This window comes from Neolamprologus multifasciatus, chromosome 7 (assembly GCF_963576455.1).
Source record: "Neolamprologus multifasciatus chromosome 7, fNeoMul1.2, whole genome shotgun sequence".
In the NCBI taxonomy this organism is placed as follows: Eukaryota; Metazoa; Chordata; class Actinopteri; order Cichliformes; family Cichlidae; genus Neolamprologus; species Neolamprologus multifasciatus.
Window position 1 is genome coordinate 32,823,694 of NC_140445.1, and position 144,179 is coordinate 32,967,872.

At 40.7% G+C, this 144,179-nt stretch overlaps 5 protein-coding genes and 3 long non-coding RNA genes across 13 annotated transcripts; 3 read left to right on the forward strand and 5 right to left on the reverse strand.

Annotated features, from left to right (window-relative positions):
* Positions 1 to 12,503: 12,503 nt before the first annotated feature.
* On the reverse strand, positions 12,504 to 47,583 carry dpysl2b (dihydropyrimidinase like 2b). 3 transcript variants are annotated; one of them, XM_085164963.1, is made up of 15 exons: positions 47,454 to 47,583; positions 46,690 to 47,115; positions 30,638 to 30,726; positions 29,663 to 29,847; positions 27,468 to 27,632; positions 27,028 to 27,089; positions 25,764 to 25,844; positions 25,338 to 25,406; positions 24,280 to 24,400; positions 23,854 to 24,010; positions 23,598 to 23,739; positions 21,803 to 21,973; positions 18,720 to 18,899; positions 18,288 to 18,453; positions 12,504 to 16,780 (listed from the first exon to the last, which is right to left on the reverse strand). In XM_085164963.1, the coding sequence occupies exons 2-15, from the start codon at positions 46,954 to 46,956 to the stop codon at positions 16,689 to 16,691; spliced, it is 1,947 nt and encodes a 648-aa protein (XP_085021089.1). In that variant the 5' UTR covers positions 46,957 to 47,115; positions 47,454 to 47,583; the 3' UTR covers positions 12,504 to 16,688. The 3 variants fall into 3 exon arrangements, with proteins under 3 accessions (XP_085021089.1, XP_085021088.1, XP_085021090.1); XM_085164962.1 differs by lacking the exon at positions 47,454 to 47,583 and having other exon boundaries at positions 46,690 to 47,370; XM_085164964.1 differs by lacking the exons at positions 46,690 to 47,115; positions 47,454 to 47,583 and adding an exon at positions 42,973 to 43,784.
* Positions 26,696 to 27,021, reverse strand: LOC146514596 (uncharacterized). The gene is made up of 2 exons (XR_014874890.1): positions 26,787 to 27,021; positions 26,696 to 26,744 (listed from the first exon to the last, which is right to left on the reverse strand). It is a non-coding gene; the product is annotated as an uncharacterized LOC146514596 (long non-coding RNA).
* Positions 29,714 to 39,556, forward strand: LOC146514597 (uncharacterized). Its single transcript, XR_014874889.1, has 4 exons — positions 29,714 to 29,831; positions 30,662 to 30,745; positions 33,746 to 37,161; positions 38,774 to 39,556. It is a non-coding gene; the product is annotated as an uncharacterized LOC146514597 (long non-coding RNA).
* Positions 47,584 to 54,935: 7,352 nt separating the features above from the next.
* On the reverse strand, positions 54,936 to 67,935 carry bnip3lb (BCL2 interacting protein 3 like b). The gene is made up of 6 exons (XM_085164970.1): positions 67,620 to 67,935; positions 62,763 to 62,988; positions 59,520 to 59,589; positions 59,079 to 59,182; positions 58,286 to 58,435; positions 54,936 to 57,367 (listed from the first exon to the last, which is right to left on the reverse strand). The coding sequence occupies exons 1-6, from the start codon at positions 67,669 to 67,671 to the stop codon at positions 57,319 to 57,321; spliced, it is 651 nt and encodes a 216-aa protein (XP_085021096.1). The 5' UTR covers positions 67,672 to 67,935; the 3' UTR covers positions 54,936 to 57,318.
* A 570-nt stretch (positions 67,936 to 68,505) lies between these two features.
* Positions 68,506 to 79,613, reverse strand: ppp2r2ab (protein phosphatase 2, regulatory subunit B, alpha b). Its single transcript, XM_085164966.1, has 10 exons — positions 79,303 to 79,613; positions 77,500 to 77,568; positions 74,831 to 74,928; positions 74,447 to 74,612; positions 73,822 to 73,934; positions 73,290 to 73,467; positions 72,444 to 72,608; positions 72,122 to 72,291; positions 71,245 to 71,336; positions 68,506 to 70,187 (listed from the first exon to the last, which is right to left on the reverse strand). The coding sequence occupies exons 1-10, from the start codon at positions 79,307 to 79,309 to the stop codon at positions 69,908 to 69,910; spliced, it is 1,338 nt and encodes a 445-aa protein (XP_085021092.1). The 5' UTR covers positions 79,310 to 79,613; the 3' UTR covers positions 68,506 to 69,907.
* A 3,627-nt stretch (positions 79,614 to 83,240) lies between these two features.
* Positions 83,241 to 104,007, forward strand: gsna (gelsolin a). 2 transcript variants are annotated; one of them, XM_085164959.1, is made up of 17 exons: positions 83,241 to 83,390; positions 91,134 to 91,330; positions 93,648 to 93,802; positions 94,310 to 94,471; positions 94,560 to 94,709; positions 94,789 to 94,878; positions 96,443 to 96,575; positions 96,901 to 97,205; positions 97,393 to 97,526; positions 98,180 to 98,270; positions 98,490 to 98,516; positions 100,087 to 100,257; positions 100,690 to 100,864; positions 102,348 to 102,469; positions 102,662 to 102,739; positions 102,839 to 102,899; positions 103,195 to 104,007. In XM_085164959.1, the coding sequence occupies exons 2-17, from the start codon at positions 91,135 to 91,137 to the stop codon at positions 103,362 to 103,364; spliced, it is 2,220 nt and encodes a 739-aa protein (XP_085021085.1). In that variant the 5' UTR covers positions 83,241 to 83,390; position 91,134; the 3' UTR covers positions 103,365 to 104,007. The 2 variants fall into 2 exon arrangements, with proteins under 2 accessions (XP_085021085.1, XP_085021087.1); XM_085164961.1 differs by lacking the exon at positions 98,490 to 98,516.
* A 72-nt stretch (positions 104,008 to 104,079) lies between these two features.
* Positions 104,080 to 112,297, reverse strand: LOC146514601 (stomatin-like). 3 transcript variants are annotated; one of them, XM_085164967.1, is made up of 7 exons: positions 112,217 to 112,297; positions 110,577 to 110,686; positions 110,263 to 110,335; positions 107,795 to 107,877; positions 107,449 to 107,652; positions 106,002 to 106,136; positions 104,080 to 105,448 (listed from the first exon to the last, which is right to left on the reverse strand). In XM_085164967.1, exons 1-7 carry the CDS (start codon positions 112,293 to 112,295, stop codon positions 105,260 to 105,262), a joined length of 873 nt encoding a protein of 290 aa, XP_085021093.1. In that variant the 5' UTR covers positions 112,296 to 112,297; the 3' UTR covers positions 104,080 to 105,259. The 3 variants fall into 3 exon arrangements, with proteins under 3 accessions (XP_085021093.1, XP_085021094.1, XP_085021095.1); XM_085164968.1 differs by lacking the exon at positions 112,217 to 112,297 and adding an exon at positions 112,060 to 112,183; XM_085164969.1 differs by lacking the exon at positions 112,217 to 112,297 and adding an exon at positions 112,001 to 112,109.
* Positions 112,298 to 112,343: 46 nt separating this feature from the next.
* Positions 112,344 to 119,535, forward strand: LOC146514602 (uncharacterized). Its single transcript, XR_014874888.1, has 3 exons — positions 112,344 to 112,459; positions 112,656 to 112,735; positions 119,266 to 119,535. It is a non-coding gene; the product is annotated as an uncharacterized LOC146514602 (long non-coding RNA).
* The last annotated feature ends 24,644 nt before the right edge of the window (positions 119,536 to 144,179 follow it).

Here is a 144,179-nt window from a genome sequence, read left to right on the forward strand (position 1 = left end):
CTGTGTTGTTTAGTTAAATCATTTTCTGTCTCATTGAACGCTTAGATGATACTCTGCAACACGAGAGGTGACGAATTCTGCCTGCCAGCAGAAATTAAATTGGACAAAGTTGTTTTATTTTATGGCTCCCTGAATTATATGTTATTAGGTTTTGGCCAAAAGTCAAATCTTATGCTAAATTTTCTTCCTGTGGCAGATGCTAATGTTTTTCTTGGAGTTGGAGGATTGCAGAGCAGCTGCCCAGATAATTGAACGAGAACTGCTCTGCAGCTTCATTTGTTGTGCCATAAGGAATGTAATGTCCTTCCATCCTATCCAATTTTCGAGAGACTTTTTCTAGTTTGAGTATTAAAATTAAGATCTATAAGAGCATGAAAAATATTAATCAAAGTGGATGTGAGGGAAACTTGACACATGAGCCCAGACGATGTCACCAGCTGTACATTATACATTCATCAGGTAAATACATGCGTAACTCCAAATAAATGCTAATATCTCATTGTTTCCATGCATCAGTGAGTTTGTTTTGGAGTTTCTCTATTAGTCCAAACTCAATAATTGCAGTGTAAAAAGTAACTAGATGTGTCAGTGAGTGTTTTTTCATCATTTATCTAGCATTGCAGTAGAAGTGGAAACTTGCACACACTGCAAAGGGAACAGGCCCTGAGAGCTACTGATGAAAGCCAGTTGACCATTAGCACATATATTGCAACCCCTGTTGTCAAAAGCAAAATCACAACTATGATTGGTCCCAAGCCCAGATAAATGGGGAGGGTTGCATCAGGAAGGACATTGATGTCCAGAGCTATAGCAACTACAGAGGAATAAAGCTGATGAGCCATACCATAAAGCTCTGGGAAAGAACTGTTGAAGCTAGGTTAGAAGAAAGGTGACGATCAGTGAGCAGCACCCTGGCTTCCTGCTGAGAAAGAGCACTGCAGATGCAATGTTTGCTTTGAGAGTGTTGATGTAGAAGTACAAAGAAGTTCAGAAGGAGCTGCATTGTGTCTTTGTGGATCTAGAGAAAGTATATTGTTGTGGTACTGCATGAGGAAGTCAGGAGTGTGTGTGTGTGTTTGAGGGTGGAGCGGGACATGTATAAGGATGATAGGAAGGGCAGATGGATTCAGGGTGGCTGTGGGATTACATCAGGGACTGACTCTGAGCCCCTTCTTGTTTGCAGTGGTACACAAATGAGGTCAGTCACAAGTCTCCATGGACTTTTTGCTAGTATACGTTTGCAAGATGACAGTGTGATCTGTAGCGAGAGTAGGGAGCAAGTGGAAGAGAGCCAGGAGAGATGGAGGTATGCTCTGGGGAGGAAAAAAAATGAAAGTCAGTGGAAGCAAGATGGAATACATGTGTGAATGAGAGGGAGACAGGTGTAGCAGTGAAGAAAGGAGAAGTAATGAAAGTGGATGAGTTTAAATATCTGAAGTCAGCCATCAAAACCAACAGACAGGGAACAAGAGGGTGGGGCAGGTGGAGATGAGTGTCAGGGGTGATTTGTGACAGAAGGATAGCAGCAAGAGTGAAAGGGAAGGTTTAAAAGACAGGAATTAGACCTGCTATGTATGTTTTGGATACGTTGGCGGTGGCAAAAACACAGCAGGCAGAGCTGATGATAAGATTTTCGCAGGGACTGATTAGAAGTGAGCACATCAGAGTGACCCTAACCCTATTAACAGTGTTACTAAGTAATATGCAGAGAGAACATCAACAAGCAACACATAGCTGAAAATCCACATAAATATTGTTGTTGATCTGAAGAAAGTTTTACATCAAATGTGTGATTTACTGTAAGCTCTATAGGCAACCTGCGCTTGAAGGACTTAACACCTGCTGAATATTGTGTAACATCATTTAATCTCTTGATTTTTAAAGTTACAGAAACATATAATAATCATCATCATCACAATCATAATAATCATAATAATGGAATCTCTGTATGTATTCTCCCGTCTGTCTGTCAGTCTGTGTGCTCTTTGCATTCCTTAACAAGCAGCCATCTGATCCATTTTCTGAAATGTAAAGAAAATGGGATTTAATGGGATGTAAACTCATGCTGAAGCAAATGAAATATCAAGTTTTAAGTTGCCTGTATGTGAGGTGGTCTCTCACTCTCTTTCTTTTAGAGTAAAGAAAGGTAGCGTAAGGGTTATTATAGGTATATTAAAAATCTTCATGATCCTGACCTCTCCTTTCAAACATAAAATAAGTATTTCAACTTGTCTGTGCTCGCACCAACCTTCAAACTTAATCCAAACAGAAACACCTCTAATCTTCATATATGACTTCTTTTTAACTGATTTTAACTAATTTTGTTGTGCCAAAGTAGGAACAAACATGAACTTCTGTGTTAAACTGATCCAAGCCACATGTCAAGGATCACCACCACAGTACACAAGCCTGAAAATCGTCCATAAAGTCAGGAGTGTGTCCAAGTGCATGCTCATCATTTGCTGACATTCAAACATGCACCATAAATTGGCAGAAAAAGAAAAGACGCCAAAGCATTGAAGCATTGCCATTGTTCTCTTGTTTAGTTGCTCACAGCACACATTTTTGGTCACACCAAGTAAAATATTCACTTTCCACATGCTCTGCTTGCTAAATTTAGCTCTCAGTGACTCAGTCCTCACCTTCAAAATGAAAATACAGGTCCAAGGTTCACTTTTTTGACTCACTGAAAGAGTTTAGAGCTTGATACAGATGTGCAAGTGCAAGTAGTGAAAGGAGCAATCAGGAGTTGCATGAAAAGATGATCCTACAGTGAAGAACAACCATATATTTTTATTTATTTTTTCGGGCTGGGGGGTTCATACGTAAAATTAACTTTCTGTTTCTGTGAAGCCAGAAGCTGGGAGCAGCAAATGGCAGCTGAAATATTTCTCTAAATGATGAGAATGTGGTACAGAAAACTCCTTGTTCTCTCTTTATTCTTCTAATACTGGTCATTTTGATTCTTTGTATATTCATTGAAGGCTAATGATGCATAATTTAACCTATTTTCCTCTCTTTTGCTGGTGAAAGGAGTTGGTAGGATCTGCCAGACACCCTTATTTCCCATGCACAGTAAGTAAAGTTTAATGCCAATCACCAGCCCCTCTGTAGTGTTCACTTCAAAATCATCTTTTCATTAAACTGTCTGTTGAGTAATGTGCTTCCTATGGGTTTTCGTACCAGCAGCAGAAACATTGGTGCATGTCGTAATTTCCATTTCTTTGGAGAGGCACTATGACCCATTAAGCGACGGGTCAGGTGGAGATGGGAGAAGGAGGACTTGTTTACAGAAATCACATCCAAATCTCAGCTGAAAGCACACAAAATGTTTCAGAGGTGCATGTGAAATCATGTGGGGACATCTCAAATCACACTGGCTCATGTGGATAGCACATACCACCCAGCGCATTCAGAAAATGCATATCCATCATAAGAATTTTATGACAGCAAGTGGATGCAGCACTGCTTGAATGTCAATATGTCAGAAAGAGGATTGCTGCTCTGGCTGCATGTCAAGTAATGCAATCGATGGTTGGGAGAGGTAAACTAAAAAGTGGAGACTTTGAGATCGAGATATTTTCAGCACACAGCTATTTATTAATTTTACTTAAGATACGCTGTTGTGGTAAATATTGCACATTTATTGGTAAAGATGTGTCCACTGAGCTCCTCACTGTAGGGTTCAAGTCTTAAGCCTTTCTTCTGGTCTTTTGATATTGATATATGTCCTTTTTTATCTCTAGATTAGTATTTATAGCTTCCACCCTGCTTTCATCCCTGTAACAGGTTCATGCACTGCAACCCTAGTATAATATCCCACTCTAGGTATTCACCAGTGGACTGCTCTTACTGACAGTCACATCACGTCCTGCTCTGACATTCTCAGGCACCTGAGGACGACTCGTTTCTTACCTATCACACTAATGCACAAGCATCACAGCCCTCAAATAAGTGCTGTCAACCACAATTTCCAAGCCCCGCTACTGATCTTTTTCAGTTAGCGATAACCACAGATGTCACTTTAGTCACTGTTCCTTGCATCTGTCAGTTGAGCAATCATCCATGCCCGAACAATGAACTCCCTTTCAGAGTCACTTAGATCGTTTCCCTCTTGCCATTTTGACACAGAAACAGCTGGGCGTGCTCAGAATTTTAATAAATGCCACATAGCATGTTGGATGTCGACTGCCTCGATGTGCAGCTTGGTGCACCTGATGATAAAGCGACCGGATTTGTTGTGCTTTTTTCCGTAATTGTTTAGGTTTTTCCTTTAATATGTCATCTGGCCGTAGGCTCATTCTCCAGAACTACTGATTTATGCTTGATGTCAGGAACCGAACGATTCACTTTGCCAATATCAACAGTCTTCATCAGTTTTTAGTGCCTCCCTGGAGACGCGTGGAGCCTGCATTTCAGACTACTCGTACCTATATGAGGCTCTTTCGTTCTGTTGTTATGTTTTCTACCTATGCTGTATTTTTTTCTAAATCCTGCGCTTGCGCTTTTCAAATGGATTATGGCGTTACTTTTTGGTCTACTCGTGTGATTCGATTTGCAGGCTTGAGGTGGTGGCCTTAAACGCTGCGACAAACTAAGGTCAGCAATAGCTCTGGGACATAGTTGCTGTCTGCCTCAGTACATCAGAGATGGGCATTGTTGTGTCCCAACTCAAAACTCATAGAGGTTTCCTGAAATATCGGTAGAAGAGTTCTACAGATGTTCATAACAGAGGTCTGTTTCCATCGCTCTGTGTTAGAAAGTACTTATGAGGTCCGAGATTCCACTCTCCGTGGGTCCCCCTCAACACTCTCGGTACATAACTTTGGCAGTACACATACTTTATATTTTCCAAGACACACACTTTAGGTAACATGAAATAAATGCCCGCTAAACATGCACAGCTCTCTCTCTAAACAATATCTCAAGCTTCCTGTGCAGACTGGCAGGGACCAGCAGCTGAGTGCTTCTCTACGTGTCTCCTAGCTCGCAGCCCACCACTGAATGAAAAGCTAATTAGTAGATGCACAACTGGTGTACCAGTTACTCCAGTTGGCACCTCTCTCCAAACCAGTTTTAGCTCAGCTCTGTCTCACCTGAACTGAGGTAAAACCTCTCCGCAATCTATTACTCCTCCATTCCAATATGAACGGTCGATTGCCCTGTTATTTACTTACAGAAACAATAAAACACACACATACACACACAATTATGTAAATATGCATTTTCAATTTTGCACAGAAAACTGAGTTTGGAATGTCGGGGAAAAAAATGTAAAAGAAAAAAGAACAAAGAAAGAAATAGTGTAAGTTATTAACACTTGGCTAAGGTAGAAAAAGTTGGCAAATATATTTAAAAAACAATATGGTATGTGATAAAGACGTGAAAACAAGCCAAAAAAAAAAAGCACATGGTGTTCCACAAACGAATATCTGGGACAAGCACCACTTAATGCTGCTTTTTTTTAAATTATTTTGTCTTCTTCTTCATTTTTTATCTATTCAAGTCCACTCAGCACACAATCAGCCAGACTGCTACATTCCACCTTCCTATCTGGATAACAGAAGCAGATGGAAACACACACAACAATTGACATTTCTTTCAGACAGTTTGCAGTGTTAAATTTGGCTACACTGGGGCAAAAATGTGTATCAAAACAGCACAGAACTGGTAATTAATGATATAAACTAGTGGTTTTTAGAATATATACAGTCACCTGTCCACTTCACAAGTTACACCTTATGAGTATTTTTGTGGTATAGATTCAACAATGTGCAGGAAACACAATCCATATCTTATTGTTACTATCACACAGTTGCTACACTTTTTTTCTATTGTGCCACATCCCAAAGGTGCTCTCCTGGACTGAGGTCTGATGACTATGAAGGCCATTCAAGTATTGTAAACTCACTGTCATGTTCAAGAAACCAGGTTGAGATGATTTGAGCTTTGTGACGTGGCATGCTATCCTGCTGGCTGCGGTTATCAGAAGATGGGTCCACTGTGGTCATAAAAGGATGGACATGGTCAGCAACGATACTCATGTAGGCTGTGATGTTTAAAGTGATGTTTAAAGTATACTCAGTTGGTAGCAAGGGCCCCAAAGTATGCCAAGAAAACACACCATTAGTTCAGCAGACTGAACTGCTCATACAAGGCGGGATGGACCCAAGCTTTGAATTTGTTTGTGCTGGAAGAGGTCTGGCCATTTGCCTCTTCTGACCTTTGTTCACTGGACATTTTATCATTTTTGAACCATTCTCTGTAAACCTAAGAGACATGAAAACTTACAGTGGATCCACAGTTTCTGAAATACTCAGACCAGCTCATCAAGCATTAACAACCATACCATCTTCAAACACCCTTTTCTCCCTCCATTCTAATGCTCGGTTTGAACTTCAACAGGTTGCCTTGACAATGTCTATATGGCTGGATGCATTAGCTTGCCTCCATGTAATTGGCTGGTGTTATATTTGTGTTAGTGAGTATTCCTTCTTAACATGCGTTTTCATTGACAAGCTACAAGTAAGTACAGATGAAAGCTATCTCACATCCACACACCACACACCAACACAGGTGCTCTTACATATTTCCCTGACTTAACCTCTCTTTTGGCACCGTGACAGAGCTTGACTGTCATCTTTATATGCATCTTTGTTATTCACTTTGAGTTTTGTACCCTCACGTTTTTCAGAGCTCTGCAGCTTCTTAAACTTCAGCCTCTCCAGAAGCCTAAATCAGCCAGAATAACTAGCAGACCTTTGTGGTGGTGAAGGAACTTGAAAATCTATAAAGAACAACAAAGCCTGCAGCTGCTCTACTATTAGTGAAGCAGGCACTGCATCTGCCGGCACGGTGCCAGAACTGAACACAGTCTGCGAAGGAATACAAACAAGCTGCCAGATCAATATACTGTAGTTAAGGTCTGCAGTAACGTACCGGTGGGGTTTTTTGGCGCTCAAGAAAATTAAGCTGTTGCTTTTCCGCATTTTTATATTACATCTGCGCAAACTAAAACACTCTATAAAAGCAATCTAAAAATCCAAAAACATTTGAATGACTCCCCATATTCACTCCATGAATTATTCAAATAATTTATCTTTTCCTAACACCTTTTCAGTGCTGGCATTTGGAACTATTGTGCCTGTGTTTGTGGACTTAAAATAACTGGTTTGAATGCTGGCAGTCATGAATGAAAATTAATGAGAGAGGACTTAAAGCCCCTGCACACGAAAAGGTGCTGATACCATGTAAGATGCATTTAATACTTGCGTCACTGAACACTAGTTTTTAAAAGCAGGCAGCTGACATCTGGCACATTGATCCTTTCTAGTTCATGGAAATTGCTTTTGCCTTTATCCAAAGGTCTAGTGGGAATGGACATAAAATCTCTTTACTGTAAGCCTTAAAAATTAAAGAGCAATTTTTCACAGTAACTGAACGGAGAGATGCATTTGAAGGTCTTCTTCTTCTTCAGAAGGAAGGAAAGTGATGTTAGTGTCATAAAAAGATGGTTTATGGCTTCTAAAAAACACAATGCAGTGATCTGTGGTGTAACCACAGTTTGACTTCAGCCACCAAATAGCAATCTTTAAAAGGTTAGTGGATTCATCTAAAGGTCAATACACTTCTGTCTGCAGTGGTAGCGTCCCAGTTTGCCACTTGATAAAGGCTGGGAGCTTAGGAATGGTAGCAAGTTTGTGTTATAATTTATGTCAACCTTGACACTTTGAAGCTAATTAGGACTTCATGTGGATCTTTTCATTTCTTAGAAAATGAGAAGAAAGAGAAAAAAAAACTCTTCAGCCTAACTGCTTTACAAAAATCAAGCCGTTGTTTAAAATCAGCTCAAAACACAGATATGAAGGAAACTGTTTGAGGCTGTTTGGTACTTTTGCTATCTGGTAATTCTGTTTGCATTTCAAATAATGTTCATCGTTTTTCTTATGACATTTTTTTTTTTGGGGGGGGGGGGGGGGGGGCTTGACCCTTTGTCTGTCATTTTGAAATTAAACTGTGTAAGGTATCATGAGTTTGTGAATCACTGTTAATCTAAATGAACATTTTGGACATTTTTCTACACACTTCTACTTTTGATACACCAGTACAGTTTGCTGATAAAGCTTCCACACTGGTGGAAGCTTCCGAACAGCAAGTGACTGACTAACACATGACAGCTGGCGAGACATGCAGCTAAATACACTGAGGTAGGAGAGGACAGGTGGAAACAATCAAAGAATGACAGCAGCCAGAACCCGACAAAGACGGGAAGAAAAGGAGAGAAAAACCACAAAAGAATCAAAGAAAAAAACAAAACAAAAAATGCCAGCTCCATATACTGTATATAAAAGACAGCAGTAGCCGAAAAGCCTGAACACTGAAGCCTGTAGAAGTGCATTTATTCTGGATTTTTTTTTTTCATGGACAGCTCGGGTGACTCATCCAGTTGTACAAAAGTCTATGGGAAAACAATACTAATTGATCTATGACCTCATTAAAAACTTTCCTGATGGGCTTACAGTCTTGGTTGTTTCACGTCTTACTGAGTACAAGATGTTCATTTTGAAAACGAGCTGGAGTCATACTTGCAGTGTCCTCTGTTTCTCGGTCAGATCTGCCTCATTAGTCACGTCCCGTTTTAAAACACCAAGAGGGTCTCAAACAAAACGCTCACATCCAGGTTTCAAGTGTGGACTTCAATAACCAATCGGTCATAGTGCCTATATCCATTGTAATATAGTCAACAGAAAGCCTTGTGCGAATCTGTTATAATAATCAGAACTCTAAGCTGGCAATATCTATATTCCAAACACACCCTTTCCAATTTGGCAGTCTATTTAAACTGGAAAAATGTCCCATCTTTCCCTCTAACATAAGAAGAGAACAAAAAGACATCGATATCAGTATGCGGAAGAGCATTTCGAAATGCAACAGAAGTCCACACTGGGTATCACTCCTGTCAGCTAAGAACAGTAAAGGCCACAGTTTGCATGGGATCATCAAAACTGCACAGCAAAAGATTGGAAAAATGTTGTCTCATCTAATGAGTCTTGATTTCTGCTGCAACATTTGAAAGGCAGAATCAGAGTTTGGTGTAAACAACATGAAAGCATGGATCCATCCTGCATTGTATCAACAATTCAGGTTGTTGGTGGTGTAATGGTGTGGGGGATATTTTCTTGGAACACTCTGGGCTCCTTAGTACCAGCTGAGAATAGTTTTCAACACCAGGCTACCTAAATATCGCTGATGACCATATCCAACATGTACCCATCTGACTCTATGCCATGAAGAATTTTACCAGCTGCGAAGGTAAAAGGGGGTCCAAGTAATACTTGAGTGTACCTTACAAAGTGCCCACTGAATCTGTATATGAATTAAATTCAGAGGATGTGGTTAACTGGAGCATTTTGTCAAAAATTTGCACCCTCAATCTCAATCTTTGTTGCTTTCCTACAAGTGATACAGGTTCCTCCTACAACCCAAAGATATGACACTTACCTTACAGGGGCTCTGTGTGACATAACATGGCACTCCTTTGCATTTTATTATATACCATAATGCAACAAACATTTCCCGCTTTCGTTGAGAGGATGCGAGCAGGGCTTGTACCTGAAGAGGAAATCCTTGCAGAATTTAAATTTTCATCCGTTCTTTACTCAGTTGATATTTTTTGAGATCTTTCCCCACATTTTTTTCATGTGCCTCTGAGGAGAGCATATAAAAGCACCTCTGAAGCCTTTTATGTTACAGGAAATGATGGCTTTTGACTTTAACGCTCTTGAGAACGGGCCCTGCAGGTAGTTGTAGTAATTGCTGATTACCACCACATTTTGATTGTATCACTGATGTTGTGCCAATCTAAGTGATTTTTCTTTCAAGCAGTTTGTACACCAACATGAGGGATTTGCAAGGAGAGCAACAGATTTTTTTTTCATTCATCAGTTGGAAAAAGGAAATCCCACAAACACTCCATAGCAGAGAGAGCAAGGCGAACAGGATGACAGCATTGCCACCTAGTGTAAAAGAGTTTTGATGCATGCTTCCTGGTGAAGATTTACTGCATTCACTTAGTAGTGCAGCAGTTCTCAAACTTCCTCTTGCATGTCTTCACTTCAAACAACAAAAAAGAAGCACGTCACAAACACCCCAGTTTTTTAACACTCATAGCATCAGGTAATTGTTTTATTTTCTACACATAAAATTACTCTCGTGAGTTTCATTCCACAAGAGTGTGAAGAAACAGAGGATGCATGAATTGAATGTGTCTTTGCTTCAAGGTAGAACTATAATAGGCTGCATAAACTTTGTATGACTGATTTCTCCTATTCAGTGTTGCAGACTGCTGGAGACTGTTCCCCAATGCAATGAGCAGAAGGTGTGGTGCACCCTGGTTTACCTCCAGCAGATGGAAAGGCCAGCAGATTCTCAGCAAGAAGCATGCGTTAATTTTTGCAGGTCATCTAATGTGCACATCTTGACTGTAGGAGGAAACATGCAGACTGCAAACAGACAGGTCTCAGGTGGTCAACCAGGGTTGGACACAGGACCTTTCCACTCGAGTGCTCTACAAGAGTATGGAAATGAATTCATAACATTTAGCTGAATCCAAAAATTCATTCAGTCAGTCTCTGGCATTGCAGTACTGCACCTTCATTTGTCTGTCTGAACTACACTGGCAGCATTTCTCTGACAGCAAAGTGCTTTGCACAGTCAGATGAGTCATGGGTTCATTCTTCACACACTCACTTTTGTTACCCGTCGCATGTTCAGCCAAGGGTGACATCAGTAATTTCTTTAAGAAGGGCTGTTCCAAAAATAAGTGCTGGCATTTGCATTGAATAAAGAGAGCAAAGAGTAATGCTGCCATCGACGAACGATAAAAGGCAACATACGATTTAGTGCAAAAACATCCACCACTTGATTTTACAAAGATTTTACTTGAGTGGTGATTTTTTTTTTACACCTTTAAATGACGAAAGCCTCTAAGCATTTACATTTGTTTCTATTTCTTTAAAGAAAACTGTGCATCATGTCTTACCTTTATTTGTAGCTCTCTAACCTTTAATGGTCTATGAAAAGCCTGTAATACACAAATGTGGAAAACTTGTATTTATTTTTTTTATTTATTTTATTTTATTGTATTTGTTTATTTATTTATTTATTTATTATCTTTTTTTGCTTTTTAAATGTGCTGTGAAATAGTATGGCCTTTTCCTTGGCCGTGTCTCTCTAGTGCAAAAAATTTTAAACACTACCCGATCACACCTACTTAATGCCAACAGATGGCGCTCAAATCATGTAAACTAAAACTTCTGCTGTGATTAAGGACATATTACAGATCATGCCAGAGGTGCAATGAGAGGTATCTATCTTAACTGATCGAATTGGGCTAAATAAAACAGTTTCCTAAAACAGTTATTCATAAATACAGTAATATAAAAACAAAGTACAGCTTCTTTCAAGTCTAAGGTTTTATACATAAGGGGAGGGGGGAGGATTTTCCTTCCCTCATCAAGTTCTAAAAAAAATTTAAATATAACTTCAGATGAACAACAAAAGGGCATATTACACATATTAGACTGTGTTTTTATTTTTTCTACAAAATTGGGCATTTTGCTGGTCTGGAGCATTCAAGTATATGTGTGTGTGTGTGTGTGTGTGTGTGTGTGTGTGTGTGTGTGTGTGTGTGTGTGTGTGTGTGTGTGTGTGTGTGTTAACAACTGTTACTGCCCATCAATCTGGGAAAAGTTATAAAGTCATTTCCAAACAATCTGAAGTTCATCATTCTGTAGTGAGAAAGATAATTCACATGTGGAAAACATTCAAAACAGTTGCCAGTCTTCCCAGGAGTGGATTTCCCAGCAAATTCACGTCACGGTCAGACTGTGCAATGCTCAGAGAAACTGCACAAAATTTCTACTGGAAGGGTTAGCAGGAGAAAGCCTCTTTTCCTAGATGACAGCTAAAACTTAGCTGAAATGTAGCAGGACAGTGATATCAAGCAGCAAATCTGTGCCAGAATGGCTAAAAAACAAAAAAATGAAGGCGCTGCAGTGGTCCAGTCAAAGCACAGACCTCAACTCGATTAAGATGCTGTGGTGGGAAAACTTAGAGCCGTGCATAAACAAATGCCCTTAATGAACTGAGGCAATGTTGTGAAGAAGAGTGGGCCAAAATTCCTCCATAATGATGTGAGAGACTGATAAAATCATACAAAAAACTTCACATTATTGCTGTTAAAGGAGGTTCTCCAAGATAACAGGAAGGATACTGCTATATAAATAATGACTTGGTGAAATACATCATATTTATTGATAAGTGTGTTTATTTTATTTAGGGACCAAATTACTTTTTAATTTGTTATGAATTGCAAAGCCTTAGGGCCTTTAATTCACCTGTCTAATAGTTATCCCTTCCTTTACTACATCAGTGTAAGTGTAAGTGGAAAACATGTTGCTTAACACAACCCATAATAGGTAATGAAAAACACACAGACTTAATTAATTTTTTCTAAATTTTTTTAATTCATTGAAGTCCTCGCTGTTACTTTCTTTTCTTTTTCTTTCTTTTTTCCTTCTTTTTTTTTTTTTTACATCACCATCCGTGGGATTTGACATAGTGAGCAAGCATCCCAGAAACCCCACAGCCACCAAGACAAATACCATCACAGAGTTTCACTTTCACAAAGGTTAAAGGCTTACAGAGGGCGACGGAGGGGCTGCAGGTGGCAAAGGAGATGTTTGACAGCATCAACAACCTCAGAATGGAAAGAAGCTCCTCTCAATCTGCAGCATGTTGCTTACATACATATCACTCGTATATCATTAGCAATAATATGGCATAGAAAAAGCATCCAAGCTGACAGAGCATTAAAGGAGTATAAGTGTGTGTATGCGTGTAAACTGAGGAGGCATGGGACACGAAGAGGATGCCAATAATGACAGCTAGTATTTAATATCCGAGTGATTTTTTTCAGGCACAGGCGCTGCAACGCAGCAACGGCTCCTTGCTGTTTAGTGTGCTAAGAGTCTATGCATGTGTGTGTGTGTGTGTGTGTGTGTCTGCAGTGCACTGTGGACTATGGTAGCATTCTGAATTCCACACAACCCAGCTCAGGATTATGTAGTAATGTTTCAGCACTCTAAGTGAATAATGAAAAAAATGTGTGTGTGTGTGTGTGTGTGTGTGTGTGTGTGTGTGTGTGTGTGTGTGTGTGTGTGTGTGTGTGTGTGTGTGTCCGCAAAAACCCGTACTAATAGCTCCCGGTCAGGACGGGTTGCTGATGGCAACCTCAAATTTGACAAAGCGTTGCCATGACAAACAAAAAAAGCAAGAACCCCATGAGAGTGGAAGGGTCTGTCTCTACGGCAACAGCCAGAAACAACCAAAGAGCCAAGGAGGGAGGAAGAGAAAGAAGGAAAAGGGAGAGCGAAAGGAGCAGATGCAGCTAGACTGTGCTGGTGTTGTGGGCCTCACCCTCACCTACACTTTTAACCAACGTTGACCGCGGTAACTGGATTTACTACAAGCTGCAGCAGAATGCTAACATGGATGTTGAAGAAGTTTTTGAAAAGTATAAAAAGAATTAAGAAACTGTGAAACAGTAAAATTCTCCACTTCTGACTTGCAGAGGTTTAAGTTGCCTTGAAGACATTCCTATCTCGTCACATATTTGAATGCTTCAGAGACGTGCATTTATTACATTCCCGTCTGCCTTGGATTCTTTAAATACATAAAGCATTTGTAATGCTGAAAGAGTCTGCCTTCTACAGACTTCCTGTTTTTTCAGAGGGGAGAAAACCTGGAACACTGAGGCTGAAAGTGTAACTTTTAATATCTACATTATGCACAAAACCACTCAGAAATTTGGGGTTACTTGGAAATGTCCTTTTTGCGCATTTATTCTAACGAGAAGCCATTAATCGCTGATTTTTCATGTAGCATCCATCTAGGCATACATTCAGCAGACTGTGCTTGAGTGACACAGTGCTACCTCCTGCAATGTGGTGACTAAAGAAGCCATAAATTTGGCTAGACAAGCAGGTAGGGCAGTTGTGTTAGTTTACACTCTCAAAATGCCCCACAAAGAGTTTTCGTGCAACAGTGTGTACTAGTCTTTTCAAAAACCAGCACAATGAGGCTCTTAGGGCTACCATTTAACAAAGCTGCCATATGTAGTTCTATTAGATGCCTATTTCTCAAACAAGAGACTATGTCCTGTCACTCAATCGAGCATCCAGGTCCACCACTTTTCAGAGCCAGTTTTGCACCAGTATATGAAGGGAGCAGTACACACTGTTACATGAAAACATCCTTTTTTTTAACAGTGTGCCCCCTGATCACGGGAGACATGGTTGCTGTAATTAAGCTTCTCCATGCTGTCTTAGGATATCTCATTTCAATAGCAGGGATCACACCTCAAATATGATTAGGTTTACTGAAAGAAGTGCGTTTGGAGAGAGCAAGGACCTGGACCTGTGACTGCAGTTTAGGAAAGGCCACAGTGTGGATCGGTAACGGCTCCCTGGCATGGTAGTGGAGGCACAGCACTCAGAAATATAGAACCGGAAGGGTGGTGTGTTTGAGGTGTAGTCCTATCCCTGAAATTCAAATAAATTATCTCCACTAAAAAAAATATATATATCAGTGGTTTATAATGAAAGACAAGGTTATTTGACCCAATTTTCCACCAGTATAATATTACATTGATGACTATTTTGTACTGTATTTCAAAGTGATCCCTAACCCTTTTAGTGGTAGGGAATATGTATGCGTTTCACCTTTGGTTTCCCCTAAGTTGCTGTCACTATGTTAACTAGACAGGTGCATTTAAAGAATCTAAGCCCAGTTTATATAAGTGCCCCTGGTTATGTTCATGTCAAGTTTATTCAGCGTTTAGTCACAGGCAGAAAGATGGTTACTGGTGAAAATCAGTTGCTTCGCTTAATACAACCAGACTGTGCTGTTAAAAAAAAAAAAAGAAAAGAAAAAGGAGAAGAACAATGCATACAGCTGCAGTACAGCCTGAAGCAATGTTAACTCCACAGCCATACTGAGAGCTGTACAGGAGCCTGCTGTGCGTGTCCCATTCCTCACACATCAACACTGCACACTAGTCAGAAGTACATTAGCTCGTGTCTACTTTCAAGCATAAATCAATAGTGCTCAGCCCTTAGGCACCTAGTTACAGAATGACACTAAAAAGCAGTTTGACAACAAGTTCAAAACTATAAAACAACAGAACATTTCAACATATCAAGCACTGTTCATCTTTACAGGGCTCTATCTTCAGAATAGGCCCAATGAAAGTGCAAAATCTGGCACCTTTGAATCGGTTAATCCTGGCTATTTTACATCTTTTTATCTTACATCCTTCACTTACCTCAAAAACAATAACAAAACAAGAAGCTAAAATCTGACTATCAATACAACTTCTGTGGGTTCAGGCACATAAAGAGTAGAAAGAAAATGAGGTGTGTGTGTGGAGGGGAGGGGGGAGTATAAAACAGTCACATTTGGAAGGAGAGACATTCTGTATGTAAATGCACTGCTTGGTGACGGACGGTTGTCAGATGTTTCTACTGCTGTCAATGAAGAATTTGGACCTTTGTGATTCCTGGGAATGTAAACAAATGGGAAAACACGTAGCTGCGTTGTGAACGGCACCTTCCCCACACTCCTAAAAGTTCTCTAAAAGGACGGGGCTAAAGAGAAAATAAGGCAAGGAAAGGCCGAGTCGGAAGTAACATTAAGTACAACTTTCTCTTTCCCCCTGTAAATCAATCCCACTTAACAATGACCTTACACACAGAGATGAAGAATAAAGCTCTATTTACTACGTGCCAAAAGCTCCTTCTGCTCCACAGGACTCTCCAGCTGACTCCCAACAGACTGTACCCATAGTACAGCATTACCATGTTCAATTTTTCAAATGTTAAGGCCGTCTTCGTGGCGAATAGTCAATTAAATATCAATTGTGGCACTGTATGAGAGACAGCAATGGACTGGAAAATGAAGCGACTGAAATGTGATATAATACAAATCACAGGCTTCTAACAGCTGGAAGGAAGTATTAGATTCTTTTTGGCTGAATGAAATGCAAAATTGGTCAATTTCAAGCAACTTACTGTTTGGCCTCTTCGAGAAAAGAAAGAATAAAAGGAAATTAGTGTGTTTTTATATCCATGCTTCATTCTATCTCCTCACAAAATGCAAAAAAAACCCATGGAAAAAGAACAGACATCCTGCTCCAACATTATCGTCTGCATAACATCACTTTAGTCTTACTTAACCCCTCAATGAAAACAACAGCAAAGCAAATATCACAGGGATACATGGGAGGGAGAAATTACAGTATAAAAATGAAATAATGCAGTCAAAAGTGCTCAAATAAGGAGTGTTATCAATTTTTTTGTCAATTTTTTCATCATATGAGGCAGACCTTTTTTGTTTGTGTGTTTTTTCCTAACTCTGTCCTCTAGGAACAGGGTTTTGGGGGAGAAGTGGGGAAAAAAGCAGCAAAGGAGGACATGAAGGCTGGAGGCTAACAGGTGGCCTGATGAGGTGTTGTGAAGAGTTTGAATCTTGGTGTAATGCTGTAGCTTCTTCACCCCCCACCACTTCATCTCCTGCTGGCCATACATCCACAAATCCTCATTTCCTCCTCAGCGCCTGAGGATGGGGCTCTAACCCAGGCTGGTGATGTTTGCCCTGCCGCCTGGAGGCGCCACGATGCGCTGGGTATTTCGGCGAGGAATGTTGTCATCAATCTGAGCTCCTGTGTGATCGAATGGAAAGGATTAGTTTTATAAATTTTGGTCTTTGTAATCCTAGAAAGTGGCAGGAAAAATTCCTTTGGGAAGTCAACCACAGGAGGAAAAAAAAAAATCGCCTTCACATTGTCCACAGTGATTTTAATTACAAGCCATAGCCATCCATAGTAAACCTACTACGAGCTACGACACTGTGAAACAATGGTATGTGCTCATGTCTGCATGATATCAACCGTGTTTTAACACTAACACATTTTATTTGTGACATTGCAGAAAAACTACTCTACCCACAATCCAAAACAGCAATGTCTCCAATTGGAGACATTGTTGGAGGTCGCTGTTACCATGTAAATGTGAGCACAAAACATCAATTGGTGATTGCAGTCCAGAATGAAGCACCGTAATGTATTGATAACAAGGCCACACTTTGCCACAAACATGGAAACGAAAAACGATTCAATTTGAGAAGGCTGGAAGTCATTTGTTATGGAAGCTGAAATTTGCAATGCATCGTGGGATGAGTAGTTCCTCAACACTGAAACATAAAATATGCAGCTTTGCCTTGTCTTTCCCCCATTTTCCTTTATTTTTTCATCAAAATCAAATCTTATTTTTACAGTTACTATTTACCTCATAGCTGGCTGAAAAACTTCAGCCAGCATAATAAAATATACTTCTTAAATATTTTGTCCTTAAAAAAGTGGGCGATGTTGAGGTCTGAGTGTAATTAATACACAAAATTAAGATGCAAAATCTTAACAAACTAAAAGACAAACAAAACATAACACAACACACTTCAAGTGGATGTGTTATATACTGGTTATAGTATATGGTGGCTGCTCATTTTTAATGCGGCCAAATTTTTAATTAATGAGGTCAGTGACTGCTCAGGTACCAGACCCTTTTTCCACTCTTGGGTATTTATGGTGTCAGTGAAGCCAGATACCACATGTCCCTCAGCCAATAAGAGAAGTGAAATGGCCTTCAAGGGAGAGTAGCTAAAACAGCTCGGCTCAGACAGTGGATAGATTGAGATACTGTAGCAAGGTTTTTTAAGCTGTCAATCATGCACAGAAAAAAACATGAAACTACAGCAATAACAAAATAAATGGGTAATGAATATTCACACAAACATTACCAATTATTATTATTATTAGCTCTGAAAGACAAATGTAAAGATTTTTATGGTGCATAGTATCCAACTGCCTCTTTTATTTTATTTTTGATAGGTAGTCACAGTCCAACAGATGGACCCAATTTCAGTGTAAAGTCTGCCCCTTACACTTGAATGAATGCATGGCTTATTTGAGAGCAATATGTGGATATGCATGCAGTGTTTAACTCCGTATGTCATGAAAGAATCCCTTAGTTTAGGCTTTTCATACAGATCAAATTTAATGCAAAATTTGACTCATCAATGTTGAGTCTCTGATATACAAAAAGAAAGTAAATGGTTTTAAATCTCTTCAACATCCCAAAAATGACTCCAGAACTGATGGTAAAACGACTGACCGGATAGGCTGAAGCCAGATTGGTGCAGGTTGCGGATGGGTTGGCCGGGCTGTTTGGCAGGTGAAGTCTTGGCAGAGGAGGCTGGAGTCATGGTTTTAGGAGTGACTGACACCTCACAGACTGGACCATCATACAGTCCCCTGGGTACGCCTCTCAGCTCAGCCAGCTGCATTGTTGGAAATGAGACACAAGTCGGTCACAGCACTGGAAACTAGCAAGGAAAGATTCACACTGTGGAGCTGGATGTGTGGACAGTTTGGCCAATTCCTAACAAGATGTAACATCCCTCAAATTTTCCACAAAACAATTACCAATCGTAAAAGAAATAGCTGGGTGTGGGAAGCAACTTTAATGTCAAAATGACTTCCAGTATGTTACCATCTGATTAAACGGTTAAACACAGACCCTAGCAGACAAAGAGGAGTGTTGTACCCTGCTGCGAGCTTTTATCCTCTTGTAGACGTAGTCAGGGAAAGGTTTACGGACCACGTAACGTCCTGAGCCCTCTGTGACGTGGAGGTTCCCGTCCTCCAAAACAATCTTGCCCTGGCTGATCACGACCAGAGGCCCGCCGCGTACCTCTGTGCCTTCAAAGATGTTGTACTCCACAGTCTGCGGGGAGAAGGAAAGCAGTAGTGTCAAAAGTAACATACAATATAAAACATCACTACTTTATTATAGCATATAATTCCAAACATAAGGACTGAAGGATCTGAGTGTATTTACATATTTGAACATTTTCCCGCATTGTTAACTGTATTGTACTGTACGTACGACATTTTAAAGATAAGCCTTTTTGTTGGTGCTTTTAGATTTGAAACAGGTTTTAAGTTCTTGTCTGACACCCGACAGCTGTGTTCCTGTGATGTTTTATGGCAGCTGCTTGTTCCTCCTAACGCCATGCCGACACTTTAAATCATAACAGAAATACCTTCAAAGCGGAGATGCAGTCATTCAACTTCCCCCCGCTTATTTTCCGCTATCATAAGGCTGACCTAACCTCCTGTTGCACATTCTGCATGCCATTTTAGTTCACAGACTTATGAAGCTTGCACTGAATGTTTATTTGAAAAGCTGCCAGGGTTATATTGAAGGACTCACTGTGTAAAATTTCTATAATTTCATAGGAGCTTAACTGATTTAACTCACATATAAGTGTTTCCTCGGGCCTACTAATGCAGAGTACAGAGGCATTAGTCTTCAGGCTGAGAGAAGAAGAAGGTGTTGTTTTAGTGCTTGTGTGTGGACATGGAGGGTGTGGAGGTTACTGTGTGACCAGTTTGAAAGCCCTACGACTCCTCTCCCAAAAAACTTATTGAGCTAAAGCTGAGGTCATGGCAATCTGACAGAGCCTAAAATGAGATCACTGGTATATTGGGTTATCCTATGACACCCACACACATGCATGCATACACACTCCAAATGAGCAATTTCTCCCCTGAACACTGGTCCGTTATTTTCTGACCAAGCGGAACAAAAAGAAACCGAAGAACATGACGGGATTAAGAAGACAGATTCCATGAGCGTGTACAGCTCACTCTGTCTTCCATGCATACACACACGGATACAGATGCACAGTGACCGGCCTGCTAACAATCAGAAATGATGTGTTCCAGCTCTCTGGCAGATTTTAATGATGACATCACTCCCTCGACACTGTGTGAGGCCCACACCCTCTTCAGCAGTCAGGCTGCCATAAAACAAGAGTCCTTTATCACAACAAAAGAGTTATCACCCACTTATTTTGGATGTCATCAGTTACATGCATAACAATTAGTGTTATTAGCATTACAAGCAACAAGCAGTGTAGAAGAATGAATAGTGTGTTTAAGGGCCTCAGTGTGACTGAAAGGTCATTAAACATTGATGGGCAGTGATGGGGCAATACGGATTGATAGCACCCCCTGAGAGACTTCAAAGTTGAATCCCCCACATTAGCTTTCAAATGCATATATTAACTTTGGTGGGCAAGTGCATCATGTCCACAACAAAGCCACACCCCCACATCCCAAAGTCATTCACTGTGGCATTTCTGCACGGCAGCAGTAGCTCTTTCACAAACTCCTCCATGATAATTAAGCAGAGCAGTCACATCTAAGGTTCTCTGTGGTGCAGATTCCAAACAAAACATGTTATTGCATTTCTGAAATTTAATAGAACAGACCTGCCAATTAAAGAACACTGAACAGAAATCCACAGAAGAATCACAAAGACATAAAGACAGTAATTGTTCAGTGCCAGAAAGCCCCCCAAAATAGCGTTGCAACAGTTTCTACTTTGCGGTTGTAGAAAAAAAAATCTACTGGTTATCATAGTAAATATGTAAGCAAATGTTATATATGTGTTCCCCAACAGGTAATGCAGGAACTGGATTGGGAGTCAGGAATGGAGAGACACGCCTGGACCTAACTGCCAGACCTCCGGATGTCAGCCCCGCTATCCTCTGCAAGTGCAATTCATCAGCCACACCCATTAACAGCAGCTCTCCTCTATGATCCATGTGCTTAGCAAAATGCACATGGCCAGGAAAAGAACTGACCCCTGGGATCTGTTCATTTTAAGACTGTGAGCAGCCTGTAAGAACCTCTTGAGTGATTCAGTAGTCACACACAAGCTTTTGTGTAGGAAGTAGGAAGGTCCACATTTTAGAATGCAGGATATTTTGTTTTAGCAATTCAACAAGGGAAAATTAAAAGCTTAATCAAACAGTATTAATCACTTGATGAAATTACCTGAATTTTATCCTAATCTAAATAATCTATTATCTGTGGATCCTGAACTCTGACACCAGTTTGAGATGAATGAGACAATGAGATTTTAATTTATACATGTAGTTTTGAGGCTCTTGTGGTCATGGAAGTGGTCATTAAAGTTACTGCTCTCTCCTCATTCACAAGGAGTTACCAAAATGGCTAGTTTCAAGGCTAGCCTTTTACAAGTAGGAGTATATCTGCATTCCAATCCTGAGTCTTTGTCATAGCGCCACCTACAGGAAACCAGAAGTTCCAGGGGTTGTATTTTCACGATCTTATCTTCATATTTTGAAGCCTGTGGGTTGTTATTTAACACCGCTGCTTTAAATTGCATCAGTGGTTTAATATGATAATATATACTTTTGTTACTGGACTCCAGTTTTTGTTAAAAAGTCCTGTTCTTAAAATATAAACATGCCCAAACCAATCCACAGTCACAACACAATAGACTTACAGGAAGTTTGCTGTCCTATATTTTTATAAACTACTCTTAGCTGATTAACCAGAACCACTCAATATTTGCACAGTTACATTTTTCAGACCTTCAAGCTTTTTGGTTTTCATCTAACGCTGTTGCTATGGCGATGTATTGTTTGAAAGAAACAGGAAACTGTTCCTTAGCAGCTTGGAATGCCCGCAAACTTTTGGCACATGCAGCGTATATAATTAAAGTCAGTATATGGTAGGCTTTCATTAGTGAAGAAAAGAGACCTCTGTGTCAGTATTAATAGCTAGTTATGTAGAAATAATTGAGGACCATACCGACTGGTGGCTCTTGGCGGAGATGATCTTTGTGACGTCAGGGTCCCACAGCACCAGATCAGCGTCTGAGCCCACAGCAATGCGGCCCTTGCGGGGGTACAGGTTGAAGATCTTGGCAGCGTTTGTGCTGGTCACGGCCACAAACTGGTTTTCATCCATCTTACCTGTTACCTGGAATAAATCCGAGCTGAGAGTGAGAAAGCTACCAAAGCTCGTGACCTCTTTTGTGTTTTGTCCGTTTCACGTGTATTCACATATGGCCCTTTTTTGAATTAATCAAGATCAACCCTCCTAAATCCTCTTCTTGGACCAAGAACTTTAGCTTGTTTTGGTTCTGTTTTTTGTAGATCTGATAGAGGACAAAGCACTGTTTTTGGCCCTCAAAGTACATAGGAGTGGGTGGAATTTTTGGAGCTATGACCCTTGGAAGTTTATCCAAAGTGCACTTTTTAAATATTTTGTCACAGACATTAAACTTGTGTTTTCCTACTAATATTATGATATAGTTTGTAATTTTGGTGCTCAAATGTGGTTTGATAAAGCAGAAACACTGAAGAGAAACAAGGTTTGGCATTAGATTGTGACATTTTGAGTGGGTGTGAAATCGATTTGTTGTATTTATGCAAACTGAAATGGCTGGGGTGTGACTTTGACCTTATCACAGCTTAAAATTGCTGGGAAAAATAGCAATAATTTAAAAAAATTGGAAAATGTTGAGCCATTTATATGTATTTTGAGGACCTGCAACATGGAAAATAATCCTGGGAAAAGTTATTGTACCAAAAAACAAAAAATAAAAAACAAACTAATTGTTTTGACAGATTTTTAACACAGAAAGGACAGTATGACAGTAAGGGGGGAATTTTTTTTCATTTAGTACTGTTAGTTTTAATCTAATATGATACAAAATCTAGCATTTTTATTTGTAACAGAGTACATTTAAAGGATGGTATCAGATTACTTTTATAAAATCACCTCATTCCCCTTTAATTACATTTTTAGGGTTGGCACAACTCCTACAGCTCTGCGATGTATTCCCAATAAAGCCGTTCCCTTTTAGCTGGGTGTAAATTGGAGTAAAGCTTTACTTCACTCCATATGTCAATTTGGTTTTTAAGCAGTTGCATGCTTATTGTCAACAGCATGCCTAGAGACCTATAATACACCGGCAGTGAGTTTCTGTTTACAATGCACAGGTTAAACAGAGCGCAGTGTGGACTTGAAGTGAACCGAACACTTCTCAAATTAGTCCCAGTTCAGTTTGCCTAAAAGAGGTCTGACATCATTTAGAGTGTTAACATAAACGTGAAAAGAGCTGACTAACTGCTCTGAGCTGCTTTGAGGGAAGAGTGGAGCCAAGAGTGAAAACGCCTTTACTGTATTGTGAGACACAGTCCTGTGAAAGAATAAGTCCACTCTTACCGCTTCCATGGGAATTAAGGGGGTAAGTAGCAGCCAGGTGCTGTTAATCAAATGCACCTGATTAACTGAGCATCAGAAAGTGTGAGCACCTCTATAAAAGCAGAAGTTTTGGCAGTTTGCTGGTCTGGAGTTTTCAGGTGAGTGTTAACACAATGCCACCATCGTCATAAAGAAATTTCTGCAAACCTCAATGAACTGAAGCAAACTTGGCCTAAAGACTTCTATAATGATGTGAGAGACTGAAGTCATACAGAAAATGATTACCTCAAGTTATTGCTGCTAAAGGTGGTTCTACAAGCTACTGAATCATGGGGAGTTTTCACAGGACTGCACAGGGTCTTGTGAACCCCACCCAAAAGCAAAATCTACTCACCACACACTTGTCCCAGATGATAGACATCCTCTCCTCAGTGCCATTCACACCCTCAGGAATCAAGCTGAAGTCATCTTTGCCCACAGCACGCTGGGCAGTGTTAAAGGGACAATGTGCACTTCCTGTCACTTGAAGGTCTCCACTATGTAAAAAGTTTAGTACAAAAAAGACAGACAGGACTGTGTCATGCTCAGACAAAAAGCACTGCTGACATTTTCTTTTTAACTTTGCCCCTAATGTGCTTGTATCCAATTACCAGGAGAGCAGGGAGTTGAGATAGTCTGGTGTGGTCGGGTCAGGGCTCAGTGGAGGAGAGGTGACGTAAGCAGCCGCTTTGGCCCAATTCTTGCTCCAATAGTGTGAACCGTCTGTTCCCAGACTTGCAGTGATTGGCTCTCCATAGACAACAGTGCCTATAAAGACAAGTCCCATCATAGCATGAGATCCTATGTTCTTCACGTGCATGTCATGCGAACTCACGCAAAAGCTTCATTGCATCTATTTGTACTTATCTGTGTTTATTTTACCGTTTTCTGTGAAGTCTACTCTATAATTAATCTTAATCATAACATAAAATTGGGCTTAAATTTAATTTAGTAGTTTCATATTATTGTAAAAATCCACTAATACATTGTCTTTTTTCCTCTCTGACAATGGGCAGTATCTTTATCTTAGTTCTCACCCTTCTTCCTGGCCTGAGCGATGACATCAGAAGCGCTCTTGCTCATCACCTTGGTGACATACAGCGGGCAGTTGGTCTGGTTGGCTACAGTCACAGAGCGGTTAACGGCCTCCGCCTCCACCTGGAATACAGAAGAGTTCACTTTAATAGATGGAGGTGATGACCTTTCTTATTCCTCTCTTCTTCATTTCAGTCTTCGTCATTTTAGTGTGTGCACAGCAGTATGTCAAAGCCCTGGTGTTTTAGATATCACATGCATTTATAAAGGTAAATAATTTATATATAGTATATAAAATTAATAAATGAGGTGAATCAATTTAAGCTAAATATTAAGTAAATATCTTAAGCAGCGTTCAGCAGCGAGCTGTAGCTTCATATATAACTCATATTATCATTAACTCTTGGCAAGAACAAACTATTTCTTTAAAAACTGTTCTCCTTGCATAGCAACGCAGGTACAACAAGGTTAAACACTGAAGGGAAACATTTTCTGACAGAGAAAATGTTCCGAGGTGAAAAGCAACATGGAATTTAAAATTTGCTAGGTCAATTTATTGCAACATTTCAAGGTATTTTTCATTATTTTTATGTCTCTTTTTCCATGTATGACCATGGAAAATGGTCAAGATTTGATTAACCTGAGCAGGAGCAGCACTGCCATGGCAATTTAACTTGTGCTTTATCCCCCTAAGGCCCCTAAGAAATCACTGCCTTCATCAGATGATAATTAGAAAAATACAGAAAACCTTAAGAAGAAAAACTGAGGAACTGATTTTAAAATAACACTGATTTATGCAGGGAGGATGTACTCAATTAAAGTGGCTTTAGGGCGTGATTATCCACATTCATCATGGGAAAAGGAGAAAGTTACGAAGATTATAAAGAAGTGAAAAATCCAGAGCCTCAAGGTAAAACTTTCAACGATTCAGACACAGCAGCGCTGAAGCCCGTAAAGGTCACATCCCCTACTGCGAAAAAACCCCAACAACTTGGAGATGAACCGATACGCTTTCCTCAAAGTCAAAGCAACATTTCACAGAGTTGTAGCTGTGACTCACCTCCTCGGGGCGGCTCAGCACGTGTCCTTCAGGCCCAGTGATCCCCTGCTCCAGCATCCTGCGCTGCTCCTAAACACATGCACACGCACATGAGCACACACAAACCGCATTGGGAAATACGAGATGTTGAGTCATGTGCAGGTGGACGAATGTTTGTCATGACTGGCTTTGGCAGTGAAAACTAAGCAGCTCTGAGAATATCTATCCTCATCTGTTGGCTATTAAGAGCTTAGCACTGAACATTTCATCACAACTGAGAAGAAACTGATGTGTCACAGTCTTTGAGCTCAACGTCCAGCTTTCAAGCGGTATCTCATAACCCTCAAGGCTTAGGGCGTTAAGATTCCATTTAATGCAAAAATCCTGCAGAAAAATAATGTCTGTTCATCTCCAAATGGCATCTTGTTATGGTATGAAGAGTTATACCTCAGCTACGATGTCACCATTCTCAGCGTGAACCTGGGCGATGGCTCCCAGATCGCGGATCACACTGAAAACCTCATACACCTGCAGCAAAGACAAAGACAGTAAAATTTTGAACTCCAGCACAGACCTAAAGTCTAGTTGTATCAATTGTTTTAGATGAAGAGGAACTCGCAGCATGTTTTGTTTGTTTTTTTGATTTCCAGCAGTGATATATTGGAAAAATCTTTTCTTTTTAAGTCAGTGGGTCATTCAGACAATGTCTTTGTCTCAATGAATGTGACTAATTGGAAAAAGGGCTAACATTTGGTCTACCCTAGTATTTATTTGGTTTAAAAGATGGATTTAAAGTCTATAATTGAGTAATTTTAGCAAACATAAGCTCTTTTTTCCACTATCAGTTGTGGGTAACTGATTGTGTAGTAATCTTTATTAGCGAGTCTCCGACAGTCCGAAGTTTAGGAAAGCGAGCGGGCAGCGAGTTCACAGACAGAAGAAAAACTGTGGTGTTGAACGAGTCATCATCCCCCCAACCAGGACTGCTAAACATGCAACAATGAAAAGCCGTCAGAGTTTGACACGGAAGAGAAAATTATAAACTCTGGCTGCACCCAACTGCCAGCATTCCTCACACAGGTGCAAAGATCATCACAGATCTGTTTCAAAACTGCTTTCATGTGGGATTAATTCATTTTCAGTCAGAAAGAGAGTTTGTGGCTTTCATTATCCTGTCACTCTCCCAAGAGAAACACACAGGAAAATCAGCACAAGGGGAAGCCTAGCCAAGACAAACAGACTCACACAGTAAGTCACGCTGTAGAGTGAGCGCGTGAGCCAAAATCAAGAGTAGGATATGACTTTTATGATAGTATTAGATCAGATTTACTGTAGCCTTTCAATCTCTTTCTCTTCCTCTTTAGGTTAATACTTGGTAAATGGTAAAATGGTAAATGGCCTGCATTTGTATAGCACTTTACTCAGTCCCTAAGGACCCCAAAGTGCTTTACACTACATTCAGTCATTCACCCATTCACACACACATTCACACACTGGCAATGGCAAGCTACATTGTAGCCACAGCTGCCCTGGGGCACACTGACTTAATGCCTGTTTGTTGCCCTGGCGATCGGACAACAGTATATCTAATATCACCGCTGTAAGTATAAACAGCCATTAAGCTAAAAAAGTTTGTACAGAAGGGCTGTAGCATAATTAAATTTAGTGTAGCACAATACAGAATATGCTGAAAAATTCAGTGACAACCTACCTGAGCATCAGTAAGCTGGAAAATATCCTTATAAGCCAGGTAGACCAGGAAAGAGTTGACACCTGAAAGGTTTAAAGCAGAAAAAAATACTAATCATTAACCAACTTAAATACGAAGTTCCTTGGTAGATGATGAACCCTAAGTTTGGATCATTTGAATGCAAGCAAACTATTGTGTAAAATAAGACCCTTTATTGTGGGATTTTGCATCTGTCTTGCTAAAAAGTGAGTAGAACATCTCTTTCTGATGCTTTCATTCTAAAAAGTTGCATTAAATGCATCACGTGCAGGCTGCTGCACTCAGGTTACAGGACTGATACTGACTGATGTTAAACTTTTTGCATCGAACAGATCTAAATATTAATTTTTCCAATCACTTTCCCAACGTGCAAATCTTTAATTCAAGATAATCAAACATGACTGTGGGTACGTGAGACGTACCGTGATCCTTCACAAGCGTCTCCATCTCTTCCTGGATTCCCTTGTGCCACTCGGTAATGTCGATATGCAGAGAGTAATCGCAGCAGGACTTGCTGTCGGCCCATTCACGCCACTGCTCGAAGGCTGACATAAGGCTGGTGCCAGGCTCAGGTAGCACATGGTCAACTAGACGCGCGCGCACACACACACACACACACACACACACACACACACACACACACACGGTTAAACAGCTACACAAATACAGGAACTCTGCTGTCTTGTATTTTATCTATTTTTTATGTTATGTTGTATCTAGGCCTAATGGACAATGATGTATTTCACGCCTGGCTGTATGAACATGTGCAACAAACTGATATTTAAAAATGATCATACATACCCACCAGAGTCAGACCTGAAACTGTATGAAACGTGTCTGATTAGAAACCTTTCAGGGCTCCAGGGCTAAACAGTGAATGCAGAAACTGCAGTTCCTGAAGTGGCCACTTTAGGCTGGCCCCAAAACACATTCTTAATAGAGTTCAATGCTAAAATGCCCAACTTTACATTTGCTATTTTTCCTCTTTGATACATATGTTTGTAGGCTGAATGTCTTTGTAAGGTCCTGTGTTCCTCCTCTCATCCCCAAATGGTCACAGCAGATGGCTGACCCTCCTTGAGCCTAGTCCTGCCGCAGGTTTCCTCCTGTTATAAGGGAGTTTTTCCTTCCCACTGTCGCCAAGTGTTTACTGATGGGGGTTGTTTGATTGTTGGGATTTTCTCTGTATTATTATAGTCTTTACCATATAATATAAGGCCCCTTGAGGAAACTGTTTTTCTGATTTGGCACGATATAAATAAAAGTGAATTAATAGAATTTTTTTTAACTCGCGTTTAAATTTAACAACGCTCACAAGGTCAACATATAGTCTATGTTTGAGTTTTGGTGAGTGAAATTCTAATACTATTATATTTACCATTTAGCAGGTATCTATTGTGTGAAAGCCCTGCTAACTAATATCATCACAAATCCCTCCAAAACGTTGTCCCTACTGGCTCCAAGAAACCCAACAACCTAACATGACTATTACCAGTGAGTGAGTGGTGTCAAGGTGGCTAAAATGTACCTTTTATATGTAGTCTGTAGTTAAGATTGGATACAGATGCCTTTAATTAAGCCTAAACTACATTGAATAGAGCATTTCATTATAGAAATCATCTCTATTTGGCAAGTGTCACCAGGCTGCAGGATGTTACACACCCCTAAGAGGAGCTGCAGCAATCGGCTTTTAGCTTGGGGTAAAAAAGGCATGCAGTGTGAGTATGTTTTGCTGCCAGGAGGATGATGGTGTTCCTGTTGAGTCAGCAGAGGGAGGGCCAGTGTGACATTTACAGTTCAAGTTTTCATTTAGCTTTGTTTTCTTTGCTCATTACGTCAACTCGTTATATTTGTATGTAAATTTAAAAATAACATTATCATTAAACCAATGTAAGAACCAAGATTTGCTGTTACATTATATTTACGATATTTTGTTAGAAAAAAAAATCACTGATAAAACACAGGGTAAGAGTTTGGGTTTTTAAAAAAAATATGGGTACAACTTGAAACTGACTCCAATGCCCTGTTTAAAAACGATGTCTAGGACAAACCAAGCCATAACAAAACTATAGATAGATGGTAACTCAAAGGAAGTAGAAAGAAATTCCTGCGGACAAGTTTTCAACTAATGCTTAAACTCTTAACTTGAGCTTAACGACTTTGAAGTGCAAGGGAAACGAGCCCAAGGAGAAGAAAATCTAGGCTTTGCATGCACCATTAAGAAATTCAGAATACTACTACTACAACAACAACAGGCCAAAATTACATAAACAGGGTGTATAAAATAATAGCAAACAAACTACAGAGTCTGTCTGTCTCTTTGGAAACTTCCTGACACAGTATGTTCAGCAATCAGCACCTCATGGCTCAGAGTGCTCAGACCAGATGGATGGTTCATATTTTGGCTTGCTCATGAGCAGGCCTGGCACGCTTCCTGTTCTCATTAAGACATGTTCAATTAGGGCCAATCAGTAAATGAAGAATCACTGCGGGGAAAACCCACCACGGACATCGCACTCAGCTTCCTTTCACTCACACAAAGCTTTCAGACACCAACTTTAACCCATTTCTGAATCTTCTGTTGCAGACAGCAGGGGCTTTGTGCTCAGCAACTCACTGATCATGGTGGTGCCTCCGGCCAGCGCCGCCTTGGTGCCCTGGTAGAAGTCATCAGCGGCGGTCATGCCCCGATCGGGCATCTGGAAACGAGTGTGCACATCGATGCCACCGGGCATCAGCATCCGACCATGGGCATCGATGGTTTTCACCCCACCGGGCACAATGAGGTTTTCCCCGATTTGTCTGAGTTAAAGAGAAAAGCAACATTTAAACTGCTGACTACACCATCCTTAGTCATTTTAGAAAGTAGAATTACAAATGCATTAGTCATTTTAATTTCATTAATTACATTTACTATTTTTTAGTAATTAGTGGTTTCATATACTTATGGGTTAGGGTAGTCGTTTTTGAGTATGTATCAATGCTCATCATTTTCTTTGTGGCAGTTTCCATTATGCTCTGCAAAAAAGTAATTAACTTCTTACTCACAACTTTTCCTGTTTTGTATAGCAAACGCAGTCAAAACTAAAAACTGACTGCATTGTCAGCTTTCTCCAGGGCCGTCTGATAAAAGCCAGACTTGAGAAAAATATCTGTCCTGCATTGCTAGAGCTCATCATCATAAATAAATCATCCTACTCAGTCACTTTTGGCCCTAAAACAGCTCAGTTTCATGTCGATTAACCTAATGAATTTACAGAAAAGTTGTAATGACAAGCTAAAAAAGTGATCAGAATTGTAGTATGGCAGTGCTGGTTTCATTTATTGGTAACTTTGACATTAAACACTGAAGATTTTATATGGCAATAATGACAAGTTTACTTTTCACTCTGCAAGAAGAATGTATTATTTGTGGTGCTATTTGGAGGTAATTGTATATTATAGTGAGATTATGGTGAGATGAGTAGTAAACTCTACTTGCTGCAGAGGAGGCCCTTAGTTAGTTTGTAGTGATTCAGCAGAGAGCTTCAAACATGAACGTGGTAAAAGTTGTGTTTTTAATAAACTGCCGGCAGCTTAAAGGAAAACTCACTTGATGACTCCATCCTCCATATAGATGTCGGCACAGAAGGACTGGTCATCATTCACAATCTTGGCCCCTTTGATCAGGAGACGGTCGCTCTGGAAAACAATAAAGAAGGTGAGTTGCTGCACATTTTTGTTTAAAAAAGAGCTTGAGTTAATCTGTGGGAATAACAACCCTGTAAAAGACATGGATTTATAGCCGCCTATAAAAATACGCTTACAAGGGTGAGTATCCGATTTGGCTCAACTGGATGCTGGATTAAGGGCATTTGATGAAAGACGTTTTGGGAAATGTCACTTCAAGGAGTGGATTGGCAACAATCACAGCAAAACATAAATACTGGCTCTGCTTGGCCTTTTTAGGCTGCCGTCTGATAAGGAACACATGGCTGTGCAATGTCTCTCAGCTGACACTGGCTTTCCTATTCTGCAAACACACACGCATACAGATATCTGTAAACACACTGTACACACTCTTAATACTCTAACACACTGATCCGGTGGGGGTTGCCGATTGGAGGGGCAGGGGGTAAAAGAGTATTAAGAGCTGGGATGTTTGGACCAGCACCACGTTTTTTTTGTGTGTGGATGTTTTCACTGTGACACTGTTTATGTCAGACTGGCGGTGGAAAGACATTGTGGAAAGAAGATGAATAAGGACAAAGAAAAGGCGTTAATCTAAGGAGGTTGCTTTAAAATGGGATTAGTGAACATCTGCAGTACACAAAGCATTATCTCTGAATTAAGAACAACAACAAACTTCTAGATCCTTGTGCTGAGAGCAAAGAGAGGGCCCAGTGCATTTTCATCACCGCTCCTCTCACTGGTGGATCACTTGATCTTTGCTTTAAAAGCAAAATTAGGGAAATCATTCACTGCTCGGACAATAAAGACAGCAGCCCGCCTCCAGACACACCCATCTGCCCCCTTCATGTGGTCGAATTATCGCACAAACAGACGTGAGAGAGAACCAATCAGGCCACGGAGCGTGTAATCAATCATCCATGCCTGCTGCTGTGCCACTTGTCTCCATGCTGGAGAGAGGACGGGGAGGAGGGGGGAGTCTACCACCTCCACAGTCCCTCCTTCGAGCCACCCCGGGGAGGCCCTGGCCCTCTCTCCAAGAAAGGGAGTGGCAGCTATGTCACAAGGGCTCCAGCGTTCCCCCTTCTAACAAAGGCTGCTCTGTTTAAGGCGCTGCCACTGGCTGCTGCCAGGCCAGCAGCTTCAGCCCAGAGGACAACTGCTGTGCTGCAGGCAGCACAAACCATAAGCCAGCTCTGTAAAATATTACCTAATACTTTTTCAGGTTGTTTATATAACACAGCCACATATGTAGAAATAACGCAAACTTATTTAGCTCACTTAAAAAAAATAATTTGACTGAATATCTTTTAGCTTACTATGTAAACAGACTAAGTTGGTCTATTTGGTGGTTTTAATGACCAACATTCAATATTTACTACAGGAAAGTCCTAAAAATATAAACAGATTAATCACTAATGATTAAATAAATGATGGATGTTGCAAAGAAACGCTCCATAAATATGCACTTCTTTTGCATAACTTTAGTGCTGTTGCAGGGGGAAAATTTTGACTGGGACCAACAATGCCATTCATAACCAGACCCCAGTGTGAGGGACCTCAGCTGGTTTTTACTAGCAGAGGTAAATGCAGCCTCAAGATGGCTGCCCAATAATTTCAGTTTCATAGTCTTCAGCTTTGACGGCCACTGACTCAAGTGATGTCCATCAGATTTGCAGTTCCCTCAGGAGCCACAAAAGCTTTAAACCCTTTTCCATGTACAGTAGTACCCCTGAAAAGGAAAAAACAAAGTCCTCACACAATGATCTCAGATATACATACCTATCCAAATTTCCTTATGACTGCTTTTGAAGCAATTTTTTCCTCACGTGTACTAACATTTCACATATTAGCAATACCCCGCATTCTTCTGGATGAAATATAGAATGGAGTAAATTACACAGTAAAACAACTTCAGCTGACTGCAGCAGCTTCTGGAAAATGCTTTGCAGTTGTCATGTGAAAGGTGTGGCCACACTCTGACAGCAGGATGGAACTAATGCAGATAGATCATGTGGTAATCTTCGATCTGTGTGGAACAGAGTGCTCTGGTTGAGCGACTGGCTTCGCTCCAGCCCGCTGCTGGCCCGTTTTCCTCCCAACAACTGCTTTGAAATATGCCGTTACATCATGCGCCCCATCATGACTGTCATTATCACATTACTCACTGAACTTTGCCAAGACACTGCAGCCCTTCTCACAAAATTGCACCTATTGCGCTGTTTAATATAGAGCTGTATTTGCAGAACAATTAGGGTCCCTGAATCCAGAACCGTGCTTTAATATAATTCAATTGTTTTAAAGCTCGCAGGGGTCGTGTGACAGAGCGTGTGATTGTACTGGATCTGTGCCAAGCATGACAGTGACCTTTCCTTCGTGGGAACTTTTTCAGAGCTCACAAACAGGATGTGGATAAAGCTCAATGGGCCCACTGTTACTAAACTACTGTGTTTACATTCCAGGCTACAACCTACAACCTTACTGAGATTGCATACAAGGCAAAAACAGTTCAATGAGCATTAAAAAACCCCCGATCTGTAACGTAATTAGGACACTTATAAAAACAATCACTGAATATTTTGTTTAACACAGTAACTTTCCTCAACCTCCTTCACCTCTGTTTCCTCAAACAAAACATCCTGGACTAGTGTAATACTTTCGGCATAGTGGGCGGAGCATGAAGACAGAGCATAAATAAGTCCCACCCACACCAAAGGGGCAAACAGTTCATGGCTCCTTTTCTATCTGCTGATAGATGCCAAAAAACTGCAGTGCAGTGGGACGCAGTATCAACAGAGCCAAAAACTGAGCCCTCCAGAAAACAGGAGTGGACACGTGACTCAAACTGTGGGATAATGAAGCTCAGAAGCCTGCTGTGTTGTCTGTCTTTTGTTAATGATAAGTGTCAGTTTTAGACAAATTTATTTCCTTAGATATTATGAGATTGTCTGCAACTTTAATTACTGTGAAGTGTGGATAATTTAGAAATATATGTCTAATGTTTTGTTTATGTTTATTTGTTTTGCCTTAGCTATAAGAGCTTGTGACTGGAAGAGGCAACGTCCAGAGCTGAAACAACAACTCCAGTTCCTCTCTGTGCCTCCTGAGGCTCGAGTTAATCCCCACAGACTTCTATATTAGAGAACTGAAGTGCACATTTACAGCTGGGTACAAAATATAGTTTTGTCCTCTATGGATTCCTTCCTCCTTCATAACAACTCTGAGTGGCAGGAGTTTCTTTGTAAATCATCTATCTGGGTGTGTGTTTGCATTTGGTGCCTTTTCGAGCATTTTTAATGTAATACCTGAATAATATAAATATAAAATTAACCCTCACTATTATGCACTGACAATACCAGAAGTTCTTGGGGGGGGTTGTACTTATCTTCTTGAGTGAAAGTCTAGTTAGGGCTAATTAGCCAATGTACCCTCAATGTACTTTGCCACGAGCTCTGGGTAGTGACTGAGCGAAAGAATGAGATCGCACACACAAATAACCTCCCTTAGAGATACAGTGAGCAGTTTGGTCATTCACAAAAGACAAAGAGTAGCGCAGCCACTCCTCCACACTAATATGAACCAGCTGAAGGGGAGGAGGTTGCTGGGGGAGAGGGAGGTCTGGGTTTCTCTAATTAGACTGCTGCCCCCACAACCTGGACTTAGATAAGTGGTAGAAGCTGGATGGATTCTATCTGAAAGCCATTAGAAAAGACTTCCAGTTCTATAGAAGTATATGAGAGAAAAAAAAAGGTCTTTTGGGGTCATATTAAATCTGTTATGTAAATATTGGTCATATCATGCATCAACACTGATATGGTATAAAGCGGCACGCTTGTTGACAATCATAAATTATTAACCAGTAAGGTTGCAATAGATGACATCGCAGCAGCTACTTTCATCTTTTACACTTTTGATGACTCCAATCTTTGATCCATAAGGTAACTTCCAGTTCCAAAAAAACCCAACATGGTGATGGATAAAACACTGATGTTGAAGCTTAACAGTGTCGAAAACCAACAATTGATGACAATGTCCATTATCTTTTAATATCCATGCTGTTAACACATTGCTGGCATTAGATTTTAAATAGCTCTAACATAGAAATATCTCATATTTTTATCCATCTGCAGGCATTTTGTTAGCACTTTAACCCCGAGGTGTATATTGGGGATCAGTTTTTCCATCCAGTAGGGATCACTTTAGAATATCTCATACACTCTGTTTCTAAATATCATTAAAGTATATCAGCTGAATTCACGTTGGATTAAATAAAACTGAATTTTACATGGAAAGAGATCAAGAAACAAGACCCAGCAAGGCTGGTAAACTCTGCGTATCATGGTTAGCCATCAGCAAAATAACACAAAAAAGTATAAAACAGACAGGTTAGTAAAAATCTGTCTTGTTCTCTGTCACACTATCAGCACAGCAGGAAAGCCTGTGTCTAAAAATCAATTTTTTCAGAAATGTTGTTTCTGTCGTTATGTTTAGCTGCTAAATGTATGCTTTACTCACCAGATGATCACTAGATGGGCCTTTTTCTCATTTAGTTAGAGGGGTAGAGGACTCTGCAGTGCTTTGGGGCAAGTGAGAAGTGGGAGAAGTGTAGATTTACATAATATTTATTGGTTTTTAAATGTCTTAATGGTCTTGGGCCTTCTTATCTCTCAGATCTGCTTTTACCATATGAACCCTCGCGGACCTTGAGGTCCTCTGGTACTGGCCTTTTGATTGTCCCTAAAGTCAGGACACATACTCACGGAGAGGCAGCTTTTCAGTGGTATGGTCCTCGTCTGTGGAACAGCCTGCCAGAGGAGCTCAGGGCCGCAGAGAACGTACATGTTTTTAAGAACAGGCTCAAGACCCACCTTTTTAATTTGGCTTTTACTTAACATTTATTTATTTTACGCTTATTTATTCTATCCTGTTATTCTATTGTTAATTTAGGTTTTACCTAATATTTATTGATTTTATTCTTATTCATTTTTTAATCTTCTTACTCTATTTATATTTATATTTATACTGTATCCCGTTCTTATTTATTTTATCTTTTTACCCAGTATATATCCTATTGTGTCATATCTCCAGTGTTTCCTCGGAGGGCGCTCTCTGCACCGGGGCTGTGATCGACCGTGGCTGCTGGGGCTCTGGGGGTCCTCTCAGCCTGGCTGGGGGGCTTCTTTGCCTCCCTCCTGCTGTGTGCCCAGCCTGGAGGCTGCGGTCTGTGACCGGCTTCCGGTGCAGACGGCTCCCCATGATAGTGTTTCCTCACTTGGCTCATGCGTACCCAGTCCAATTTTACTTTTTAAGTGTGCGCGTGTGTGTGTGTGTGTGTGGTGGGGGGGGGGGCTGCTTTTAACCATGTAAAGCACTTTGTGCTACATTTTTTTTTTTTGTATGAAAAGTGCTTTATAAATAAAGATTGATTGATTGATAATACTTCTCATGAGGTTATGAGAGATCCTTATAATTTTTACAGGTATTATTAATAACGTAAAACATTGTGCTTAAGAAAAAGAAAGACTGGGTATAATGGAAAGCAGAGGTAATGGTTTTGTTAAATCACCAACATCAATCAAATGCTGCGATTATTGAAATCTTGAGTCAAAGGAGCTTGCAAAGAAAAGCGTCTGGACTTCTTTAAGTTACTTGAAGACGTTTCACCTCTCATCCGAGAAGCTTCTGGACAGAGAGGACAGATGGTTTGAAAGAGGAGTGAAAGCCATCTATGTCCACTGTGAGCGACCATCTTTGAACAGAGGCGGTGGTTTACGACACCAACTCTCTGCCATCTATAATCCAGTTTTGAGATCCCTTCCCAGACGCCTTAACGCCCACTCACATCCTGGGCCATCTGACCTCAGGAATTCGCATGATAAGGTGGGGCCAGGTCTCACAATGAACTCACCCGAAACTCTGGCTGATGGGGACCCACACCCAGTTTCACACCTTGGCTCAGGCGATTAGAGGATCATCAGGGGGTCCTTTTGTCCCTCTGTGGGGGGATACTCCCACTAGGTTTATATCTGGGACTCTCCACCATTTGACCTTAGAACTGAAGAAGCTTCTCGGATGAGAGGTGAAACGTCTTCAAGTAACTTAAAGAAGTCCAGACACTTTTCTTTGCAAGCTCCTTTGACTACAATGACCTGGATGACTGAGAACCTTCACAGACATTGAAATCTTGACATTAATAAACCACAGCCACAGCACCATACGGAGGAAAACTAAGACCCTCCACAGGAAGAGAAGAGAAGCCTGGGTACTCAAACTACTGACTTTCATAAAATCAGGGTAAAATCAGCTTGGGTGCAGTGAAAACGTCTGCCAGTGTTAGACGTAACCCAGCAACATTGTATGTTGTTGTCCAAATGGAAACAGTTAAGTCAGGTGGAGAAGGCTGCCAGGTCAGACATGCAGCATTATGATTTACAGTGGGGCAAAAAAGTATTTAGTCAGCCACCGATTGTGCAAGTTCCCCCACTTAAAATGATGACAGAGGTCAGTAATTTGCACCAGAGGTACACTTCAACTGTGAGAGACAGAATGTGAAAAAAAAAAATCCATGAATTCACATGGTAGGATTTGTAAAGAATTTATTCGTAAATCAGGGTGGAAAATAAGTATTTGGTCACCTCAAACAAGGAAAATCCCTGGCTCTCACAGACCTGTAACGTCTTCTGTAAGAAGCTTTTCTGTCCCCCACTCGTTACCTGTATGAATGGCACCTGTTTGACCTCATCATCTGTATAAAAGACACCTGTCCACAGCCTCAACCAGTCAGACTCCAAACTCCGCCATGGCCAAGACCAAAGAGCTTTCGAAGGACACCAGGAAAAGAATTGTAGACCTGCACCAGACTGGGAAGAGTGAATCTACAATAGGCAAGCAGCTTGGTGTGAAAAAATCAACTGTGGGAGCAATCATCAGAAAATGGAAGACATACAAGACCACTGATAATCTCCCTCGATCTGGGGCTCCACGCAAGATCTCATCCCGTGGGGTCAAAATGATCATGAGAACGGTGAGCAAAGATCCCAGAACCACACGGGGGGACCTGGTGAATGACCTGCAGAGAGCTGGGACCAAAGTAACAAAGGTCACCATCAGTAACACACTACAACGGCAGGGAATCAAATCCCGCAGTGCCAGACGTGTTCCGCTGCTGAAGCCAGTGCATGTCCAGGCCCGTCTGAAGTTTGCCAGAGAGCACATGGATGATACAGCAGAGGATTGGGAGAATGTCATGTGGTCAGATGAAACCAAAGTAGAACTTTTTGGTATAAACTCAACTCGTCGTGTTTGGAGGAAGAAGAATACTGAGTTGCATCCCAAGAACACCATACCTACTGTGAAGCATGGGGGTGGAAACATCATGCTATGGGGCTGTTTTTCTGCCAAGGGGACAGGACGACTGATCCGTGTTAAGGACAGAATGAATGGGGCCAAGTATCGTGAGATTTTGAGCCAAAACCTCCTTCCATCAGTGAGAACTTTGAAGATGAAACGAGGCTGGGTCTTCCAACATGACAATGATCCAAAACACACCGCCCGGGCAACAAAGGAGTGGCTCCGTAAGAAGCATTTGAAAGTCCTGGAGTGGCCTAGCCAGTCTCCAGACCTCAACCCCATAGAAAATCTGTGGCGGGAGTTGAAAGTCCGTGTTGCTCGGCGACAGCCCCAAAACATCACTGCTCTTGAGAAGATCTGCATGGAGGAATGGGCCAAAATACCAGCTACTGTGTGTGCAAACCTGGTAAAGACCTATAGTAAACGTTTGACCTCTGTTATTGCCAACAAAGGTTATGTTACAAAGTATTGAGTTGTATTTTTGTTATTGACCAAATACTTATTTTCCACCCTGATTTACGAATAAATTCTTTACAAATCCTACCATGTGAATTCATGGATTTTTTTTTTTCACATTCTGTCTCTCACAGTTGAAGTGTACCTCTGGTGCAAATTACTGACCTCTGTCATCATTTTAAGTGGGGGAACTTGCACAATCGGTGGCTGACTAAATACTTTTTTGCCCCACTGTATATTTGTCCTGGATTAGTTAAAAAAAACAGCCCACTACTAAAATCATCTCCATACATGTTCAGGCAACCACTGGGAAAACACTCTGCTCCTTCAAAATAAAGTGCAAAACAGGAAATAAAGTAATTCCCAGAAATAGTCATCTGCACATTAATGACATGAAAAAATAGATACAAAATTTTAAAAATTTCAAAAAGTAGTCATTTCTGTTTTATTTATAAAACACACTTGATGCATTGGATGAATGTGATTCTTCCTTTGATGCTAGAAATTCCACTTTTACTTTATTTTCACGATGACTGGTCATCGTCTTTTTAATTGTTTTAGCCTCTTAATCCATTAAAAACACTCTCCGTTGCTATTAAAACTTGCTCATTTAGTATGAAAAGTCCCTTAAATTGCTCTGTTATCCTCCCACTTTCTCAGGAAATGAAAATATGACAATCTCTATTTCTCTGAAAATTTGACTTAAAAACCTTTTTCCACTAACTCATAACTTAAACCCCTACCACTGAAATAGTAACTAAACTAGCCTAAATTCCCAATTGAAATGCAAAACTAAATGTAAACTTTCTCTTTGACTACAAAATTGTTTAATTAATCTCAAACTTCAAGAAGAACACACTCATTGACCTTTTTCCTGTGACATAGCGCAGCCGGAGGAGCTGCGATACTGTTGCTCAACAGCATTCCCCTCTGCTCAGAAGCTGAATAACAGCAGAGTTGATACACGCTGTACAGTCTGCCTGACTTCTGGCTTTATGGATGGGGGAATTCAGGATGATCCTGAGAGGCGGGGGGGGAAGAAAAGAAAAAAAACAAGGCTGAGTCAGTGGGTGGCTGATTAGGAGCGTAGTGTGTTGTGTGAAGAGAAGGCACTCCGGGCTGCGTTGCAGGGTGAGATAGCTGCGTGAACTCACTCCAGCCACGTTTGAAGTAACTACACATGCACTGCACTGTCACCAGAGACACTGCTCTACTAAAGGTATGCTACAGTAGCACGCTACTTAATAATCCTTCATTTGCTGAGGATTGTAGCCACTGAGACTTTAATCCAGGACAGTCTTATAATAGCCTCGCTCTATTTTTACCTCATTCACTGGAGCTGCATTTAAACAGCCTTCTTGTTCTTGATTTACTTTTATCTGTATTTATAGCCTTCACTGAAATAACTCACCCTCATTCTAGAGCTGAAAGAGCCAATCAATCAATAAATGCATCAAAGGAAATGTAACTGATTGAACCATTTTTTCTGCTTACTAGTCAGTTATGTTTTCATCAAGCAAAAATGAGAAAATATTTTTCCACTTGCAGCATCTCAAGTGCAAACATTACCCCGGTTATCTTTTCAGGGATTCTTTTTGAATCTGTTCATTTGTTTTCTGATGGATCGACTCTGGGTTTAATCTTTCGAATGCCAGCATGAAGAGTGATAAGCATCTATTAAAGGTTCTGCTCAAGCACCAGTTTAAAGGCCAAATATAGTCTGTCCACAGTGACACAAAACAGAGAACAGACTGCAAAATCAGCACATTTGAACTTCATAAATTGATCACATTCCTAATAAATGACACAGCTTGTTGACGGACTAAATTTTTAACTGTTTCGCCACCAAAACTGTCAACTGTGACAATACCAGTTGTAGAAAGTGATAGCACGTCTTTAAATTTGAGGTGGTTCGGGCATCTTAAAGACTCCTGGGTGCCTCCTAGGTGAGGTTTTGTGGGCATGTCCAACTGGTAAGAGATCCCAGCTCAGGGCAGACCCAGGACATACTGGAGATATTATCTCTCTCAGGTGACTTGGCAATCCTTTAGTAAAGCTAGAGCCGGTGCTTGGGAGAGGTGGTCTGAGCATCTCTGCTTAAACCCATCAGAAATTGAAGGAGTGGATGATATGCTGTAGACTCCAAAATTCATATTTAATGGCTAATAACATTTAAAAAAAAAAATAAACAGTGTCAGCCCTGCTTGACTAGTTGTTCAGTTTCAATGATCTTGTTGTATGAATCTGGTTCTGAAGTCACACAGAAGCACCAAGTCCAGGTGGTGAACTTGCAGAGGTTCATTCATATTTGATGAGAGCCGCCCTAAGTCTGTCCCTGTCTGTGCAGCTGACCCATGTCCATCTGGCTAAACTGTTCTATGGAGCCCAGTGCTCCACCCAGTTCAATGAAAATATTCAAATTCAGTAAAATATGTAATTCATACTGATTTGAGTGGCACATTTGCATCTACTTCAGCATTTGCTGTTTAGTTTTAATTCAATGTAACCTTCATTTCCTCTTGAGTGTCTTTTTGGTTTAATAAGGTCATCCATGCCTCACAATAATCCCTTTTCAGGTCCACGGGAACCAACCAGAATGCTACTTTCCAGCATCTACAGTTTACAGTTCCAGTAAACTTCCTCACATTCTCCTCTGATCACTCTGCTAGATCTTCAAGAGATCCCCTCTGTCTCTGACTCATTTCTTATGTCTTTCATGCTCTGTTTAAGAATAGATAGTCTATCCAGTTAGGTCTGACTACAACACCCACTAATCCTCTGATCTTTCCACCATCCGTCTGCTGTGTCTCAAGCCGTTAAGAGAGAGAACTGAGGAAAATTATTCACGTGAGAGGTTGCCAGTTATCACCAAGCGATGCATGATATTAACACAGAGGAGAATTTTTCATATTATTGCTAGAAATATATATGAAACCTGAGCTTAAGCATCAATCTTTCCATGATGTGGATCTGCTTCAGTGTACATACATAGACACGTGTGTCTCTTTTAAAGAACTATTATTTCAGTTTATCCACTTAAATCTGAAGTTGATGAGAGCTACATGAACAGTCAACCACTTAGACACTCCAATTACAGTTTGCTTTGGCTACCATGACACAAAAGGCTAACAGCTCTGCATAATGTGGGTCAGGCGGTGGCTCTGAAATAACTCTGGCAGAGAAAGCTCCAATCAATCAATTAGCTGATCAAAAGAAAACTTTATTGAATAAAACAATTCTTATAATCTACTAATCAGCACATATCTCAGAGCCAACCTGTGACCATAATCATGCTTGTGCTATGATTTCCTCAGACTGAAGAGGTTTTCCTAGCTTGGTGACACCTTTGGGGAGCGTGGGCCTGCTAGATAACAGGATAATGATGCTTCATATCCTGCTGCTTGAATGATTTGTTTAGTAAGTCCACAATTAGAAGGCGCAGATCCATCTGTATGGCTTTCAAACAGGCTCTTCTGGGTCACTCTTCACCATTGTATCATCTCATTGACATCAGGATGAAAAGGCAGTGACCTCCTCCCTGATCAGCTCTGCCTATATGCATCTTCCCTTCATTACACAGCTGAAAGACAGGCATGGAAGGAAATAGGACCCACTGCCCCCTCCCTTCCCTGGCTCCCCTCCCTTCCCCTCCCTATTCTCCACTTTCCATTGAAGCACCACATCCCTGCAGCTTCGCTATGAATTCGGGGAAATAATCTGCTCCACAATGACACACTGAATGTGTCTTAAAGCCTTTTGTGCCTTCTAAACGGCTATATATATATCTCTATATATATATATAGATATATATAGAGAGAGAGAGAGAGATAGATATATATATATATCAAGGATAGCTTTAAAAAAGGAAAAGAAGCTAAGGTTAAAAGAAACAGCCGGGTACTGAGCCGTGCAGCGGATGCAGGGAAGCATTTGCTCCACCAGTTGGTGTGCAGTGATACCCGGCCACCAGACACAGTCTAACAAAGACCACCGGCGTGAAATCTCAACTGTCATGCATGGCACGGAGGAAGAAATGCAGGGGTGGCGTGAATGTGCACAAACAATGAATATTCTAATGTAAAGCGAGAGCTCGGGTTTATCCGGACATAAGCACTTGTCGCAAAGATGCTGCAAAAAAAAAAAAAAAAAAAAAAAAAAAACACGAAAATTTCACCCTCACCACACTATCGCTGGCCTCACTGATTTCTCGACCCTCGTGTGCTTTCGATCTCACAGCGAAACAGAAAACCATCTACAAAACGCTTTTATTTTATTTTGGAATTTCTTTTAGGAGATCAACTCTTGCGCCATTGCCCTGGATCGTCGAGGAGCGCAGAGGCGCAGGGACCATGCCGCCCCGGTGACATCCTGCAAACACACCCCGCAGGCCCACACCAGCCAGGCTGGACCCACTCACTGCCACTCCAAACGTGAAAACACCCGAGCACTCACTGTGATGCGGGGAATGTTCTTTTTGCCTTGGTAGCCAGACATCTTCACCGGTGTTTCGTGTGCGCCGCAGACCGCTAGAAATGCAAACGGGACGGATTACCGCTGGCTGCCGGGCTGTAGTGAGGATGATGGTGATGAAGATAAATAGGGGGAAGACTACACAGACACGGGTGATCTGCAGGAGGCCACAGACGTGAAGAATCAAACTATCGCTCAACTCCGGATCCTGGCAGCCTCCCGGTCTCCGCCGATGCACCAAACCGTTCCTTCCCAGACGGAGTCAGACAAGAGGGGAGGGAGGGACCGCTCGAGAGCCTCTTCCCAATAAAAGAACCCCACGGCGCATGCGCAGAGCCTCGCCCTGCTCCATTGACAGCAGAGAAACACACTAATGCCATCAATTGCTTTCGCCGGATTAGGGAAGGCAGGCAAGCAGGGAGTGCAGCCTGCAAACATCCACCGAAGGAACAAATGAAGAAACAGCCAGCAGCCATCTTACCTCACATTATCTGCTGTGTGTCTGAAGGTGGGGGTGTTATTAGAGCGAGCAAGAGCTCAGGCTCAGGCAGGGTGACGTGATTTCACCTGTTTCCAGCTCTGATCAACTTGAATGGTCCTCAATACAAGTTGGGATTACAGCACTATTTGAGAAATGGGTAAAACTGGAATCACGGGAATGGAATTTTGGCCTTTTGTGTGTTTGGCAAATACTGACAGACAAAATAGTCCGACATTGTTCGAGATTTACACAGCTAACTATTATTTATCTATAACAGGCTAAAGCAGTGTAAGATTACCAAAAGTAGTCAATTGAGCTTAACCAGATATATTTTGTACTCCGTTAAATTTTGTTTTGTGCTTATTTATAAATAGAAAAAAATATATGTATTTGAACTGACACAGTTCCTTTAAGACCAAAGTTTTTAGTGCATTCTGGGAAATAAGATTATAAGTAGACAGCAGCAAATATACACTCATTAGACACTTTATTAGGTAAACCTGTTCGGTTGCTTGTTCACTCAAATATATAATCAGCTGATTACATGGCAGCAAGTCAACCCACTGAGGCATGTTGACATGGTCAAGATGACCTGCTGAAGTTCAAACCGAGCATCAGGATGAGAAAGAAAGGTGATTTAAGTGACTTTGTATGAGGCATGATTGTTGGTGCCAGACAGGATGGTATCAGCATTAAGAAAACTGCTCACTCCCACAAACCCATCTCCGGGGTTTACAGAGAATAGTCCAAAAACAGACAAAAAATCAGAGATCTGAGAAGAATGCATCAAACTTTAAAGCAGAAGACCACGCTGCATGCTGCTTCTGTCAGCTAAGAACTGGAAGGTAAAGCTACAGTTTGGCTTACTAAAAATAAACAATAGAAGATTAAAAAATGTTCCCTTGACTGATAAGCCTCGACTTCTGCTGTGACATCCAAATGTTAGGGTCCAAATTTGGTGTATACGCTTAACGCATGGCCTCCACGGTCTTCCACTAGGCATAAGGATTCTTTATGGAACAGTAGATTCACATCATGATGTGCAGCTGATCAGCCACAGGACTTACCAAAGTTGTCTGTGATGCTTTTGTCTTGATGTGTCCCTGACAAGAACGTAACAGGAAAATATGTCATTAATGCAGCATGTGGTGTTTCTTTTTTTTCTTGCCATGGACGCGGATGACATTTTCCTGCCAGTCTCAACAGCTGGTATAACCATTACTTTGTTTTCTTAATGTGCAAGGGAGAGACAAAAGGGACAGTGTCCTTTAACCTTCCAGTGGAAGTGACGAAGCCGGTTGTGAAATATGTACAGAAGCCTTGGAGACGCGTGATAAACAGTTGTAAACAGTGATGCCTCTTAGCCATCCGCATGTAATCAGATTGCCCAAGGTGCATTAAAAACAACTGCAAACAGAGTCCTTAAGGCAAGGAATTGCTATGTAAAGTTCATTTGTTATATAAATGTCTGTAAAACCACAGTAAAAGTTGTCAATTCAGTCACAAATTCAGTTTTTACTTATTCTTTTTCTTATTTTCTTAATTTGAATAGCCATATTAAAGAGGGCCAAAGTTTAACATAATGACTTTACATGTTATGTAAGTACATGTAATCCCCATGAGACAAAAGCTCAGGCTTCAGACTGCTCTAACAACATGTTTAAGACAGTTTTTTATGCTCTTGGCTCCGTATGACATCATAGAGAGTTGTTATCCAAAATATGGTGATCTTAGGCAAACAGCTCCACCTACCTGCTCTTCAAACCTTCTGTTTACCACTGATCACCAATCAGAGGAATGCTGGTTTAAAAGGAGGCTAAAGGGAGTTACATGCCTTGTTTCAGACAGAGGATCTGCACAAAGGTTTAATATGAGATAGAGAAGGATTATTCTAAATTGTGACTTGTGCAAAGCTACTCTAGTAGAGTCCATGGATTCAAATATGGAGCTGTAAATCAGTACTAAAAAATCAAAGTAAACAGTGTACATTTAGATGAATTCAATACAGTTTTATCTTAACATGTTATTAACTAAGTCTGTAAAGCTTACTTTACAATAAGTGTACAATAAATGGTGTGGATTACAAAGTGCAGTGTGTGCCTCTGAAATTGAGTGGAGCAGAAGTAAAACTAGAAATTGTGAGTGCAGCAAACCCACATTTACACACAATAGCTGAGTAAACATGCACTGCAGCGCTGTTGTGTCGCATTTTATCCACCACAGTCCTAAAATGTCAGCTTGCTTTTGAAGAACGCGACGCTGAAATGCATCTCTTGTAATAATGACATCACTGATATTGAAGATCACATCAATTAAGTCTGTGAAGTCTGTATTTGTGAAGTAAGCTCTCACATCAGAAAAGTGAAGAGCAACTAACTAATCATATATGACTTGAAGAGATGGAAGAGAGTAAGGAGTGGGTTGTGTGGCAAATGCTTCCGATCAATATGTAACATGATAAAAGGGCTCAACACCAACGCCCAAAGCTTTTAACAGCATCCTGAGTGCTTGAGTATTAAGTAAAGGAAGTACAGATGTGGGTTGACCACCAATCACTAAAACCTGAATAACTGCTTGAAGCAGCAGTAAAAGACGTGATAGATTTTCCTGCAAGTCATGCAGGTCAGGTTGAGCCTGTCCATCAACTCAGTTCTGCTGTTAAAAGAACGAGAGATCTCAAGGGCAGTAATGCTGCAATGATCCAACCCTAGATCACCTTGCAAAAGCAACCAGGCTGATGTGTTCACAAAGGTGTGCCTCCTATTTAAATCATGCCATGGTAGATGACACACATGTTTATTTTTTCTTTCTCGTGCAGACCTGTTAACAGTGTTTCCTTCACCAACAGCCAGCTGCACTGTGCTGTTAAGGACTCTGACTAACAGAGCCACTCCCTCTGGCATTTCTGCATGGTGGGCCCTCTAACTGAGGGCCAGCGACTCTGTTACATCATAGTGCTTTCTGGGAAATGTAGTCATGGCAAGTTGTCTGGCATAAACTGGATGTGTATGCTTAAACAAACTGCTGAGTGGCAAAGGCTCTGTGACTGATGCGATTGTAGATGAAAAATGGCGCGGGTGTGTGCAAAAAGCTGAATGTTGGATGAAATAAGTGAGAGCTGGAATGATAAATGTAGAGAAAGAAAGACAAAAGGAGGAAGACTGAGAAAGAGAGGTGTAAAATATACACAACCGGCATGCAAAATCGGAGAAAATTACCCGTTTATCATCGAGATTCTGCAGAGCCTCTTTCCCTGTGCTCTCCCTTATCTCTACCTTCCTCGGCTGGGAGATGTCGGTCTGTCGGTCAATGACTCGCCCGTCACTCCTGCCCCTGCACGCCGAGAGCGCATCAAAGTCCAGCGTCTTGCTGTCCGAAGAGCCTTCCACTGGACAGAACACGCCACAGAATTTCTGCCTGGGCCTGACCGGGCTCTCGGAGCCCATCCTCTGAAAGAAAGCTGGCACTTCCCCGGCGGTCGACATCCCTTCCAGGCGGTTGGTTGTGATTGGGTTTAGCGGGGTGTAGCTGCACAGATGCTCGGAGTCTCAGCTTGTTGTGTTGTCCGGTTTTTTCCCCTTCCCTCAGCGCTGTGCGCTTGGACAGCCACCGCCTTCGCCGGTTTTCAATCGCAGGTGGTCGCACTGTGACCAAAGCAGAAAAAAACCAGTAAAGCTAATGCTGCTCGAGAAAAAAAGATACACACACACTCTCACTGTGGAGAGAGAAGTGCAAAATGAATCCACGTAATATCTGATGTTAGGGAAAGATGTGAGACAGCCTTCTGCTATATTGCTTGTCAGTGATTCCGCGACAGATCAGCAACAATTCTGATTTGCTTACTCATGAGTCTAAATTAGCTCCTTACCCACAGCTGTTTGAGTTATAAATCAGCATATGAGGGAGAGACCTAAAGTCTGGCTTTGTCACAAAGAGATCCTGTAGGGGTGGAGGAGGAGGATGTTTCCCAATGAGGGATTACCTGTAGCCTGAATGAAACCGTCCAGACTGGCACTATCGGGAGCGCATCACAGCTGAATGTCCGGAAATATTGCGCTCTCACTTGTCCAAACTGAAGACTTGTTCGCTGTAGCTCTATTTTACCCGGAGACAGTGTCCTCGCAGCTGTCCTGCCCGCCAGAGAGCTGTGTAATGTAATAATTAAAGCGTGGCGTGCAGTCTTTAAATGTCTCTGCAGGGCGTCTCTGTCGGATGTTTGAGGTCAAGAGTGGCCCAGCACCATGGAGAGTTCCCCAAAGTCACACCCAGTCCAACAATGAGGATCGCTGTCCCTTCAGCACCACACCCCGGGCTCCAACACACACACACACACCCCTCAGGTATGTCCAGCACTTGCTCAAGTTTCAACTCCAGCTTCCATTTGATTTGATTGGTCAAATCATAAAGTTTAGCCACTTACGGGGAAAGGAAGTGGGGACATGTGGACGCTCTCTCCCTTGTATTACAAGTTACTTAAATGATTTGAGCTGTTATTATTTATTTAGTTCGTCTTTTATCTGTTTCTTTTACTTTTACCACTTCCTACAGGACATATGGCAGCCCCAAGCTATGTAATGTACATAAAGTGTGTGACATCATGTTTTCCATGTAAGACCCACCCCTTCAAAACTAACCAGAACCATATAGAGGAATACAATTTCAATTAGGAAAACATAGAATTCCACGTTTTGTTTAGAAACTACCAATTTCTCACCTTTAACGCAAGGGTAATGATGGCTTTCTCAGCTCTGCCACAACTTCAGCCTTGTGATTCAGCTGTTGGTTGAAATTTCATAATGTGATGAAAAAAAGAAAATATTTAGAAAATACTTTATCAAACCTATATAGCCATTAGATATAAGTTACACATCCTTCACTAAGGCGAATCTGTTATAAAGGGGTGATATTATTCTTCTATAAAACTGGCCTGTAATGTTTTATTCAAACTGCACATAGTAAGCTAATTCTCTGTTGGAAGCTCAAATATCCCAACAGCTAAACAGATAAATACGATGCAGAGTTGTAGAGAACCATAGTTGAAACACATGAGTATTGTGCATAGTTTTGCAAAAGGTGTCTTAAGGTATCATCAGTGTCCTGTGTTGAAGGAACTTAAACCAGAGGAAATCAAAATAACAGTTCCTGCTGTCTTTTCCGCTTGGATTTAAGTTTTACTCTTCGCACCACTCTGACTGGAAATCTCTGATGCTAACATGATTTTCTTCCAGTTGGCATTTTTGGTATCAAACCCAATGGCAGAGACACAGTCACATTTGTAAGAAAATGCTGCACCTACAATAACCCCAATATTATTATATCGATTATTACACCTGCAAAATCCTGCAGTGCAAAACTTTGTGTTAAACTTTCCATACTCAGCATGTTTTCAGATTGTCTTTTACCACATTCATTTGATGCATGAGACTGACAGCCTGGTTTGCTTACTGCATTTTTTATGATCAATCTGCAGCTACACTGTACTAAAAACTAAAAGCTTAATACGGACGGACGGACGGACAGACAGACAGACAGACAGACAGACAGACAGACAGACAGACAGACAGACAGACAGATAAGAGCCATGATTTCTGAAGTTCTTCCAAAGTACTTCTTTAGACATTGTCCATTTTTCCACTCCTTTTCAGTCCAGTCCTCGTACTTGACCATTTTCAGACCTCTGAATCACTGAAGCACTGAAAAATATTGAATCATTCTTAATAGATGAACCAGTGTCTACACATCACAGGCAACTCAGCAAAGAACCAAGTTTAAATTGGCAGCTCTAAATAAATATCTTAAAGTGATGTCCCTGACACAAAACCTGAGACATGAATCAGGCCCTTCATTTTGATCCAGCTGCTATTTGCCAGCGCCTCATAAGAAGTGGTGTCAATGGAAGGCTGGATGTCAAGAAGTCATTTTTAAGAATGGGAACCTTGAAAAGGCTGAGGTATACCTAATTACACAAGAACTGAAAAAGTAGCAGCAGTCAGTACCAACAGGTCTAAGGGGTGAAATCAAATGTAAAACCTTTGGTTTAAATCATCGTCAGTATGTATTAGTATGTAACCTGGTTCTCCTGAAAGCCCATTGTTCTGGGTCCCCGCGGTATTTGTCATCAAAAAGAAAAAAGGTAGTTCACTAAAGAGGCCACCAACCACTACAATGACTAAAATGAATGCAGGATTCTTGTGCCCAATGTCCTTTGCCTCACATTGGGTAGTCCAATTCCAAATCAGCACTTAAGGGGTTAATCCTCTGAGGTTTAATCCCCTAACGCTGTGCTGTCTTGAAAATTGTTTTCTGAGGTTTTTGGTGATGACTCTAACAAACAAATAAACAAGCAGTTTAAATTTCTTCCAAAAAAAAGTTATTTAGTATTTTCTTCCAAAACACAGGGCGGGGGTTAGCATATGGTACTTGCCATACATAGAACTCCCATGGTTAAATATTAGATGTCAGTATATACAGTAATTACTTACCTTTAAATAGCCTTGTAACGCTGTTTGTGGACATTGGAAAACAATACATAAAAGTAATAACTTTTCTTTCATAAAGACCTTTCTTTCTCCCGACCAACACAGCAACAAACGCTTTAACACTACAAAGAGTCATAAATGTAATTATAGATAACGCAAGCGCATGACTAAAGTGTGGTTTATAAAGTGTGGTTTAGCTTAACACCAGGATATTGTGTGGTTTAAAAATATCATACTTAACTCACCAAGTGAAGACACATGAAAAACAGTCAGGTAGCCTGTACAGATTTATATATATATGACCTTTATATGTGTTGCTAGAGGTTGAGTGAAGGGTTATAAAGAACATTTGCAGATGAGCCTTACAGAGAACAGATGCGTTTGAGGTATAAATAAATCAGTGTTGCATGGTGATCAATAAGACCAGGCTGTAACAGCTGATTCTAATAACACATTGTTGATTCCTGACTTCAGGCATGACAGACAAAAGCTCTCCTGCACAAGAGTCCGTGTCCGCGCAGTTTCCATAACAACGTGGTGGGCAGCAAATGGCTTTCCTGCTACTATTCCCTCTCCCAGAGGGCTGCAGAGTGTGTGTGTGTGTGTGTGTGTGTGGGCGGGTGGTCATTCCTGCAGGAAGATGGCAAAGTCTGATTTCTGAATGCCAGCAGCGGCTTCTGAAAGGTGAACATCTCTGGGGTACAGCCACACCTAAAGGCCAAGAGTGTGCCCTGACGCCCGTACTGTCCCCTGCTGAGAGCAGAGCAAGGGGCGGGGGGGGCAGCGTTAGATAATTAGAAGGGAAAGTTGGCGGGGTGCCCGATAAACAGTTGGAAGAGGCACAGGGAGAGTCTGGTCTCTGGACAGGAAGGGCACGGCTCTGGCATCCAGTAACAAATGTAGGACAAGCAGGGAGATCAGCAGTACGAGTGGATTCTGGAATCGGCTGCTCCAACCAAAACATACTGATTGGATTAGATTATTAGCCCTGTTCAGTTCAATTTGCACAGCACTTTGTCAGTTTTGAGGGCAGCCAGTTTGATACTATGGGGGAGGAATGGAAACCTAGACTTTTCAGGAAACCCAAATCACTGAGCATGGGTCATCACTGAGCTGGTGCTAATTTATCATAAAAAGAAAAGCACAGGCGAAGAATCTGCTGCCTGATTTTGCATAGTTTTCTCTACAAATGACATGGTTTCCAGCATCAGTGTAATGAAGTAGATTTAGAAAAGTCCAAATGAAATCAGAGAAGCTGGAAGGTTTGGGGGGACTGGTTGACTCTGTGTCTATGGAATCATTCAAAATGTTTCCATAAAGTTCAACACTCATTGTTTTTCTGCTACAACAGAACTTCTGCAACTTCCACAGGAAAATATTATTCCAGTAGAAAGAAGTTACAAGGGTTATGTGAAGAGAATTCATTTTTAAAAATTATAATCTACTGTACATTCAAATACCATTAAAATGTTAGCCTAGCAGTCAGGTGGATATCTTACACTGAAGAGGCACAGACACTGATGTAATGGAGGTCTTTTTATGTTGTTTTTTGATGAATTGTAGATTGAAGTAGGCAAAATTGTGCTTTTCGGTCACTGAACGTTATTCTTTGCTTATTCTTTGCTTATCAGCAGAATCATACACAACAACCCATTGATGTCTCTGAGACGTTAATGTCGTAATGGAAATACTTCAATAAAACACAAGTACATTAAAATTTTACTTTAGTAACGTACTTTAATAAGTTACATTCCACCTCTGATTCTGTCTGTGTTTTTATTTGGGAGTTTGGGGCATTGTAAGCCTAACAATACTCTAGACCAATATCAGTGGGTGGGATCAGGAGGTGACCCCACCACTCGAAGGAAATCCCCCTCGTATCAGTATATGAACATAAATAAGATCGGACAATACAGGTACTTAAAGGAGCCTTCTGCTTACTGAAGACTTTTTTTCTTTTCAAAATAAGAAAATAAAAATGCTTACAAAAAGTACAAAAGGTAATTTAAGTTGGGAGTGGGAAATGAGTGGAAATGAGTTACTGATGGAAACAAGCAGGAACAGACACCCTGATCAAACCTGTTGGGCTGTGTTTTGTTCTGTGTTTCAGTATCTTTATGTGCTGCTGCAGTGTATTCTGCTGAATCCTGAGAAGAAGGGGAAGAAAGTCTCCTTACAAGAGGGAGAGAGATGGAGCTGGCCACCACCCTGTAACCCATGGTAACGCCATCAGCTGCAGTGGGAGGGGCTATGTGTCACACTGTGCCTGGATTGGCTAGGAACAGGTGTGCTGAGGTTCCATATAGGGAAGATGGAGGAGGACCGGTGGAAGCATTGTTGGATTGAGGTGGATGGGGCTGATTTCAGATCAATTATTTTATTGTCTGTGATTATTCTGTGTGTGTGTGTGTGTGTGTGTGTGTGTGCGGGGGGGGGGGGGGGGGGGGGTTCTGCTACTTTGGATTATCCAAACTTCTGGTATTTCTACAGGTTGACCAAAATATCCCGTAGAAGCCTGTAGAGTCCCACATCATCCCGTTTCGTGTTTCATAAAGTGTGCAGGATGAGATGATCTTCTTTTGTGTTACTTTTGACACTTTTGCTTCATTACAGGAGACGCCATACACAGTCTGTGTGTAAGCATCTTCTTGCTGGAGTTTGAAACCAGATCCTGAATCTCAATCAGCTGATCATGAACCAGAGTCTGGAGAATCAAATGTCTTTGCATCACAGATCAGTAGGAATTTTGCAGAATAGCAGCTTCCCTTTACAACCAGTAAATACAACAAGTAAATTTCCCAGATGTTAAACTGATTAAGTGGGCTAAGTGCACTTCTGTATATTATGTTTACTACTTAAGTTAAATTACTTTATATCAATTAGGTTATTCTAAGTCATTCAGAAGCTCATTACAGTAACTAAGTGCCCTGATCAAAGAAATGCAGCCATCCATTAGCTAAACCTACTTTATCCTTGAAAGTCATGTCGGCCTGGAGCATATCTCAGCTGCCACTGGGCAAGACAGCCACGCAGGCTCATGCCAAAGGTCGGTTTAGAATCACTCATTAAGCTAACTGGCTTTGAACTGTGAGAAGAGAAAACATACAAACTCTGCAGAGAAAGGCCGCAACTGACTAGTGCATTCAAACTCTGAATTTTGATTATTTTTAGAACTAAAACTGTGATCTCTTACATTTAAACCTCGTGATGGCTGTTGATATTCACTGCTGGTCCTCTGACATCACTGAAGCAGTTTAAACAAACAGATGGATAAGATATTAGGTTCATGTACCCGGACTGTTCATGTACCCTGACTGTGGTATTATCTAAACTACTGAGGAAAAGATTGCTGAAACTGTTGCAGAATACCTCCCACTTGAGAGCAGAGCGACAAAGTTTTTAAAGTTGTGCTCTTCAGGGGTCCTATGGGACTGTTTCTAATCACTAAAATCAAACCGGAAGGTCTTCCTGCTTCTGCTTTGTGCAGGTAAAATATCCTGATAATACTGAGCCAAAGGCTCGGTGGATGAGGATGTTTCAAAGAAGAAAAATAAAAGAAATAATATCTTCTGATTGGTAAGACTTTAAATAGACAGGTATGAACATTTAAAAACAAGGAGAGACATTCCAAAAGCATTTAAATGTATAATTTACCGAAATGTCAACTGAAATTTGACTTTTGGGCATTTCATCATCTCTTAAAAGGCAACCTCAGCCACATTTCTTTCTCTGCTCTGAGAATATTAACACTGTAATGGTCAAGAGCTCAAAGGAATTTCCAGAGAAGCTTGATGCCCCGGGTCTTAGTTACGTGTGCTAACTCATCAGGAAAGCACAGTTTTTGGACTGGATTGCAAAGTAATAGCTGTGGACTTTTCATAGTAGTTGTCTATGGAAGTAAGTCAGAGGAAAATCAAACTCTAGCTAGAATTTATTCTTACAAATAAGACAAGCACAGTTGAGTCCTCTGAATATAAAAAAATATATACACTCACGGCCAATTCATTAGGTAGACCTAATACCAGGTTGGACACCCTTTTGAATTCACAACTACCCTAATTTCTGGCATAGGTTCAACAAGGCAATGAAACATTCCTCATGATGGCATCACAGTTGCTTTAGATTTGTGAGCTGCACATCAAAGGTGGGAAACTCCCATTCCATCACATCTTAAAGATATTCAATTGGATTGAAATCTGATGGCTGCAGAGGCCATTTGGGTAAAGTGAGCTCATAGTCATGTTCAACAACTTTGAGATTACGTGAGTTTTGTTGCGTTATCCTTCTAGAAGCAGCCATCAAAAGATGGGAAAACTGTGGTCATAAAGGGATGGAAATGGTCGGCAACAATACTCAGGTAAGGTGTGACATTTACATGATGCTCACCAAATACCAAGGCTGTCAAGAAAACATACGTCACACCATTACACCTGAAACTTCAGTCCACGTTTTAATGTTGTTTACGCTATATTTTGACCCTTCCATCCAAACATCACAGCAGAAATCAAGACTCAAACCAGCCAACATTTTTCCAAACTTCTGGTATAGAATTTTTGTAGTCTATCCACTTCAAGGTTCAATACATTATGCATATAGATATGCCGTTCTACCTGCCTTGGTTGTAAAAACTGTTCAGTAGCTCAGTAGTTTCTGAGATACTGTGACCAGCCCATCTGGTTTTTAAGTTACTTAAATCGCCTGTCTTCCCCAGTCTGATCCTCAGTTTATACTTCAGCAGGTCCTGATCATATGTACAGGCTAAATGCAGTAGGTTGCTGCCATGTGACTGGGTGATTAGACTACTTTAAACAGCTTCAAAAGATTAATTTAAATATTGCAAAGCCAACATCAAAACAAAGCAGTTGAAAATGACCTGAGTATTCAATTGAGGTTTGTAAGAACTGCAAGGTGGTGCCTCTTTCCGAAAATAAAATTTAAACTTCAGGTTGTCAACTTTCAAGATAAAGAAAAAAAGTACAATCATATTGCTTCATTCAGGTAATCTTTAATGACGAAAATGTTCATTATCTTCTCCAATGTAGTGGGGGGAAAAAGAGATTAAAGAAAATGTAGCATTACAATAAACACTTTCATACCACGAGTCTTTCAGCTCCTTCCATTTCTATTCACATTAGGCCCTGCCATCAACAATGGAGGTCTTTTGTTTTCACACTTTAAATCATGATCCAGGTCCAACATGACTCCTGTGTGTTCACAATCTTTGTCCAACACCAAGAGAGGAGAAAAAAAACAAAAACATTTCAAAAACAAACTACACAGGAGAGAAGGATTACCACTTTCAAATGCTGCACATACAAACATAGGCAGAAAGAAAAGGTTAGTATCTCTGTGGCTGAAATGAGAACATCCACACCCCGCAAGTGGTTCTTAGCCAGTCTTTGAGTCAGCTTGTATGCATGATGAGGAGTCAAATTTTACTGTCCCCGTATCCTTTAAGATTTTGTATGTTATTATTTTGTACCGTAAAATTTCACAATTAAATTCATTTTTGAAAAGGAAACAAGTCCCTGTTAACATTTTTCATTTTGCATTTATGCTTGACTTCGTGTCATAAACAGGAAGAAACGGTCAAGCTAAAGCAAACGTGTTGTGTGGCGACTTACAGGAACTCATTGTGGTGCTATATGCTGATACGCGAACATTAATAAAGTAGACTCGGAGCAAGTGGATAAGGGGAAGAAAACTTAAAAGCACTCAGCTTACTCCTCGATGACTAAAAATAATTACAAAATAAAATAAAACATTTGCTGCAGGTGGAGTGCATATCGACTCCAAATCAACTCTGCAGAAACGCCAACTGACTTCAAGTCATCTGGACCCAGGTTGGCTCAGACAAACTGATCAGCTTCAGAGATAAAGTTTTCCATGCATGCTACAGCCATCCTAACATTAGAGCCTGTGTTTACACAAACTTTCCTCCAGTCAGTCAGAAGCTGCTGCAGCATCACGAAAGAGAGATAGACATGCACAAGATTGAGAACCACTGGGTACCTTCTGCCTATCCAAATTGATCCCTTCATCTGCAGCGTCAAGTTAATTCTCCTCGTTTTTTGTTTTGGCAAACCTGTTGGAGTGTCAGGAAGCACGGCTGGCTGTATCATTTTCCTTAATGGCTCTAAAATCTTTGGAAGTAAATTTCCATGTATAAAAGTAACTTGTTTCATGAGATACCCTCTAAACACTCAAAATGTTCTCAAAGCAAATATCTAACTTCTTTTTTAATCTCAAATCAAAATCTCACTTTTAGGCCTTTTGGTATCGAACCTTTGAACAATACAACGCGTGCACTAATTTGAAACTATTATCGCATAAAGTCCAGCCCAGTCTAGAGTAAAAAAAAAAAAAAAAAAAAAAAAACACATGCAGGAAATGATCAGTTATGCTCCGCAGAAACCAGGAGGCTCACTGAAAGGACAACTTAGACGCTCACAGTTTGGACAGACAGATGAACCTTTCCTGAAACATACACCACTGTTACCCAACCATATTGGTGTATGTAAAATACTGTTAGTGTACACATCGAATTGGACGCACTGCCTGCCTTTCCATCTACAACCTGTATTCCAGTTCTTGTCACCAAGCAAAATATGCAATCGTATGCACATAACTGTATATTCTCACATAAATCTAACGGCAGACAGAGCCAGACTCCTCCAGTGAATTTCATGAGAGCTTGCGGTATGGGTTGGCCACTGTGGAAATGCCTTTCATTATTTAAAACTTTTCAGTAAACCACCATCATTACAAAATAAATTATTAAAAAAAAAAAAAAATCTAAATAAAATGGCTACTCTGAAAAAGGCATGGTCACATTTTAGTCTGCGTAGCCAAGTCTGAATTTGCTTCCAAGGTCGAGTACTGGGCTACACCTGCAGGTGGCACAATCTCTGGTCAGTTCTATAACAGCCCCCCCCTCCTTGTCAGTTAGTCAAAAGGGCACTAAAACAGCATGTGTAGAAGAAGAGTTTGGTTTGATGCTGCAACCCTCCCTGGAAACCCATGCATTATAAACATTCCAACTGATGAGGAAAAGGAAATAGGTCCTTCATTTCTGAAAAGTTTATGCAAATTAGTGAAAGATATTGGGGAGGTCAAGAGTAGGGGGAGTATCAACAGCCAGTAAGAACAGTAGATCAAGAAAAAAACAAAAACAAAACAAGAGGCAGGAAGGAGGGGAGGCTGAGGAGGAAGAGGATGCACTTCTCCTGAGAACATGTCATATCTCAGGGTTTAGGAGGGGTAATAGGGGCAAGCAGGACAGGGAGGAGAGACAAGCATTCTTCTCACGACAGAAAAACTTCCTCTGACGCTTGCCCACTTCTGAGGCACTTTTCTTCATGTTCATGCTCATAAAGAGCTGGTGGGTGGCATGGTCAGCCTCTTGCCAATGTAGACCCTGAAAAGAAGGTAAATGACGTTAAACACGATTGGGTGTGGTGGTTTAATCAATGAGCTAGGCAAGGTGCCTAAAGCCTGATCTGAGGTAGGGGTACCTCAATTACTCTGTCACCTTTCAATGAATCCATTCAAAGTAAGTGGACATTAAACCAGTGGTTCCAAACTTGGGAGAGCCAGTTTATATGAATCAAGAAGCTGCACACGAGACTGAAAACTACTGGTGCTACATAAGTCAAACTGAATTGAACTCTATGGGGAAGGTAGATGACAGTGGTAGAACTATACCTTTCAAGGGTCCCATTATAATAACGTTACTTAGTTACTGCTTTAAACAACTTCCCAAAGCAACTCCTGGAGACTGCCAAGTCACAATGACTGCTTAATCTGCAGATTTAATGCTAAATACTGTTTTGCATTGGATACATTTCGCTCTAAAACCAACCCTTTAGTTTGAATGCAAATGCCCAGCAGACATAACCCCCCCCCCCAATATGATTGGTTCGTTGATATCTCCCACTGAATACCACATCATGTTCAGCAGATGATGTCTGAAGTATTAATGCTGTGTAATGATTGTGTCTGACTGGGGAGCCAAGATTATTGTACCATGTGTTATCACAAACATCAAACCCCTGGGAGTGTCACTGTGAAGCAGCAGGTGTGCAGCCTTTTAGTCTGCAGCTGTTCTGCCAACATACAAAAGAGTGGTTGCAGCTGATGTTTGTCTGTGGTTATACAGCTCCCCCTGCTGGGGTTATGTACAACAACATGTTTTTTATTTTTTATTTTTAAAGATTATCCTTTTTTGACATACATTTAAAAAATAAATCAGTTGAGCAAATTTCACTAACTACTGCCAGTCTTGCTTTAGACATAACACACGCTGCACAGGTGATCTGTGGTGTTTGATTCTTACCCCAGCCCCAGAGCGAGGATGTGTGATAGCAGCAGCGAGGGGATGAAGACTTTGAGGAACTCGGCAGAGAAGATGCCTCCTTTCTTCATGGCCCCAGTCTTCCTCATACTGAGCGTTACTGAGCGTCGGGGGTGCCGGAAATGAAATTCCCTGTTTAAAAACACACGCATTATAGATGCAGAACAGTTGCTTCATAACCTAATGCCTCTCAATAAAAGGTAAATATAGCTGTAAACATAACTTTCAGTCACATATGAAGCAAGCAAGCTCTTTCTGTGTAAGAGTTTGCACCTTTTCTTTGTTTTATACCTGCACACCTTAAAACACCTCGCGTGTTGGAGAAAAGTAGCAATTTGAAAAACACTGATGTGAAGAAAACTAAGTGATTAATCAACTAGTTTTAATCCCACAGCATTTTCAAAGCTGGTACCAATTGAAAGAGATGTTTGAGGCAGGGGTTCCCCTCTGATTTAATTTCACAATTTTAATTCCAGTCACAGTTTAGCAGGCAAATCTTCTTCACCTGCTTTTTACCCAGGCCTCAGTCTGTGCATGAGAGCTTAGGTTGTATCACAGATGTCGTGCACATTTATCTGAGATACATTACAGGGGTTTAAGTAATATATAGCTTTTATTCCAGCATCAGAGCTGACACCTTATAGCAGCTGGCTTCGTATTTGTTCTTTAGAGTGACTTTATTACCATAATGATCATTTCCTTTCTCTGCACAAACGAGCAGCTGAGCATGATCACTTGCACGCAGAAGGCTGATGTTTACAGAGTTCAGACTTACTTGGGGGGAATGTTTTCCGGTCGACTAGACCAGTCTGCAACCCAATCTGCGTCCTTCATCAAGATGTCCATGTCCTTCTCCTTGTCCAAGACATCCTCTTCAGCCTAAAGGCATAAAAACATGTAGTTTAGTAATAAAAGCCTGCAGTCTTTAGGACCCTCACAACCTGTCTGTCAGGACAAACGAGACTTGTTTGGAATATTTGAGCATGTGCATGCCATGTTTTCAGATGTCTGACACCAGGAAAACACATAAGTAAAACTATAATACTGATGACAGGCTGTGCGGACGATACAGAAATACACACTGGGTGTGGCAGCCATCTCCATGGAAACTAAAGGCAGGCAACGGCTGTCATTCCCCTCCAGGGCCAGTGGTTGAAGCTGCCATGGCAACAGACTGATGAAGCATATGATAGGCATACATATGCTTACGTCTTACCTGGCTGTCTCTTCTTTCCGCGTCAAAGATGATCTGACCCTCATCCTGGGGAGAGTGAGGTCGTGGGGGGCTGTGGTTTAAAATAAATAAATAAATAACAACAATAATAATAATTTGACAATTCCCTCATTTAACTTTAAAGTAAACAGGTGATGTACATGTTTTGCGTTACCAGTTATCAAAGCAGTACAAAAGCGCATATATGCTGTGGTAATGTGTTCTACATACAGAAAAAAATATTACTTTAATATCAGCATTTATTGTACCAGTACCAGCTGGCGGATCCTTATCAAATTGATCTGACACACAGCAATACACAGTCTTTATGCATTAGTTTACATTGCAACACTAGGCTGGACTGGATCGTATGACCCAAGACAACAAAATCCAAAAATGAAGGCTCCCTATATTATTTTAACCTTGGGGTAGAAAAAAGCCCCAGGTTTGGGTGGTATTGCAATATTAAAGTGTACTTCAGAGAGTTAGAAACCATAGGTCATGTAGCGTTTACAGTGTGAGAAATGTTTTGTCACACAATCTATAAACAAATACCACTAAAGCCTATTCCACAGCACATCCGCCTTGCCGTACCACAAGCACTATGCCTTATAAATGCATCGCCATCATGGATCTGTGAAATATTAAACAAATGAATCACTTAATATGAATAACAGGATTAAACTTGTAGCTTGTATTTATTTGCTATGAGTTAAAAGTCCTTTAAAGTGCTGCTCTTCCTTCTAGTGATGGGATTTCCGGCTCTTTTTAGAGATCCGGCTCTTTCGGCTCGGCTCACTAAAAAGAGCCGGCTCTTTCGGCTCCGAACCGGCTCTTCAGGCTGTTTTGTTGCTTTAATTATTTAATCATTAACAATAATATAAAATTATGCAGAAAAGGAATTACTAATGTAAAAAAAAGTGGTTTGATTTATATATGTTTATATATGGCCCCTAGAGACAAAGCACGTACAAACTCTAAAGCATATACAAACTCCAAAAAGCACGTACAAACTCCAAAACACATTTCTAGCGTTTACTGAACTTCCAAAACAGACTCAGATCACTTAAATTACACAATTGAAAGCATGTGTGTATTGTTTGTGTATTTATAGACAAGCACTCATATTTATTCAAATAATTAAAAAAAAAAAAAGTTCATTTACCTGTTACTACCACACACCAAATCCGGTTGTTGATACTTCCTGGCTTGTGTAGCCACTAGGTAACAAAAGCTCAACACTGCGCCCAGCATCCTGGAGCACTTCTGTTGTCTTTTGTACGTGATTCTGAGTTTGTATGTGCTTCTGAGTTTTTACGTGTTTTGGAGTTTGTACGTGCTTTGTCTCTAAGGGCCACCATAAATATACTTTATTTATTCACTCCACATAAAATGTAATAAATAAATCATATAATACAAAAAACAACTATTTACATTTTAAATTTTTAACTATTTAAATTTTCAGCTTTTTCCTTTTAAACAAATTTAACTTGAAACAACACAAAACACTGCAAACCACAACACAATTAAATATAAATTAAAATATTAAAACAAAATAAGATGCACATTCTATTTCATATGGGCCTGCATGATTTCTGAATCCTTTATCATCTGCAACTGAAAATAGTGGATGATTACTATACCTTTCTAATGTGACGTTGTTGCCCCTGGCTCTCTTTCTCTCTGGCTCTGTTCCTGTGCTACTGCGAGTGTAACTAACGCCCCTCCCCCCTCTGCCTAGCGCAAAGTGCGGAGTTTAGCGGAAAAAAGGGCGAGAGAGAGGGTGAGAGAAAGAAAAAAAAAAACAACCCACGGCTCCCAATAAGGAGCCGGCTCGCGTCGTTCACTTCAAAGAGCCGGCTCTAAGAGCCATTTCGTTCGCGAACGACCCATCACTACTTCCTTCACTCTGACCCCTCTGATGAAATGTGTGCCAAGCGTCTCAGAAAGATAAGTAAAGAAAACACTTGCCTAATTGCCTCTGAGCAGAATGACACCAGCCTTGCTCTGAGAGTGTTATGACAAAATATATGTCAAGTGCTTGTGTCCCTGATCATTTCTGAGCAGTCTGCTGATACACTGCTCTCAGCTCAAATATCTGAAATCATGCTCAGGTGACTTGCTGACAGCGGACTGATAAGGTCCCTTTTATCACAGTTTTGAGCATTACACACAAGCACACGATGTGGCTGTCGGGCAAAGGGTCAGTTTGTTGCTTACATCCCAGATAAATTGTGAAGTCTGCTATGGAAAGAAGAAGCAAGTCGACTGAGACCCTTTCAACTCTGAATTGAATCTGATTTATTGTGACAGAGAAGCCGCTCCCAAAGAGCTTTTAGAAGCAAACTGCCCAGTATTTACCACCTTGTAAGACCGAGTTTTTATGTTGCACAAAGTCTTAATGGAGCCTAAAAGCAATTTTCTCAATGGTTGTTGGGTTTTCACACCAAAATGCACAGATAAAAGCTGGTTTTATAATAAACATATGTCAGGAAAAACAATAGAAGAAAAAAAAAAGTGCAGCATAGTTTCTGGTTTAACATCATCATGCTAGTCAGGTGACAAGTGTGTTTACACTGTGCCCTGAAGATATCACATCTGATAGGCTGTTAGCACAGTGAGCTAACACTTCATCTAGTACTATTCCCTGTCATAGCATGTCACTGGTAAGAATCAGGTGAAAATAAGGTCATCATAGCCAAAACCCAGTATTACTTCAGAGGCATTTGACTTGCTAATACATGCTGCCTGTTAGGTTAGTATAAAAAGGGCTTCAATTGTGCATTTTAAGATAACCGTTTCCAGTTTTTAACTTCTAAGAATAATACGTAATAAGAACATAAATATGCATAATTTTATTTTAGCAATTCGTATGGCTTTAGCAAAAAATAATTTTATTTTATTTTTTTTAAATCTGCCTTTCTGAAGCATGTAGCTTTACGCTGAGAGAAAATTCACAGGAAAAAGCTGGAGAGGAATCAACTTCCCCAGGTGACTAAATCTTCTATAAATACAGGCCTTTATGAACCCATGACTTTCTTGACTCTTGATCGTGATTAAACTCCTGTGTCCTAATCTGTGTTTAATGTCAAACAGATCTGGGAATACAGGAGGATTTGCAACTAAACTGGTTTTATTCTGAAAGTTTTAATATTTGCACTAAAAATGAAACTTTGTTGTTAAGAATAAACTGAATAGGTTAGAGATATACGGAGGAGCTCAAGCTATGTTTGTTCTTAAAAGTACCTGTCACAGGACGAGTTGCTGCGGCTTGATTCATGCTGGGCATCCAACAGGATCTTTTCCATGTCTCCGTTGTGGATTGAAGAAGAGGATGGGACATGCTCCAAGCCTCCCACTATGGCCTCCTCTTCCTCCACCTGAGGGAGCGGCAGCAGGCCCGAAACAGAGCCAACTGTTGACAATGACTGGGCTTGGTGATTTCTGTTCATCTCCAACTCCACCCAGGACCCTGAGGGAAGAAACACAGAAATATTATTCAGTATTTGTTTCTTTCTGATGTGAGTTAAAGGCTTCATTTTAAAACATCTTCACTCAAACAGAGAAGAGGTTTGCTACTAGGCTAACTGTAATCTCTCATAAAAGGTGTTCTTTCAACAAGCAGATAGAAAACTAGCGGCTTTGGAATTTACAAGAACTTTGAGTTTAAATGGCCAAAGTTATATTTCAAGAAATACCATTTACTTTCCATTTGTTGGTCTTTTACTTATTTACAAAAAAAAATAACAGTAAAATATTCTTGGATCTTTTCTTTCTATTAGAATTAAAAACAAAAAGATTGTTTATATTGTGATAAGAGAACCATTGTCATCTTAAATCTTTTTGTATAAACATGAGCCAGCTTCTATTTTTAGAAATCCAGTTGACTCTATGGACATGTGTTGAGCTAAAGATTAGATTAAATTTTGCATTGCTTTTCAAAAAGGGAGACACGTGCACATGCTTCCCTGTGCATGGACTTGAAAATAAGTATTCAGGTTATCAAACAGTTAACTTTTTAAAAACCAATTTGGTTAACATCCACCACTTTTTATAAAATAATTACAGACTTTAAAACAAACAAACAAACCAGACACAATGACAGGACATGTTTAAAATGTAAATTTCCAAAAATGTGCCTTTTTAGCTTGTGAATGAAATAAAACCCAACCCTAAACCTTGATGGGTTGCAGTTAACAGGTCAGATCCTAGAGCTGTGCGGGATAGGTCATTAACTACCCTGATTAAAGTTAAGCATTCTTAGCCTTTGAAACTCACTGCTGTGCCCAGTAATGCGTTTCGAGTTGGTCTAAGTAAACTTGTTTATACCCGTTACTGGCTTGCAGAGAGCTAAAGAGGAACCTCAAGCAGGCTCTCCATAAGGAAACAGCTCAGCAGGTCTGACCACACAATAGAGAGCAGGAGAGAAAGAAGAGCAGACCACTGTCAATTTTTTTTTGCTCGTAGAGCGATAAACAACAATGGATAGTTGAAGTTTTGTTCAAATGGGGTGGGGGTAGTTCACCTGCTCTCAAGTTACAGTTGCAGGAAAAACCTGGAAGTCTGGTGTGGGCTTGAATCGCATTCAAGCCATAAAAGTATATATCATATATGGGTATACCTAATGCCCCAGAACATTTTTATCCATTAAAAATGTATGTTTTGTTCTAAACCGTAAACACTATTTGTTACCAACTCACTGTGTGTTGATAGAAGCATATAGCTATCAACTCTCTCCTAATTAGCCTCATATAGAAAAATGAGAGTTGTTAAAAGGAAATCTCATATTAAATACAGTTCTAAATGGCTTTAATTTTTCATCATCTACATTTTTAAAAAGAGGAAGTGAATCAACTGTAAGCTTACAAATTTCCCACTCTTTAAGCCTGTAGAACCTGTTCAAATCATAATTTATCTCTACAATCATGGATAATATGGAAAGCACAGTAACATACGCAAAGAATGGTTTTATAATGACATAATATTTTTTCCCGTATGTACTAAGGAAAAGTGTAGAACAAGTAACCATCATCAAAAAGATATTATTATAATAATTTAAATAGAGATATCTGAACGAGGTCCAGGGCTGTAAGTGACCAAAACTTACATTAAGTGTGACCTGAAATGACCATTTAAGTCCATTTAAGTGCTTATATGTCATATAGGTCATATAAGCACCTATATGACCTATATGACCTAGGTCTGAGAGGCCTTTCCCCATAGACACAGGGAAGTCTTTAAAACCACTGATTATTATTATTTTTTATTTTTTTTAAATCTTTGACTTTTGTATGTCTACATACATTAGTCACAATTTGACTGATTTATGTCTGTTATGACAACAGAAGTCTCTTTGCCACCCACAGGGTGACAGATTCCTTGAACTATTAGTGAAAGCGGCAAAGTTTTAGCTGGAGACTTGGAAGACATTTCTCTCAGCTGGCATCTGACTGGTTATTCAGATGATAAATTGCACATGTTGTTATCCTGCCACGACCCGTCACAATATTTGCCTTTTGTTTTATGGCTGGTACAGGGTGTGACAAAGCCACAGCATTCCCTCTGATTAAGGTAAAGCGGCCTTTACTAGGAAATCCAAGCAAAAACATGCAAGACAACAAAGACAGAGCATGTCAACAATCATTTCCTGAGGGGAATTTCCTGGAAAGAGAAACTGGGCGCCCAAAACTGGCAGTTGAAGAAGTTAAAAAGTAATGTCATTTTCACAGCCCTGTGGTGAAAGAGCACCTAGTGTACAGTATGTGCTGTGGCTGTGATATATGACGCGCTGTCCCCATTTGTACGTGATGTCTGACATGAACTGGTAACTAAAGAGTACAGCATGTCAGAGATGGGTTACAAATTTAGAGGGGCAGATTAGCCAAGTCTAGAATTTTGAGAAGGGGGTGGGGGGAATCTTTACGCAGCTTTAAAACACTTTCTCCTCCTACTCCACCAAAAAAAAAAAAAAAAAAAAAGGAGGAGGAAGTCCTCATAAATATTACCATTACAGTATGTAAACACCATGTGGCACAGAATTAAAACAGGCCAGTTAAAAGCAAAGGGTGCAGCCCACCCCTCCACCCCTCCCCCCTCTTAACAGGCCTAGACTCAGCACACTCATCCTGCAGATTACACGGTGGACTGCAAGCCAAGCTGCTGTTGACAGGCCATTGTCTCCACTCTGTGGACTAAAACCACGTTGCCATGGTGCTGATGCATCCGAACATTCTGGCCCAGCCCAGCCATCAGCTGTTGGTGGGGTTCGTAGGGGTGAGACATGATAGATATGACCTCTGATCTATTGATGTTAAGGCTCAAGCTTATCCATGGTCGCATGTTGGGACTCAAGACCCCTGGGATTACATAACTATATTTATGACACTGGTGTGAGTGAGAAAACACCTAAAAAGAATCAGATTACAAAGTGCACTGCTGGCCTCTCCCTTGTGATAAGCACAAGGGCTAGCTGTCCTTATAGGTGTGTCACAGGTTTTTCTGTGACAACACAAACAGCACATGCACTGAGATCCACATTTTTTTCCTTTTTGATCTTCTAATTTGGGCAGATGATATTCAACAGGCTGTTTCATATATATACTAAAAATGTCTGCCATGAACTCGGGTGGAATACAATTACCATCCAGTGACCAAAAACTGGCAATTTTCTAGCCTTTTTTTTTTAGAAGCAGCTAATCTCCACTGGTTGTTCAAAATGATATATGTGTGTGTGAAAACCAGCTGGAAAGTTTGTTTCCTATCCAGCAGACTTTGGCTTAAAATTAAGCAGCCTCTGTGTTCTTACATGCTGCCTCTTGTATCATACTCCTCACCTCCCCAACCAATTTCTTTCGTCATGTGTATAAGGTCTGTCCCCTTGTCGTTGTGGCCAAAAATGGCATGCCAAGTCATTGCATGCTATTTATGTTGTAAAACTTGAATCACAAAAGCTGTCTAGGCAGAGCACCCCCTCAAGTAAGTAAGCCGGAGTGTCAGCGTTCTAATCACACCACCTTTAAGGGCATGTTTTAGACAGAGGGATGCTAACCAAGTTGCGGTCAATACTGGACAATCCTTCACACCCTTGTAGCTGTTCAGCACAAGATTGAGAGCCATAGAGGCAAGTTCAGCAAAAGACTCATTCAAACACAAGAAATCAAACTTTATAAATGCTCCTGATGAAACCTAGGTGTTTTTCCACTTATAATATCACATCTATACTGTACATAACATTAGTTTAACTTTGGGATATTTCATTTTAATTTAACATTAGTTTTACTTAATTTTGTTGGGTATTTTTTGGAATTTTTTATATATTTAGAGATTTTCCATATTTGTATAAATGAACATCTGTAACAAAACAGTATTCTGATTTGAATGCAAACAATGGTCTTAAGTAAAATATTTATTTCATATCTTTCTATAAATACCAATGGACTCTGTTAATAAACTACGAAACTAAAGTAAAAAACAAAACAAAAAAAAACAAAGCAAAGTGCAAATGTTTAGACAGACATTTATTTCGCAGAATAAATTAAAGCAGATGAAAACCAGGGGAAAAAAGGGAAAGAATATTAAGTTTTAATTCCGCTTATCAACAAAACTTATGTCGACGGGAAAAAAGTTACATGAACGACAGAAGTAACCTCAAAACTCCAAGCAAACGAAAATCTTAAAGACAGTACTTTAGTTTTCTAAATTTCTTTTTGCTACTTTCCAAGAAACGAACGATTCAGGTTAAATTACCAAAATGCATTTCCCCATTTTTGCCACTTTGAACTTTTTCGATCTAGCCTTGTTGACAAAGCTTAAACTCCACATCTACGTTCTACCTACCAATCGCTGATTGGCTTAGGATCTTGTCAATCGCGCGTACAACTAAAACACCATTGGTCCAAACAGTGTCAATAAACACACGGAACATACCGTTCTATAAACCGTCCCCCTTGTAGGCAGCTTTGCCGTGAAAAAAATACATAAGCATACAAAATTACTGGTTAGCCCTGCAATAAGCCTACTATAAAAGCATCCAGAAATTATTTTAGAAAGAATATAGACCGGGTAGCTGTCACAGTTGAGCAGTTTGGTTAGGATTTAGCTTACCGTTTAGCCCCGAGTCTCCGTTGTCTGTAGAAGTAGTGTTAGCGTCGGACATCGTCGTGCCTGGCGAGCAGGATGGGTTGCATAAAAGGCTCGAGTCAGTGCAAAAGGCGCAGTGTTTTAGCTGTACACATTCAGAGTTGTAACAAGAGAATAGACCCGAGTCGTGTGCTTTTTTTTCGTTTTGTTTTTTTTTTTTTCTTAAAGATGTGGGTTGAGGGGGACAGCAGCTAGCTAAGCTACAGCACAGCTGTCGCTTGTTTTCGAGCGTTAGCTGGTCTGGAAGCAGCCAGTCTCCCCGCGAGCCCGCTCACGCCTTCGCTCCCTCCCTCTCTCCGGGAAGCTGGGTGATGACGTCACAGCCTCCCGTTGATAAGCGCGAGAGAGAGGGGGAGTCGAATTACATAACGAGGCGGAAAAAACAAAACAAAAGCTCAGGATATTACATGCATGAATAATTGGAAAACAACTGAAGATCCAAAGTATATATTTTTTTAAGCATCGGCATTTGTTGCTCACGGGCTCTGAGTTTGCCATGCAGGACGGGACGTGTATGCCCCCACGTACACACGCGGTCAAGCCACGAGCCAGATGAATGCTTATTACCAGCTTTCAGCAAGTGGACACCCTTTCAGCTGATTTCAATAAACTTTCAGCGGCTGAATTTTATTACGTCCATCAAGTATTCCCTTAATCGCAACTGCACGTACGTCTTGCACGGTGAATGATGGGGCAACAGCTTTAAAAAGAAAAAAAAAAGTCCCCTTACCAACTGAAGGAGTTTAATGATGTCAATAACAATGCTCTGTGATAATCCAGCTGTAACGCTTTGCATAACATCAGTTGAGCAGTGATGAGATCCCACCAACAACCAGGCATTCACAAGGATGCAAAAAGTAGTTCCTTTATTTTTTCCCCCACTGTCATTGATTAAAATTGTAGTTATACATTACTAGAGGCATCAATATACTCTTAACTGTCCACTTTTTAAATAGGGTGCTGCAGATCTTCTGTGAGGCTCATTGCACCGTCACAGTTACAGTATCAGTTACATCTGCAGTAGTTTAAACACTGTAATGCCTCAAATCTTTTCTTTAAAAAAAATTGCAGTCTCACATCACAGACATCCAAGTACTTTAGTTGGTGCAGCAACAAAGTCCAGTGTCAAATCAGATGTTCTTCCCTGTTTTGTGAAGTGCAGCTTGAACTGAATGCTGTGGTACAGGACTGGGGGGGGGGGGGTAAAAATCCATCCCCCCCTCAAAAAAAAAGAAAAAGGTCAGGCTTTGAGGTTAGGCTTCATCTCACAAAATAGGACGGAACAAACCTGTTGACTCTTTAACCTTTTTAATATAAATATGACCATCATAATTATCTTTGAATAGGCCTTCTCTGATACCTGACTATTATTGAAGACAAGAGAAAACAAAAAAACAGGAGGAAGAGGAGCTAATGCACAAAAATATCACGATACACACACTCACTCACTCACACACACACACACACACGGGGAAACAAAAAACCAAACAAAAACAAAAAGAAGCAGCTCTTACTGAGTTTGGGCCTGTTTGGCCAACCAGAGCCTGAGGCACAGTGACAGAAACAGCAAGCAGGACAAAAACCTCACTGGACCAAATCTGAGCAGACAACAAAAAACAACCCCCAGAAAGCAAAAAACACTGTACTTCTCAAAATCCTGGATGTGTCCAAGATGAGCAGCAAGTTGTGATGAATGTATGGTTTAATGAAAAAAAGGAAATGTGAACACTCAACAAAACCAGACAGCAGAACTGATGAATTAGTGAAAAAAGTGTACACAAAACAAAGGTCAAACTTTTCTTAGAAAAGTAAACACTACAATGGCACAGGATAATAATGGGACAAACTAGGTGTTTTTCATTTTCTACCATTTTAGGGGATGGGGGGTATTTATAAAAATAAGTGTGTCTGTATTCAGAATTTTAAGGAAATTAAACTTGTTTCACCCACATTAGAAAAGTAAAGGGCAGGCGGGTTGGCAAAAGAAAAAAAAATATGATGAAGAGAAAGAAATTGGCACAACATCACTTAACAACAAGGCAGGCATCACTCTGCCACAGACAGACTGATGATGGGCAAGAGCAAGTCCTCCTCTGTCCACATCTAGTGGCAAAGTCTGGTACCTCAGTAGGGCCGGACAGGGATGCTGGTTGTCGGCATTACCACCACAGATCGCCCTGGATGAGGCTGTGAGGCTGCGGGTGGTTACAAATGACATCACCCGCGCCAGATGTGACAAGCTCACCCTGCAATTAGTTCACTTTATCCTGGAATATGTAGAGGTTGTTGGTCGTTGCCACCGCAATGATGTTGTCCTGGGGATGCCAGGCAGTGTGCAGGATCTTCTTATTGAAGTCCAAACTATCCACGCTGATTTCATCCTTTTTGCGTTTGCCGCCTGTGCACACCTTGCGGGGCTTCAGGACCTGCATGGGCTTGCTGTTTTCACGGGATGCCTCCAATGTCACATCCCGTCTGTGGCCACGATCGAACATCCTGAAGAAGTTGTTATATGAGCCGGTCATCACCACACTGCCCAGAGTAGGTGGGGAGACGTGGAAAAAGTGAGAGTCATCAAATCAAGTTATCCAAAAACAATGTCCATTAGAAAAGAAAGTTTAAACTTTGTGCACCACTAGTTTGCAAGTGAGGGGCAATTAGAGGACAACTCTAAAACTGCTTACACATCAGAAGTGATTCCCAGGTACAGGGTTGCCAGAAATCATAAGAAAGTTAAGGATAACTTCAACCAGGCTTATGGGTGAAATGACCACTGGCTATACAAAGTGGGCAGAACCTGGCAAGTCACTGAATCGTCTTCCAATGAATAAAGACTACTTCTGACTGACACATGATGTGGTAATAAATATGTTATAGGGTTACATAGGCAACCGGAGGCTGAAAAGTCAATCAGCTTTAAAGCAACAAATGCATCACATCCATTGTGTATATATTTAATATATTTTTACAGAAAACATCAGTGATGGTGTTACAAAAACCGGACCTTAGTGTTCAAGGGTTAATAATCATTTTATCACTTGTTCTTTGAAAGCTTTTTATTTTTATGTACCATTGCGTTGGTTTATTTTATTTATTTATATCCAATGATTATAGCATATTATTTTTCCTACCTTTTATCGTTTTTATCTTTTTACTGCATTTTATCTAGCTGTAATTTCATTCATGTTTCTTCATTCAAATATATTAAATTATGCAATCTCTATGCACTTATAAGTCATTTTAAAATGTCATTTATATTACATTTCTTTGATTTTTTTTTTAAAAATTTATCTTTAATTGCTTATCATTGCATATTATTGGTTTTATTATATATTTGCTCTGTCTTATCAGCTTTGGCAGATATCTGTGAAGCACTTTGAACCTGAATGAAAGGTGCTACACAAACAAGGTTTGATGGATCGAGGCCAAATGTGCAGTGCACCAACCAAAAAGAAAGCGTGGGGGGAAAAAAACTTGCAGGGTGTAATCTTTAAAATCATGACAGCAATAAACACAGTGCTACCTGAAAGATTATGTAATTTCCTAGTGTTATTATTGCATTTACCCCTGTGTGTCTCAAACCTTTTACCTGTCATTGCCATTCCAGCAGCATTCAAACTTGTCAAAGATGCAGTCATTCTCATATAGCGAGCACAGCTTGCTTCTCAGGTACTCATGAACCTGTAATGATTTTTGTGGGTGGGGGGGCAGAAACATGATAATAAGAAATTTTTAAAGGAGACTTCCAAAAGACAAACCTCTAATATTCAAAATCTCCTGCACCCCCATAAAGTAGCAGGTGCTTGAATCTGTGAAAAAGCACATCTAAAATGCCTGTCATTATCTGTAACCCTATCTTTCAGGGTTGGGTCCCCCTTGTGGCCACTATATTACATTACCAGGAATGACTGGGCAAAAAAAAAGAAAAAAAAGAATGGCAACTGTCCAATTGTGACATGAATATAATAAACTGCATATAATAAAATAAAAACTAAAAGTGCATTAAAATAAAATGAGTAAATATGAAAACCAGAGTTTCATTAACAGGCTGTGGACACTATCAGACAATATTAGGTGTCAATCCTCCTTCCTCTTTCCATGCATCACCTCTCAATCACATTTCCTAAAATATGCCTATAGTCCTTTTCTAGCCTTTCTCTAGCTGAGAGACATAGCAAACAGTAAGAGCCCACCTGAGATTATTACATTCCAGTAATGAAAAAAATCTGTGCTATTATTTCCTATGCAAAATAATGACAATAAATGATCTGTAATCATTTTGATAGTAAAATATTAGCAGCAAAATCACAAAGTTATTAACAAATTAACAGATCGTCACAATTTGAAGATTCTGTGGCAACCAGGGCATCAGTGCATGAACCTACTGCCAGTGGTTTCATAACTGTTCATAACTGTGTAGTAAACCTGACACCACACACTAGTTTCTAAGTATTTGTCATTCTCACCTGATATGTCTCCACAGGCCTGTTTTCCATATTCAGGTCCCAAATCTTTACAGACAAGTAGTCTCTAGTCATCATGTAGCGTCCGTTGTGGCTAAATTTAACATCTGAGATTGATGATATGATCTCAGAGAAAAAGGAGCGATTACTTGGATCTTCTGGTTCCTCAAACACTGGATGACAGAAAGATGAAAAAAGTCAAACTGCAGTGTTCGCCAAAAGGTCTACTGTGACATCAAAGTGGTTTGCATAACAAATCCAGTACTTAATCTGCCTGTCAGGGTAGAAGAAGGGACATATAAAAGTATGATGAGTAGGTACTCACACTTTGAGTGCTTGTCACATAGCGCTGAAACTCTCATGTCACACAGTCGGATGGTTCCTTTGCTGCTGCTGTAAACGAAGGTGTTACATTGATGAGGGTGGAACTCTGCTGCTGTGATCACCTCTGTAAGTTCCTCCATGTTAGCCGGTTTAATGTCAACAATATCTGAGGAGCATGCGGGTAAGGAGGGATAACGTCTTTCATACTCTGACACCTACCAAAAGAAGCTGAAGTGACTTTCAAACTGGGCGATTACAGGTGGTTTACTACCACAAGAGCTAATGGGCCATTTTAGGGCAACCTGTACCTTGCATGTATGCATGGTCGAACTGCAGGAACTATCCCTCTGGAACCTTCTGCAGAGCCATTTTCAGGACAGTGTGACCCGATGTAGGTCCTGAAATGTTTTTTTCATGGAGCTACAAGATTTCTTTGTTTGTCTTTTCTGTTTTCCCATTGCACTGAAGCCCCACAAAGAACAGTCATATTAGCCACTGGACATGGCTACAGCTATGTTTTTCCATGCAAGACTTTAGAAAACAATGGACCAGGTTACATCTCAGTCCCCATCTCTTCTGTTCTGTGTCAGAGGTGAGAGCACACACGCAAACCAGCCACAGTAGAGTGAGTGAGGCAGAACCTTCCTGCAGGTTTGCACTGAGGTGTAGGAATAATGATGCTTTTATGTTCACTGTTCACCCCCCGTAGGACAAAAACGTCAGGCTGATGACAGACAGCCTTGAGACAAAACAAACTTAAACATATTTAGATCATCTGATATCTGGGTTTAGGTTAATGCACAAGTCAGGTGCACAGATAAACATGCCCGCATGCATCTAAGGATACTGAAGCTGCGGTCAGTGATCTCGAGGTGCCAGAGGTTGATGCGGAGGTCGTCTGCAGACAGGTAGGTCTCGTTGTCGCTGTTGACTGAGACAGAGTTGATATGGTAGGTGTGAGCGTTGGCAAACACCCTCCGTGGACTGGCTTCCACCATGAGGTCCATGGGTTTTAAAACTGGTACCTGTGATGAGAAAAGGCAGTGAAAGTTAGCTGGCTCAAAGCTCTTCACAGATTTGAAACAACATCAAGCTATTAGCTAGATGAAAATAAGAAGCACCATCATATCTTTATACAGGAGCACAGAACACAGTCTTAGCTTTGCAATAACAGGTTACACAAGGTTCTAAAAAGACAGCCCGGATTAGTAATAACAGTCATTTTTACCATCAGCAAAAGCAAAGGATGACAAACCAGTAGCCCTTCCCAACTTCTGACACACCCAGGTTTTAAAAGTTTTGCTTCCAAAGAACTACTGGTTTGTCTGACTTGTCTAACCACACCCTTGAACCAGCCTGTGGTTGATTTGAGAACTGACCCGCAAAGATGTGATAGTGTTAGGGTCCTTGTAGCGCCCATCCTCCTCTTTGAGATTGTAGCCCTCTGGCCTCTTGTCTCGTTCACTGATTTTCCACAATTTAATCGTTTTATCTGTGGAAAAGAAAAAGACATTTTAAATGACATTACCAACTGTAGGGCACACTAAATGGAAATGTAATTTTCTTATAGATTTATGAGATTTTTAAAGCAATTCAGGTCTTCATGTAGTCGATATACAGCAGACTTTCTTAAACTGTTTGTACTCTGAAAACGTTGCCTTTTCACCTGGTGCTATAAATAATGAACTTTTTGCTCAGTGCCTTCTATAAAATGCAAGTGTATGGTGTCTACATACATGAGATGGTGGTTTCACAAGAGTCAGGTAGCAATTTTATGACAGACAGAGTACTACTCTTAACTAACAAGCAGATTCATTAATTTCACCATCTTGTGGAGGAAATTATCATATTATGTTTTAATATCTAGTTCTCTTCACATCTGAGTCAAGTGTGACGGGGTCTATGAGTCACTCATTTCTTTTTAATGCCTGTATTCAAAATTAAACTCACTGCAGACTGTTGTTAAATATCTGATCATCAGCTTAATTAAAGAGAGAAATTTACCATTAGTTGACAACAGGAACTGAGCAGCATTCTTCTGAGGAAGCCAGCGAATCTTGTTGATTTTCTCTTCTATTTCCAAACTCTTCAAGTAGTCAAACTCTGGCTCGTGGCTCTGAAAAGTGCTGTAAACATTGTACTCGCTCCGGAACTGAGGCTGATTTTTGTTCTGTTGAGAACCAGAGATGAGTAAATTTGTTTAAAAGGTTTTTTTGTATGAAAACAGACAAAATCATATTTTAAATAAAGCCCACTATTGTTTGTTTACAGACATGCTTCCAAAAACTAGAATCATCTGTTCTGACTTTGTGTCACCAAGTTCAGAGGATGACCTTTTCTAAAATGTGTGGGAATCAAACTAGGCAGAAGTTAACCATGCAGCTGTACCTCTATTTCCTGTTGGAAGATGACTACGCGTCCACCCTTGTCTCCTGTGGCCAGCAGCTCCCCTGTGTGGTTAAATTCAACTGTAGATATAATGTCCGCTGCAAAAAAAAATAAAAAGGACATAAGATCACATGTGCAATTTTAACATTTTGAAAGTGGCGTACCAAGACAGATGTGTCCCTCTACTACTGAGAAAGTACACCAGGAAACCACTTAGTTATTCTCAACTAACCCTGGATTTATCCTTGTGAGAATCAGAGAGGAGACAGGCAAGTGGCCCTGAAGATGCAGGAGGATGTCACAGCACGTCGGGCAGAAAACGATCGCTAACCTAGTTTTCATCTTTTCTTTCCCTCTTACTCTGACAGAATTACACTTTCCCCCCCAGCAGCAGTATGCTGCTTTATACACTGAAGCTCACTCACACATAAACAGTTGTTTAACCCTTTGTTGCCCACTGGAGCAGAAAGACAATGCTCCCAGAAATTGCAGCGAGTGGTCATTGTTAACGACACAGTCCCTGAGGCCTAGAGTAAGGATTAATATATCCAAGCAAATCATTCTGACAGACTGTATTTGGTTAATTTTTAAAGTAAAGACATCAAAAATACAAATGCCAAATCCTAAAATAAGGTTAGAATGTGGCTTGAAATGACCTGAAAAGCTTGGGCATGCTGCTACTTGTAAAGCAGTGAAAGAACTATATCAGTACTATGGTATTCTCTGTATGTTTTTTGTTGCAAAACTCCAGGCATGGTCTTGTACCTGGCATCTAGAGAATGGCAACATGCTTCACATGGAACTCTGTAGCAGTCTGACAGCTCCCAACCCTTTCACATGTTCTGTCAGTAAAGATAGTACATTTCTCACTTCACTGCATACAGTGTGGATATATATTGACTTTCATTATCCATCGCTTTCATATCTGTGATAGCCATGTCACGTTACAGGTTATTTCCACAATAAGCTTATTATTTAGTTGTTTCCTCCACCATTGCCTGCAAAACAAGCTCAGACTGACCTTCCACCTCAAAACAGAATATCTCCATCCACATGCCTAACATCTGACTAAGTGCTCTTTTAATCAAATCCTGCTCCTTTTTTCCTTCGAACATGCCTTTAGAGTTTGTGCTAGAAAACTCTTCTTGTATTTCTATATGATGGCCCATAGTTCATATCACCAGTGCTGTACAGTCCACCCATCTCTCAGCTAAACCTTCCTGCAGCTCCTGCCTGTGCAATAATATTTCCATTTGGAAAAGGAAACATGCAGTCATGTTGTTCTTCCATCTTATTTTGACTTCCACATTTGCCCATAATTTCCTCCTTCAAATTATTTTTTTTAAAAGCTGTAAATATGAGCTGAAGTTCTTTTATGGCCTTCCCCTACTTTGCTGACATCAGTGACTTGTTTATAGGAGTCCATTGTTGTTGAGTCTTACCACACAGTTTAAAGACTGCAACAATTCACGAACTCTTTAGATACAAAAGTTACCCACAAGCTCAACAATATGTAACACTACAGCGCGCTCTTAAAGAAAGATGGACTTAAATATATATTTTTAAATGCTCACTCACTTAACAGTTAATTAAATACAAATATTGATGCTCACCTTCCATATAACTACATCACCAAAATTATTTAACAAAAATTAAGATTATAATATAATATAATTCACCAAAATAAATCACATCTAACAGAGGTACAAACCACTCTATAGCATCTGATAGTGGTTCACAGCTATTGATTTATCCTTTCAGCCTCTGAGCTTTTGTCCATCAGCCATCTGGAGGTCCCGTTTTCCAATTTTCCTGAAAAGTACGATACTCCCACAATGAGCAACCAAGAACAGAGTGCATGGAACAGCACAAGTGGCCCTGCATTATCAGCAGGTAATTATCCAAACACCTGACTCAGCTCCTTTTTTTTAAGCATTCCTCTTGAAAATGCTAAAACCTCCAAATCTAGTGGCTGATCCATGTACAAAAAGTACAGAAGGACCCAGTAGCGAGTTTCCAGCAGCAACCTAAATGTCTGCATTGCCTTTTTCAAAAAGAGCTTTCCGGTGACTCACCAATGGAAAGCCTTTAATGTAAAGCAGGAGCAGCATCAAGTGTTTGGGTTGCATCTCTTCAGTGGAAACTAGAAGGGCACTTAAAAAGCACAGTCCTTTACCATGGCAAACAGTCCGATCAGACTTTATAATCACTACATCACACACGTCTGAGCAGGAAAGGAGCAACATTAGATATCAGTTCAATGTAACAGTTTCTGAAACAGCTGGTGTACTCTGCACCCCCCACCCCCATGTGGGGCCCCTTTGGGGAGGTTTCTTAAAGAAATGTCATTGCACATCCCTAGATTGATTGGTTAAAGGAGGAAAGGGGAAGGTTTGTCAGCTCTTGGTGGTCTCCTAAAAGCCTGGGGCCACAGCTGCTTGGAATGTCTGTTCACAAGCTTCTAGTATGACTGAATTATGAAAAACCGGGATTTGCATCAGCACCAAAATTTTGTCGATTCTGCCTTAGCCTCAGACTCACTCTCCTGTAGATTTTGCATAATGCTGCCAACAGGAAACAGAAAAAAATGTCTGAATTTTCACCAAGGCATACCCCACTATGGCTAAATTGTGCAATATCGATTAGTCTGAATTAATCAAATCACTTACCCTCAGCTACGTCATCATCGATTGCTCCTTTCACCTGAGAGAAGCACCACTGCATGTCACCTCCAGGACCTACAGAAATACAATTATAAATATTTAGTTCTGGGTGGTTGCAGGTTTATTACATAACATTTCACATTCTGGACAATGTAAACAAGTTCCTAAGAAAACCTTTATCATATGAGTGTCCCCTGCTGCCTGTGACAGCAAGGGATAATTGATAAGATGTTAGAAATTAAAAAGAGACAGGGTTCTTGCAAAAATGTGTGTGGTCACAGATGTGCACATATCCTCTCACAACTTCTGCAATTCTAGCCTCAAAGAAAACAGACAAAAATGTCATTTTTTCTCCAAACTAACATTAACATAAAGATATTACTGTTGGGTCACAGGCACATTAAGCAACAAGTGGAAACCGGCGATTTTTAAATAAATATATACATGCTAGATCTAAGCCATGATTAGTTGGTAGTGTGGTTTCTCACTTTGAGATACAGAGTCTGGTTCAAATCTCACAAATACCAACTAAACTGCAAATGGCCTGGATGTGAAAGTGATTATCTCCACACATTCTTTATTTTAGGCCTGGTCAATTGAGGAGGCAGATGGTTTCCTAATGCAGTCTCTTATTTTTAAAATCTACATCAACAAGACAAAACTTGCTGTCTGATTCAATAATAAGTTCTAATCACTTGCCTCAACAGGTTCTCCATCAACATAGCTCATTGCACAACAAAAATGTTTGGCATATTTTCCACAGATGATCGTTTCTCTTATTGGTTAAGTGGAAACTGGTCCGATTTGTCTTTAACAACATTGAAACACACGGCTTTGAAGAAAAATGAAGGACATCTATGAGTCACCACGGATTCATCACACACACACAATCTGGACTGAATCATAAAAGTACTGATCTGGACAAAATGTAATAGCTTCACAGTGCCTGCACTTTCTGCAAGACAAAGATCCCAGAAAAGAAAAAGGCGTTCAAAGTGAACTCAAAAATCTGTTTTAAAAGCAGGATAACATGCAGTGTCATTAATTTCTCCACCCTAATGAATCAAATGCATGTACCAAATATGTCACTAGATATTTCCTTTACAAGTATCAGTCCCGTCTGGCTACGGGGGGAGCTAAAGGCCAACACGATTTCAAACAACTACTGAGCTGATGAATGAACTGAAAATCAACACTGCGCTAAATAAACTCATCTCTGCCAGAGTTCTGGTTTAGACCATAGTGCTTTTATTTGTTTCGCTTTGAGGTTGTTTTTTTTCTTCGTTTTTCCGCTCGAGCATGCGCATGTTAAAAAAAACAAGCCTGATGACTTTTAACTCATTTTACGCAAAAACTGTTCAGTCTGCAGCAGGGCCTGGAGGGCTAGCCTGCATGTGGGTAATGTCAAAGTTTGAGCGAAGCCAATTACGGCATGCTAGGTAAAATTTGCCCTTCTGAGCATTTGTTTAATCTTTTCGAAATAAAAAAACAACAACCTTAGACTAAAAATCTGAGCACTGAGGTTTTGGGGATAGCTAGCATATACGGCGTGCACAGTTAGCTTACGAAAATGGTCCCGGGCCGGTAAACAGCCAGCTAGCTAGCTAGCATTAGCCGGTAAGGGCAGGCCAGATGGAGGATGACACTTGAGTTAGCTGGCTAGCTAACGCTAGCAATAGCTAGCTACCGTTAGCTAAACCGATACTCGACTGCGAAATCTCGCAGCTAAGAGCTCCTAGGAGCGGGGTCTCGCTGTAAAGACCCAAGCCCGTCCATATTATTTTATGTGTAACGGTTAACGTCAATTACCTGCCATAACGAGACAGACAGTGGAGCTTGCCTCAGTCAGTCACGATCCTGCTTCCCACTCCCACGCGCTGATTCGTGGGATCTGAACTTTTTTTTTCTTCCGCTCGGTATCCGCTGTTAGTGTGCGCAGATCGAAATGGCTGCGAGGCTTTAAATTAACCGTAAAGCTGGATGTTTTATAACTCTCCTTCTTTTATTTCCCGCTACGCTCCCTGACGTTTCTCTCTGTGTGTCAATCAACCTCCTCTGCCTCTCTTGCCGCCGGCTACTTCGCATCCCACAAGTCATTTCTTCCCCACCCCGCACCACAGTCTCTTCCGCACGTGAACTAAAAGGTCTTTATAATGCGCGCGCACACAGCAAAGCAGATGCACGAGCACGCGCGTACTCACATCTGGGTGAAGAGGGTATAAACGTATTCTGCATTAATACTGCAACTCGATACAAACCTTAAGGAAGTATTAATAGTTCTTGTAGTTCCTTGTACTCCGTTACTGTGAAAAGTAACGGAGTACAAGGATGACCAAATCTGAATCAAATCAGCATGCTTGGCTAGAGCACGATTTTTCTGTTGGATTCAGGTTGAATCTTATGAAAATAATAATAATAAAAAAATCACTTCCCAATACGCTATCTAAGATTACTCTGAATGTGTGTTGCCACAACTTGTGTCAATATATATGTACATTTCCTGAAAATATGACTTACAGTCTCAGTGAGGGAATCACAATTTAGACATAAGACCTGAGCAAGAAGGAAAGGGGAGGTAGAGAAAGGAAAGGAAGATGGTAGCAAGAACTGTCCATGTGTGATGTTTGCAAAAAGGTATGAGGCAGATTTTAAAGATGCTAAGATTTTTACTGGAAGTTATTGGAATGGACAGGATTAGAAATGAGTGGTTCAGAGGGAATGCAGGTTTGGAGATGAGGTTAGCGAGATAAGGTTGAGATGGTCTGGACATATACAGAAGAAGAACAGTGGATATACAGGAAAATAGGAGTGCCTTAGAAGATGTAGTGAACGAGGGCATGCAGAGTTAATGTGGCAGACTGCTTTACAGTCCCACCTAAAGTAGGAAACCCGGTTACCGCAGGCCAGATCAGACAGAGAAACAGTCAGGTTAAAGGTGACCTTTGGATTAGCAATTAATTAATCACTGCTTTTGTGGAAGAGAATGGATGGATTCATGGAAGCATGAGGAACCAGTAAATGTAATTATTTAGATGCAGAGGTGCAGAGGTGTTGGACATTGATATATTGACAGTACCCTGCTTCTACATTTATAAAAAAAAATTTATGTGTCTTGACTAATGTATTTCAAAATTTCTTTTTCAAAGCAAATTTTACTGCAGTCAAAATTTCAAAGCAAGCTCTTTCTCTTTGCCTCTTCCTTTATTTTTTCAGTAAGTTATGCATACTGTAAAGGAACCAGTGTCTGTTAGCACTGCAAACACACAGGCCTTCAGATGGCAAAGAGATAGTTTCACCACCCACATGGATCCTTGAGATCCTTTATCTTCTTCAGGGGAAGTATGCCTACCGAAGAAAATAGAAATGCACCATTCCGTTATCTGTGCTAATTCAGGAACGCAAGAAATACCATCAAAAGACAAGCCTGAAGAAGAAAGAGATTGAAATGAATATTTTGTTTCTAAATGCTTGTTCAGCTGGAGAGAGACACTACTGCCAAATATAATATCTTAGACTTAGTGAAGCTGTCAGTTCTTTGCAAGCCGATTCTTTCTGACCCACTTTACCTGTCAGTGTTTTCAAGCCCAGTATTAGACATTTCCAGTTAAAACCCCATCTCAGTTATTATCAGCGAAAGTGCATCTGTTTGCTTGACCTTCTCATCAGAAAGCAGGAGACAAAGAAAGTTTAACTGAGGAGGTTAAGGACAGCAGATGGGAGTAATGGACACCCCTTGTGAAAGCCTCTGATTTTGCACGGACCAGCTGGCAGCCAAAGTTTCATGTAAGTCTATTTTTAAGAATCATCCACAAACCCTGCAGCTAGCTGTTTCCACTGGGATTATATATTTAGTATTCTCTAAAAACAACTCTTTCCACCACTGTCTTGGGATCATGCCTTAGCAGGAATTTTAGTCGATGATAATGCCACCACGCTAAAGCTTTAGGAGATATTCATAATATTTAGCATTAAACACAAAGTACAGCTGAGGCTTCAATTTTATATTTAACCATAAAGCAAAAGAATAACAAATGAAAACTTTAGCAAAGCAATGATAGCTGAAGAACTAAGAGGTCAACAGCACCATCACTTGGTGGAAATGGGAGTTTAAAAATATGAACAAAGTTTAGATGTCCACCTACTGGTGACATTCAAGTACAAGGAAAGCCTGGAGTCACCCAAATTATTAGGATTTGAGCTCCTAAGCAATGCATGCCTGTACAGATTAGCGTGCCGGTCAACTGAAGGAGCACCAAAGTATTTCATGAGGAAAATGGAAAACGCCGACCTGCTAATCAGGATGTTGCCAGAGTCATTAGCAGTCATCCTCTGAGCTTTGTAAGCAGCTGCCAAGAGATATCACTAAAAATAAAAACATGCAAAAGAACATACAGCTCTGTCTATTGAGGATTACCAGATTTCCTGCATGCCAGGCTGAGGGCAGCATATGTCACTCTGAAAAAGCATGGCACGAAAACAAGACTTTCTTGTTGGGATGTTTTCATCCATGACTGGACGCTCCTCTGTTTGTAAATCGTCCAGCTCCAAATATTAGCAAGAAGAATGAAATGCACATTAGTGAAAGCAATTTACAGTACAGTATATCTTCAAAGCAATTTGTTATTTTCATAAATATTTTATTAACCATGTTAACCTGGAATAATTAAATACTTTGTTTTGTTTGTTTGTTTGTCTTTTAACTGGAGAACGTCTTGAACTCCTGACAAATCAAAAACAAAAGAAATCAAATATCAATTTTCATATTTGAATTTTAATTTGTAACATTTTTTTTGATACATCGGGCATTTTATTCATTTATCTATTCATTTAGTTAGTTTGTTAGTTATTTGCAATTTATTGACTAAAATGTATTGTGCATTTTATTCTTTTTTTTCCTGAAAAAATAACCACACAAATGTTGTAGCAGTCTCAAAAACACGCTTATCAAATGTGACACTTTTTGGCTGATGCACATTTTTATGCTGCCTTGATGCTAAACTATGTTCATCATATTAGATAGTGTGAACGAGAAGCAATCATGCTTTATTTACAGGAACTCATTATCACAACATTTATTCAACATAAACTGTGTATAAATATCCCCTTGAATAGTAAATAATAACAATAATAATAATAATAATATTAACAATAGTAAGGGAAATTTCTAAGGTCTGTTTGTTATTTTTAAACATCACTCAAAAGTTAAACTAACTGCACAGCCAACCACCTTTCTTGCTCAGTCACTCAAACAACCTTTGTCTGAGTATGCCAGTTAGGTGACTAAAAACTAGCCTGCTCTTTGCTTTTTAGGCCACAAGAGGGCCCTTGATGAGCTTTTATTAGTAGAATAGGTAATAGTATGGTACCAGACAGGGGCAGTGTTGTTTAAGAAGCCCTCTCCTGAACGAAGAGTGAGTCGTGGCCGGAAGTTACAGTTGTGGCAGAGATTCTATTATAATACCCAAAAGATAAATAAGAATAAAAATACAATAAAAATAAACTGTCTCACATACACGCACACAAAACCAATCAACCAAACAAAAACACCTTTTTAAGCTGTTGTTGTTTTTTTCTTTTTCTTTCATAAATAATATTAAAATAAATTAAAAATATTAAAATAGCCAAGCCAGTACTGAACCCCTAAATATAATAAGCAGCTATTACTTGTACCGGTTATTCTGTGCATCTTGTCCCAGCTACATTATACATAGACAGACAGATATGCAGCAGGCGGTGCAGCAGACAGGCGGAGAGGGTGTGTCATATAGTGAGTCCCGGGCCAGAACCATAAAAAGCTGCTTTGCGCTCTGCTGAACTACCGACTCTGTGCTCCTGCTGCAGCTCAGGTCCACACCCGTCCGTCCGTTATAGACCCAGATCATAACCTCCGCGTTCAGGTAAGGTTTGTGTTATTAACCCACGTTATTTGAAGAAAATATGTTGCCTGACGCACAGATTGCAGGTCGGTAATTTGATGCGTTATTTAACGCCCGTTAGTTCTGTCTGGATTATAGGTTTAACAGAGAGAGACTAAACTACAGGGTGAAATTACGGTTTTTGTTATACTTTAACCAATATTCTTCTTATCTAATAAATAGAAAAAGTGCTGAACTTAGCTTTTAATTAGCTATAATGCAAGGCAGAGTTGCCATATAAGGACAAGTCAACGGAAACCTGAAATGTTTCCTGAAAATGCAGTGTGGATAAAAACTGACGTCACACTCTGTCTGACCGTATTCAGAGTGACTTTCATGATGTGATGCAAAAACCCAAACAACATGTTACTATAGAAACATGCTGTTTTTCAGGATCTATGGTAGAAACTGTGAGAGTCTACCTAGCAGCTTTGTATCCTAATGCTGGGGTGTCGAACATATGACCAAAGGTTGGTTGTTGCAAAGCATGAAAATTACAGAAACCATTTAACAATTTGAGTTTTATTAATAAAGTGCACCGTTATTCATGGTGTGGTGTAGTTAATATCACTACACACAAATGCAGTATTATACAAAAAGTTTTACTGGTCTTAGATTAAAATGGGTTATGTGTCACCCGTGGACTAAACTAAGTGTACCCGTCTGTCCTAAACACTAGTTACTGTGGTTGTGGTTGCCACAGAAATGACCAAACAGTTATGAGCAGATCTTCCACAACATCCTCTTCGTGACAGTTGTAGCGAGCATATACTGAGTGCACCAGACTGTATGATGTGTGCAAAAGTTAGAAAGAACTGAGTCAGCTCCTCACTCCAGAGATTAAGTGGTGTCTGAACTACACCCTACTTCAAATTTATACGCCTTAAACAACAGTGTGCATGCTTTCTTTAGGGCTCATCTGGGGAACAACAAGAATGGGTGCATACCAAGTTGTGGTCAGAAGTTTACATACACTTATCCCGGGCATGAATGTTATGGTAATATTGGGTTTTTAATGATGTCTTCGAACTGTTCTTTTTCCAGGGTGGAATGATTGTACAGCATACATCTTTAATAACATTCAAAAACAAGAATTGGGTGCACAAGTTAGAATTTATTTTGGATTTCTTTACTGCACACAGAGTCAAAAGTATGTATATATACAGGTTCAAATATGTATTTACGCTCACTAGTATTTGGCTAAATGTCCCTTAGTAAGTTGCACCTTGACCAGATGTTTTTGGTAGCCATCAACAAGCTTCTGGCAAAATTCTAGCTGAATTGACCAATACTCAGAACAATGGGAAAGTCCAAGGAACTCAGTGAAGATCTAAAACAGAGCATTGTAGATTTACACAAGTTGGGAAAGTCTCTTGGAGTTATTTCTAAAGAACTACAAATTCCAAGATCATCAGTTCAAACAATTGTATGTAAGTGGATGTGTCACCACTTTGCCGATGTCTGGAAGAAGACCCAAACTGTCACCGTCAGATGAAAGGAAATTAGTTCAGATGTTCATGAATAACTCAGGACTCACTGCTGACACCACCATTACTGTCCACTGTGAGACGAGTTTTACATCGCCATGGACTGGCCAGGGGCCAACCAAGAAAGAAGCCCCTGCTCCAAAATCAACAGCTTCAAGCTCCATTGAAACTTGCAGCTGCCCACATGGACAAGCCACATGCCTTCTGGAAAAAAGTTTTATGTTCAGATGAGAGAAATTTTGAGCTATCTGGCCACAATGACAAGAGGTATGGTTGGAGGAGTAAAAGTGAGGATTTCAAGAACACGGTACCAATTGTCAAGCATGGTGGTGGTAGCATCACCAGTGGGGCTGTTTTGCTGTCAGTGGTGTTGGTACATTGCAGGAAATGGAGGGAATGATGAAGAAAGAAGATTACCTCTAAATTCTTCAACTTCACCTCAAATCAACAGCTAGACAATTGAAACGTGGTCACAGTTGGATGTTCCAACAGGACAATTGCTCCCAAACACACATGAAAACTGGTTTTGGAATTGATAAAACAGGCTAATGTTAATCTTTGTACAGTCTTATTTTGTGCAATAGATCATAAACATTTTATTTTTACTCAGAAATCATTTCATTGTGAAATTATTAGTGTTGTCAGCGTTAATCTCGCTAAAATGACGTTAACGCCATAACCGCATTAACGCGGCAAATCTCCGTTAGCGAGTTAACGCAGATCGCCCCATGCGAGTTGCTACACGGCGCTAACGCATTAACGAGCTAACTGCGCTGACGCGTTGATGCCATGCAGCCCTCTCATGGAGCGAGCCCCGTTAACGCTGACAGCACTAGAAATTTTATATTGTATATCAAACTTTTAACAGAATCTTACTTTAATGAGAGTACTGTGTGTCATAGCAGAGTATTTTTGTAGGCTAAATCTGCAGCGCCCGTCAAAGTAAGAGTGCCCCAACCACTGAAAGTGTCTGATACTTATAACTCATTGCAAACATGAACTCAATTAACAATTAATAACACTGTTAAGATAAGCAGGAGTGGATATTTTACCTGTGTAAAATAAAGGTCCTGTGAGATTTAATTGAAATTACACACTCAGTCTTCTTTGTTGAGGCTCAAAACCAATAGAAAAAGACAACCTTTTATGTCAGAAAAGGCCAAGAGAGCTGTAAGCTGCTAAGTTCAGACAACCTGGCAGATTGACTCTGCATGAAAAATGAGAGCATGTCTTGTGTTTTTTAAATATCTATTTCCTGACCAGCTGCCTCTTGTGGTCATGCAGTCTAGTATTGACTTTTGTCCCAATCTTTACAGAGTTGAGATTGTGTGTCAGTGTTGTAAAGCATTGCTATGGTGGCTATGGATGGATGTTTGGCATTCAGTCACCGCAAAATTTTATTTTATGATTTGACTGTCAAATGAATCAAACTGGACTAGGGATATCTAGGCTGCCTTCAACCACAAGTTAAAGTTAAGTTTAGATCTATGTAATTTTATAAAATATTTTATTTTAAATGCCATTTAAATTAGACTTGTGAAAGTGATCATCATTGTATATGAATATATGTGAATACACCTCAAGCCCCAGAAGCTAGTCTTGTCCCATTAAGCAGCATTGACTTCTTGTAAGTCTTATGTGTAGCTCACAATGGCTTCTGATCTTTTTTAAACATGCAAAGTTCTCGTAGTTCTTCCTCTAACTCTCCAATTATTAGCTTTGAATAATTTCATGGTGGATGTAATTATGTTTGTAGGATCATTAATCTAACGTTGAGCTTACTTTTTAACTTCAGCTTTCTGCCTCATGTTGTCTTTGGGTACTTTAAGTGCACAGATGAACGAATGACTGCAAACTGCCAAGTTCCTGAGGCAGCAGTGCAACCACAATCATAATGACTTCTCTATAACTGATACATAAAGCAAACATTTTACTGTAGTTTTCTTTTGTTACTGTGAAATTGACTACACAATATCAGGAATTTTCCTGTTTAAAAGTCTAAAATTGCATTGTTTGGGGCCATAATTGAAAAAGAAAGTAATGTGTAACACATTACTTGTTACTTAATTACTCACTGGAGAACTCACTTCATATGCACACATACAGAGTGAAATCCCATCTTTAAAACTTTCTGCACATTACATGAGAAGAGAAGTGGTTACAGAGTTTTTCAGCTATGGCTACTCACATATTGATTGTTCCTGAAATAAGTTTCTCATATCATTTGACAGCCATCCATAAATCAGGGAGGTTATTTACAAAGTCATAAACAGCCATTTTGATTCTCTTTGTCTTACACAGTGTCAACAGATGGGAGGGAAGCAGAGTGGCTATTACAGAGTCTGTACAGAGCATTATCTGATGTGTCCTGAGCAAGTTACATGGCAGCTCAGCAGCCCTGAAGAGGCTGAAAGTGGCATGCATGGAGGAAATGAGTCACCAGAAATACCCCCCCCCCCCCCCCCCCCCCCCCACACACACACACCATTCCTGAAGGAGGAATATTGTTTTATTTGGGAGAAACTCAGGAATGATATGCTGCCATGGCCCCCAAAAATCAAGATTTTCCAGATAACACTATTTTGAGTTTGTTTTTGAAGAATGGACACCAGCTGACAAATCACAAGGGCTTACGTAACAGTTTATTTCTTGTCATATGAATCCAATGCTGTGACCTGCACAAGTTTCGAGTTTTCACTCGGGCCTCAAGCGAAGGCAGACACAAAAGAGAGGTTGGTGAGGATTGGGGGAGGGGATCAGATAACTGGAGCTGGAATGAGCTCTCATTCCTTGTTTGTTAGGAGGCGAAGGGGTGGTGGGTGGGTCCACAGATGAGGGGGTACAAACTGACTGGATGCCAGTGTGCGGCTGGTAGCAGACGCCTCCCTTCTTCAGCATGCCCGTGACTGACCACAGGTCATGTGACCAGTTTTATTTAGGCTGTGTTGAGTCAACAAACCACCGTTCCTTGAGTCACTTTATCCAGTGTGAAGCAACCCTGAATAGCGAATGACTGTTTTTGTCAGCTGCTGCCCCTCATACAAGCAAAAACATTTGTATTTGTAAGAGTCTTATTGTGCCTTAAACTTCATTCTCTAACCTTTTCCCCGTGTAAGTTTTCGTCTTCTTTTTTTCACCATTACTGGCTTTGATTCTTCAAAGGTTGCTCAGATGCTGAGTCTATCCCCTCTGATGTTTGCTTTATTAAGTCAGAGATCGTACCTAACTCTAGGATGAAAGAGCTCTGATGTGCAGGAGACAAGACAGAACATTTTTCTCCATCAGAGGAGAAGATCACAGTCACAGCCAGTCATGTTTATTTAGTGCCACAGAGATGATCATCTTCAGAATATGAAGCTGCACAGAAGTGATACTATCTTTTCCACAAGTGGTATGTTTAAGAGGGAAGTTAGCCTACTCAGCAGCTACTAAATGAAAACCCTTCAGTTGTTAAGGAAACCTAGCTTTGTTTTCAGGTATGTTTTTGAGAATGTGATTTAGAGGTAACCTCTCATAAAACTTGCACCCTCTACATGAGAATATTAAATGATTGCGTAACGGCCAGCTTGGGGTAAAAATATTCCCTTTATCGCTTGATTTCAAATTAAAGTGAAGCTGTTTGCAGATTTCTGGGTATGTTGGTTTCATTAAAGAAATGCTGTAGCATTGCACCTGATTTATTACCAGCTTCATGAGAGCACAGTGTTATTGTATGTCACTACAGTGTTTTGCTAGTTGCCAGGAAGTAGCCAGCTTGGGAGGATGTGCTTGCTTCTGCACTTAGATGACTTTTAAAAATACATAATTGCAAAATATGAATCATCAGATGTGTTTTGGGGATGCTATCTGGGCTCACTGATATAATAAAAATAGCTCTAAGAAATAACCAAACTTTTTTTGGGAGGGAAATATCACTTTTTTTCTTCTTTATCAACCTTTAGATGAACTGGCAACAAGGTGATGATTAGCTGCTTAGCATAAAGGAAAGAGACAAGCTTGGCTTTGTGCTATAATAAGTTTATGAAACACTGGGAAAGTGTTAAAAGAGAAATTTGAGGTCTTAGAGGGGGTGTTACAGCCTCTGGGGGTACAGGAAAACCTCAGTGTGGGAATAAGACATCAGGAAGTTACAACGCACTGCATTTTTAATTTTGACAGAGCTAAGCTAGCTTCTTCCATTGCTTTAAATTTTCATGCTAGGCCAGGATACAACATGCTACATGGAAGTGGTAGCTCTCTGAACCTCTCATCTAGCTCTCCAAAAAAGTTGCAAACCTTCAGCTTTTCCTCTGATATTTATGGAAAGAAAGCGAGAACGAATTCAAAAGGTACTGATGATATACAGTCTCACTATATAGCCTGAAAAACTGCACTATAGAAACTATTGAACTCAAAAGTTTTGTTATGTAAAGGCTGAACTGTGTCATTTTGATGTTCCAGACCACAGCAATAGATCTAAACAGGAATTCAGTAGGAAATTTGACTGGCTCGTGTTTGACAGCTTAAGTAGAAAGACTGAGGTAAGCCCATGTGGTAATCCAAGACAGATAAAATCCAAATTAGAAATAGTTTCTTGGTCACTTTTGTTGTGATATTGTTATGAAAACTCTCTACACTGTTTTTTTTTTTTCTTTTTTTTTATCAAATAAAACATATGAGAACTTTATGACCCAAGCCACTAATGTGTGTTGAGGCTTTCAGAAACTGACTATTCAACATTGGTATCATTAGTTAATTCTTCTTATGTGGCTAAAGAAGCATAATTGATGGTTTTTGTGACCGTCAAGCTTCTCACAAGGGGAAATCTACAAGGACTGTGTATAATGCCGTAATGGCATCGCCTCATGGCTTCAGATCTTTCCCGCCCAGCCAAACCTGTGTGTAGTCATGGAAGGTCAGGTGGTGCCTGGCCTCGTATGACTCCAGGAAGCTTCTGTTTTGACTGCATGTGTTTCACTGTGAAATTATCCGCCTGCTTTTCCATCTCAAACCATTCCTTAGCTACAAAGTAATGTGCACTGAGTTTGACATAAGAAGAGAGCACAGATGGGGGGGAAAGAAGCCCCACGTTTGTTGGCTTGGTTGCATGAATTCGGAGCCACTTTCCTCTTCCCGGGTCAATAACAGATTCCTGCCATGTTTGTGGGCAGGCGCCTGCCTAGAAGAATGGCCGATTCTTGCTTCAGTGTGCATGCAAATTGAAAGGCAGTACACGAGCAGCATTCCTGTGGAAAACTAGGTTCTGTGTTCGTTTTGAACTGCATGAACTCTAGTTTATACAGTTTTATAACATCTAAACTTGATATTGTAGTTTGGGTTAGAGCACTACTCCACTCCACTGCAGAAAAAATGTTATCTCTGTAGTGTTTATGTCATAACAAGCAGCTGGTACAGGATGCTGTGACTGTGTGGGCTGTTGATCTTTACTGCAGAATTTGTAGCATAATTTTTTTTTAATTATTGCCTCGTCGTGGTATGAATTGTGTTGTTGGCATTAGAAATTTTTACCCAAACAACAAAACAGCTGCAAAAAGTGAAAAACTATTCAAATTTTAACCACTTTTTTTTTTTAACAGGATGCCCCGCTCTCATTTTAGCATCTGAGACATCCGCTCAGGCGTTCCAGAAGGCAGTAGGCAGTAATCTAGTGTAGCACAGGCACCTACTTGAAACTGTTTGTGGGTGGCATTATGTCAGACATGAATGAATGGGTCTATGTGTGTGTCTGTGTGTGTTTATGATTGGACAGATGTCTCTGAGCAGATTTGTCCACTATGTAGTTATCTAAAGACACATTTAAAGGCTTTTTTAAACCCCTGGTTGCAGGATATACAAATAGACAGTTATACAGAAGTGTTTCTATTGCCAACCATCACTAACAGTTTATGATGATAACAATGAGTCATAACTGCCATGGCTTCCTCTTGCTGCTCTCTAGAGGAAATACCCTGAGCACAGTGGATGAATCACTCTGCTCTGTATTAATACTTAACTAGAACAAAGCTTTATCTTTATATTCATAGAAACCACTGAGCTTTAAGGGGAGTGGCTTTTATAGCTCTCATGTGGGCAGTGTCTGCTTCACTTTGTAAAGTTATTACAACCTCTGCAAGTTTTATTGGTGCAGTAGCCTTTTGGCCAACTAAGTTTATTGTTTAGCTCATTGACCTGTATTTGTTTTTGGCCTGTGCAGTAGCAAAAGCCCTTAACTTAAGGTCTGTGACTTCCCTGAATGCAGGATGGCAGCGCACCACCCAGAATTTCAGCGAGCTGGACAGCAGCCAGGCCTCCAGGTGTGGAGGGTGGAGAACTTTGACCTGGTGCCTGTCCCTGAGAACCTGCATGGGGGATTTTACACCGGAGATGCTTACCTCATCCTCAATACTATCAAACAGCGCTCCGGGAGCCTGCAGTACGACCTCCACTTCTGGTTGGGTGAGTGCCGTGAAAGGGAAATGATCTCTGGGTTATTACTCAGAGTCAACCATTATAACTGGAGGGGATACCATACAGTGCTGTTCTTTCTTTTGGATTATTCAAATGTGAAAGTAAACCACGAATATCACAGGTCACACTGAGACTGAGCACAAAACCCCTAGTAGCACATGGGAGACATGCCTTTTTGTATTTGTTTCCATTGTGATGTGGCAAAAAATAAAGATGATCTCAGTTTTCCAGTGTGATCTTGTTTGACTTGCAAAGCAGATGAGGAACAGTACGAGGATGAAGGCCCTGGAAAATAATTTTGCCCGTTGTAGCTGCTGCAGTGGAGAGGCTGAAACTAGTCAGGACAGTGAGTCATGTGCCATAAAGCAACAGAAAGCCACATGGCTCATTGGCAAACAGTTTTATCAGATAATAAGCTGTATCATTTCTATCAGATTGTGAAACGAATGAGGATTGGTGTTTAATAGTAGATGTTTTTTTCCTGCATTTAAAACCTAATAAGGACTAAATTTAGATATTCTCAGTGGCAAATGAAGTATGGAGATTCCTAAAAAAGCTGATTCGTGTAAAAGATGACCTTTTAAGCTAAAGTATTAGTGAACATGAGTTTGAACTCAATATCAATTCATAAACAGGATTATTATGAAAATAATTTTACTTTATTGCATTTAAAATGATACATGGTTTTTGGAGAGGAGGTCAGCCTGATGTTAGTGAGAAGGTGGGCACAGGAGACCAGTCAATCTTGGCCAGAGTGGAGAGCTGAAGTAGGAAGAGCAAATAAGGTGAGAGGCAGGTCAGCCAAAGAAGAATGTGACAGGTGGAGCCGCCCTGCAGATAATTGGTTTTGAATACCACGTGAAGACCTGGTGCACAGGTGCACAGGAAAATAAATTCCTGGAAATTGAAATACCTGGAAGTGAGAACTAAAACGTAGCCTGACTGCATGCTATGAGAAATTTGCCTGTTAAATTACAGTACAGCACTGTACTGGCAGCTGGTTGTGTCAGCTGTTATCTGCCACTAGGTAATATAACATTTACATAACGAAAGAAGATTTTGCTGTATAGATTACAGGTTTCCCTTTTCTAACACAATTAGCTCCTATTATACATAATATTCATAGAGATTTTATGATTTTACGATAAAGCTCTACATCTCCATCTACAGTAATAAAAATCAATCACAGATCATATTGTAAAAAACACACCTTTACCAGTATTCACAAAGAATTTGCTGTGCAAACTTTTGTATTTTTACAGGAGTTTGGTAAAACCATTTACTATTGGGCACTATCATTTAGGATGCCGATCTGTTTGGCCGAGTGTGAAGTGAAAAGCCAGCGGGTGTTTTGGGGAGATGACCAGCCGGTGTCGTTAATTGCGATTCCCAGATGCACAATAGCACTCACACATGGAAACCCAAAACCGAGAGGGAGGAAAGGGGGAAAAAGCAGAGGAAAGAGGAGGAAGTGCTGCCAGTAATGCAACATAATGTCTTACATTGAAGTGCTGAAAATTTAAACCGTGCATGCAAAGGTTTGTAGATTATTTCACCAACGACTTACCCAATACAGTTTAATGTATAACTATTTTTGACGGTTTAAAATAAAAAAAACTTTATGTCAAGGGAAAATTTCAAAGCAGTAGGAGCTTTACAGAGAAAACTAAATTAATTATATACTATATACTTCTTTATTTGATTAAAATTGGGAGATAAGATAAGATAAGATAAACCTTTAGTAGTCCCACACGTGGGAAATTTTTGGTCATGGCAGAAAATACAAGAGTTATACAAAAGTTAATACAAAAGTTATAATTGTGTATTGGATGTGTCCAAACCAACATTGATGTTCTGGTAAGATAATCATCTTAATCACCAAATATGAGGACAAAACATTTCCAATTTCAAATCCCAGTTAGTTGTATTTGTGCTGTGTGTGTTGGTATTTATAATGGAAAATTGGTATTACTAGGTAAAGCATTATTTACACTGCTGAGTCAGATTATTAATTTTATTTTGTTTTCGTAAGCTTGATTGATCTTGGCACAGACAGTTTACCAATAAACAGGATGTGATGTAATCCACCCACATGCTGATAGACTACACTGTGTGCCCATAAATAGAACAATGTTACATGTATTAATGTGACCCGCTGCTGCTCTTACATATTGATCTCCTAACTCACTGAAGTCCTCACTGGGAGAACTGGTCAGACGCAAAATATGGCTAACTGGGTTATTTTTCAGCAGAACTGTGAGGGCTGGATTTAAGATGGATCCCTTCTTTGGTTTCTCTCGCACAGGTGATTTCTGCACCCAGGATGAGAGCGGCTCAGCAGCCATCTTTACGGTCCAAATGGATGATTTCCTTGGGGGGAAACCCATCCAGTACCGTGAGGTGCAGGGACACGAGTCCAAAACCTTTCTGGGCTACTTCAAGTCTGGAATCAAATACATGGTAAGATGTCACTGTTGAACTAGCAGAAACATTTGAATTTACCTAAGAGGAATATGAGAAATGATTAGAGGGGTGTGTTTCCTTTATGTTTTTGATGCTTTTAAAACCAGGCTCATGTAAAGAAATACTTTATATTTATCACATATTTTGAAACAGAATCTCAGTTCCTTTATTCGTTCACTGTTACATGAAATATCTGCTGTAAATTTAGATGTTTCACATGCATAGAAACAAATCCCCCAGGTTGGCTTCATAGTATACTGTAAGATGCAAAAATAAAAGATTTGATCATAAGGGTTCAAGCTGCGTAAGTGAAATATTGATATATGAGGATTTTTCTATACAGTTTCTATGTGTATGTACATTTTTGCCACAGATGTGTCAAGAGGGCAGTAAACTTGAGGAGAGAACAGGGCTCAAAATAACATTTTATTATTTACAGTTGGAGTGACTTTACTTTCATTTATTTATTTTATTTCACTTTTAAATGCGACGCTCATGTTGCAGAAAGGAGGTGTGGCATCTGGTTTCAAGCACGTTGTCACCAATGAGGTGTCGGTGCAGCGAGTGCTCCAGATTAAAGGACGCCGCGTGGTCAGGGCAACGGAGGTGCCGGTCAGCTGGGACAGCTTCAACACGGGAGACTGTTTCATCCTGGACCTGGGAGATGTAAATCTTATACATAGACCTTATCTTAAAAAATGACTTGTAAAAGCTCTTCTTCATTCAATCCACTGTCTTTCCTTTCACCCCACAGGAGATTTACCAGTGGTGTGGCTCCCAGAGCAACCGCTTTGAGAAGCTGAAGGCTACTCAGGTTGCCAAGGGGATCCGTGATAATGAGCGCAGTGGGAGGTCTCGAGTTTATGTCTGTGATGAGGGGGTGGAGAGAGAGAAGATGATAGAGGTGCGATCAGTGCATTATGAGATCAAATTTAGGTCTTCAGGCGTCGCTTTTTTATTAAAATCTCTGCCTCTGTCCTCAGGTGTTAGGTCCCAAACCAGATCTACCAGCTGGAGACTCTGATGACATCAAAGCTGATGCTTCAAACAGGATGAGGGCTAAACTCTACAAGGTCAGAGCATGGATTTGTTAAGAAAAACAACAACAACACAGAAACAAACATGGCATTCACTCACTTAGAAACGTGCCTGGCACATGAGCAAGGAAGGTTTTTGTTCCTGTGAGTTTGTGCACAGGCTGATTATGTGGCTTCTTCAACATAAAAAATGTTGGTTGCTAGAAATGGGCCTCTAAACACCAATACAGAAACATCATTAAAAAAAGATAATAAAGTTATTTATGATGAATAATCATAAATAATTATTCATATATATTCATGATTGACAATCAATCATGAATATATTATATTCATGATTGATTGTCAACAACAACAATTTACAAGTGACCACAAACGTTTTAGTTTAGTTCCAGAACGATGCACCCAAAGTACTAAAAATAAAGTAGATTAAAAATAATGTAGTAAATGTTTTGTTTATTTTGCACATATATACACTCACACTTTATTAGGAACACCTATTTAACTGCTTATTAACACAAGTAATCAGGCAATCCAGACAGCAGCTGAATGCATGTAGGCAGGTAGATATGATTAAGACGACCTGCTGAAGCATCAGAATGAGAAAGAAAAAAAGATTTAAGTGACTTTAAATATGGCAGGTTTGTACGAGTATTTCAGAAACTGCTGATCTGGGGCGATTTTTCCACTCAACCATCTCTATAGTTTACAGAGAGTGGTCTGAATAAGGGATAATGTTTGCACTGAGAGAAAGGCAACAGTTACTCAAATAAGCACAACAAAGTATACAAAAGAGCATCTCTAAAGATACAATATGTCAAATCTTGAAGCAGGTGGGCTAGAGCAGCAGAGGGTCACACCACAAAGCCACAGTATACCTGAGATATATTGCTGACAATTCTTTATTACTAGTGTACACATCAACTGATGACTGCTTCAAGTAGGGTAACATCCCATGTCAGAAAGCTCAAATCATCTCAAAGTGGTTTCTTGGGCAGGCCTCACTGTACCTCCACAGTCACCATCATGTGATGCTGTCATACCAATATATCTGCCAATAAATCTCTGAGGAATGTTTCCAGTACCTTGCTGAAACTCTGCTAAAAAGAATTAAGGCAGTTCTGAGGGGAAAAGAGGATCCAAACCAGTAAAAGGAAAGTGTACCTAATAAAGTGACTAGTAAGTGTAAATTGATATAGTCCAAAAATACAAACTCCCTATCAGGAATACACATTTAGATAATAATTAAGGTAAAACTATAATGTGTTAGAGAGTAGGAAACATTTTGTGGGGTTATTTTAGAAAAATATAAAATTTTTCTAAAATAACCCCCAAAATGTTTCCTACTGCAGCCCCTTTTTTGTGATCATTCATCAGTTAAAATATAAAGTAATGAGTGTCATATTTCTAAGATTCATAGAGTAAAATTGCCAGCTGACATCAATTAAGAGACGTATCTTTTATAAAACCCTTGCTCATATTTGCCTGGCTTAAAAGATCGAGAGGAAGCAGCGTCTACAGCAGCCTTTCAATCTCCTGAAAAGCGGTACTTTTCCCTGCTTGGCATCTCCTTCATCCTTCTTCCCATCCTCCCCTGCAGGTGTCCAATGCTACCGGAGCCATGTCGATTACTCTCGTGGCAGCAGAGAACCCTTTCGCTCAGAGCACCCTGGAGTCTGGTGACTGCTTTATCCTGGATCACGGGTCTGATGGAAAGATCTTTCTCTGGAAAGGTCAGTGCAGGGTGGTGCTGCGGACTCAAGAAATGGCTCTTGGCTGAGCTGCTTTTTTCCACTCTTGCAGACAACACAGCTGTCTCATGTCGTTCTCAGTAAAAGTGCAAATACGTGCATTTCACAAAAGTTAAACTATTTACCTTCTCGTTACCAACTCTTTTCAACTTTCAGAACTCTTTTGTAATATTTATAGTAGTGCTGAAGTCAATGCACCAAATGACCTTTCTAACCCAGGTTTAGAAATAATTTCTGGCCTCCTTTTTTGATTTTCAGTAACATTTCTCCATTTAGTTCTCCAGTATTTAATGTCTTTTCTCTTCAGGCAAAGACGCCAACATGGAAGAGCGGAAAGCAGCGATGAAGGCAGCAGACGAATTCATCAAGAAGATGGGTTACCCCAAACACACGCAGGTCCAGATCCTGCCTGAGATGGGTGAGACGCCGCTCTTCAAGCAGTTCTTCAAAGACTGGCGTGATAAAGATGAGACTGTGGGCCTGGGCGTGGCCTACATCGCTAACAGCATCGCAAAGATTGAGAAGGTGCCTTTCGATGCCGCCACCCTACATGAATCCTCCGCCATGGCCGCCCAGCATGGAATGGTGGACGATGGCAGCGGAGAGAAACAGGTGGGGGTTTGTCATTCAGCTTGTGATTATGTGTCAGATTTGCTTTCAGTGCTGCCTGTGTGTGCCATTACTTTCCATTCCAGTAGGGGGAGCAGGTGCACCTTGAAATCTACAGCCTACTAAATGTGATTTTTTTTTTTTTTTTTTTTTTTAATGTTTTCCATGTTATTCTTTTCCCCCCTGTTAGATCTGGCGTATAGAGGGATCTGACAAAGTCCCAGTGGATCCATCCACTTATGGACAGTTCTATGGAGGAGACAGCTACATCATCCTTTACAACTACTCTCATGGAGGGCGCCAGGGACACATCATCTACATGTGGTGAGACATAAATTTGTCAAGACTGTGGAACCATAATTAGAGTCTGTATTGTGAAGTTACCTGTCATCAGACTATAGCACTAAAATATAAGCAGCCGGTGTGGAGCTGGATTATTATTATTTTTAGATAATTAGCAGGGTCTGATCAGATTTACTGATTCATAAGCAAACATTGAGGCTGAGGAGTCAGAAATAAATTTGTGGGAACATTATGTTTGTAAAGCACAAAGGGATTTCACATAGAAATTTATACATCATGAAGTTGTTATTTTGCACTCATCGTATCCCCCTTTCAGAGCTAGTGCAGTCACTGGAGCTTAAACTTGTTGCCACAAATTTAAGTATCAGTCATTCAATACTATAAAAAGGGGGATATATTTTCTTTTTGGTAGCACTGAATTTAATGTAATAGTCACTGGAAATAAACAAATCATAGTTCAATTTTGCACTTTTGTTTCACTGTGAAAAGTACGCGGAGGAAAGATTGAGAAGGTGTGAAGTTCAGAAAGTTCAGCGAGAGACACAAAGTTGATATATATTAGATTAATCACAGTCATAAATCTTATTGGTTGGGCTGTAAGCATATGCTGTGTCCAAGTCAGTTCCTCTTGTTATGTTTGAATGCTGAGCTAATAAATTCATCTTGTTTCCCAGGCAGGGAGCGGACTCCAGTCAGGATGAAATTGGGGCTTCTGCGATCCTCGGCGCACAGCTGGATGAAGAACTCGGCGGCGGTCCTGTGCAGGTACAACATATTGTTTTTTTAGCGTGCTTCTGTTTTTTTTCCATATGCTTATATATTATTTGATCTTCCCTGTCATCAACGACTCTGCTCACGTCTGGCTTCCTTAGCACGTCCTGTCTGACTTTTACATCCTTTCACTGTGTTCCCTCTTCCTCATGGTTTCCATGCTGCTGCTCATTTCCTCATTTGCTTGGTTTCTGGCCTTTTCTATCTCCTCAGGTTGTTGGTGCTCCTATAACCACTCAGGTATTTTTCCTTCATTCCTTCCCTGCTCCTCATCTTCACTAAGGGACTAATGTGTTTCGTGTTCAGAGCCACAGAAAAAATAGAAGCAACAAGGACATATTCATTCGATTCTCCCATTCTTTATAATTACTGGAGGATATTGTGTTATTCATTTTTGAGAAGTCCTTTCAGGTTTAGTGACTGTAATAATGAGCTAAAGTGAATTTCTAATGAAAACGACTCGTTGAAACACAAACAGGACATTCCACTGTGGAGTTTCATGGGAGGCTCCCTCCTTCTCTGTCGCCAGCTCGGTCTGTTAGCATAAATAAGTCACACTACTTTTGTCCTTTGTCCTGAACTGATGTCACACCAACATTATGATGCCTTAGCCTGTCTGTGAGGCCTAAATATTCATGAGTGGCTCTGAACTCATACGAGTCTTTGGTCATTCACTGCTCACTCCTCGCGTGTGCATGTCCGACTCTGTATATGTTTAAATTTGTGTGTAGGAATCAGCAGCATTCCCATTTATTTGTCCTCATGTTCCTGATTCCTCATCTTGCAATTAGCAAACACTTTTTGCATTTGCTCATCTGTCAAACTAAACTGAATCACAGGCTGTACTTAAGGAGCATAGCAAGCGTGATGTCACCTGTTGGTCAAGTTCTGGCCTGAAGCCAGAGTTTGAGCTTTTCTTTCACCTCTGTCTCATTTGAGAAATCGCTCTCACTGCAGGGACTTGTCAATCACGAGACGCACATGCTACATTAATTTAGATAATGAGCATTATGTTATGTTAAGTAAGACTTGCTATGCTGTCCAAAACCTTGTCAGGAAAGTTTCTACTCAGGTCATAGCAAAGTCCCAGTGGATTCAAAGTGAGGAGCAGTGCTGGTTTCTCATAGATTTTAGAGGCTTTTTTCACTAAGAGAAGTTGCCCCCTTCTGACCATTAAATAGAATGCATTTATAAGGATTAAGGAGTTTTCACACTTTTATATACAGTCTATGAACTCAACTTTAATCTATCAGCAACTGCAGCAAGCCAAAAGCATTAAATGTCAAATATTTGATGGAACAGCAGAACATAAAAAAGCATGTTGGCTTTCTATGTTAAACTTCATGTAATACAAATAGTTTCCCCCTGTAAACTCATCAGTAAATATTTATCTCTGCTCTGTTTGCCCCAGCAAGCTCAGGATTAGTGTAATGTGCAGTGCTTACTGGATTAGGGGAACCACTGACTGCAACACCTCACAGTTATGACTGTTTATTACAAAAAACCGCAGGCTGTTTTGGACATACCTTATCTTCACCATGGTTACTAATATTACAGATCTCACTCTCACCTCAAGGTATGGCATGATTTGGCTCTGTGCTGCCATCTTGCGTCAGTGGTGGGAACTGCTGCAGACTTTTCCACACCTTGTTGATGCATATTTCACAGGACACAATTAGGGAGGATATGTCTGCAGTGATTTGGTAGCACCACTTGTAACATCAAAATGCATGTGGTATTTTTCGATATGAATTGCTGTGACAACAACTTCATTAGATGCAGAGATTTAAATTCGGTATTTGTGTATCAGGTGAGGGTGGTGCAGGGGAAAGAGCCGGCCCATTTGATGAGTCTGTTTGGAGGCAAGCCCATGATTGTGTACAAGGGAGGAACGTCCAGAGAAGGAGGTCAGTCCGCTCCAGCTGAGACTCGACTCTTCCAGGTGCGCTCCAACACTGCAGGACACACACGAGCTGTGGAGGTAAGAGGAAACGTCTCATTCATTACCTGAATTTAATCATTCCTTGATTATTTTATTTTTTTCTTCTCTCTTTTGCAAAGCAGTTTCTAACAGATTTCTGAAATATTTGTGTTCTAATCTAATAAATGTGTTAAGCGCTGTCCATTAACAATGAAGTAGAGGTTTTAAAGGAAAGCAGAAGCACTTGATACTTGAAGTTTTTTTTAAGTATTCAGCAAATGGTTTAAGGGTATTTAAGAGGAAAAGGGAAAAAATGCATAGTAAGAATGGAAAACACCGATGTCCTTTCCTTTAAAATATCCTCTCGAATTGTTGTTAGAGGGCATAAAATGTCAAATAAAGCATTATGCTAGCATGAATATTGGTAAAAATGAAAAACCACCAACACAACAGCTCCTCATCATAACTTGCAATATCACTGTTTCTATGCAGCTTGATGCGCAGGCATCCAACCTAAACTCCAATGATGCTTTTATTCTGGTGACCCCCGGCGACTCCTTCCTGTGGGTGGGAGTGGGTGCCAGCGACACAGAGAAGCAGGGAGCTCAACAGCTGTGTGACATCCTGGGTGTGTCTGTCTCAGAGCTGTCCGAGGGAGGAGAGAGCGGTGAGGAAACAGGATAAACACAGTTACCTCCATCATCATTTTTCTCCTTTATTTAATTTTTTTGCTGCATTTAAGTCAAACTGAAACCCAACAGCTGTTAACATACTCAGAACTGTATCTGTGTCAGCTACAAAGTGTGGTCTGGCTGTTAAAATAGTGCTTTAATGCGAGGCTAAATAGCTCCCTTTTTGTATTTCGGCTAAGCGCTTATGTTCATCCATATTGAAACAAAGCAGACTTGATTGCATCACCCCTTCTGATGTTGTCAGAAGTCTTGCTATTTGCTTTCCAAGCTCAAGAAGAAGAAACTCCCTGCGAACAGTTTCACATATAAAAACACCTCAGGCTACAACATAGCAGATTAAATTTTTCATAAACACCCTGCTTTTGAGGACTGGCCTCGGCTGGGGCCTCGCAAAAGACAAATGAGAAATTCACCCTTTTATTTCTGATGGTTGAAAAGATTTTCTATTCAAAATTGATGCTGTGCTGTGCAGGTACCTGCTGTTTCACAGATGCTGGTTGCAAATTTACATTTACACTTTGTTTTATTTTGCTTTATTTTACCCTTAAAAGTGCTCTAACAATAATTTTGTATATTAAAAATTTATTAAATAGCTGTATAGCTGGAAGGGCAAGAATAATTGTAACAAAAACTACACAATATTGCAAACACCTCAGCAGGTCCATTAAGCTTTTAGCTCCTGGTTTGTTTCATACTTTATATATGTTTACAGGTATTATATATATTTTTTATCTATGGCAGGTGATGTAACAGCACTGACATTTTCAGTGCTCTTATCTTTCCTGTAAACCACTGCTCACTTGACGAAAACCACCAGTTTCCACATGGGCAAAATAAAATGAATAAATAGCAAAATAAGGTTGCCCAAGTAAAGTCTATGTGTGGGGAAACACTGCAATTGCACTTACCAGACACTTTATTAGGTACACCTATTCAACTGGTTGTTAATGCAGATATTTAATCAACCAATCACACGACAGCAACTCAGTGCATATAGGCATGAAAGCATGGTCAAGATGACGTGTTGGAATTTGAAGCGAGAGCCAGGATCGGGGAGAAATGGGATTTAAGTGTCAGACTGGCTGACCTGAAATTTTCAGAACACATTTTCCCACATGCACATCTCTTATCCCACTACCTCCCAGTGCAAATAGAAGAATTCGTCCGGCTTCAGTGTGATGACAGTGAAATCACTGGAACATCTGTCCACTAACAGATACTTCTAGCAGTTACCTCAGTTAAAAATAGTGATAACCTGATAATGTAAACCAAGCATTTTGTTTTCTTCCCCATTAGACAGAACCAGGCTTACTTCCAGGTTTTATGCTAAACTAAAAACCTGATTTGGCTTTGTACCAACAAAAAAGGAACAGATTTACCCAAATGTCAAACTATTGCTTTGCCCGCTTACAAAATTTGATGGTTGTGATAGCTTGAAGTGTTTCTGTCGTTTTACAGATCAGTTCTGGGAGGCTCTGGGTGGAAAGATGGAGTATCGCACCTCCACTAGACTCAAGGACAAGATGGATGCTCATCCACCCCGTCTCTTTGCTTGTTCCAATAAGACTGGAAACTTTATAGTACGTTTTCTTCTCCTGCTGAATTGGTTTTGTCCTATTCTGACTCGAGTTTTCAAGTCTTTGGTATTGCACGAGCATGTGCAGGATGTCAAGAATATTTAAGTACCTGCTGAAAACAGTACACTGTGTCTTTATTTGTCGTTACGTGTACATAAAAATAAAGCCCCCTTAAATCTGTCTTCTTCTTCTCAGATTGAGGAGGTACCAGGTGAGATGACCCAAGATGACCTTGCCACTGATGATGTCATGATCTTGGACACTTGGGAGCAGGTAAAAAAACAAGCTGACTACCGAGCAGAATCAGTGCCCACAAAAAGAATAAACTCCACAATAAACCTTAATTTATTTGTTTGTTTTTTTTATTCTTAGGTGTTTGTCTGGATTGGAAATGAGGCCCAAGAGGAGGAGAAGACTGAAGCTATGGCATCTGGTGAGCAAATATGAGGAGAAAGAACAATGCCATGTGGAATAGGAGGCGAGAAATACAGCTGGGACAATCCCCTGGCATTGCAAATGATCTAACACAACATCAATCATTAGATAAAAAAAATTAAAACTTAATCAAAAACAGAATGTATTTATTTAAAAGACATCATAATTACTGATACATACATTAACAGCAAAGTGCTCCATAACTAGAGCAGCAGTGTCACCAAGAGTCAAAGCATAAAGCATCTTCTGCTACCCTTTTAATCCTTGTACTAATTCAAACTCGTCTTCCTCAGCGGTCCGTTACATCAAGACAGATCCGGCCAAGAGAGACCCGAGGACGCCCATTGTCAAAATCAAGCAGGGCTTCGAGCCGCCCACGTTCACTGGCTGGTTCCTGGGCTGGGACTACGACTACTGGACCACCGACCCTCTGGAGCGCGCTATGGCTGAACTGAACATCTGAACATTCCCTTGTTCCCACCTCTCTGCCTTCACCTGTCACCATGCAGCAAGATTTTTTTTTTAAGCTACACATGCCCTTTTCTTCTTTTTTTAACGAATCACTGTTTTTTTTTTCACTTTGTCTCAAATGCTACTGTTGTGCCTTGAAACCAGTGAAATCATCCAGTACAAATAGAACTTCAACAGATACTCAGGCTTTCCTTTAGGATTTGCACTACATATAGCCTCAAACTACAACTCTCATTCAAGGCGATTTTCCCATGTTTGACAATAAAAACCTGTTTACTAGCAAAATATAACAAACATAAAAGAAGACAGTTTAAAGTTTGGTTTTCCTGCAATATTACAAAAGCTACTGCCAAGAAAACAGCTTATAAAAAGCAATACAACCAATGCCTTAGAATGATTTCCTTGAGCTTACAGTAAGCTTGTTTTTTAAAGGGTACTGTCTTTATTGATGTTTTTGTACCTTTAGATGTTATATTTATTTTAAAATAACGCCACAGATTCTCACCCAGGAAGCGTGTGTTCTGCTGCGTTGTCTTTTAGTGGAAAACCACTGCTTTGCTTCTTTATTAGCTCCACTTTCTGTGGCAATTTCTAAGGTTTCCTGTAATCAATTCAATAAACCAAATTAAAATATACCAGCTGTTTTCTGCCTCTGCCTTTACAAACACTTAACTTCTCACACCTGAAAGAAATTAAATCAACACAAACATGCTTTCAGATTTATTTAGTCATATACACTTAACTCAAAATAAAATCATATCAAATCATACTGCACAAAAGAATGTGTGCTACAAACAACAACAAAGCAAACGCAGGCATAAATCTTGAGCGAAACTTACAGAAACAAATTCATATAAATTACAATGAAAACTGGTAAACTGGACAACAATCAAACAGTCTTTAGAGAACACAGCAGCACAGTGTTGTCCACTGGTCGTGTTTCCATATGTATCAAAATTCCCTAAATGTCACTATTGTTACCACAACAGAAACCAAACCACACGACTTACTAAAGTAAAATTGAACAACCTTTCCATTTCCTAACAAAGAAATTCTCTGTGTGGCAACAGCAGAACAATAAACTTCATGTGGCTGTAGGCATAAATCACTTCTTGGTCAAACAGTCCAAACACTTATGTTAAAAGTAGGAAAGCAGAACAACAGATTAAAACAGAACTAAAACGTGTCATTTTCACAATATATAAATTCAAACAATTAAATATTAATTTTAATAAAAATTTAATATTACACACTGAAAGAAAAAAATATGATAAATTATAACTCATTTTTCAGCTTCCTGATACTTGGACACTTTCTGAAGCTTTAAATGAACAAACTTGCAAATAAATAAATAAATGAACAACTTAAAACAAAAACTAAAGAAAACTCAATTAAATAAATAAAACTTCAAGTTAAAGGTTATGCTAAGACTAAAAACTCATACTATATATTATTATATATATATTATATAATATATTGAATCAGTGGTCATTTATTGGCAGACACACCAAGATGACTGCGGGGCATTGCCACTGCTGGCTCAAGCTACCCGCTCAGCTGCCAGAGCACCTGAGGCAAAGCAAATATTCAACTCCAGCTCTGATAAACACAGAATATGCTAAATTTCACAGGTTTGTAATAAAGGGTAAATTCTCAAAGAAGGCCTGTGGGCTAGAAGATGGTACCCTAGATTGTGTCACTTTTTTTCTTTGATTATAAAGTTGGAAAAAAAATAAAAAGAAGTTATAAATTAAACCTATGTGAAAATAAGCTGGCTGCTGTCAGATGTAATGACGGTGAGGCAATGAAGTTGATTACACATGTATATGTGCTCAGTGATGCATGATGGGAGTATGTGCATTTCTTTTCTTTTTTTTAGACACTTTCTCATGTATTGACGAATTTCGGCAAAATCTCCAGTGGAAGTGCCAAAATGATGGTGGAGTTCTTCTCTTCAGCGATGGTGCTCAGGGTCTGAAGGTAGCGCAGCTGCAGGGCTGACGGAGACTCTGCAATCACCAGGGACGCCTCCTTCAACGCCCGCGATGCGCTCATCTCCCCCTCTGCTGCGATCACCTTAAGAGGAGAAACAGGAGGGAAGAAAATGAAAAGAACTCCTTGATCTCACAGCCCAGTGGAAGAAGCCTCTACACCCACAGTTACGACTATTCTTATTACAAAATCTTGCAGAATTCCTTTTTTCTGGGTTGCGATAGATTTCTTGTTTTATTTGTAAATCTCCTTTAAACCAATTTTTTAAATCTCCAATAACCTATTGTTTAAAAGGATTAGACCAGTATGTAACCTTACAAACTACATAAATCTCCCAATGTTACTTTTTTCTCCTTTTTATGAAATTAAAGTGTAGAAAAATAACAACAATCGATAAATGCAAAAGAAGGAAACAGGAAACTGGAATGCAAAAAGCTGAGTGCTATTTGAATACTTTCAAAATAGGTCAGTGTTTCCCACACATTAGTAAATGAATGGCCAGACAATCCCCTTGATCTTATTTTGAAGTTCAGTTGCTGCTAATTTGCAGCATTTTGTCTCTCAGATGGTCCTCGAAGACATTTCCCTTGAAAAACTTGTGTTTAGATAGTGATATGGAGATGTAGAACCGCCTTACCTTGGCTCGGGCCTCACGGGTGGCCTCAGCCTCAGATGCCATGGCTCTCAGTAGCTGAGGGGGCAGTTTCACATCTTTGATCTCCACCCGCTCCACTTCGATTCCCCAGTCATCTGTGGCATTGTCCAGAGTGACCTGAGGAGACAGCCATGCAATATACCGTTTGTAGTACCACATCTGTAAAAATAGAACGTATGTTTAAAAAACCCTCAACAACAATAGATTTTATCGCAAAGTTTTTAAATGAATGAGAAGGATGTCCCTTATTTTTCAAAGTTTTACATTTTTCAGAACTGTCCAGCAGATGGAGCTGACAGTGGTGACACGTTTCTCTCACAAAGCAGAGAAACAGACACACATTTTACATCTACACACTGTCACACACTGCATGTCTATTTTTACATTTTATGAGCAAAAGAATTCATGAAAAAGTGTCTATTGGTCATCGTTGATCATACTATGATTATACAACCCTTCTGGGAGTGGAAGCTGTTACTGCTACAAAGATTTACCAGTGGGAATTTTTGCCCATTCATCCAGAAGAGCATTTGTAAGGTCAGACACCAGTGTTAGACAAAGGGGCCTGGCTCACAAATTCCATTCTAGTTCATCCCAGTGGTATTCAGTGGACTTTCAGTCAGCTTCTTCAACACAAAACTCATCCAACCATGCCTTTGTGGACCTTGCTTTGTATACTAGGGCACAGTATGTAACAAAAAAAAGTCTTTCCCCAGGCTATTCCTACAAAGTTGGAAGCATAGAATTGTCCAAAATGTCTTGTTAAGCTGAAGCAGTGAGATTTCCCTTAAGTGGAAGTAAGAGGCGCAGGCCAAACCCAGCTAAACAATCCAACTGCATTGCTGAATTCAGCGAGTAAGAGGTGTGGTCACAGACATTTGTCCACTTCCTGAAGTACCTCCTGGTCACTGTCTCTGTGACTCTGAATTAGAAATAAATATTTAATCATTTACAGCAGCTCAGCATAAACTGGAAGTAAAGGTTTAATGGAAAAAATAAATGATTAAATTCTAAAGCAAACTAAAAGCGGGACTCGTCATAGAAACATGGGATTAGCTAAGCTTCTCTCAGTTTACAGCAGTTTGTTAGTTTAACAGTAACACACAGTTCGGGTGACAGCTGCATTATGCACCTGGTAAACAAGGCTCAGAGCAAGATGGCATCTCAAAATGCCTTAACAATGAGCCAATAGAGACAGAAGGACTTCACAGAGATGAGGGAATACCTTTTGGATATACCACATATAACAAATGTGTAAGGTCATACCCTTGGACACACCCTTAGAGTGACAGCTCAAAGGCTTATTGGACAATGTAAACGATGTAAAAAAAAAAAAAAAAAAAAAGAAGTAAATTTTGGAAGTATATAATTATTTCTTGCATGTTTTGGGGTCACAGTTACAGCTAAGAGAAGAGCTGAAGGAGTTTACCTGCATAAAATGTGCAATGTCTTCACGGTCAGACAGAATCTCTGCCAGGTTCTTGTTACTCAGGACATTCCTCAGGGTGGTTTGGGCCAAAAGCTGCGTAGCAGCATCTGCATTACTGACGTTAGCCACGGCCAGAGTAGGATTCTGGACCCGGTAGTAGACCAGGCCATCAACACACACTGCCACAGAGTCTCTGGTCAAAACCTGAGAGAAGAACAGTGTTTACACAATACTGTGTAATAAGCTAAAAAACTACAAATAAAATAACTACGCACAGTTATTACTACATGAGCTGAATTCCTGTGAAAGTGATCTGCTTAATGTAACTGGAAGGGGCATGTCGTACCTCTTGTGGTGGGATGTTAAAGGTGACGGTGCGCATGTCCACATTAATAAAACTGTCAGTGCACGGCAAGACGAAGAACAAGCCTGTGGAATCACAAGAATGCAAATAGTTTCAACAAAGACTAACGCTACAGTAAACACAATAATGAGGAAGCTTCCTCACAAATGTTTGAAAAGACCAGGATGAATGAGATCCTGGCAGGAGGCCAAGTCAAGCTCTTGCTTTATGAGACTGCAGCTGTACTGACAGCAAGGCAAAGCCGTGGATATTTGCAGCTTTCATTAGCCTGTTTCAAGTCACTATGATTGAATTAGTGCATCAAACAATACTAGTGAAATAGACATGTGCTAGGTGTGCAATCATTTAGCAAACATTAACACCACACCGGATAGAGAGTGGTTGGATGCCATTCCTGTCAAGATATTGTAAATTTAAATGGTGAGATCACAGACATCTGTTCAGCAGGGGCAATGATGATAACAACAGTCTCCCTGTGCCACTTCCACCATGAAATCTGAAGCACTCTCAGTCAGACAAGTAAAAAGGTCCCAGTTGGTCTAATACAGTCTGAAAAACATCTTGTGATGCACATAAGCATGTTTATCGATAAAAATCTCAGTTTCAGGCAGAATGAAAGATTTTACAGTAAACTTTCTTTGTGAGCCCGTAGATAGAGAAGCCAAGAGTTGCAGGTTGTAGGTGATATTATTAACCCCATGCTGTCATAAACTCAAGCCTGGGGCTCTCTGAGGAGCCACGTTTCAGCATTTTGAGAGGACACTGCTTGGTTTTTAGATCTAGTACAACAAGAAATCAAAGATAAAGAGACAGTGAGTTGTGAGGTGTATGCAAATTGTACCTCGTGGGAGTCTGTATTTTTTACTTCTATGCTTCTAACAAATCTGCTGCCATTCAAAACACAAGTTACATAACTGATCGCATGGATAAGGCATTCAGAAAAATATGCTGTAGCGCTTGAACAGCTCTGTGGGTGCAGGTTCCCTCGGGCCCCTGTGTGAGGCCTGAGTGAACCTGCACCCATGCCCACTTTGTCTTTGGTGTTGTTGCTATAAAGCCTACCAAAAAATCACATTTTAATTTTTAGCAATGACATGCCTTGTGTCATTCTGCCCAACAGCAGGAAGAAAACGCTCTTGTAAACACAACACAACAGGACTCACTGCCCCCATGCTTCTCTTTGATTCTTCCTATGTTTTTTTTTCATGGTTTTAACAACACAAATATTGGACTGTCAATCAGTGTGTGAAAAACTACACTATGGACTGTCACAAAATAGTAAGTAACACACATTACCACCCCCCACCCCCACCAAATGAGAAATCCTCAGGATTTACTGGAGGAATTGGCACTACATTTGGTTACCAGATGATGCATGGTAATGTTTCTGTGATCCCCCAAAATGAAGTTGGCTTTTGCGACTTTGAGTCGAGTTGTTTAAAAAAACATTAAGTGGATTTCCATGAAATTTGGTACACGCATTAATATGCCCCGAGAAGCAACAGCAATTGCTTCTGTGATTTTATGACTCTTTTTGTCATCTGGTGCCATCATCAGGGTGCATAATTTGCCCAATACTTTGCTATATGAACAAAACGGATCATACCTCTAATCAGTACTTTCTCCACGCCGGCATTTTAACAACCACACTGTAATGACACTTGGATATACATTATGTAACTTTTTGCGCTCCCTTGCAGACTGATAGAATTAGAGGTTTTTGTAGTAAAGTAACCCCAACCAAACAACTGGCGTGCTCTACAATACAAAGGGGGGGGGAAAAAATGTAACTCAACAATACACACCATATATAAAAAATGTATGGTTATGTCAATCAGTCCAGTGACTGTAGTCTGCTGTGTGATGATGGGTAAGTTTCCTACACTGTTTGTCTGAATTTAATGCAAGAAAAAAACCCCTCCAATTTAAAGCTCAGCTGATAAAGGTTTAATTGAAAACTATCTAGTGGAATGCGGGGGCAAAAAATCTAAACTAAATATGCCACTTTCCTAGCCCTGTATACTTTATCACAGTGCATTTCCTCCTTGAGTTTCTGGGTTGCCATAGCAACCGATGTCATTAAGTCTGCCAATAAAAGCAGTAATCAATATTACATTTATTGACTGCATCTAAAATAACGGACAATCTAAATCGCTGGTAACAGGACACTGACCAGTGCTTGTTCTCCTCCCGCCCCTTTGAAGCAGCTCTGCATTAACTACAAGTGAGCCACTGAAACAACAAATGTCCAACAACTGACATTTGCAAAGACATGTCAGGAAATTTGAATGATGATCCATGCAGCCACAGCTGAGCATGAAAAATATATTATCTATGAGTTAAAGACTACTAACATTTCAATAAAGGAACTGTATATTTAGATGACTATTTAAAAAAAACACACAATGGTGTAATAAAAAGAGAAAAAGAAATAAAACATGACTTCTTACCTGGTCCTTTGGCTCCTCCTGACGAAAGGCGCCCCAGGCGAAAAATAATAGCTCGCTGGTACTCCTTCACAATCTGTATACAGAGAAAAACAACCCCACTGTCATATATAATATGTAAGTAAGTATGAGTAATTTATTTTTCTTGCAGCTAGATATGGAGGTATTCTTATGCATGCTACTTTTAAAAAGAAATGAGTTTTCCTGTAAAGTAAAGATGCATTTTATCTGGGTGAATGGTAAACAACCATGCGTCACCAGCTTTTAAAAGGTGTTTCTAAATTAAAACAAATAGCACTGTAATTTAAGTAGCTGACCACAATACACATCCATATGGAGATGGGCAGAGTAATCAGCAGGAAAATGAGGGAGAGCCCAACGAGAATCCTGCCACAAAAGCCAATGTCAGTGTTTAGGTTCTCCAAAGCTGGGGAAAGAAGACAGACAGCATGATTTCAACTGGTTTGTACCAACTATGAGAATATATTAATGCATAGTGAATCTTGTATATTTGGACATATCTGCATGTATATTCTTCTAGATGCTAAGAAATTATATTTTAGATTTTATTTTTTAATTAAGATTTTATTTTTCAAAGGCAAAATGGAAGGGAAAAATCCAAATCTATTTGGCCCTATGTGAAAAAGTAATTGCCCCCTTTCAGCTGAGTTCAAATAGTTGAATCAAGAAATCCCTTAAATAGAACCTGTCTGACAAAGCAGGTAAGCTAAAAGATCTCAAAAAAAAAAAAACCCCAATGCAACATGCCACAATCTAAGGAAACAAAGTGATTGACATCTAACACTCTGGAAAGTGCTCCATTTCTAAAGCTTTGGTACTCCAGCAAACCATTGTGAAAGACGCTATCAATGAATGGAGAGAACTTGTAATGTTAATAAATCTTCCCAGGAAGAGGCTGCCTACCAAATTTACTGGAAGAGCACATCAACGATTCATCTACGAGGTCACAACAGAATATAAAACAACATCTAACGAACAGTGTTCATGAGTCAACAATAAGAAGGATATCAGCAAAACTAGGATCTATGAAAGAGTGCCAAGGAAAAAACACAATGCTGAACAAAAAGGCTTTTTTTGTGTGAAACACATGTGGCCAGTCATCCAAACACCTGACTGCAGTTCTTGATTCTAAGAGCGGCACAATCAGTTACTAGGTTTAGGTGGCAATTCATTTTTCACATAGGACAGGTAGGGTTTGGATGGTTTTCCCCCCTTAATACATAAATGGAAAGTGCATTTTGCGTTTGCTGTGGTTTTCTTTATCTAATATAAAAATTTGTTGATGACCTGAAACATGTAAGTGTGCTATGCAAAACGCAAACAAATTAAGAAATCAGCTCTCTACTTCTGTCAACATCCATTCAACAGACAAAATTAGAAGTCAGAATGCCATGAACGGCTTATACTTAACTTACAATAGTTTGTTTTTTTTGTTTTTTTTACAGTAATTAACATGTATGTTACGTGGTTTAATACTGTTTCTTAAACGCTACTGTCTTGTAAAACATTACTGGACGGTTAACGTGTGAGTGGAACTTATTAACGGCTTATTAACGGTCAGAGCTAGCTAGCTTGTTTTTTTAAGTAATGAGCACTAAAAATATGTACTTTAACAACATTTAATTAGAAATTTCACGCTAATCTAAAAGTAAAACTTTCAGCTAAGTGCCGACTTAAAGAAAAAAAAACAAATAACTCGGCTGGGCCAAAGCTCACTGACTTTATGAAGCCACCTCTGTCCAGCTATCAGTAAGGCGTAGAAAATTAAGCAGCCGTTACCTAACTGCCGTTCGCGACTTCGGGCTCGTTTCATTTCAGCATCTTCGTTGTCCATAGTCCCGGCCAAATAATTAATAACTAACAGTGACAGTAGTAAATGATAGCGATATATTTATTCACTATGGGCGACAGCCAGTTAGTGCGAGGTGACGTTTACCCAAGTTTTTACTTGCAGTAATCTGACGCAAGGGGGCGTGGCTGAGACCAGCTCCATTCCACGTCCTGGAAGACCCCATAACTGTAGAAAACATTGGAAAAACCACCCGGAGAAGAAGAGAGCGAGGAAGTTTCATATTCAGTTCACTATTGTTCATGCTATACAAACGTCTGGAGTCACTCGTTTCTTAATGTTTTGCTAAGAAATGTTTAAATATATGCGGCAAAACAAACAGCGTATAAGGTGAACACAGTTTGTTCTAATTACCTTGAAAGTCAATATTTGGTGTGACCACAGTCATTCTTCATAGTCTGAAGTTTCTTAGGAAAGCTTTCCAGTAATTTCTCTAAGTGGTCTTCATGAATAGTTTTCCTAGTTTCTTGGACATTCAGAGCTCTCCTTTGGATGTTGACTTCCTTTTTTAAATTTTTCTGTCAAGATGATGCCAGTAATGTTGAGTTCCGAGCTCTGGGGAGGCCAATCCATCATCGACTTCCATTGTGAGTTTCTTCTATCCAGGTATGTTTTCACTGCACTGGCAAAGTGTTTGGGACTGTCACACTGAAAAAATGAAGGCATTGCATGGTGGATCAAAATCTAAGAGTACTTTTCTGCATTCAATACTATCAATTTTAACAAGGTCCCCAAACACCATAGGCTTTAAATGAATTACATCACAGGACCTCTTTGCGTTTTACAGATTGATGTAGACGCTCACTATTGCACCTCTTTCCTGACCTCCTTTGTACATGTCAACAATGATCTGAACCAAAAATTTCAAGTTTGGATTCATCACTCAATAAGAGCTGCTAATATTTGGTCGAGTTCTTGTACAATCTTTTCCCTATTGCCCTTCCTTAAGACCTTCAGATTCTGTTTGTCTGCTAGTATTTTATGCCCGACACTTCTTCTTTTGTCCTCTACTGGTTTAATTTCAAAAGAAACATTTTAGAATGTGTTCAGTTCGAGGGGGAGATATTTATACGAGCTGTATAAGCATCGCCTCTGGTTTGAAACAAATTTTTTTTTCTCATATTCTAGACTTTCACACAGATCAAAGTATCCTTTGACCACCAAAATCTAATACTTAACTTTTGAATCCAAAGCATATTTGACCCAATATTTATACTGTATTTCCAATATTATACTGTTTGCTTACATTTTGAAGCCTAATATATAGCATTAATGATGTCACAAATATGTGCTTGACTTAAAAATGTGCATGTAGGTGTTGGCATCTGAAGCTGAGATGAGATGTAGTTGAATATTTAAAAAAAAATGGCAGAACCTTCAAGTGAGACATTGAGCTCAGTGCTTGGAGCTCACATTTTTTATTTAAGATGGTCTGGTACACCAATAGACCTTGACAGACAATTCAACTGCAAATGAGCTTAAAAACATTATGTAGTCTGCACCGCCTCATGAGGTTAAAGAAAGATCAGCAAGGTTGACTTTTTATGGCTTCCTCACATACAAAAAATGTAGTGGAAGTAACAGTCTACTCAGTGTGGCAGCTTGAACCTATTTAAATTAACCTGCTATTTACAGGCTACTATCGAAGGTTATGCTAACAACTGAAAGTAGCTTCCATTAATAACCCACGCAATGAAATATTTTCAGTGAATTTATGCGACAGCAGTCAGAGATTTCATTCCACGTTGACATGATAGCGTCACACAGTTGTGGCAGATTTGTTGGCCGTGCGTGTGAATCTCCTGTTCCATAAAATCCCAAAAATGCTCTATTGGGTTAAGATCTGCTATTTGACTGCATTAGCTTTGTGTTATCCTTCTGGGAACAACCATTAGAAAATGTGTACACTGTGGTTTGAAAGGAACTGACGTGGTCAACACCAATACTTAGGCAGGCTGTGGTGTCTAAATAATGCTCAATTGATAAAAAGTGGCCCAAAGTCTGCCACACCATTTAAACCACCAGCAGCCTGAATTGTTGATACAAGGCAGGATGGATCCATACTTGTATGCTGTTTACACCAAGTTCTGATCCAACCCCCCAACTGTTGCAGTAGAAATCGACAGTCATCAAACCAGGCAGTGTTTTTTCAATCTTCTATTGTTTGGAGCATTCTCTGTAAGCCCAAGCAGCAGTTATCAAGCAGCTAAACAGGTGTACCTGATAAAGGCACACCTGTTTAGCTATTTAGAGTCCTCCACCTGACATGGTTTAAGTGTTCCAGTGTTTTGGCATTGTTCTTTCATCAATGGAGAACATTTCTGCCAAGGGCACATCTGTAAATACCTGATTACAGCTTCTCCAGTAAGCCTCCTCTCTGCTTGTTACTGTTGCCTCCAGAGGCATTTTAGAAAGTAAGACATGCTTCAAAATGGCATGAGATTGAGTTCCAGGTCAAACAAAGCAACCATAAAAACCTGTTGAATACTAAACATGAGAGTTGGTCAGTCTCTGTAGGCTGGGCCGACTACCTATGTACCAAAAGGCTTTTGCAGGGGCCCAGGTTTGAGTCCTTTCCTGTAAGCTCTATTGTTATGTTATAATAATATTAAAATGCAAAAATAAATCCTAAAAAAAACAAACACAAAACACAAACAAATAAAAAAAGACTAGACTGCACAAGCCACCTACAAGCCAAATAATTGGAAAAGGTTTTATCCACAGAACACTTCTGATATAATCTGTGGCTGAAAGAATCATTATCTTTATGCAGTTAATCCTGAATTTGGCACTCAAGTTTGCTTACTTTATTTTATTATCTTTATATTCATTTTAACACTGCCACACCTACAAGTTCAATAATGAAATGTTCATGCATCAAAACTGGGATTTTTTTTCTTTTCTTTTGCTCTAAATCAGAATTAATAATTATCAAAGAAAACGGTATTTTGAGGAAAAATTAATAGGCCACGGTATTTTAAATCCCTTTACAGATCCCTACAGAACATGCACAAATGAAGATAAAGCCATCAGGATTAAATTTTACAGTCAGTAATGAAATACAAAATTGGAGCAGATTTAGAGCGTATAGACCATATGTAGACACCAGTTGACAAAGTGCTAGTGTATTTTTTTTTCTTTTGGATCAATCCTTATTTGTAAGCTCCTTCAGTATTAACACCAATCATTTTAGTGACGGAGCTGGTTGTTGAGTTCAGGTGGTGGCATGCACAGAAAACCCAGGCAAAGTGCAATTATCCTGGGGAAAACTAAGGGATGGTGGCTGTGCATGTTGCAGTGGTCTAGAGCTCCACCTCACCTAATCCTCTTTTAATTAGGGTGAGAGAAAATGTGGAACCCCTCCTGGATTAGTCACAGCACATTGACAAAGCACCAAGCTGGGACCAGTGTACAAGACTGGTGGCCAATGTGGCCAGTTAGGTACAGCTAAGACCCTCTCATGTGTGAAAAAATACCCCTCCATCTCCCCGAGGCTACCTGGGCTTCGGGCTTCCTGCAGCTGAAACCAAAGCGTCTTTGGTCTCTGGTGAACTGGGAGGATAAGTTACAGCATATGATTCGCTCATTTCCAATCCTTCCCCCATTTTCACTCTCACTTGATAGGCTATTCTATCTGCAGCCAGACTTGCTCCCTATTATCCACCCTTTTTGCTAATCCTACAGGGTACTTTGTCCTCCTCGTTATCTTTCCTCATCCCTAACTATCTCTCTTCATGCTCTATCTGCCCATTTCTCAGTCTCTCCTTTTCTTAGCCAATAATGGAGGTTCAGCCTCATGCCGATGGGGATTAAGGTGAACAAAAGAATCAATTAGGATCCAAATAGTCCACACAAGTACTTGAAGTGTCTAGATAGGGCTGACATTAGCTAGTTTGATGTATCACAGTACAAAGTAATGTGATCAATTATAAATTACAGAGAGCCACATCAGCATCCTGCAGACTTTATCCAAAATGAAAAGTAGCAGGTGTAAATACATGTTTTTTAAAACTTGTCTGGAAATGTTACATTTGATCCTAGTAGCACTTTGTTTTCTTCAAATAAAAATAAACAAAAGTATAAGACAAAAGTATAAGACTAGAGACGTTTGGTAAGCGATTTAATAATTGACCACTAGGGGTCATTGAGGTGGTTCCTCATCCACTGTGTCACTATTAGCAGGCAGCCACACAGAGCAGTGAGTGAACTGTTATGACAAAAATGTGCAGGATGTAGATGTGAATGGGCAGATATATGACTACAAAAACAGCTGGCAAGTTGTTACAATACAAACAGGTTTTTCTGTTTGTGCAGCACAAACAGAAAAAAACTATAAGCAGAGCATAGTTTGTCTGATGCACTGCACAGGAGAATTGCTATAGACCTCATTGTACAGAGGATCCTCTTATTGATATATGGATATTTATGTCGTTTATGCCAATATATCTCAGGAATAACACTGATAAGCAAATGAAAACGGCTTTGGATTAATAACATGACTAGACAGCAGTCATTAAATTTTTCCATAAAGAATAATTTCACTGTCTGATCCAGTCAGAATAAAGTATTTCAATTTGTTTCCAGCTATTTATATACCCATTGGAGCATCAGTTGTTTTATGTTCGAATGCAACAGTGATAGACAGTTTCAACATCAACTCAGAATTGCCAGAAACTTCATGACTGAACATAAATACGTAAATAACGACTTTAATCAGTTGGAATGTTACGACCCCCTCTGCTAGGCGACAGGAGGGGATAAACATACACAAGCCCTCTCACAAAATCAGAGGAAATAAAGGGTTTTATTACAAACATTAAACTGAAAACCGACGGGGCTGTTCAACAGACCACTGGGGAAACAATTAATACACACAGAAAAGAACAGGCAAGAGTAAAAGCTAAGGGTTAACTAAAGTGGGCCAGCAAACAAGACTCTAATAAAACTAAGGTCAGCTGTATATCAGGTTACAAACACAGTTCAAATATTAGGCAGACGAGGAGGACACTGCATGTTGACATCAGCGCAGCAATTCCCCACAGTGTGAAGAATCTTCAGCCTTTTTATACTCCCAGGTACAGACAATCAGCCAGTCAATTGGTCATGGGATCTTCAGGCAGCCAATCGTCCGCGAGGTCTGGCACACTGTGATCTGCATAAAAAAAGGCTGGCACAGGACTCCCAGCAGCCAGTCATCCACGAGTCCTAGCACACTTAGATTTGCATAAACACAAAAGGGTAGTCTCACTCTCTCCAAGGCCCAGGGCCGTAACATGGAATGAAATGAGGACCAGGCATTGAGCTGATAATTCACTCATAGAAAAATCCAGAAAATAAAATGGAACGCACATTTTAAAAACTGATCAACAACCTCTGCGATACTGTGCACACTGAAATTTAAATATCTTATCCTGTGATGGACTAACCTGACCCAAGCCCTGTGTCAGCAGGGTAGACTCGAGTTATATGTAGGAGAAGCCAAAACAAAGAAAAATCAAAATCATGTGGTTCAAAAATAATTACTTACTATTCTTCATTTTTCTGACCTACTTTTAATTCTGTACTCCTCTAATATCACTATAATCCATACATCCACATATATTTTAGTTTTCCAACAAAAACAATCAGCACCTAATAACAATCAAATTGCCAAACAATATTAGATGGAGGTAATTAAATGCTTCAGCAACTGCTAAGTCACATTTTTCCTTATACTGTCTAAACTCATGACTGCTTCCTAAAGGTCACCTTGTTTCTTTTATCCAAAAGAAAGCAAAGACTGATGAAATGATGTGAAGCAACCTTGCAACATTCCCATTATAAGATTAAACCATGATGGAGTCATATATTCTTGTCATGACTTGGCAGGCCGCTTCATGTGTGATGAAAATTTTTGACAATGAGTTTATACATCCGTTAAGAAAACTCTAACAAAGTATGATATATTAATTTAGAAGCTTTTTTAATGCACTCTACATAAGCATCACACAGTCAGTGTTGGTGGGCTAAATGGGAACATCAAAGCAGAGACGGCTCAATCCGAAGCAATGAGTAGCACACTGGACAAACTTCAGTGGACTTCAGCTCTTCCTGCCTTAGACCCGATAACACTGGGTGGCAGTGTGTACCTCTAAACAGGAAAGATTTCACCTCCTGCCTCCAGCAGAGGAGCTCAGTCTGTGAGAGGCACTGAGGTTTGACCACTCTGAAGCTTAACTGAGGCAAAAATATTCCACAAAAGACCTTACCACAGGGTCCGAGTCTCTATGAATTAGTTTTCCTCCCCTTCAAAATACTGGTAAAAAAATAGAGATTTTTGTGACATATTATAATCGATATGCTGTACTCAGGGCTGGGCAACACATAATCAATATACAAATATACTCCACTGTACTGTTTAATCAATCTTTTAATCTAAATAATATTAGAAATCTCAAAACTTCCGCATTTCAGACTTATTTACATACAATGTTTGTCTCATTTTATTTTTTCTTTTGTTTACTGGGAGCAGATTGGCATTAGCGGCAAACAAAAATGTTAACATTTTGTACAGACAGCACAGAAACTAATTTCCAATGCAGCTTAATCTCTCAAAAACTTGTAGGGAGCTCTTCCATATAAGCAGTGCATTATTCTCTGAGCCGGAGGGGATTTATCAAGTCTGCATGGAAGAGCAAGTAGGGTCAATTATAAAATCACACTATATGTTTTTTCCTCTTCTTTTTTGGGGGGACGGGGGGAAGGGGTCTGCATATAGTTCCAAAGAATCAAATGCAATATGATAAAAAAGAAAAATCTATTTACTTTTGTATATGTAATACCAGATTATCCTGGAAAAGTCTGCAAATAAGCCTCGAACACACGAGTTTACTCCAAAAGTTGACAGCGAAGATGGAGGTCACAGAGGTCACGGTGAAGATAAGCTGAGAACTTGTAAATCCTGTCAATCTGTTTTCAAATTACTGCAGTAACAGCATGTGAGGTGTTGTTTCCGTGTATTATGGTAATGTAATAGTTGAGGCAGGCCTTGGTCTGCAGCTCCTGTTTGTTCGCAGGTACTGCGCTTGCTGCGTTTGGCATTCTGCTCCACTTCTCCCACTGAAATGAGTTCTCTCTCTCTCCCTCTAAACTTACAGAGGATGCGGCGCCCACACAGCTGTTCTCCCCTGAGCTGGCGTACATAAAACATAAAAGGCGAGCCTATATGAAAAATGCACAGAGCGCTGGAATATAATGTGCTTGATACCCTGCTGCTGTCGGGCAGGAGAGAGATAAAGAGAGAGGCCTGCCCTGGATAGATTCCTTTTCTGCAGAATTCGTTTGACTGCAGGCTTGGATGGATGCCTGTGCAAACATTTACTCACCACGCTCAATCCATGGATCACATTACAAAGATTGATTGTTCACTTGCCTCTCACCCTCCACTGTTTCATTGGACAATGTGAAATCAAATGGGATTTTTTATTATTTTTTTTGAAAGAGGAGTATCTGAGGGGTAGAGTTGTTATGCACAGAATAAGTGCTTCTCGGGGAGATGTGAAACGGGTGCGTGTGTTTTTGAGCAAATTCCTCCCATTGTTCTTGTGTACTCCAGATGAATTGAAATGCTGAGTGCCAGACAGTGAAAACAAATCAAAATGATTGTTCGAGTTGAAAGAGTGGCACATGGCACCTTGTTTCTCTTCCTCATGTCACCTTGTAAATTAGCTGAGCTGCCGTGTGAACTTGTATGGCAATTAATTTGTGACACGCAGGTGATTCGCTACCTACCGCTGCATGATTGCAAAGTTCACTAAAAGTGACGGGGAACACTGGAATTGCACGCACACTCTTTGGAGAATTTGTAGTCCAATTAAAGCTCAGCGCACAAACACTGCATCGGTGTGGTCGTGCCAAACCATAATCATCATTTCAAGCTATTGCCAAATATTGACTCAGTTGTTTTTAGGGGCCTCTGGGTACTGTATCAAGAAGCCTAACTAAGAAAACAATTGTCCAGGAGGCAGGGAGCAAGGAGTGGAAACTCATAACGACATAATCTGAAAATGACTCTGGTCCCTCGGTGCGCTACAGAGAACCGGATCGAAACAGACATTACTCTCAGTTCAAGGTGACCCGCAGCTTTTACCCCAGTGTTTTCCAACCAACTACACCAGCCAAAGCGAATCAGACACATATAAGATGTGATTCAGTGCGGCACGCACACGTGCTCCCCCGGTGTTTTAATCAATAGAAAAGTGAAAGCAGGTAAAAATGAGCACAGACACGGCGGGAGATTCTTAGTGTTGCTGTGTCAAAACTGCTCGAGTGAAAGTAAACAGCCGAGAACAGGTGGTTTGACCCCAGAGATGAAAGGTCAGGACACAGGACACTGGTCTCTCTCCTCAGCTAACCTGCTTTCAAAATAACCAAACTGATCCCGGAGACCCAGTGCTACAGCAGATTAGCCCCCCTCTGCTGCGTCTTGTCCTCTCCTGCCAACACGTCCGCACTCTCGTTTCCATTTCCCCTCGGTGTCTTCCTCCTATCATCATTTTCCTACACTCCCTCCCTCCCTCCTCTCTCTCGCCCCCTCACATCGTTAGCATTTAGATAGTTGAGAGCAGAGGAGCTTGGGTAATAGGCTTTTCCCTTCCCTCCATCCCTCTTTCTCCTCTTGCTCAAATCAGCTGAAGTAAGAGGGATTAAATCAAAAGAACAACAATGATGATGAGAGCAACTGCGAGGGAGAGAAAGGGAGAATCAGGGGATGGTGGGGGCGGTGGTGCATAACGCTTGATCGGGTGTGAGCTCATTAACCCGGGCCTTGACAGAACTGATGTTAGAGGTGATTGGAGATTATCACATTTAGGAGATACTTCATCCCCTTATCTCTCTCTGCTCCGCCCCGCTCGACTCCCCCCACCCCTCCTGCTCCTCCTCGCCCTTCTTTTTCCTTCCACCGCGGCTCTCTTTCTCTCAATTTCATCCAGGTCAGTTGTCCGTGGCTCGATTCTCCTGGGTGCAGGGAAGGCAGGTGGAGCTCGCAGATACCATCGACACTGGTTCCTGTGTCTGCTTGATCTCCTAATTCTGCTTCATTTAAACTTCATCAACTGTTCCACTGGACCGGAAGCGGAGAAGAATGAAAACAGGTTGTGTGGAAACAGCTTTCTCTCCCTAGCTCCTCTTTTGTTGTTCGATCTGATATGATATCCCCAAAGCTGCTGCAGCAGCCCCTACCAACACCCCCACCCCTACACACAAAAACACACTCTCACACACTTCACCTCTCCTCCTGAAAGGCACGCTTTGCACTGCAAAAGATGTCCAGGCTTGTTACATGCATACTTACCGTCAGTGAGTCTTAAAAGTTAAAAAGATACTTGATTTTCATTATTTCAGATTCGTATTATGCCTCGTGAAGGCTCTTTCTAGCCTTAGATGTATTCTTTTGCTTTGGAATTAAAGACTAGATAATTAAAAATCTGACTGACATTTTTCAAAGACAAGATGTCGTTAGTTCTATTATCTCATTCGCATTAGGTCATCTGGTGAATTGAATTTGACCACAGGTGCAGATGATTTTTCCCTCTGGGTTAGGACTGTCAGCGGGGGTTAGCTCTAAACCCAAACCCACACAACCATAGTTGGAAACTGATTGATGGATTGATAATTAATGGTGTATGCAACTTTATCTGAGACGGCATCATATTAGGTGCTCAAAGTTAAAACAATGCACGTGTTTAGATGTTTAATTCTGAATTAAATGACCCTTTAATGGGGGGGGGAAGAATTTTCTTACAGTGTAAATTAAATATTTTTGGACTTTTAAATTTTAGTCAGGGATCTAATCATAAATCTTTGCCCTTTATTAGACTAGGAATTAATCAAACAAATTGTTAGTTTAGTTGTTTTGTTTTTTTAATTCTTGAAACAAAAACATGTTTCAAAAGATAATTTGGACAGACTGAATCTCATTCTCATTAGTTTGTCCGCCACTAATAGAAGAAAATCCGACTTCATGTGTTTCTTAACCTGTGTAACATCTTTTTTGATTAAGTCATTCAATACAGTCTCATTTTTGTGGCGTCAAATAGTGCAATTTTTTTCAGTCAACTCACTGGCATCACACAGAACTTGGATCCATTGGCATTACTGGACAGACAGTCTTTATTAATGGTATACTGGGTCTTCGTGCAGTCTTTAAGTTCATCTGTTGGGAACTGGGGAACTCTTATTCTTATTTTTTATACTTCCACTTATACTTATACATTTTTATACCAAATTCTGTGTTTTGCTTGCCCCCTGCAAACAGATGAGTGGGGCTTCTGTGTTTGTTAGAGATGTCCACTCTCTTTGACATCACAGGGAGCCCAGATGAAAGAAAACTGTTAAAACAGAGTATTTCAAGTAGTCTGAAGCCTGACTTTTTGACTCAACCACAAAACGGTGGTCTAAGTTCAAATACAGGAGAATCAGAGTTTAAGGGTTAGAAAACACTGTGTTTTTTGTTTTCTTGCAGTGTGTTTCTGCTGCAAGCTCATAAACTCAGACACACACACACACAAATTGGGAAAAGTCACTAATCCTGCTGGCCCTGAACACTGTGCATTCCCCTCCCTCCTCCTTTCACACTGGGAAATTTAGCATGCCCTCTCGGCTGAGGCAGAAAATGAGATTACTGTATTTAAATGACTATGGTAATGGTGAGCATGCTGCCAGGCCCCTGTAGGATAAGGGATTTCTACCACGCTCATTGTTAGCAGTTTTGCAAAGTGCCATCGTCCTGCTCCAGCTCACAATGGTAATGTCATTTAAAAGACATTTCTCTTTCTTTCTCGCACCCCCCCCACACACACACACACCTTTGCTTCTTTTCATGCCCCGCTGTTCCACCATCAGCCCCATGTAGCAGTCCCCAGGAGGGCCGGTCTCTGAGCATGTGTGTGCGTGTCAGCGTTCCCGATCCACCAGTCCAGACATAAGGTGAATATTCTTCATTCAAAGACGCAGTAGAGTGATTGGACACGGTCAGTCTGTTTTGGAAGACATAATCCAATCCATGTTTGTAATGAAGTGTGCTCTCTAAGGACCAACACCATGCGTCTGCTGTGGACGCAGACACCAGGTGGCCAGTAGGTCAAGTGTTTCATGTACCTGCGTGACTTTTAAAAGTGAGGATTTCTTCTGCTTCCTGAGGATGAAGGAGTTTGGTGTACACTCTTGAAAAAACACTAATGGATGTAAACCACAAAACTTTGTAACTAGATAAACAGACAGTAAACAATAAATTTGATGTATTTTACTTTTTACTTGGGATAATCAAAAACTCATAAAACTCACTGATCAAGAAAAATAATGATTATAGTCATATATTTAACTTTTATACCAGCTGTAATCACTGAAAAAATGAGCTTTTGTTAATGCTCTCGCTTTAGTTTGATAAAAAAAATTTTTTGGATTTTTGATCAAATAAAATTGAAACAATTTAAGAGTCTGTGATGAGCACTACTTTACATAAATTTTACACCAACGATGTCAAACATACAACCATACATTTTCACATTTTTCATCAGTTATAATATATTTTTCACTTTGGTGAAATGAGCTAATAAAAATGTGATCAAATATCACAAAGATAGTGCATCCATCCATTCTCTTCCACTAGGACCATTTCCACGCTGCAATCTAAATTATGAATAAATATTCTAGATGCATTTTATCTAGAACATTCTAGATAAAATTCATTTCTGTTACTACACAAGTAAAATGACATATGGCCTACCGAAAACAAGTGCATGACAGGATTAGGAAAGGATGAACACATAGGCGTCTTGTAGATCTTTGGTGAGCTTGTGTCATATCCAGCGGTCACACACCACAATTGTGTGGTTTCATGTTAAACGGCTGCCATTGTGAACACTGAGGTCATGTCTTTTCTGAGAACTTCAGGGGTTTTCTTTGGCTATTTCACAGGCGGGCTGGACTCGGGGAGAACATTTGCACTACAGTCTTGGCCATGGCCCTATTCCATATCAGTGATCACTGAGCACAGGCCGCTGATCCAAGCTAATTGTGGAAATTATCCATGTGCTCCTTATGGAGTAACAGCGAGGGCTCTAACAAGGAAGGGGGGCTATCCATAAAGAAAAATGATGAGAATAACACCGACACAGAGGAGGACAGTGGAGAGAGGGCTGCACAGAGATGGAGTGAAGGAAAGAAAGAGAAATGTGCTCATAGGAACCAAAGGACGCCAACTGTGAGCTGTGATGTTCCTCGGCGTCACAGAGCACTTCATCTTAGGTGGGTTTTTCTCCAGGTCCCCTCCACTTCCATCCGGCCCCCCTGCCACCAACCATCCCCATCCCTTGTCCCTCTCTGCCTCCAGGGCTCCCTGCTGCAAGCCTGATCTATTGGTTCTCAGCAGCGTGCCGAGCGATAAATCATGGGAATGGGGGCCGGCGATGATTAGGTTGTGGAGTGCGGAGATGGAGGGAGAAGCGAAAAGAGAGGACGGATGGATTGGAGGAGGGGGAGGAAGAGGGGTGTAGGTGGGCCCAGCAGCCTTGTGTACAGCAGACAGGTTACTGATGGTGTTTGTTTCTCACAGGCCTGTACCTGTGCAGGGGGCAGATTCTCCTGGGTGTTACATAAAGGAACTATGGGTCTGCCGGGGCTCCGTCGCAGCTTCAAGAACACATAAACTGAGCTGGAATTACCCAGGCGATGAGATATATATGGGCACAGTAGCATTGCTTATTCTGGCCAAGCCCATTATATCAGCCCCGCTGCTGAGACGAAGAGGAGGTGGAGGAGGTGGAGGAGGTAGAAGTGGCAAGGGATTGAGATGAGCCCTTGGGAGCAGAAAATGTAGATTAATACTGTTGCATATTTTAGCACAATTAAAACTTCATTTGTCTAAATGTGTGGACTTTAGCCTCATTTAAGCTTTGGTGGCTTAGTAGTTTTTTAAAGGGAGAAATGAAGACATTGACCAGGAGGCATTTGCAGCTCATCAGAAATAAAAACAACACTTTCTTTTTTTTTGTTCTGTGACATTTTAAAAATGGATGGTTACACCTTATTTTGCCCAACTGCAGGAAACTGAGCTCCCTGTCAATTATTGATACCCCCGCCTGCAAATCTGATTATATAAACACTGAGAGGAATGTCGATGAGATTTGTCTGGAACTTGAGCAAAACTTGAGTTTATTGCCTCATTGACAGAGATTTGCCAGTCAAGCAACCTTTAGCCTGTCACATTTCCCCAGGTATCAAATCCCCCTCATGCCGCCATGTCTCAGGCAGAAGAGGAGTCGGAAAACACAAACACGAGCAGGGATAATAATGAACAAGATTGTGTGTGCATGTGTGTGCGAGTGACTGGGAGCGGGATGTGCCACAACAAGCCCCCCTCAAATTGTACAACCCGATTTTACTGCTCGCCCATTTAATGGCTGTTCTCTGTTACTGTATGTTTCATCAGCGGCGCAGGGTGGCAGGTGGGAGGGATCCTGCCTTTGGAGGAGCGGAGAGGGGCTTTGTTTGCTTTAGTTTACATGCTCACTCGTTGTTTGTTGCATGTTGGTGCGCCAGCTCTGTGCCGTCAGCCTCGCTATCATCACGTCTGACAGCTTCGCGGCCATGTTTTGAAAGGAGGAATTAGAAAATAGGGATGGGTGGGAAAAAAGGAAGAAAGGATCCAGGTGTTGTGGTTTAACCTCACCTGCCAAGATCTTACAAACTGTTTTTTTCTTTTTGGATCGCTGGTTTGAGGTTCAGAATGAGGGTACAGAAGGCAGTTTCAGAGCTAATGTGGGTGATTCTCTTCTTTTTCCTGGGTGCATGAGGAGAAGAGGAGGAGTGGGGGGGTGGCCAGGATTACAGAGATGATCCCGCCATTCATCCTAGCTCTAAACAGATCCCCGTCTTCCCTCCCCAAACCCTGCTAATTCCCTTTTGATGAGGCGTGCTAAATAAATCCTATTTCCACGCCTTTATTCCCCACCGACTCCTGGAGCGTAGATCAGGGACGCAGATTTTAGGGGCTTCTGCCGCTGTTTGGGACCCACAATGGAGCCCGTCTGCATGGCAGCCCACTTCGTCCAGTCAGCCTCATTATGATTTCACCCCAACACATGCCCAGTTGCCCACAAACACACACAAACACAGACACAAGCAGACTGACACATTTACACATATAGCTCCACAGAAATACGTCATGATGGCTTTGTGCAATTGCTAGGACAAATGCCGGACATCATGTCATGTACTTCAAATTTGTTGTTGGAGTGTAAAAAGATACTCCAGGTGACTCTGTGTGTGTGTGTTTGTGTGTATATGTGTGTACTGTACATCTCCCTCCTGTCCTGTCGGCCCTTCCACTCTCACATGCTGAGCCTCTGCGCTCGGTTATGACGCTAACAAGCTCCTCCGTCTCTCCGGCTCTGTCTACACCGGGGCCCTGTTATTAATGGGGACCAGCTGGGAGTGGTGAAGGTACATGCACAGCCAGACAAAGCCCCATATATAATCATAAAGTCATAACAAACGACCTGATGTAAATGAGGATGGGGGTGTTCCGAGGGAGGCTCGGTTTGGAGAGAATAGGGCCACGGAAGCTGGGGTGCAGCAAATGAAGAGTGGAGGGTGTCATCTGACATCAAAATGGCCAGTACCCTCTTGGCTGGCTGGCAAAGACTGACCTACCTGACCTTTGACCTCAACCTGGACGTGGCAGACTGTGGGTCAAGCCTTAAGAGAGGCGTTGAGTACCTCTCCGACGGCTCATTTCTCTGTTGATGGGGCAGTTAGCCTGAGAAGAACACTGCCTCCGTTCGTGTCCAGGCAAACAAAAGACAGCTTCCCGGACTCTCTACCAATAGCTTGGCCTCCTTGACATATGGCACCACTAAGTGTGCACTTCACTGGCTTGTAGAGTCATGGAGAATTTCTTTATTTTGAGGTGTAGCGATCATTACTATTTTATGTTACAGGCGATGAGAATCCTAGCCTGCTCATCTGCAGTGTGCCTCTTCAGTGGTGAGGCTTACGCAGACACATGCTTCCAATTAGCTGGGCTTCTTCATGTAAATGCTTCATAAATTATCCTCCCTGCCCCGGGATTAGGTGCTCATAAAGAGAGTTAGCATCTCAATAAACAGCAAAGATTGTGTATGGAGAGCAAATTAGTGGGACGGAGGAAGGAAAAGAAAGTCATATGAACTGGCACCAGGTGGGGTTAAACTATGATCTACCGAACTGTACCAAATTGCATGTGACTGTGGTCTATCAAGGCAATTTAAAGGGCGACATGGTAACTCCTGACATGCAGCCTCTTCATTCTGTCTTTTAGGGGTTGCACAGTGACCTGCTGGTCAAAGATACTGACTTGGAAAAATGACAGACTCCAGTATAGTCTCTATGCATTCCTAGTGTGGATCAAGAAATCTGTTTTATTGATGTTACATTATAGGAGTACATCTGTCCCCAAATATGCACACCATGCAGCACTAAATGTGTGTATCTATGGTGATGATACACCTAAAGATAAATTACATAATTCTTAATGTTTACATTTTGACAAGTTCATGTTTAATCACACAAATTATTAAAATAATACTTATATATTAGTGAAGCCAATGAAGGCTTAAAGCTGCAATCTTTCTAATAAACAGCAGGGGGCGACTCCTCTGGTTTTTAAAAGAAGTCCAAATCTTACTATAAAGCATAAAACCTGTCTGTATGTCCACAAACTCCTCCTACACGATCAAACTTGGCACACCGGTACATCTTTGCCAGCACATGCTATGACATCATCATCTTGCCTAGCAACCACCTACCAACAGGTTAAAACGACTTTGATCAAAATTGCAAATCAGTCTGTAAAAAGGGTCACCAGCACCTTTATTGTCTTAGGAAACTTGCTCATTTCCACATTGACCAAAAATTTTTTAACTTTGTTTTATCGTTCTTTTATTGAGTCTGTTTTATCCTTTTGTTTGGTGGCATGGTTTGGTCAGACCTTTGTCACAGAGAAAAACTCTCTAAATCAGATAGTGAGATGGTCCAGTCGTCTGATAGGTGAGCCACAGTCTTGTTTAGCCTCCCTGTACTCCAAGCAGGTACAGAGGATGGCTTTATCAATCCTTAAAAATGGTTCCCATCCGCTAAGGGGTGAATTTCAGCTTCTTTCCTCAGGACGGAGGTTTCTATTTCCGAGATGCAGGACAAAGCGTTATAAAAATAGCTTTGTCCCCGTTGCTGTCACTGAATTAAATAAGAACTGTTTTTGATTCGAAATATTAAATTACTATATATGTGCTACAGGGAGGTTTATATCTTTATTAGGTATGTGTGTTTTTGAAGGGATGCCAAATGCTATCATTTTTTCTGTAAAGCAACTTTACCTTGCCTATGGGTATAAATAAAGTTACCTTGACCTTGACCTCATTTGTAATGTTTATACACCTGTAACACTTTATAAAACAATCATTTCATTTTAACGACAGCAATGCAATTTATGTCCCAAAAATTGTAATATTATGTTATTATCTTTATTTGATTTCCTATTGATTAGCAACCACCTACCAACAGAATAAAGGGATATTCATATAGCAGAGCAGGGCATGAGTATGGGCCTGTACTACTATGTTAAATTTCTTGGAGAAAATGACCCAAGACTGGACTTCAATCAGTGGGTGTCATTGCCGTGGCTATGTCTCTCTTTTATGCAGAGTCTATGTATATTAGTCACAACGCAAAAAACAGATGTGTTTTTGCTTTCTGCCATAAATCTGCCAGAGCTTGCAACTTTTGGGAGGAGTGTATTTTGTATAGATGATGAAAGCCAAGTGGTTAGGGTGCATACCAACTGGTTCCAGGTTCAGTTCCCAGGACCTTTACTTAATTTAAACATCATGATCTCTCCGTTCAGATATTGTTTGTCTGATAGAGGACGAGGGCAATAAACAAATAATATAAGAAAAGCAGCTGTAAGGGGAACCGCCGGCTGCAAGAGTGAGTTATGCAATCATTTAATCATTGCCACTGGATACTGGTAAGAACATGTAACCAAGAGCTAATTCCTAAAATAATAATTTATTTCTCTTATGTATTGTGAAATATTAAATGGACTGTACCCAATTTATTTAGTGTGATTCAATTCAATTTTCTTTATATAGCGCCTAATCAGAAGAACACTTGCCTGTTTTATTCTAACATGAAGACTTTACAGTAATGCAGAGAAGACCCCAACAATCAGATGGCTCCCTATGATCAAGCACTTGGAGACAGAGAGAAGGAAAACCTCTCTTATAACAGGAAATAACCTCGGGCAGAAAACGTGATGTTAAATTAATGTACTTTTCAAATAAAAGAATATGATTACAAAATCAAGTGTACATTTCTAGACTGCAAATACTCCATACAGTGTGAGAAAATTACATAAAATGCTGATTTTATTTTGCCAACTGTCTTTAAATTTACAGTGATGTCACACTGGGAGAAGCAAAAGCCACTTCTCACAGGCAGAAATGAGTGAATGTTTGGCATTTTTTTCAAATAATAATAAAAAATGACTGCTCTCAGGTGAGTAACACAATGAGACACTTTTAGGACTTTCCCTCCCTTAAAGTGCTAAACCAGAACTTCTCCTAAATGGCACCGGCTGGCTTGGACGTACGTGATAGGATGATTTGATAAAGCAACGTGCCTCTGCTCAGGCTAACAGATAATAGCAGGGGTATTATGGGAATTAGACCGTTTGGTTTGTGTAAAGGTGTGGGGTGTGCGAGGGGCTTTTGAATTCTGCTGGGCACATAAAGCGTCTGTAAACACAAAGCACAAAGACGCCTTAACGTGCTAAACCTCAGGCCACACTGGCCATACAATGGACTGTCATATTGAATTGGCCCAGAGCTGTGGGAGAGAGGCTGGTTAAGAAGACGCAGGGTGGGAGTTAAGCTGAGAAAGAGAGCCCAGTGTGACAGACACTTGTCCATGTAACAGCACTGCAGAAACTCACACTGGGCTCTCAACAACACTCTGCTTTACTGTCGATCACCAAGACACTCAGCAACACCGCCTGTCACCTATGCATGTAATATAAATGCAACCTCACTTTTTCTCTGTGATATATATCAACCAGCTCAGAGGAGCAGACAGAGACTGGCACACATGCGCACACACTCTCACACACGCTCACTTTTGAATACAGCACCACACAGACAGTCAATAACAGAATGGGGTGTGAGATTAAGCCTAAGCCCACCTTCTTTTCATGTGGCAGAGCAGCCGCTGCCCCGAGATCTGGCACCAGATGGCGCTGTGCCGGTTGGTGCCAGGAGATAATCGGGACAGATCGGGCTGCATTACTACCCATTATCTTCTAATTATTCTTGTGTGGAGCGCTGATCCTGCCGTTTGTGTAAGTGGATGGCACAGAGAGCCTGTCGCCCCCGGCAGCACGAAAATCCTCCCTACTTCCCTCACTCCCTCTGGGGAGGGAAGGCAAGATCAGCCAGGGGATGGGAAGGAAGAAGAAGCTGCTGGGTAAGGAAGCCAACCTGAGATAGGAGAGATGCGCCTTTATGAGATAAAATGCAGGCACCGGTTTTCATAAGGTCACACCAGTGATGTCAGAGTGAGGAGATCCTAGTGACCTTTGACCTTTGTGCCGGTCTCACATAAAGCATCATTGTATTCCTAGATGAGCATCTTTCTTCTGTGATGACTCTATAAAAGCACGATAAGGATACAGTTCATGTCTCCCATGCGCCGTTTGTACTGTGCCTTTGTGGAAACAGGCCCCAACCCCCTCTACCCCAAAGGATAGCGCTAACTGCGCAGAGGCATATGGCTTACCATGTGCTGGGTCCCACATGCACACTCTTAAGTGCGATTCTACCCAGAACATCTTCGCTTAATTATCAGCATTTTGTTCAGCATCCTCCTATTTTGCATATTAATATCTGTCAGCTCAGTATGCAATATGAGGAGATGAAAGCTTAGGCTACGCTAAAGTACAGCCGTAAACACAGGCTTCACCGAGCAAGAATATACATGTTCAGTTGCATCAACTCCCACAGGGTCCAAGATGATGTGTGTGTTTTCAATACCTTTTAACCAGGTCTCAAGTGTGCCTCGTGTGCGTATGTATACGTTTGTCACAATCTTGAAGTGACATACGAGCTATGTGCGTGTTTTTATTTGCAAGCATCACGACCGACACAACATGCTTACCCACCAAGATGCACGTTTGCATGCTCTCACGCGGTGTACGGTACCCATCTTTCCGACTGACGTGTAATAAAACACGACGTGGCATTGTTGATCAATCTCGCCAGCCCACGGGCCGCACAGCGAGGGCATGTACATGCAAATGAGAATAGCTAAATGCCACTGAGGGGGTGGAAGAGGGAGGCAATCACTTCAGCTGACAAACAGCACAGGAAGGGGGGAGATGCTGGTGAGACGGGGAGGAGGGAGGGGACGGGGGGGGGGGGGGGGACTTGATATCCAGGGGGAAATTTTTAATGCAAGGTGATCCAAGAGAAATAAAGACAGCAAGCTTAATTACAGGAGGCACTGCGAGAGATTAGTTCATCATCACCACAGTTTAAAAGTACAGGTTAAAGAGAAGGAGCACAGCAACTATCACACTGATAATTTAACTGAGTAAAAAAAAAGAAAAAGAGAAAGTTCTCTATGTTTCTGCGTGTGTGGCAGTGGAAAAACCAGAGGGCTCTGATTAAAATGTAAGAGAGGCTTCGGCTAAGACCTGAACCATTCTCCGCCAAGCAGGGGTCAGGTCAACTGATCTGGGGGCCACTTGGGCAAATCCCAAACACAAACACAGCAGAAGAAAAGCACAGAAAGCACGCAGAGGCTAGCGGTAAAAAGAATGATAGAATTCGTCCATGGGAAGATGAACAGCCAGGGAGATCATGAAGGGGGGAGCTGATTAACCAGCTTTTAGATCTCTGGGAAATAGCCGAAGGATTGTGCCTCCAGCTCCACAAATCCTGACCCTTAACGTTGAATCTATCAACCCTGGGAGCCCCTGTGCAACAATGAGAAGTCTATAAGCTGGTCCAAGCTGCTCCATTGACGGTTCATTAAGTGACAATGAGGACAGATAACTACTTCATTGCTGCATTGATTCTCTTTACTCTTAGTGAGAGCTTTTATCTTACGTCAGCCCAGCTTTGAAGGAGAGGGAATTCCTCCTTAACACTAAGCCTCATTCGAAAAAGCAAGCAGCAGAGACTGAAGCAGATATTATTCTCCTCACACATGTGGATGCTTTAGCTGTCAAACATGCATGAGCAATCTGTCTTTCATCTACCTATGACGATGAAATGACTGGGACTATACAAAGAGGAGAGAAATGGAGGGAAGTTCAATATTAAACCTCGAGCCCAGGGCATCATCCCACTTCAGAAGGCCTGTCCCTGATCAAAGATGGAGCAGTAGGTCATAGATCAGAGAGCAGCTGGGTGGAAGAGAAATAGACAGTCCTGTAAATGAAGCCTGCAGGTTTGATCCCCGTAGTAGCCAGCATGCCAGCACCTGTTAATGAATGCTTTTGGAGTGTCTCTGACAGTCGCTTGCCTACTGTTGTCGAGCATCTGTAGTTTTTGTGGCTGACTCTGGTCATCAGCCTCACTGACTGATTACCATTTGTAGCTAAACTGCAAAACAGTAAATATATATTTAGAAATCACTGAATATGAGAGTCATACTTATTTCAGCCTACCATTAAAGAAGAAGTGTAATTGGCTAATTTCTGAACCACAAAAAAAGAGAAAAGCACAAGGTAGTTATATTTTTTATAGCTCTAACAACAGTAAAATCCTCTGTCTTTCTCATGGTGAAAATTACTCTCACTTCCAGTGGGTGGCTAGTGATGACAAGTGATTTGTCTTGAAATACTGCAGCACAGGATGCCAGTGTCTAGACATTCAGTGCGAGAGTGTTCGGATTAGCGGTTCAGCTTATCAATTAAGCGATTTCCTCCTTGCTGTTCAGTTTTTCCCCTTTTCTGCCTCTGCTGAAAACCACAGTTTTCCATCACCAAGTAAAGTTGAGAAAAACCTGTGCCAGTGGCAACTTTATTCCCCCCAAATGCAGATGTTCTGCAATTTGTAATTCAAATTTATGACAAGATTTTTTAATCAGAGAAAAGCTCAGTGATTTTTTCTTCTCTTTCCACTCTTTAGACCACGGGTGGGCAATTCCAGGCCTCGAGGGCCAGTGTCCTGCAGGTTTTAGATCTCACCTTGGGCCAACACACCTGAATCACATGATTAGTTCGTTACCAGGCCTCTGGAGAACTTCAGGACATGTTGAGGAGCTAATTAACCATTTAAATCAGCTGTGTTGGTTCAAGGACACATCTAAAACCTGCAGGGACACCGGCCCTCGAGGCCTGGAGTTGCCCACCCCTGCTTTAGATGTTTGATGTATCAAGCAGCTTTAAGTGCAGAAGAGAAGAGCAAATTCATCAATTTGTCTTTTTTGGGAATAGCTGTTTAAGGGTATATCCACACTCACATGTTTTCATGCTTGGGCCAACCATGAGGTCGAATTATTACTGAAACTAACTGACCAGTGCACATGGTCATGGCACTGGAAATCGTGTGAGTCATTGCAAAGCAAATATAGCAACATATTACAGCAGAAACAGAAGCATTATCCATCACCAGAGGAAGCTGTGGTAATTAGAAGAGTACTGATGCAAAAGGTGTGTAAGTCTACCTGAAATGTTTTAACTGAACTTTAGTAAATCAGTGATTCAATATCACTGTTTCCAGCAGATTGCATTTTTGGCCGTCCAGACTCAAACAAACCTGCAGGGTTTTTTTTTTTAAACAAAACGGGGTCAATAACATTTCCAGCAATCACAGTTTCTGGGCTTCTAAAAGTGGCAGAGTAGTGAGGTGTAAATATAGTAGTTACATGATTAAAAACCAAATGTGTCTGTTTGGCTGTACCCCATGGACAACTTTGTTTTCAATGGCTTAAGTGCTGCCCAAAAATATCTTCTAGCTATTCAATAACCTGGTTTGGGTATCTTTTTTTTGTTTGTTTTTTAAAGATCATTTATCAGAACCAACATATGAATAGCTGCTTCTCCTGTTCCCTCTACCTATAATTGTTATATAATCATGTTCGAGTCAATGGTGCCTGCTAGTGAGCTGGTAATAAACCAAATGTGTTGCAGCACCCGGTAAATGTACCAATAAAATATGCATATTAGTCTTCAAACTAAGTGATTATTATGGTTGTTCATTACCATCTAAACAGAGAGCTTTCCTAAAATTGCACGGAAGGGTTTCCATGAAAAATCCATGTTGTGGTGGTGGTAGTGGTGAGATTGGAGTTTGGGTCTCAAATTTTATTTTACTCAGTGTTTACTTCTGTTTTCACTCATAGTTTGGTTAGGTAGCAAAGCTACTTGGATAGAATTTGAGAAAGATGATGGTTTAGATTAAAATACATCAATTTAGAGCATAACCGGAACCGGCTGACGTTACTGTAGCGAGAGGTGCAGATCGGTGCGGATCCGTGGAAACTTCTTTCCAATCTCCATCAGACTGTTGAACAGCACAGAAACAGATCCTATTCTGTAGGTTATTACACATCACAAATCAGTCAACAAAAATTTCAGTGCAATCAGCATTTCTTATGTGCAACAATTAAATCTTTTTTAATTTGTGTTTTAAAATTTGTACCATTGCTTCTGTATTTATTTATTTATTTATTCCACATGCCTCTTTTTAATCTTTGTACTGAGATTTCTTTTATATGTTTTTATGCTCATGCTCGTGCAACATCATTTCATTCTGCATTGCATCCTTGAGGTAGTGCTGAATGACAATAAAATTAATCTTGAATCTTAACCATATGTCGAAAAGTTCATTTTCTAGGTCACTTCAAGATTCAAATTCTTTTTTGAATATTCTTAAAGGAATAAAGTTTCTGCATATCATTTTTTTTATATAAAACTAAAGCATCACATTTTTAAAATATTTTTTTCATCCAAACTTCATATTCACAAGTCTCTCTAAATACCATTGGAGCCATTATCACATTGTTCTCAACCCCAGCTCGGCACCACACAAGGGTGTATTTGCTTTTAGTGGAGGTGGAAACTTCCTGCAAGGTTTTGTGTTCTCTCTCAAGATTGAGGTTCAAGAGAACAGCAGGGTCATTTTCACAACAAGAAGTCTCCCTTTTTTCTTTTCTTCTTCTATTTTTTGTCTTTTCTAGGCTGTGAGTGTCACTCAGCAGTGAGTTATGACCCGTGTGACGGTAATCAAAGTGAATGGAAGAGTGAGCCAGGTGGTAATTGTGTATTATTCAACTTACCAGGAGAGCACGCCACGCCGCTTTAGCCTGTTGATCGCTTATGTATAATTTAACGCAATCTGTGCATGCATTATGAATGAACGGGGTTTGCGAAGTGGCAAACAGAGTGCAATTAATGCCTCGGAGCTCGGAGTGTGCACATTGACTGTCTTTAGCCTATTTTTGCTTTGCTCCTTTCACTTCTTTGTTGCTTTTAACCCCACTCCTTCTCTTTTACTTCCTTCTCTCTTTCTCCTCTGTTCCCCAACCTCGGCTGTCTCCCTCTTTCTCTGGGAGTCAACTTTATAAAGGAGTGTGACTGAGAGTGAGTGAGTGAGCACTCTGGAGGCAGTCAATACCTTATCAACTCCTACCGAACGCTGACACCTTGACGTCCTTGACAGCAAATTATTACTTTTTCATGACGCAACCAGGTGCAATTACAGCAACATCTTTGCGCTGTATCCTGCTGCTCCTGCAACTGTCAAAAGGCGTTCCTGGTGGGATCCTGGAGGAGCTGAGACATCAGTCTCTCAGTCCCTTCCAGATCTTGCAAAGACAGACTGACAGACAGCAATTGGGGGGACCAAGTGCAAAGTGAAAAGAGAGGGAGCCATTCAAGCATTCCCAAAGATTCAGTAAATAGTTGCATTCTACTCGAATTCCTTTTCTGGGAACACTCAGCGGTTTGTTTAGAGGGATGTTGACTGACAGTGAGAGTGTGGCAGAGTTTTGTTGTTGTTGTAGGTGCAGGTGAGCGAGCTAGCTGCAGCAGCTGCTAGCAGCCCAGTAAACAACTATGTTTGTAATGTCATCACACGCTCCTCGCTTTCAGCGCTTCACACCGTAAACCCTGTAGGCTTGATTATAAAGTTTAACCACACTTTAACGCACAACAACACTGAGGAAAAAAACAGCAGGTAAACCTCAATTAAGACTTCAGAGTGTCACTTTCTCCCCGTAGCGCTGCAGCAGAAGAAGAGAACACAAAGAGCCCACAAGCCTGTGATGCCACCCCTGTGAATATGGGGATGCTGGGTGGTGGGGGAGAAACTTTGCTATCCTGGAGGTGGATGTTGCCTCATGTCTCTTTGTGTGTTTGGTGTGTCCCCCCGGTTGGGAGCGTAGTGGGTAGACATGAGGGCTGCGGTGGCAAGACTGTGAATGTGTGTGTTTGTCTACCTGTCTGTGTGAGCATGTGTGTGTGTGTGTGTGTGTGTGTGTGTGTGTGTTATTGAAAAGAAGGACAAGTAAGAGGAAGAGAAGAAACCATGAAGGCGCTACAGAGACACCTGAGAGGCTCGTCTTTCATCCCAGACTCATCATCTACTGATCCTCACCCCTTTCTCCCTCCTTCCTCCCCCACTCAGCCAATTTCTTCAGTTTCCCTTTAACAGGCCATGAGCCTCAGACATTTTTTTTCATTTTTTTAAAAGCACACATACAGACCTGACTTATGTAGGTAATGACACCTCAGTGAGCTATTGGTTTTTCCTCGGCCTTCTGTGTGTTTTTTCTTTCCTCCTGTCACCCTCCCTCCCCCTACCTTTCTTCAAGCATTGCCTTCCCTCTCTTTCTCTCCTTTACACCCGCAAGGCCTCTTGCGCCCCCCCCCCCCCCTCCTCCTTCTTTCTCTCTCTCTCTTTTTTCCTGTAGTGTCAGACACAGATTTATTCTGCTTGTGATGCGTGTAGAGTAGAGGAGTGTGAGTGAGCAGGGAAGGGGTGGAGTAGGGTCAGCAGAGGGGGAGGTGTGTGTGTACAATAAGAGATAAGATCATGGCTCCCTAGGGGCTTGTTTGGCCCTGTACCCGATCCATCAAACACTCGCTCCAAGTGCCAAGGTCAACTCTAATGAGCATTTTCTGGGGTCTTATTCTCAGCACTGAGCGGCCCCCAACTCACGCATGCACACACATTCGCGCGACCTGCATGTGCGCGCATGCTTTCTAAGCACACCTTGGACATACCTGCTTAGCTGTGGGATGGATGTTTGTGACAGGAAATATAGCATGCTTGCATGCATCCCAACAGGTATTTTACACAGAAATCAGGCATCCCTGCAGGAGGGCAGGTGCACAAGGGAGCGGGGAAGGGATGAGTGATCCATGTCTGGTGTGAACTGTGGCAGGTGCATCCAACTTTAGTATTTTTTCCCAATACGTCTGTAGCATCAGGCATCAAAACTGTCAAGTATAGGAAGAGGACACTGGATGATTGGTCTCATTCTTGTTTACTTCTTTTACTTGTTTTACTCAGGTAAAGGTCTTCAATAGATGACTGCACAAAGACATCATCCACCTTCCTTAACACTGTTCTTTTAATTTTATTAGTAGCTCTAATATTATAAAAAAAACCATCTGATTCCACACTGACTTTCATTTGTTTGGTCGAATAGATGCTATATGATGACACAGAATTAAATATTCAAATTTTAAAAAATGTTCTCAGTCTATGGCACTAAAACTTTGTCATTATATTGGCACCAGTACTGAAAAAACTTAAAATAAAGCCCATACCTCTAGTCCAATCATTTCATCTGCTATGACTTTTCAGATGTGATGCCTGGAAATAGCCTCACACTCATTTGCGCAACTGTTTCCCTTACTTTCTGCATCCCCAGGTTGGCTGCGCGCTCGGAAAAAATAAAAAATGGTCCACTGCGCCAGGCAGGTGGGCTTTTAGTAGAAAGAGTCCCTCATCATCCCCTCATCACGTGCTGATGTGCCAAAAGTTGTTAGGGTTTGAAGGCTCGCGGAGTGTGGGTGTGCGGCGGAGCATGTGGAGCATACTAATGAAGCAATAAAAGTGACGGCGGGAGGGGTGAGGGTGGGGGTTGGAGGCATGTTGGAGGGGAAGGTAGTGGCGAGTGGAGAATTGGGAGTCGCTGACAGGAGGTGTGATAATTGAGATGTTGCGACCCCACATATTACCTGCATATTGGCCAAATTAGGAAGCAGGGGGTTTAAGGACAGGACAGAGAGCTGGAGACCCCCCACAGTGATCCACCTTGTGTGTGTGTGTGTGTGTGTGTGTGTGTGTGTGTGTGTGCAAAAGTAGAAGAGAGTCTGACATTTTTTTAGTAACTTCTGGTTAGTTAGTATGAAAAAAGTATTTGAGTTTGAGTTTGTAGTCATGGAATTAAAATGTAAGCTAGGCTAATTAGACATGATGTCGTGGTATAAGACCATTGATGACAACTGTGATATTCAAAAAATGAAATATTGACATAATGTTAATATTCCAGTGGGAACAGCTATCTGATTGAATTTGCACAGTTAGAGATGTGCGCAAATTTTGTGAGTGTAATTAATTTGCCAGCAAAGTTAAAAGTGAAATTTTCATAATTTTTCATAAAACTGATTTGAAGTTGGAAAAACTGAGAAGTTCTTCTGTACTTTTGAGGGTCTTTGTCTTGGAAAATCTTCTAAAATGCATATATGTTTTCTCATTATGTATTAAATAATGTTTATTTAACATACTGGAAACAGCTTGTTGATTAAATACTGAGCAATAGAAGATAACACAGTTTCTTTAGAGTATACAATTCGTCTTCCAATTTAAAGCTATATGACCACATCGAAGTGCTCCTACAAGGCAAGGTAATTAACTTACCAAAGATGTCCTAAAACTACTAATAAATATAAAACAATGTAAGGCCAAAAACAACAACATCTAATAAAAAAAGAATAAGAATACTTTTTGGTGGTTAGGACCGTTGTTGGGACAAAATGATTACGTAGGTCTCTGGAAAGCCATAATAGGAATGTACGAACTTCTCTGACATTACAAGATAATGATGAAATAACTAAAATAGTTTGCAGGACCCAACGTAATCCGTCTCCTGGTGAAGCACATCAGGTACTTTAACAGGTTTCTACAGCATCTTGTCAAGCACTGGGTTTTAATTACTTGTGCATATGCTCATTTGTGTGTGTGTCTCTGTGGAGGGGCTTGTCCTGAGTGACAATCATGATGTGATTCATGGATGAAGCACGGCCTCTTCAGCGCCCCCATTTCCCCACACGGAGGGAAAAGGCCAAGGGCCCGACCCGCCTGTGTGTTCCCTGGCGGGACAGGGGGTAGGGGTGTGAACCTGGACCTTCTGCCTCTCCTGAAGGTGCAGGAGCTGGAGCCGAATGTCTCCACCGGCTCTCCACCAGCTTGTGTGTGTCTCCCTGTGGCAGCTGCAGGAGACCCCCTGCCCAATGTGAACCCACCAATATACCATCACTCAGAAGGAGACTACATGACAGATTAACATTGAACTATGACACAAATACATGTGGAAAACCAGCCTCTCTGACTACTACTGGCACATGTTTGGCTGCTGGAATGCACTAATCCCTGGTTCCACTTGCACAGAAGTGAAACTTTCCTGCTTTTCTCTGCGTTAGATCAATGTAAATGTGCACTTTTGAACAAAACAAGCTATTTGAAGACATTGCCTCAGGCTCCGGCAAATTTACATGAGCATTTTTAAAACTTTGTATGGAACTTCTTGGGCTTTGCACTTAATGGGCAAAAAATAGGGGGGATAATTATTATTGCACTAGTTTGGGAAGTGTTACAGGTGACTCAGTCAAAATAGAAAAGAAAGGTTAGCTTGGTTAGCAAGGGGCAGATGGTCTGGGTAAGTAACATAGAATTTTATTTTTTATTTTTAAAGAGAGAGCGCAAGAGAGACTCTAATGACCAAAATTGGAGCACAGATTTCTTAGAAAGGTTTATTTTTATTTTTTGCAATTTACTAACAACACAAAATTGAAAATTCCAGTTTGGTGCCTGGAATTCGCATAACATTTTCACCCTCACTAACTCCTGAGTATGGCACAACATTAAGCCTTAATATAGCTTCAAAATTTGTAGGAATATTAAGACTTTAAAAAAAAAACAAAAAAAACCAACCCAAAAACAAATATCAGGCTGTAAACATGCTTATTTCTGCTATAAAGTTAGGCATTTTCTTCTTATTTTGGACATGCCCCAAATTGTACAACTAGTGGCTGGACATTTTTAAATGTTTTTCTGATATGTACAATTGCACATTAGAGCCGGACCCAATAACTGCATTGTTTGGATCTTCCTCTTCCCTTTTACACCTCAGCCCTGCTGCACAAACTACAGTTTTGTTCGGAATGGTAATTGCTAAGAAAATGATCTTGACTCTCTGGAAGTCTGACACTGTACCTCAATTCAAAATGTGGCAAACAGAACTGACTCCTCTACTGCACATGGAGAGGATTAGGTATACATTAGAGGACAAACTTAGTAAGTTAGTAATGTGTGGCAGCCTTTTTTAGATTGTGTATTAAAACAAAGTTCTCTTTGATCAATCGCAAATAACTCAGTCTACCACCTAGCGTTTTACTTCTGTTTATTGCCAGTGTTGAAGTAGTGTTTTTGTTGCTGCAGTGTAACCTTTTACCTTATTTGTTTGTTTTTCCCCTTGCTATTGTGTTGTCTGATTGTTTTTTCTCCCTTATATCAAAAATCTTAATAAACATAAAGTTAGGCATTTTAACATGCTATTGGAGCCAGCCACTTGAGGAACTACAGTTTTTGACACATCAGTGTTGGGTGTATTTTTCAGCCCATGCTCATTAAGTTGATTATCTTTGTTTCTTTTTCTCTGGCATATTGGACATTTTGGTCTAAAAAGATTTGTTTTGACAAGATTTTACATCCAATAAGGTTGCTTAATACAAAGTCATTGCCTGCACTGTATTTGGTTTGCTACTGTCATGTTGTGTATCCTCAAAAAGCCAACTCCTTCTACACATTCTCATCATTTACGCCACAAATTATTGAAAAGAAGTAATCTGATTACTGCTTTTGCACAAAAAATACCTAGTCTGGCTTAGGGGAAAATCTTTTTTTATGAGTTACAGTTATCACTTACAAGAATGCAGGATTGTGGTTTAAAGAAATTTAGAGAATCTGAAACTTACTGCTAAAAGATAATGTGACACAAAATGTGTTCAGATACACTTTGATGACCCAACCATCTGCCTGCATCTCCTCCTCCCAGTAACATTTTATGGTTCTGTAACAGCATCCTCATAATTCTGCATTTGCTGTTGTTGACGCTTAGAAATCTGTCTGCCCTGTTATTTATGACTCATCACAATCACACACAAACACCTGGGAGGATTAACAACCAACTAAAGTGTCTGTGAAGGTTCTCAGTCATCCAGGTCATTGTAGTCAAAGGAGCTTGCAAAGAAAAGCGTCTGGACTTCTTTAAGTTGCTTGAAGACGTTTCACCTCTCATCCGAGAAGCTTCTTCAGTTCTAAGGTCAAATGGTGGAGAGTCCCAGATATAAACCTAGTGGGAGTATCCCCCCACAGAGGGACAAAAGGACCCCCTGATGTTCCTCTAATTGCCTGAGCCAAGGTGTGAAACTGGGTGTGGGTCCCAATCAGCCAGAGTTTCGGGTGAGTTCATTGTGAAACCTGGCCCCACCTTATCATGCGAATTCCTGAGGTCAGATGGCCCAGGGTGTGAGTGGGCGTTAAGGCGTCTGGGGAGGCTCAAAACTGGATTATAGATGGCAGAGAGTTGGTGTCGTAAACCACCGCCTCTGTTCAAAGATGGTCGCTCACAGTGGACATAGATGGCTTCTTTCACTCCTCTTTCAAGCCATCTGTCCTCTCTGTCCAAAATGTGAACATTGGCATCCTCGAAAGAGTGTCCTTTATCCTTAAGATGCAGATGGACAGCTGAATCTTGTCCTGTGGAGGTGGCTCTTCTGTGTTGTGCCATGCGCTTGTGAAGTGGCTGTTTGGTCTCTCCAATGTAGAGGTCTGGGCATTCCTCGCTGCACTGTACAGCATACACCACATTGTTAAGTCTGTGTTTTGGAGTTTTGTCTTTCGGGTGAACCAGTTTTTGTCTGAGCGTGTTGCTGGGTCTGAAATGCACCGGGATGTCATGCTTGGAGAAAACCCTCCTGAGTTTTTCTGATACACCGGCTACATAGGGGATGACAATGTTGTTGCGTCTGTCCTTCTTATCCTCCCTCGCTGGTGTCTGATCTTCTTTTCTGTGCCTCTTTGCTGACTAACTAAACTAACTAAAGTGGTGATTAAAACAAAATATCATCAAAAGCACTAAAGGACAGAGCTCCTTAAACTTATGCGTCATGGTTTAGGTCCTCTCTCTGGGTCAAAAGCTGGGGAAAGTTGGCCCTTGCCTGAAAGAGCTGGCATTGCTCATGAGGGACAGCTATGATGAATGGTCGTAGGCCCTCGTCCTCCACCTCCCCAAACCCCTCTTCATTGGCTCCTCACTCACCTCTCTGCCTCTTGGCAACATCCCTCCATCGCCTCTTATCCTCTGACCAGATGTGTTCATTGAACTCTGTCAGGAATAATAAAACACTGGCTGCAAGAGGCATGCACACCGAGCCTACGGAGCAGGACGGGAGGGTAAGCTGCATAGTCAGATGCATGGACATGCAATGATGAAAGCTAATAGATCCAAATGAGGCATCCTAATTATTATAACGATCAATCGTGCAATGGTGTGATGCTAATGAGAAACACAACATACTGAAATTGTATTAAATGGTCATGTAATCACATTTGGATGTACTTTAACTTAAACATACCACGAAGACAACATTTGCTTTTTTTTTTACCACATTTCTCTGCTAAACAAACTTCTCCACTCAAAACTGCCAAGAAAGGAGTGCTTCACTTAGCCACTTTGATAATGAATTAGCAAAATTTGATGATTACCAACAGATTAAGGTCATTACTTTGCTTGAAGAAAAAAAGAAAAATGGCTAAAATTGTGCAAACAAGTAGACGTGTGACCTGGTGTTTGCTGAACATGCCATGTCAGCATCGTGGACATTAAGCTGTCACTGATGTCTGTGACATTTGCTTTCACGGGAGAAGAAAAGTTTATGATGGTTTCCTCTAGTTGTCTGAGTCTCATTCGATGGAGTATAGCAGAAGAAATGTCAAACACTGCTCATCCTGTACTGAACTCAAGTCTATTGATGGACGAAGAAGATGAAGAGAAACTGGGAAGGATGAAGGAGGAGGAGAAACTGTTTTTTTTTTTTTTGTGGCTCTGATTTTGCTGCTCAGGAAGCCCTCCTGGGACAGAATCAAAACCCTTCCTCTTCTGATACCCTCTCACCACAGGCACCCGGTGACCACTCGCCCCCAGAGAGTGAGTCAGGATGAGAGGGAGGATGAGGAGAGGTGGCAAAGATGGAGGAAGGGCGAGCAGCACATTGATGGCTAGAGTGATGATTTCCTTCACACAGAAATGCCCCCACTCATCCTTTCAACTCCACACACCTCCCCATGGCCCCGGCCCCGCAGGCAACACATGCACACATGCACTATACCACACACACACACACACACAAACACACACACACCATGGTTAGGCCTCCAATTAAATCAAAAGTGGTTTGTTTTTATTGGTCTTTTGCGCTGACAAGTGGGCTATCATTCTGACGGCTCTACCTGTCAGTGAGCAGCTGAAAATCCTCCGTTGACAATGCCCAATGCTTCCAATTAGGGGAGAATCAGACTCCTGGCGCGCTAGCCATCTTTCCTCTCACCCCCCCCCCCCCCAGGCCCACCTTCCCTCCCTCTTTTCTTCTGCACTCGATCCCCTACCATTCCCCTCTTTCCCTCTCACTCTCCTCCATAATATCTCCCTCCTCCTACTTTTCTCTTTCTCTCCAGGA

Excerpts from the sequence above, each read along its gene's own strand:
- dpysl2b (XM_085164963.1), bottom strand. The coding sequence starts at position 46,956 with ATGTCGACCGCCGGGGAAGTGCCAGCTTTCTTTCAGAGGATGGGCTCC. Across the intron at positions 27,090-27,467 it reads GACGCTTGTGAAGGATCACG|GTGTCAACTCTTTCCTGGTC; the intron begins GTACGTCTCACG and ends TAAACCTTTCAG. Across the intron at positions 24,011-24,279 it reads CGCTCAGGCCAGGAAGAAGG|GCACTGTTGTCTATGGAGAG; the intron begins GTGAGAACTAAG and ends TTGTCTTTATAG.
- bnip3lb (XM_085164970.1), bottom strand. The coding sequence starts at position 67,671 with ATGTCCGACGCTAACACTACTTCTACAGACAACGGAGACTCGGGGCTA. Across the intron at positions 59,590-62,762 it reads AGCAACTCGTCCTGTGACAG|CCCCCCACGACCTCACTCTC; the intron begins GTACTTTTAAGA and ends TTTAAACCACAG. Across the intron at positions 59,183-59,519 it reads CGGAAAGAAGAGACAGCCAG|GCTGAAGAGGATGTCTTGGA; the intron begins GTAAGACGTAAG and ends TTATGCCTTTAG.
- ppp2r2ab (XM_085164966.1), bottom strand. Across the intron at positions 74,929-77,499 it reads CGATGATGACGTAGCTGAGG|CGGACATTATATCTACAGTT; the intron begins GTAAGTGATTTG and ends TTTTTTTTGCAG. Across the intron at positions 73,935-74,446 it reads GTTCCTGTTGTCAACTAATG|ATAAAACGATTAAATTGTGG; the intron begins GTAAATTTCTCT and ends TCTTTTCCACAG.
- gsna (XM_085164959.1), top strand. The coding sequence starts at position 91,135 with ATGGCAGCGCACCACCCAGAATTTCAGCGAGCTGGACAGCAGCCAGGC. Across the intron at positions 94,710-94,788 it reads AGAGAGAGAAGATGATAGAG|GTGTTAGGTCCCAAACCAGA; the intron begins GTGCGATCAGTG and ends CTCTGTCCTCAG. Across the intron at positions 98,517-100,086 it reads GTGCTCCTATAACCACTCAG|GTGAGGGTGGTGCAGGGGAA; the intron begins GTATTTTTCCTT and ends TTTGTGTATCAG.
- LOC146514601 (XM_085164967.1), bottom strand. The coding sequence starts at position 112,295 with ATGGGGTCTTCCAGGACGTGGAATGGAGCTGGTCTCAGCCACGCCCCC. Across the intron at positions 107,653-107,794 it reads TTAACATCCCACCACAAGAG|GTTTTGACCAGAGACTCTGT; the intron begins GTACGACATGCC and ends TTCTTCTCTCAG. Across the intron at positions 105,449-106,001 it reads CCCGTGAGGCCCGAGCCAAG|GTGATCGCAGCAGAGGGGGA; the intron begins GTAAGGCGGTTC and ends TCTCCTCTTAAG.